Source organism: Hemitrygon akajei, chromosome 23, assembly GCF_048418815.1.
Source record: "Hemitrygon akajei chromosome 23, sHemAka1.3, whole genome shotgun sequence".
Lineage (NCBI taxonomy): Eukaryota > Metazoa > Chordata > Chondrichthyes > Myliobatiformes > Dasyatidae > Hemitrygon > Hemitrygon akajei.
The window spans coordinates 26,148,577-26,292,755 of record NC_133146.1 but is presented as its reverse complement, the minus strand read 5'-3'; the positions used below and the strand labels follow the sequence as shown (position 1 = coordinate 26,292,755).

Genomic DNA, 144,179 nt, shown 5'->3' with positions numbered 1-144,179 from the left:
ATGCTGCCTGGCCTGCTGAGTTCCTCCAGCATTTTATGTGTGTTGCTTTGGATTTACAGCATCTGCAAATTTCCTTTTGTTTGCATGCATAGTATTAGTTTGTTTGCTCCCATGGCACTGCTGTGTCAAGTACTATTTTTGATATTTTGTGCAGTGAATCAAATCGGCTGAAGACAATTTTCTGTGTTGGTGGGATCTCAGGGGAAAGATCAGCCACTCAACACTTCAAGATGAACATGGCTGTGAATGAATCCAGTTACTGTTCTCATGCTGGACCCCAACAGTGCAGTGGATGACGAGGTTCATGTGGAATAAAACTAGATTTACGGTGCAAAGAAGGAAATTTCATCCATCACGAATGTGCTGTCTCTCTACTATAGCAGCTCATCGACATTATCTCTGTATCTTTGCAACTTTTTCTTCACCATATATTTATCCATTCCATCCTGAAGGCCAAAATAGAGCCAGCCTCCACAATGTCAGCTGGTAGAACTTAGCAAATTCCAGCTACATTGTCATAACAAAGGGCTTTTCCTCTCGTCATTATTCTCTTTTATTTTATTCCTGTACTTCCTTCCCACTGCTGTCTGTAAGGAGTTTGTACGTTCTCCCTGTGACCACATGGGTTACTCCAGGTTCTCTGGTTTCCTCCCACAAAAAGATGTGCAGGTTAGTAGGTTAATTGGTGACATGAGCGTCTTGGGATGGCATAGGCTCCTTGGATCAGAAGGGGCTTGTTACCATACTGTATCTCTGAATAAGCTGAAACAAAATTAAAAAGGGACCAGGTTTGGAGGGCACGTTGTTGGGATGAGGGTAAAGTCGGGCTGCTCAGCGCAAAGCCCACATAATCACAAGGAGAATGTGCAAGCCCCACACACAGAGCTTTCAAGGTCAGATTTAAACTAGGGTCCATGAAGTTGTGAGGTAGCAACACTAACTACTGTGCTAATGTCACACTCTCATTTGGAGGAGGGATATATTGGGCTATAAAGCAGAAGTTTGTACTAGTGTATACTTCCGCTTCAGCTAATGATATACGAGGGGTGATTGATAAGTTTGTGGCCTAAGGTAGAAGGAGATCTTGTTACATGCACGTGCAGTTCAACTCTTTGAGTGAAAATGCAGAAAATTTGAAGTTAATAACGCATCTCCTTCTACCTTAGGCCACAAACTTATCAATCACCCCTCGTATAGTGCTTCAGAAATGCTCAGTTTTGAGCTCCTAGATCTGTTATGAGTCTATCAGGTTTCATAGTTCCAAATTCAAAGTAAATTTATTATCAAAGTACCTACACACCACCATATATACAACTTCTCAGTTCACTTTCTTGGAGGCATTCATTATAGAACAAAGAAATAAAATGCAGTCAATGAAAAACTACACAGCATGTATGACAAACAACCAATATGCAAAAAAAGAACTGTGCAAATAATAAATAAACAAACTAACATACAAATAAATAAATAATACAGAGAACATCAGTTGTAGGGTCCTTGAAAGTAAGTCTGTAGGTGGTAGAATCACTTCAGTGTTGAGGTGAGTGAAGTTATCCACACTGGTTCAGGAGCCTGATGGTTGAAGGGTAGTGACCGTTCCTGACCCTGGTGGTGTGGGACCTCCTGTACTCCTTCCTACTGGCAGCAGCAAGAAGAGAGCATGGCCTAGTTGGTGGAGGTCCCCAATGACAGCTGCTGCTTTCTTGTGACAGCACTGAAAAAAAAAGCAGCATCCGTATTGAAGAATTTAGCACGATGATAGACCTGCCTTGAGGAACTGAGGCTGGCCTTGTAAATGGTTAAAAAAAAAACGAAGGCTAATATTGCACAGAGTAAACATGTTCCCAAACAGCTGGAGCAGCGTGCACTACATCAGAATGGTTTGCGTGCCTTGGTTAGAGTCACTCACAACCAAGAGGAGAGGCACCAAGCAGGGCTAGTTGCTGCCAGACAATGAAGAAAAGCCAAACAGTGGCTCCATGACTAGATCCAAGGCAGCTCCCATGTCCTTATTGTGGACGTCCATGTCACTCACAACATGGTCTCAACAGGCAACTTCAAATGCACAGCAGAAGAACTGTACAAATCCACCTTTCTTTGTCAGATCTGACGAACAACCAATCAGTCAATGGCATACACTGCAGCCCTGGGCCCAGCATGTTGCACTTACGAAGAAGGCATGCCAGCGTCTATTTTTCCTAAGGAGTCACCAAAGACTCTAGCAGATTTCTACCGTGGAGAGCATTCTAACTAGTTTCCTCACTCTCTGGTTTGTAGGGGCCATTGCACAGGGTCATAAAAAGCTCCAGAGTGTCATAAACTCAGCCAGCTCCATCATGGGCACTAGCCTCCTCCCACTGAGGACATCTTCAAAAGGCGATGCCTCAAAAAGGCAGCATCCACCGTTAAAGACCCCCATCACCCAGGACATGCCCTCTTCTCATTACTACCATCAGAGAGAAGGTACAGGAGCCTGAAGACACATACTCACCACTTTAGAAACAGCTTCTTTCCCTCCGCCATCAGATTTATGAAGAGACAATGAAAACTACCTCACTTTTTTTTTGCGCTCACTTTGCGCTGCTTAGTTAACACTGTTACGAATGTGCCACAGCTCTGAGGGGCTGAAGGGTGCAGGGTAGCCCCCTCCTTTGTGAGAATCGCAAGATCACTATTAAGTCAGTTCAGGGGACACAGGAAATGAGAGAAAGACATGCAGAATCCACAAAAGGGTGGAATGTGTCCTGGCTTCCGAAAGGCGGACCCATTGATACCGGCTATTGTCTCTTGGAGACGGACTTGTGTATTGCATCCTGCACGATGCATCAGAACCCCCCCAGGCAATGAACCGAGGGGGGAGGTTGGTGGAAGGATTGCATCATCCCAACCTGATTGACATCTGCGACCCTGTGAGTCAGGATAAAAAGAGGGTCTGGGGGAACAGCCCCTCAGATGCACCAGAAGAAACGCTAGCGATCCCGTAATAGCGAAAGCCGGTGGAAGGCCACGTGCGTCCGCTTCCATTTGCCCCGGAATCGGTGACCTTTGCCACGGAAAAACGGATTTTAGCTAACAACGGGGAACTCAACTTCCCAACGACTCTCGAAGGATTGACATCATAAAAGGAATCGGCAAGTTTTTCTCTAAATCTCTCTCTCCCCAACAGCTGCAGCCTGTATGAACTGAACGAACTATATATTTCCATCGGACAATTCATTATCCCCTAGACAACGATACAGCTTATTTCTTATTGATTATTATTATACCCGCACCTTTAGATTTAGTATTGACGACGTATAGTATCTGTATATTTGCATTGATATTATTTTTGTGTCTTTTTACAGATAAATACTGTTTAAAAATAGTATCATCAGACTTCAACGGACCTCTCTATCTTTGCTGGTAAGTGACCCAGTTACAGGGTACGTAACAACTTGGGGTTCTCGTCTCGGGATTTGACACCAAATTGGGAGGCCAGTGAATCGGGCTTGTAAGTCCAAACTTGGATCCAGTTACGCAGGTAGCCAGACGGGAAACCAGCAAAGATGGACGTGGGTGAATTTATAGAAAACCCGACTCTGGAGGCGCTAGAGGCGGCCACCAAATCAGACTTGATAAATTTAGCGAAGGGGTTAAACCTCCCAGAGGTGAGGTTGTCAATGAAAAAGCTGGAGGTGCGAAGGGCATTAACTCAGTATTATATTGGGAAGAATGTGTTTGCAGCTGAGGTATTGGAAAATATCCCTGAAAAGGTACCAGCTAGTGGGACGGCTCAGTTAGAGTTGGAGAAATTAAGGTTGGAACATGCAATTAAATTAAAGCAGCTGGAAGCAGCTGAGAAGGAGAAAGAAAGGGCCGAGAGAGAAAGGGAGCATGCGCTCCAGCTAAAGGAGTTAGAGGTGAAACGGGAGCAGGGAAAGAGCTGAGAAAGAGAAGGAAAGGGCCGAGAAGGAGAGGGAGGCAGAGAAACAGAGGAAACATGATTGGAGATGGAGAAGTTAAGGCAAGAGCAACGAGTTCAGGGGTCAGACCGAGAGGAGCGGTTTAATGTTAGTCGGGAGTTGAGGTTAGTACCTCAGTTCGAGGAGACGGATGTTGATAGTTATTTCTTGCTTTTTGAAAAGGTGGCAGTGAATCAGAAGTGGCCCAGAGATCAGGGGGTGGCGTTGTTACAAAGTGTGTTAAAAGGGAAGGCACAGCGGGCATATACGGTGTTGTCCATGGAGGAGGAAGAGGAGGAGAGTTATGACAAAGTAAAGGCGGCCATTCTCCAGAGTTATGAGCTAGTACCTGAAGCGTATAGACAAAAGTTCAGAAATTTAAAGAAAGGGTGGAATCAGACGTATACCGAGTTTGCCTATGAGAAGGGTGTGCTCTTGGACCGTTGGTGCACCACAGAAATAGTGGACGAGGATTATTGGCATCTCAGGGAGTTAATTCTGATTGAGGAATTTAAAGGTTGTGTTTCGGAGGATATCCGGATGTATTTGAATGAGAAGCCGAATAAGTCCATCTCCGAATTTGCTAGGTTCGCAGATGAATATGCCCTAACCCACAAGACAAAGTTTTCCTCGAATAAAAGTTCCCAGAGAGACCGTGGGAACGGTAGAGAAAGCCCGCCGGCTGAGGCAGAGGTCCCGCCGGGAGCTAGTGGTAAGATTGAGGGGGAAAGGCAAGACGGCCAGAGATTTCCGGGCTTGGCCTGTTTTAATTGTGGAAAGGGGGGACATATTGCATCTAGGTGCTTTGCTCCGAAGAAAGAGACAGGAAAAGGGAAACCAGCAATCCCTATTGGATGTGCCGTGGTAATCAGTAAATCGACAAGAGAGCCCCAGGTAGACAGAGTACGAGAAGGGTCTGAGACTTGTATGTCAAACGGAACCGTGTCTGTGAGGGAGGGAGGCACCCCAGTTCCAGTACGGATCTGGAGAGACACGGGGGCTGAACTATCATTGATCAGCAGTAAGGTACTAGATTTTGGTCGCAAGACGGGAATGGTAGCTGTGAAAGGAATAGGCAAAGGGACGGAAATGGTGCCCTTGCATAGGGTCATTATGAATTGTGAGCTAGTCTCTGGACCAGTCGAAATGGGGGTGCAATCAGAATTCCCGAGAACTGATGCGGACGTCCTTCTGGGTAACGATTTAGCCAGTGGTAAGGTTTGGTCAGCAATGACGCTGACGAGCCGGCCGGTGAGCGTTGCAGCCCCGCCCCTAGCGTCCAAGATCTATCCCGCATGCGCGGTCACTCGCAGCCTGTCGAGAAAGGCAGCTGAGAATGAGAGCACTTTAAATCTGGCCAGTGTCGATTTGGCCGAGACGTTTTTACCGACCCTGTACCATGAGGGTTTAGAGGGTGGTAAAACGAAGAGTAGTAAAGTGAAAGAGAGTAAGGGAGAGGAGGTAGATCTTCCCTTAGTGAGGAGAAAAGTTCTAGAGGCAGGAGATAAAGATGAGAAACAGATAGAGCTGTTAAAAGGTCCAGAGTTGGACATGGATGATCTGTCGGGTTTGGCAGAACTGTTTGAAGAAGTTGAAAATTCTAAAGGTGTTCCCGATAATGAAATGAGGGCAGTCCTAGATGAAAAGGGTGCCCTTACCTTGAAGAAGTGTGCTGGCTTGGCAGATGAGGTTGTTTCAGCCCGTGGGGTTGAGTTTACTCCAGAAGGGAGTTGCCCAGAGAGTAGCTGGGAGAATCAGGGGAATTTAGAGTTTGGACCGGGTACGGGTATTGAAAACCTGGAAGAGGCAAATGTCCCGTTGGAGTGTGTCCAAGATGTGGATGCACGTGGTTCTGAACCTAGTAATGAAGCTCAGAAAAAGTCTGAGGTATTTGATTCAGTTGACAAGGAAGGCAGTCCTTGTGGGTCAGATAGACTTGGTTCAGCAAAGAAAGGGTTAACCTTGGTAATAGTGGGAAGTGAGAGTTCTCAGGTGTTTGTGCTCAAAGGTGTGTTAAAAGTTAATGCGGAGATCAAAAGTGGGGAGATGAATATTATCATTGAAGGAAACGGGAAATATGTAGTTCCCAAATCGAATGAAGAAAATTTAAAACCTGCGGATCACTTACAGGTTGAGTTGGAAGATGACGGGGCCCCCCATGCTATTGTTATTCCAGAGTGTGGTGTGAAAAGGCAGAATTTGAAATGCTGCTTGAACAAAGAGTTCGAATTGAAAACTAATAGCCTGAAGGATCCTGAAGAGAAAGCTAGCAACTTGCGTAAAATTAAAGAATTGGGTGGAAATTCAGAAGATGGTCTAAGTTTGGGACACAGTGTTGATAAAATAACTCCTATGAAAGAAGCGGGCAAAAGCCTATTTCGCCAGGGTACCCAAACTCCCCATGTGGGAACTAGGCCCCATATGGAGCCAGTGATCATTAATGGAGAACGTGTGGAGCAGGTTAAGACCTACAAGTATCTGGGAGTACAGTTAGACGAGAAGCTTGACTGGACTGCCAACACAGATGCCTTGTGCAGGAAGGCACAGAGTCGAATGTACTTCCTAAGAAGGTTGGCGTCATTCAATGTCTGTAGTGAGATGCTGAAGATGTTCTATAGGTCAGTTGTGGAGAGCGCCCTCTTCTTTGTGGTGGCGTGTTGGGGAGGAAGCATTAAGAAGAGGGACGCCTCACGTCTTAATAAGCTGGTAAGGAAGGCGGGCTCTGTCGTGGGCAAAGTACTGGAGAGTTTAACATCGGTAGCTGAACGAAGGGCGCTGAGTAGGCTACGGTCAATTGTGGATAACTCTGAACATCCTCTACATAGCACCATCCAGAGACAGAGAAGCAGTTTCAGTGACAGGTTACTATCGATGCAATGCTCCTCAGACAGGATGAAGAGGTCAATACTCCCCAATGCCATTAGGCTTTACAATTCTACCTCCAGGACTTAAGAACTTTTTAAAAGCTATTAATGCTTTTTGAGACGGTGATTTAGATGCATATCATATTTTTTTTACTGAGTTAAGTATTGTATGTAATTAGTTTTGCTACAGCAAGTGTATGGGACATTGGAAAAAAAGTTGAATTTCCCCATGGGGATGAATAAAGTATCTATCTATCTATCTATCTATCTATCTAACCGGAAAAGAGACGAGGGTTAATGGGGACGCCATTTTTAAATAGCAGAAACTGGTTTTAAGGGATTTCGACAAAGCCTGTGAATAATAAAAGACAACCCCCATGGAAGCCTGCCTATTCAGTTTGAAAGCAACATAACTATTGGTATTTGCATGAACTTTTGTAGTATACACGTAAGCTTAAGATCACAACTCTTTAGTTTTGTTTGCTGAAGAAAAAAAATAGGTGGTTACTAAATTGGAGTCTGATGCTACAAGACTTTAGTAGGGTACAAGATGTTAAGATATTAAAGGAAGTGACAATTGTAATCGGTAACCATCTAGATGCTGAATTGAATGTATAACTATATTACTCTGTAGTGAAAAGGAAAAGCTTTTGTATTGTGTTAGATTCTCAAATCCTGTAAGACTCTGTACTGCTTCTTTGAAGAAAGGGGGTGTTACGAATGTGCCACAGCTCTGAGGGGCTGAAGGGTGCAGGGTAGCCCCCTCCTTTGTGAGAATCGCAAGATCACTATTAAGTCAGTTCAGGGGACACAGGAAATGAGAGAAAGACATGCAGAATCCACAAAAGGGTGGAATGTGTCCTGGCTTCCGAAAGGCGGACCCATTGATACCGGCTATTGTCTCTTGGAGACGGACTTGTGTATTGCATCCTGCACGATGCATCAGAACTCCCCCAGGCAATGAACCGAGGGGGAAGGTTGGTGGAAGGATTGCATCATCCCAACCTGATTGACATCTGCGACCCTGTGAGTCAGGATAAAAAGAGGGTCTGGGGGAACAGCCCCTCAGACGCACCAGAAGAAACGCTAGCGATCCCGTAATAGCGAAAGCCGGTGGAAGGCCACGTGCGTCCGTTTCCATTTGCCCCGGAATCGGTGACCTTTGCCACGGAAAAACGGTTTTTAGCTAACAACGGGGAACTCAACTTCCCAACGACTCTCGAAGGATTGACATCATAAAAGGAATCGGCAAGTTTTTCTCTAAATCTCTCTCTCCCCAATGGCTGCAGCCTGTATGAACTGAACGAACTTTATATTTCCATCGGACAATTCATTATCCCCTAGACAACGATACAGCTTATTTCTTATTGATTATTATTATACCCGCACCTTTAGATTTAGTATTGACGACGTATAGTATCTGTATATTTGCACTGATATTATTTTTGTGTCTTTTTACTAATAAATACTGTTTAAAAATAGTACCATCAGACTTTAACGGACCTCTCTATCTTTGCTGGTAAGTGACCCAGTTACGGGGTACGTAACAACACGTGCTTATTGTAATCCATTGTATACTTTATGTATTGGACTGAAGAGCAACAGATATCACGACATACGCCAGTGATGATAAATCTGATTCGGAAAGGTGGCCTCAGTGTGTCCTGAAGGCTCTTCCTCCACATAGATTGTGCACTCCTCCCAATGCTGTCACAAGAGGGTGCCTCTGCCACTGACAGAATGGTGAGGACGTTGCCATGGAGGTTCGTCTCTTTTGTTGGCTTGACGGACCCTATCTGACAGAAGTGGTCTTTAGACCTGAGTGCATGGTGGTGCGACCAAGCCCTGATTTGTAACTGACACTGAAGCCCCAACCTAAGAGTAGATTCCGTGCCCTTGCTACATCAGTGCCTCTACCGTATTCAACTTGAACTGAGAGAGGTCATGAGGGGTTAATCAGATGAGATGTCATGAGACCTTATTGGGTCTGTATTTTATGTTGAGAAGTCCCAGAGGCAGACTCTCCCACTGAGATACTGAAAGAGGTGTCCAGTATGATGTTTACAAGGTATGTGAGTGTTGCTTTCTGAATTTAGACACCAGTTTCCAGATACCTGGGCATGTGAATGACTTTGTCATGTGAAGAAAGATCTAGTGCTTTCCTGGCGTATGTGATAAATAAAATCTTCTCGGGCTTCTAGCCGGGAGCAGGTATCGATTACAAGTGACGCTCCTACAGAATGGCTACGAGCTGAAGGGAATCAATCGGGCTCTTAAAAGAGCTGACAGAAAAACCAGGAAGCCTAACAACAAGGAGGAACCTGCCACTACCACCTGTCTTCCCTATATTTCCACGGTTTCTAGAAGGATCACCAGGATCCTGAAGAAATACCAGATTAATGCCATCCACAGACCAATAAGGAAGCTCAAGTCACAGTTTATGTGGGTCAAAGATGACCTGGGAATTGGGTTGGCTGGCATTTACAAGATTCCCTGTGAATGTGGAGAAGAGTATACTGGAAACCTGCATCAAGGAACATGGGAAATATATAAATATCTGTTTGGGTTATCCAGAGAGATCGGTGGTAGCAGAACACGGCATTCTCAATAGCCATAGGATTGACTTCAACGGCACAAAACTATTGTGCCACGCCAATGGCTTTCGGGACTGTCTGGTGAAGGAAGCCATTGAAATAAAACTAGAGGAAAAGAATTTTAACAAGGATGAAGGTCTGGCTCTGAGTAAGAACTGGAATTCGATTGTAAACAAGGTGGGAGAGTGGAAACTGATTGGATGAGGACTAACCGATCAGGAGGGATGAACCACAGGCCAGACTGGAGATGCCCAGGCATTATACCTGAGAAGATGGCAGAGTTTGTCATCGAAACACTGGTTATAATCAGTATCTGTACCCGCTTGGAAGCCCAAGAAGAGTTTATTTGACTTTTTGACATGTCCGAGATCAGTGCCTAGATCACGCCGGGTGATCTGCTAAGTTTCATTCTTTATCAGCTTCATAAATAGAATGTGGAACATAAAACACTACAGGACAGTACAACATCTTCGGCCTGTGATATTCTGCTGACCTTACAACCGACGTAAGATCAATCTAACCCTTCCCTCCTACATAGTCCTTCATTTGAACCCCTCCAATCAAATCTGGATGAGTTTCGAAGCATTACCAGGTCAACCACATCTACCAGTTACATGTAAACCAGGGCAAAGGAGCAATTTTCTTCTTCTGGTGGATATGAGCCAGTGAATCTTCTTTAACTAAAACGGCAGTGAGCCAGCTGGATTTTCACAACCATCCACTCATTATTGCTGAGACTTTAAAAAGTGCGCAGTAAAACTGAGTTTACTTTCCACGGCTGTCAAGGTAGATTTGAACCTCTATATTGCTAGTTTGTGCATTTCACCATGCATACAGCTCCAAAACTTTAAGAAGCTTGACACCTTGGCTTTTCCAACAGTGCCATCGAATTCACTACCTCCCTTATCGAGAAGGACATGCAGGACCCCAGGCACGGTTTAGTAGCACGAAGAAATGTACTCCAGCACCTTCAGGCCACCCCAATATATTACTGCCAGTCAGCAGGAAACCTAATGAACGACTGATGTGAAAATTGTTGAAATATTTCAGCAATTCCAACTAATAGTAAGAACAATTGAAAACACTATTGCAATTTTAGAGGGTAATGTCAACGTAACAGATGGTGAGCTTCGAGGCCATCAAGTGATTCTTTTCAGTTACCTTTGATTTGTATATGCTGACAGTATAAGTGGCTTTTCTGATGAAGTGGACTATTTAACTGGCGCCAGCTGATTTATTGACATTTTTAAGAATTGCTAGAAAGCTGTAAGCTAAGAGCATTCTGGCACTGACTTTGTGTGGTACGTGGCAGCGATTAGGGATGCCAGCTTTGCAGGATTGGCCCTGCAGTCTCCAGGAATGAAAGATCGATCTCCTGTCAGAAGGAAGAATCATAGTAAAAATAGCTTTATATCCCCCATTTTCAATGAGCACTTCTGTTGTATAGCTCTAAACGTATTGGAGATGAGAAAATGTGCTGTTGGATGCAAGAGTTTTTGGGATGGTGACTCTGGGAATATGTCCAGGCAGAACTCTAGGAATATATCCTGCTCCAGTCAAGGTGCACGATGGAATACTTGCCCCATAACATTCAGCCAAGGGTAATTCAGGAATGAGAAAAACAAAACACTGGCATTCCCTGTTACATAAGAATCTCCAGAGCATTAAAAAATTGTTCATCTATTGAGTCATAGACTGTGGTTGAAGTTAATAAATTGTGTCATCCTTTTTATAAAGATTTCTGGTTAAAGCAATGTAAACATATGTTAACAGAAAGTCGCAGGAAGTCAAGGTCAGTGAAGTACTGATCTAGGCAAGTTGTTCTCTATCCTGGGATCGCACAATTGTAGAACTTACTCTTACAATATTCACGTTTGTCAGGATGTGCAAATTTTTAACATTTTGCATTCCTGGCACACAACCAACAACTGTAAAGGAAGGAAATACATGTGCAAAGAATTTTGAAAACTTCCTACAAAACAAAACAATGTTGTTTCAATTAATGAACTTCACTGGCTTACATCCAACACAAAATAAGACAATATCTGAACATAGACTGAAGGGTGAGTTGAAGAGGAAGAAAGCAGTTCTCAGCCCTTGGAGACTAACAACCCTAGCAATAATGGCAACTCATCCGAAGTCTGAATGAGTTATGATCTCAGTTCAGTCCAGGCCCAGTTACTATTGGTTTTTCAACTCTACAGCACACAGTAAAAGCCAACAGGAAGGTTGAAAATATAATAATAAATATAATAATGCCAAACATAGTTTATCAAAATCTTGCCTTAAAATACAACCTCATAAATGAAATCACACCTTATTATAAATACAAGGCTGATCCAATTTTAGAGTCAGAGTACCATAAATGATATGATGACAAATCAGTTATTTTAACATCTTTGACACCCTTAAAGGTCCTTTAACATCTGCCGGACGATGCTGAGGATGTTCTACGAGTCTGTGGTGGCCAGTGCTATCATGTTTGCTGTTGTGTGCTGGGGCAGCAGGCTGAGGGTAGCAGACAGCAACAGAATCAACAAACTCATTCGTAAGGCCAGTGATGCTGTGGGGGTGGAACTGGACTCTCTGACGGTGGTGTCTGAAAAGAGGATGCTGTCCAAGATACATGCCATCTTGGACAATGTCGCCCATCCACTCCATAACGTACTAGTTAGGCACAGGAGTACATTCAGCCAGAGACTCATTCCACCGAGATGCAACACTGAGCATCATAGGAAGTCATTCCTGCCTGTGGCCATCAAACTTTACAACTCCTCCCTCGGAGTGTCAGACACCCTGAGCCAATAGGTTGGTCCTGGACTTATTTCCACTAGGCATAATTAACTTATTATTATTAATTATTTATGGTTTTATATTGTTGTATTTCTACACTATTCTTGGTTGGTGCGACTGTAACGAAACCCAATTTTCCTCGGGATCAATAAAGTATGTCTGTCTGTCTGTCTGTTATTACAGTTGGACAATCCAGAATAACTGTCTGGATATAATAATACAGGATAAGCAAGCAAGAAATACTTATTTAATAGATACAGCCATTCCAAACACACATAACATACTGAAAACAATAAGTGAAAGCACCAGAATTATGCTGAATTAAAAGAGGAAATTGAACAGGGTATACATTGTCCCAATAGTAACATCTACAACTGGTATCATTCCAAAGACACCACACAATAGAATTAAACAATTAGGGTTACACAGTAATATTTATATAAATCTTCAGAAAACCACAATATAAAACACCACTAGAACAGTTCGAAAGTTCCTAGCAATTGAGAAACGAGTGTGCCTGGCTATGCCTGTACCCCCGGCTTTATCAGTCTGAGTTGAGAGAAAGATAAAATATAATAACAATGACAACTTATTCATACAATACTTTTTATTCAGATGGGCTGTTGAAAGTGCTTTATGATGGGATAAAGCAGGAGCATGAAAATAACATAAATAAAAATAAACATGAAAATAAAAGACGAAAAGATGTTAGTGAAAAGCAAGGTGAAATATATAGGTTCTGAGCTGGCACTTAAAAGGTCAAATGAGCCTGCACCCCTTGTATTTTTAGGTATAGAATTCCACAGTTTAGGAGCATAGCTCAAAAAAAAAGCTGACATGCCAATTAGCTTTCAATTGTTTAAATTTAAGAGACTGGTAAAAGAAGACCAGAGAGCTGAAGCAGGATTTTACAATGAAAATGATTCGGCTCTGTACTCTGGTCCCTGACCATTAAAAGCTTCCAAATGTATGTTGAAACAAATGTATTCCAAACAGTGAGCTTTTTGGGTAGTAAATCAGTCACTTTTCCTTTTGGACTTCTCCCTTTCCCCAAATAACTTAACCCAAAATGACATTTGCCCACAAGGATACATTGCTAACTCAGAATCAAAATCAGACTTATGTCATGAAATCTGTTGTTTTGTGGCACCAGTACAGTACAATACATTACAATACATACACTAAACCATACACTACATAGAGCAATAAAAGAGTTCATAAGTTCATTGTCTATTCAGAAACCTGATCATGGAGGGAAAGCAGCTGATTCTAAAATGTTGAGTGTGCGTCTTTAGGCTCCTGTACCTCCTTCCTGATGGTAGTAATGAGAAGGAGGCATGTCCTGGGTGGTGGGGGTCCCTAATGATGGATGCCTTCTTTGTGAGTCATCACCTTTTGAAGAGGCCCTCGATGCTGGGGAGGCCAGTGCCTGTGACAAACCCTCTGCAGCTTTTTCCAGTCCCGTGCAGTGGCCCCTCTATACCAGGCAGTGTTGCAACCAGTTAGAATGCTCTCCATGCTGCCCCTGTAGAAATGTGCTAGAGCCTTTGGAGAACTGAACTGAATATGCCTGGACCCTTCCAATGACTTTGTGGTTTGGTGTTTTATATTCTCTGTCTCTCACTCATTTTTTTTTACCATTTGCACGATTTGTTCTTTTTTGCGTGTTGGGGATTTGATAGTTTCTTTGAACGGGTTCTGTGGTTTTCTTTGTTTCGTGGCTACCTGGGAGATGACAGATCTCAGGGTTGTATACTGCATACATACTTTGATAATAAATGTACTTTGAATCTTTGACATATCAAATCTCTTCAAACTCCTAATGAAATGCAGCCACTGGCATGCCTTTTTCATAGCTACATCAATATGTTTGGTCCAGCACTCCAGACATATAACTTTCCTTTCAAAACATGAGCCTTAGGTCCTACCCTACCAGGTCCAGGAGTAACCATTATCCTTCAACCATCAGGCTACTGAACCAGCATGGATATCTTCACTCACCTCAACACTAAGCTGATTCAACAATCTTCGTACTCACTTTCAAGGACTCTACAACACATGTTCTCAGCATTATTTATTTACTTGTGTACGTATTTATTATCATTTGATCTTTTCTGTACTTGCACAGTTGGTTTTCTTTTGTCCGTTGCTGCTCTGTCAGGCCCTGTGTGCCATTTTTCATGGATTCTCTTGCATTTCTTGGCTCTACTGTGAATGCCCGCAAGAAAATTAATCTCAGGGTAGTATATGGTGACATACAGTATATATAGATTTACTTTGAACTACTTTGAACAACCTTCAACTGTGAAGACAGTAAAATCATTTGTCTTCCTACAGCTGCAGTAAACTCATTGCCTCATGTCCGAGTGTGGTTTCATTGGCACTGACCCGCAAGCAAATTTTCCTATTAATTTGCCTTTATGCATGTGTTATGTCTATGTAAAATGCACTTGATACATAAAAACCACTTAATAGGATCAGTTGCTAAATGGCCTCTGCAAAAGAACCACAGTCAAATGCGCGCCTAACGATACCGGTTTTGGTATAACATTATACTTCACAACGCAGGAATAAATTTAATAGGATTTTTCTGGAGCTTGATTGCCATTGGTCGTTCACTTTGCAATACTGCCCCATGTAGCTGTGTGACTCCAAATACTCTCGCACTGCTGTGACTGGGACCACCTGACTTATAAAACCTGCACCTGATAACTAATGAGAAGTCTACTGACATTTCAAAACTTGGAAACTCTTTACAATAGGCACCTGTGATACTATTGCGAACTTTACTGAAGTCTTGAAATTGGGCCACAGACATTGGTGGGACTAAGTCAAGATTTAAGGCACTGAACAAGGAGACATGGATGAGTGCAGTACTGAGAATGAAGCCCATTTTGGTAATTCACAGCCAACTGCCTCTATCAGATTTATCTATGTACACATATCGTTCCATGGGTAAGCATCTCTTCCAAATATTCTCTCAGATCCAGATTCAGATTTAGATTTATTTAACACATGTACGTCAAAATTCAGTATACAGTGAAATGCATTGTTGGTGTTAACACCCAACACAACCTGGGGATGTGTTTTGGGCAGCCTGCAACTGCCAGTGCCAACATAACATGCGACTGCCAGTGCCAACATAGCATGCGACTGCCAGTGCCAACATAGCATGCAACTGCCAGTGCCAACATAACATGCTCCCAAAGCTCTCTACAGGAATATAGCATTAATAAGCTCTTGTCTGGAGATGCAGGAACTGAAATTGCTTTCATATTAATATTAATGTGTAAGCTATTAACAGTCCTGGTGGAAGTTTCACTGTTTATATGAGACAGAGGTCTAGAGTTAGTGGCAGTATATAAACCAGCGCATACCCTGGAAGTTTAGTTAACTCTCTGCATCATATTGCAATGGAAGACAATAAAAGATCACCCTACTGCACCTCCTCCACTGGTCCATTAAATAGGCCACAGAGATACTTCGATAGCATTGTCGTAGTCTTGCTTCTTAACATGACAAAAGGAAACGCTTTTGCACACGAATTTCAATAAATTGTGATCTCTGTCTCGCACAAGCAGTTTCTGTGTTTTCCACTTGTATAATCCATGAAGTCATTGCCACTGAGTGCATAACTTCTTCATCTCCCGTGAGATTTTAAACAAACAAAAGCATCTGGTTCAGCACAAGAAATGAAATGGAATTCAAAAAGGGGCTCTAATTAAGAGCACTTTTCTTTTGGCCTTTGTAAGGTTCATAAGAATATTGAGCACACTATCGATGCCTGGAAAATGAGTCAGATTCAGATTAATTTATTTATCACATGTGCATCAGCACATACAGCAAAATGCATTGTTTGTGTTAACAACCAACACAACAAAAGGATGTGCTGAGGGCAGCCCACAAGTGCCACCACTCATTCCAACAACAGCATAGCATACCCACAGTGTTGAGAAGAACAACACAAGAAACAACAATAACACAACAACAGGAACAAAACAAGCCCTTTTCCTCCCACCCACCCACTCACTCACATACACAGACAGGCCTCCAACCCAAGGTGGGCTGCCTCCAGCAGATTCACATGCTTGCAAACCGGGCCTCCTACATCCCCAGTGGATTTACAGACTCACAGACATTGTTGGGGCCTCTAACTAACGGACACATCAACTTACAGCTTAGAAGATTGTGCTTTGGCTTCTGAACTTGCTGACTTAGGTCTTATAGACTTCGAGGCTTCAACCTGTGGTATCAACCCCAGGCCACAAACTCCAGATTTGTACAGACCTCCTAACTGTGGATTTGCCTACCTGTGGTGACTTGGTGACTTTGGATGTCACTTGCCCTCGTCCACGGGGCCCATCAACCTTAGTCATCAACCATGGGGATTGTTGGTCTTCATCAACAGCACTTGCCATCCCAACATCCATCCGTGGGGACTGCTGGCTTTTGACCAAGGAATGTTCCAATCTGAACTCCTGCCTGACCTTTAACTCTCTCTTTTCCCTTTCCCAAAACCTAGCTCCCCACACTGTCCCCAAAATCATCCCTAAGAACAATGAAGATCAGGATAAGGGTACAGTAATCCTGTGGTTTGTTTCATGAACAGATGTCCATATCATGTACAGTAAGACAGACTGGATAGATTGCCATGGCTAATGGATATGGTGGAATTAGCCACGTAATAATTGATATAATGTGCTAACAGAAGCACAGCTGCAAGATAAATGTTAGGGATCTCAAGGACTCAAAAAAGAGAGCTCAGACAGTGACTCTCAGTCAACCTATCAACTCCCAGTTACAGGAGCCAGAGAGTATCCACAGCATATGGCAGGGTTCTCATCCTTTTTTATGCCATGGAATCTTACCAGTAACCAAGGGGTCCATGGACCCCAGGTGGGAACCCCTGGCTTATGGACGGCCCCAAGGCCTTTTATTAAAATCGTTGGCTGCAGACTACCTTCACTGCAGGACTTATATGTGTCCAGGACAAAGAAGTGGGCAGAAAAATCATTGTGGACATTACCCATCCTACAAATTGTCTTTTCCAAAAGCTCCTAAAACTGCCTTTTCTAAAATCTCCCATCTAGAAAGTGTTACAGGGCTTAATACCATCTTAAAAGTTTCCTCATGCAGGAAGTTAATCTGATCAACCATTCTAGACAGCCTCCCCCACCCCCTCTATCTATTACTCCCTCACTACACTGCACTACAAGCACTTTAAACCACTTCTGTATAATGCTGTTTATATTGCAAATGCATACTGATATTTATATATTTAAGTACATTTTATTCTATATCTGCACGTTAAACTTAAACTTTATTTTTATATAATTATTTATTCTTTTTAATTGTTGAATACTTTTGTACCTTCACTGCAGGTCTTGTATGTGTCCAGGACAAAGAAATGGGCAGAAAAATCATTGTGGATATTACCCATCCTACAAATTGTCTTTTCCAAAAGCTCCTAAAACTGCCTTTTCTAAAATCTCCCATCTAGAAAGTGTTACAGGGCTTAATACCATCTTAAAAGTTTCCTCACGCAGGAAGTTAATCTGATCAACCATTCTAGTCAGCCTCCCCCACCCCCTCTATCTATTACTCCCTCACTACACTGCACTACAAGCACTTTAAACCACTTCTGTATAATGATGTTTATATTGTAAGTGCATACTGATATTTATATATTTAAGTACATTTATTCTATATCTGCACTTTAAACTTTAACTTTATTTTTATATAATTATTTATTCTTTTTAATTGTCGAATACTTTTGTTCTTTGTTGCATGTTGCAGACTAACAAACACGCTACAGCAAATTCATAGTAAGTGAAAATATATATATAATGAATAAAGTGGATTCTTGATCCTTCTAATAATGACAGCTGCCAAGAATAAACAGGACCTGCTTGATGGAAATGACAAGGAATTTGAGGAGCAAATTGACTGTAAATGTAGAATATTCCAGGATGGAAAGCTCCCTCTTTATTTGGAAAGAGAATGATCCCCACAGCTGTCCGAAGACAAAAATCCAGCAGAAACCCAGAGAATGGATGAGAGTGTGCAGAAGGCTGGGTAACCTGCTGACGTCCGGGACAATGAACGCTCCACCCTTCCATGAGCCTAGAATGTTGGTCAAGAGCAGAGAGGCAGCCAACACTGAGTGCATGGAGCACTTTAAAGACCACTTCAGCTGTAAATCTTTCTTTGAAGTGAGTCCTCTGGATTCCATCCCACAACAGTCTTTATGCCCACCTCTGATTGACAAGAAGTCCACGAGAACATACTCAACAAAAGAACCAATGGCATCCCTATTGAAAACTTAAAAGATGATTACGAAGAGAATCAAAAATCAGTCAAAAATCCACAAGCTCAATGTGCACACCTAGGACCAGATCACCTCAGACATGATGAGATCATGGCCATCTTCAAGAAAGGAGATATGCTCAGCTGTGATTGGCTTACTGTCCTCCACAGGAAAATAAATCACCAGGGTCCACCTCAACTGCCTACTCCCAGTAACTGAACAGCTGCTCCCCAGATCCAGTTGTGTCCACCTAGTGGTAGAGTGGACCTGTTCTTCACTACACACTGGCCTCAGCTAGTACACGGGGCCTTCTTCAACCTCAAAAATGTCAACTGGGAGTGACTTGGGTGACAAAACAACCAGTCACCAGTCCTGCCTCTTCTTGACCCCATCTGTGAGTCTATGGTTCTCACCTCAGAACCCACAAAACTAGAGGGAAAGAGAGCTGTCTTCAATCCTGAGGGACTGCTGAAGAAAAAGGGGTCAATGAATGAATCCTAATGCCAAGACCAAGATGATTTGCTACTGTTTCCTGTTATGGTACCTGGTGAAAAGAATACTGATCTACAAAACACATGTTCAATGGGATCTGCTTCTTTGCAAAACTAAATCCTTTTCATAATGGAAACCTGTGGACGTTTCTCCTGGTGTTCATTGAGTCACCAGCACTTAATGCTTTTCAATTAATTCCAAGTGATCTCTTCCTTGCTGAGCATATATTGTCTTGTTCAATCTCCAGGCTCCGGAGTGACAAAGGAACATTTAGTGAAACTCTGGTTTATGACCCAATGAGAATATGAGCCAACAAAGTACAGAGACTACGGCAAATGTATAGCAACTTTCAACATTGTGATGTTATTAAGAAAATGCTGAGAATTCTGTGGTAACTCTTCAGTAGGCCCCTGCTAGGGGGTGAGGGTATCCATTATATAGCACAGGAGCAAAGTTTGGACAAAGACTTCTGGGAAAAATAAGCAGCAACAATATTAGGAAGAGGAAGATGAGGTAAATAGGTTAGAAAAGGAAGGAAAGTTTTTGGCAGTGGTGCAGTTGCAATCAAATTGGCGGAAGAGGCCCTCACACAGGTCTGGGATCGAGAGATTTTAAAAAGGAGCTTTTGCAGGATTTCACCTTTTATCGGTGGTGTAATCACAGCCAAATCAATGGAGGAGGCCTCACGCAGGTCCTGGAGCAAGTGATTTTAAAAAGGAGCTTCTGCGGGATTTTGGCTTTCTCCGGCAGCGGGGTCACAATTCATTAGCAAGGGCAAAGAAAATTAGGCAGGGTCAAGTGAAGGGCCAAAGTGTGAGTGGTTCAGGGTTAGAGTGGAGAAGCTTTAGCTCATTGGGTTTTGGCAAGAACAGGCTTGGGCAAGATAAGTATCTGGTGAGTCCCATCTTCTGGTGAGTTCATTCTTCATTCCTCATCTGTTAGTGCATAGTTAGAGCAGTGGGAATGGCCCAAGGAGCTGTGTTGTGCTTTTTGCATGAAATGTGGGGATTCTGGGAGACATTCAGCTTCCTGGGTAACCAGATCTGCATCAGCTGTGTTGGGCTGCAGCTGCTCAGAGAACGTTAGGAACTGAAGCTGCAGCTTGATGACCTTCGGCTCGTATGGGAACTGAGGGGGTGACAGGAGGCAGGTAAATAGGTGACTGTCAGGAGATGGAAGGGGAGTAGGCAGCCAGTGCAGAGTATGCCTGTGGCTGTTCCCCTCAATAATAAGTATACCGCTTTGGATACTGTGGGTGGGATGGGGGGAGCTGACATGGCCTGTTTTTTGGCACTGTGGCTCAGAAGGGAAGGCCAGAGAAGAGGAGAGCATAGTGATAGGGGATTCCATAGTTAGAGAATTAGAAATTAGATTCTGTTGACACGATAGAGACACCTGGATGGTATGTTGCCTCCCAGGTGCCAGGGTCAGGGACATCTTGATTGGGTCCATGACATTTTTAAGGGGAAGGGTGAGAAGCTGGAAGCCCTGGCACCAATGACATAGGTAGGAAAAGCGAGGAGATCCTGAGGAGAGAACTTAGGGAATTAGGTAAAAAGCTGAAAAGCAGGGATTCCAGGGTAGCAATCTTGGGATTGCAGCCTGTGCCATGCGCCAATGAGGTAAAAAAAATAGAATAATTTGCTGGGTGAATGTGTGGCTTAGAACCTAGTGCAGGGGGCAGGGTTTCAGATTCCTGAATCACTTGGGTCTCTTCTGGGGAAGGTATGACCTGTACAAAAGGGGAACTAATTTTGTTGCAGGCAGGTTTGCTAGAGCTGTTGGGGAAGTTTCAAGCTAATTTGGCAGTGGGTTGGGAACTGTAGTGATTGGGCTGAGGATAGAGCTCTTGGTTTACAAGTAGAGGCAGTCTACAGTGAGACTGTCAGGAAGGCAGGCAGATGATAGGGCAAGATTGCATTCAGTGGGATGAGATGCAGTGTAAAAGGGGACAAAAGTGAAAAAGGTGAAAGAGTACTGAAGGTTTTATATTTGCATACATGCAATATATGAAATAAGGTAGATGGCCTTGTAGCACAGTTAGAGATTAACCGATATAATGTTGTGGGAGTCAGTGATCAAAAAAATGATAGAATTCACCTTGCAATTTGAGAGGGAGAAGCTAAAGTCAAATATATCAGTATTACAGTGGAGTAAAGGGAATTACAGAGGCATGAGAGAGGAGCTGACCAAAGTTGATTGGAAGGGGACACTGGAAGGAATGATGACAGAGTAGCAACGGCTGGAGATTCTGGGAGAAATTTTGAAGGTGCAGGATAGATACATCCCAAAGAAGAAGAAATACTCTAAAGGCAGGATAACCCGACTGTGGCTGACATGGGAAATCCATGAGATTACTAGACAGGTATATGGAGGAATTTAAGGTGGGGGGGTTATTTGGGAGGCAGGGTTTGAGGGTCGGCACAACATTGTGGGCCGAAGGGCCTGTAATGTGCTGTACTATTCTATGTTCTATGTTCTATGTTCTAAGCCAGTATAAAAGTATAAAATTAGTGGGAATTTATAGGGTTGGGAAACCTTTAAAAGCCAACAGAAGGCAACTGAAAAAACCAATCCGGTGGGGGGGGGGGGGGAGGTGAAATAAGATGGTAAGCTTGCCAATAATATCAAAGGGGATACCAAACGTTTTTTTCAGATATATAAAGGGAGGTGAGTAGATATTATACCACTGGAAAATTTTGCTGGAGAGGTAGTAATGGGGGACAAGCAAAGAGCGGGAGAACTAAATTAGTATTTTGCATCAGGCTGCACTGTGAAAGCCACTTGCAGTATGCTGGACATTTCAGAATGTCAGGGGCCAGAAGTGAGTGCAGTTGTTATTACTAGGGAGAAGGTGCTTGGGAAACTGAAGTTCTGACAATGGAAAAGTCAACTGGGCCAGATGGACTACGCCCCTGGATTCTGAACGGTAGCTGAAGAAACTGTGAAGAACAAGTAACGACCTTTCAAGAGTCAATAGATTCTTGAGTGGTTCCAGAGGACTGAAAAATTGCAAATGTCACTCCACTCTTCAAGAAGGGAGGCAGGCAGAAGAAAGGAAATTATAGACCAGCTAGCCTGACCTCAGTGGTTGGGAAGATGTTGGAGTCGATTGTTAAGAATATGGTTTTGGGGTACTTAGAGGCACTTGATAAAATAGACCAAAGTCAGCATGGTTCCTGAAAGGAAAAATCCTGCCTGACAAATCAGCTGGAATTCTTTGAGGAAGCAACCAGCAGGATAGACAAAGGAGAACTAGTGGATGTTGTGCACTTGGAATTTCAGAAGGCCTTTGACAAGATCCTGCACATGAGGCTGCTCAGCAAGAGCCCATCATGATGTAGGAAAGATCCTAGCATGGATAGAGTATTGGCTGATTGGCAAGAGACAAAGATTGGGATTAAAGGGAGACCTTTCTGATTGGCTGCCGGTGAATAGTGGTGTTCCACAGGAGTCGGTGTTGGGACCGCTTATTTTAACGTTGTATGTCAATGATTTGCATGACAGAATTGATGGATTTGTGGCCTAGTTTGCAGATGGTAGAAATATAGGTGGAGGGGCAGGTAGTGTTGAGGAAGCAGAGAGGCTGCAGAAGAACTTAGATTAGGAGAACGGGTAAAGAAGAGGCAGATGGAATACAGTGTCGGGAAGTGTATGGTCATGCACTTTCATAGAAGGAATAAAAACACAGGCTATTTTCTAAATGGAGAGAAAATGTATAACTACAAAGGGACTTGTGAGTCAAAGTGCAGGATTCCCTAAGGGTTCATTTGCAGCTTGAATTGCTGGTGAGGAAGGCAAATGTAATGCTAGCATTTATTTCGAGAGGACTAGAATATAAAAGCAAAAATGTAATGCTGAGACTTTATAAAGCACTGGTGAGGCCTTGGAAAACTGTGAGCAGTTTTGGGCCCCTATTTATTAAAGGATATGCTGACATTTGTGACAGTTTCAGAATGATTTTGGGAATAAAAGGCTTATCGTGTGAGGTGCAATTGAAGGCTCTAGACCTTTACTTGCAGGAATTTAGAAGAATGAGGTGGGATCCCTTTGAAACATGTTGAATGTTCAAAGGCCTAGATGGACTGGATGTGGAGAGGATGTTTCCTGTGATGTGGGAGTCCAGAACCAGAGGGCACAGCCTCAGAAGAGAGGGACTTCCATTTAGCATGGAGGTAAGGAGGAATTTCTTTAGCCAGAGGGCGATGAATCTGTGCAATTCATTGCCACAGGCAACTGTTGAAGCTAGGTCAATTGCTCCTCACATGATAAGCCTTTTATTCCCAAAATCATTAAGTGTACTCAAGGCAGAGATTGATAGATTCTTGATTAGTCAGGCCATGAGAGGTTATGGGGAGAAGGCAAGAGAATGGAGTTGAGAGGGATATAGATCAGCCTGATGAAATGGCGGAGCAGGCTTGATGGGCTGAATGGCCTAATTCTTCTCCTGTGCCTTATGGTCTAAAGGATGCAGAAAGTATTGAAGGAGAACTCACCTTGCTGCATGAGATGCAGTGTTTTATTCAGCTACAACAATTGGCATCGAGACGGAAACCTCTCTATGCTCCACCTTCCACAACAGTTTCTAATCTATTGACAAATACCTGTACAACCCCATTGCTCATGGTCTAAGGTCCCAGATGATGTAGCTATGAACCCTGATGCACCCAGCATGACATCCAGAGAGGCTGCAATGAATCTGGGCAGCCTTCCAGCATACACTCTAATTCCCTTGTTTTACTTACTTATCTGGAATTTCAGTGCAGAAAAGGCCCTTCTGGCTCAATGAGCCACACTGCCCAGCAACCCACCTATTTCAGACAGGCCTAATCACAGGATGATTTACAGTAACAAGTTAATCTTTGGTCTGTGGGAGAGAACCAGAACACCCAGAGGAAACCCATGTAGTTCATGGGGAGAACAAACTCCTTACAGACAGTGCCAGAACTGAACTCTGAACTCCGGAACACTACGATCTGGAATAGTGTTATGCCAACCACTACGCTACCTCCTCTTGTTGACTACTGATTACAGAAATTCTATGCTCTCAAGCTACCTTTAAATACTTGTTCTTAAATTGGTATGTACACTCAGTTGTCACTTTATATTAGGCACATCTATGCACCTGCTCGTTAATGTAAATAGCTAATCAGCCAATCATGTGGCAGCAGTTCAGTGCATAAAAGCATGCAACCACAGTCAAGAGGTTCGGTTGTTGTTCAGGCCGAACATCAGAATGAGGTAGAAATGTGAGCTAGGTAACTGACCGTGGAATGATTGTTGGTGCCAGACGGGGTGGTTTGAGTATCTCAGAACTACTGATCTCCTGGGATTTTCACACACTATGGTATCTAGAGTTTATAGAGAATGGTGCAAACAGGAAGATCATCTAGTGAATGGTAGTTCTTTGGGCAAAAATGCCTTGTTAATGAGGGAGGTCAGAGGAGAATGACCAGACTGATTCAAGCTGACAGAATAGCAACGGTAACTTCAATAACCACACATTACAACAGTGTTGTGCAGAAGAGCATCTCTGAATGCACAACATGTTGAACCTTGAAGAAGATGGGCTACAGCAGCGGTAAACTACAAACATACACTCAAACATACCTCCTCTACCTAATAAACTGTCCACTGAGTGTACAGGTTGTCACTGTTCCTTCTCTCTCTTTGGTTGAGAAACTTGGAACAATTATGTTCAGAATATGGCTGAACCACATTTTCTTCATTGAACACACTGATAGATAAAACGATGTCTAGCAATCTACAAAATCCCTTGTTCCTAGGATATTGCAAATTGAAAATTAAATTTAAGAGCCCTTCACAAATCAATGTTTTCATTTGATGCCTCTGTTTATATTTATATTGGAGAACTTATACTGTCTTTACATCCTCCCACCTGTGATGGCAGCATACCACATGTCTTCCAATTCTTCGCATTGTTATACAAAGAAAATTATATTCTGGCTAGCTTTACTATCATCAGCTTCATTGTTCCACTACAAACACATAGTAAACATATTATACAAAGATAAAGGAGAATATATGTCTTTAAAAAGGGGATTAAACTATATCTGAGCACTTGGTATAATCATCTCTGACCATTTAACTCATATATAATGACTGCACTCATCGGCCTCCAATGGCCAGTCCCATCTTGGGTGTATTCCTTTATTATCTCTGAGTTCTTCCAGTCTTACAACTGCTCAAGAAATACTCATTCATCTCATTCTGACAACCTTGTTTTGCCAATAATGAATATTGTGGCCTTTAAAGACTGGAATTTCCTATTACGGTTTGCACCCAACTATGCCAGCCTCCAGAGTGTAGACACCCTGGATCTCTGGAGTATGGATACAATGAAGAGGGTGTTCCATCATCCCACCACAGCTAACTGATCCTTGGTCTGATGAAAGTGCATCGAGGTAGTTGCTCAGCCGTCGACAATGTAATTGAGTTTCGGATGTTGGCCAAGGAGTGTGGCTGGAATGGGAAGGCCTTGGCCATGCTGTGCCAGCATGGACTCCAAAGGGAATTAAAGGATGCTTTGGGAGAGCCAGTAGGGTACTGATTGATCAGTCCATCCGCCTCAATAATCGCCCGACAGAGTGAAAGTGGGACTATCTCAAGAGGTTGAAGAAGGCTAGACCAAGTCCAGCCTCAGTGCATCATAGTTCCACTTCCCAACCTCAGACAGTGACCCACCCGTCTCCTGCACAAGGCCCTGTCGATCCGATGCAAATCAGCTGCACAAAGCTCTTCAGCGATGAGAGGTGTTGATGTCGGAGTTGAGGTTGCTGCTGCTGCTGTGGGGAAACAGCTTACCTGTGGGCCAAACATCTGAAGTGGACACTGCTAAGACCATCCAGCGTCAGGAGGACTGTGCCGGTTGCAGTCATTGCTCGCAGCCCTACAGATTCTGGAGTTTTGCTGAGGATGGAGATCTTCTGGGGAAGGAACCAGTGAAAGGTAAATGCTTTTATGAACTCTGGGGCAGCTGGTAATCTCCTAGACCTGGGGACAGCCCAGGGTCAAAGAATCAAAACCTGGATGACTTGTCAGTTAGACAAACCTGAAAAAGATGAGCAGCTTACCACAATTTTTGCCCCAAATTAAGGTGATAACACCCGTTCATTGGGGAATCAACACGCTTGAACGAAAGGCCCAGGCGCAAGGGGAGATTCCAAGAATGATCCTCTGGGTCATCTGTTCTGTCAGGTCTAAGGTTCTTTAACAGGGACACATATCTAGAGTGACTGCTCACCTGAGGATTGCCAGAACCCTCGAGTTTGTTAAGAGGATATACTGGTGGCCTGGAATGACAGAGAAGTCCAACAATATGTGCAAGGGTGTGAGATGTGTGCTCAGAAAAAGGAGCCCCACATCCAACTTCAGGGGCTCCTTCACCCTCTACCTGTTCCAGACAAACCATGGGCACACATCTCCATGAACTTTGTCACGGGTCTTCCACTTTCCAACAGAAAGACATAAGAACATAAGAAATAGGAGCAGGAGTAGGCCATCCAGCCCATTAAGCCTTCCTCGCCATTTGATAAGATCATCGCTAATCTGTCTGTAAACTCAGCTCCATCTACCTGCCTTTTCCCCATAACCCTTAATTCCCTTACTATGGAAAAACCTATCCAACTGTTTCTTAAATATATTTAGTGAAGAAGCCCCAAAAGCTTCCCTGGGCAGAGAATTCCACAGATTCATCACTCTCTGGGAAAAACAGTTTCTCCTCATCTCTGTCCTAAATCTTCTCCCCTGAATCTTGAGGCAATATCCCCTAGTTCTCGTCTCACCTACCAATGGAAACAACTTTCCTACTTCTATCTTATCTATCCCTTTCAAAATTTTGTGTATTTCTATAAGATCCCATTTCATTCTTCTGAACTCCAGAGAGTATAGTCCCAGGCAACTCAATCTCTCCTCATAGGTTAACCCCTTCATCTCTGGAATCAACCCGGTGAACCTCCTCTGCACTGCCTCCAAAGCCAGTATATCCTTCCTCAAGTATGGAGGCCAGAACTGCACACAGTACTCCAGGTGCGGCCTCACCAGTAACCTGTTTAGTCACAGCATGACCTCTCTGCTCTTGAATTCAATCCTTCTAGCAATGAAGGCCAACATTCTGTTTGCCTTCTAAATAACCTGTTGTATCTGCATACTAACTTTTTACAATTCATGCACAAGCACTCCCAAGTCCCTCTGCACAACAGCATGCTGCAATTTTTCACCATTTAAATAATAATCTGCACTTCTATTATTCCTTCCAAAGTGGATGATCTCACATTTACTAACTTTGTATACCATCTGCCAGACCTTGGCCCACTCACTTAACCTATCTATATCCCTCTGCAGACTCTCCACATCCTCTGTACAATTTGCTTTTCCACTCAGTTTAGTGTCATCAGCAAATTTTGCTACTCTACACTCAGTCCCCTCTTCTAAATCATCAATGTAAATGGTAAACAGCTGCGGGCCCAGCACTGACCCCTGCGGCACCCCACTCACCACTGACTGCCAACTGGAGAAACACCCATTTATACCAACTCTCTGCCTTCTATCGGTTAACCAATCCTCTATCCATGCCAATACACTTCCTGTGACTCCATGCATCCTTATCTTATTTATAAGTCTCTTGTGCGGCACCTTATCAAACGCCTTCTGGAAATCCAAGTGTATGACATCCTTTCTATCCACTACCCTCATTATGTCCTCAAAGAACTCCAGTAAGTTTGTCAAACAGGACATGCACTTTCTGAATCCAAGCTGCATCTGTCTAATGGAACCACTCCTTTCTAAATGTTTCGCTATTTCTTCCTTAATGACAGCTTCAAGCAGATGTTAAGCTAATTGGCCTATAGTTGCCTGTCTTTTGCCTACATCCTTTTTTAAAAAGCAGCGTGACATTTGCTGTCTTCCAATCTGCTGCCCAGATTCTAGAGAGTTTTGATAAATGATTACCAACTCGTCTACTATAACCTCCGCCAATTCCCTCAGCACCCTGTGATGCATTGCATCAGGACCAGGGGGCTTATCTACCTTCAGGCCCTCTAGTCTACTCATTACTATCTCTTTAGTGACAGTGATTTTATCGAGGTCCTCACCTCTCATTTCGTCCATAATATCCTTCTTTGGCATATTAGACATGCCCTCCACGGTGAAGACCGACACAAAATAGTCGTTCAATGCCTCAGCCATTTCTTTATCACCCAAGATCAATTTCCCCTTATTGTCTTCCAAGGGACCTACATTGACTTTAGCCACCCTCTTCCGCTTTATTTATTTATAAAAACTTTTGCTGTCTGTTTTTATATTTTATGCTAATTTACTTTCATACTCTATCTTCCCTTTCCTCATTTCTTGTTTAGTTTTTCTCTGTTGCCTTTTAAAGTTTTCCCAATCCTCCAGTCTCACACTATTCTTTGTGACTTTGTACACATGAGCTTTTAATTTGATACTATATTTTATTTCCTTAGTTATCCAAGGCTGGCTCTCCCCACACTTACTGTCCTTACTTTTGACTGGAATATACTTTTGTTGAGCACTGTGAAAAATCTCTTTGTAAGTATTCCACTGTTCCTCAACTGTCCTACCAAATAGCCTGTGCTCCCAATCCACATTAGCCAACTCCTCCCTCATCCCATTGTAGTCTCTCTTGTTCAAGCATAACACACTAGCTTTAGATCTAACTATTTCATCCACCATCTGAATGTGAAATTCAATCATACTATGATCACTCTTTCCAAGAGGATCCCTGACTACAAGATTGTTAATCTTACCCATCTCATTGCACAGGACTAGATCTAAGATAGTATTTTCCCTTGTAGGTTCACTAACATGCTGCTCAAGAAAGCCATCACGATGCATCCTATGAAATCCTCCTCGAGACTTCCTTGACCAACCTGATTCACCCAATCTATGTGGAAGTTAAAATCCCCCATGACAACTGCTGTTCTGTTCTTACAGGCCTCAGTTATTTCTTGGTTAATCACCTCTGCCCTGCAATATTTTTATTAGGTGGCCTATAGACACCACCCACCAGTGTTTTTTTCCCTTTACTACCCAGATGACTCAATATTCTGCTCCGAAGATCTTATATCCTCTCTCACAATCGCCTGATCTCATCCCTAATCAAGAGCGCCACCCCGCCTCCTGTGCCTTCCTGCCTATCTTTCCGTATTACCTGATACCCTTGGATATTTAATTCCCAGTTATCTCCACCTTGCAACCAGGTTTCTGTAATGGCCACTAAATTATAAGCCTTGGTACTGAGCTGTGCCACAAGTTCACTAACCTTGTTTCTAATACTACGGGCATTTAGATAAAGTGCCCTTATATTCATTGTCCTTTTAGAATCTAGTGACCTGTGTGATTTTTGCTTTTTACTTTTATGCTCTTCCTTTTTTCCTTCACTAACTCTAGCTTTGAACACTTCACTCTTTTTTTTCTGTGTGGGTTCCCATCCCCCTGCCATGTTAGTTTAAAGCCTCCCCAACAGCACTAGCAAACAATCTCCCTCGGACATTGTTAGACCGTCATCGTGGTGATTATGGACTGCTTCTCAAAAACGTGCATTTTCATAGCAGCAGGCAGACTACCGTCAGTGGCAATTGCCCTTCATCAGGCCTTCAGGGTCCATGGATTTCAGCTCTACACTGCGTCTGGTCCTGGTTCACAGCTCACTTTGTGTTTTTGGAAAGCGTTTTGTATGCTGATCGGGGCTACAGTGAGCCTTTCCTCTGGGTTTCAGCTGCAGTCCAATGATCAGACGCAGCAGGTGAACCAGGATATGGAGCAAACCTTGAGATGCCAGGCTTCAGAAAGACCAGATGAGTGGTGTGATCAGTTGATGTGGGCAGATGTTGCCCACAGCGCACTATAGACTTCTGCACAGGTGATGTCCCTATTTGAATGCCAATTTGGATATTCTCCACCATATTCTTTTCTGAGCAGGAGCCGTGATTGGGGTTCCTGCTGCTGAAGATCTTGTCAGGTGCTACAAGGAGAAATAGATTAGGGCAAGGGAGATTTTGTTGGCCTTTACATGTAAGGCTGAACTGAGGCCAACCATAAGAGAAGACAGGGACCAGCTTTGCCGCCTAGGTACAAAGCCTGGTTGTCTACTCAAGATTTGCCTTTCCAGATGCACTCAAGGAAACTGGTGCCCAAGTTCATGGCTTTTCAAGGTCCTTAAGAAAGTGAATCTGGTAGCTTATACTTTGTAAACTCTCCAGGACCCTTAAGATTAATCCCACCTTCCATGTATCCAAGTTGAATTCTGGTCCTTTAGTCCCATCACCATCTGCCCTGCCACCACCAGATTCATTGATGGGGAACAGGTCTTCACCATAACAAAAGATCTGAATCCATGAATGGTTCAGGGTGTTTGGCAGTTCCTCGTTGACTAGGTAGGGTTTGGACCCGAGGAACGGTGCTGAGTTCCAGAGAGGGACATCCTGGACCCGGCATTGATTCATGATTACTGACAACATAACCCCAAGCAGCCAGTGCGTCAGGGGTTGGCCAGAGGGAACGCACCCGATCATACCAGCCTCTGGGTTTAGATGCTCTGATTATCTTGTGTATGGATAGCTGGTGCAGTTCTTTAAAGATCCTGGCATGCTTTGCTAATTGGTGGACAAGTTTTGGCACCAAGATTTGGATATTTAAAGAGCACCTGAACTTGTCTCAGTCTCAAAATCGTGTCCCGATTCTACTCCAGATACTCCAGTGCTTATCACCCTCACCTAAGCCTCTCATCACATTTCCTTTCTTAATCTCTTCACCTTTCTCTTGTTCTTTACGTGGATCCCTAAAGCATACCTCTTTAATTCCGGTCACTGGACTCCTTAGAAAAGTATAGCACAGGAACTGGCCCTTTGGCCTGCGGCCTAGTCACAGTGGAACCCAAGCATCCTAACTTGCTGGATGAGCCTGTTAAGAGGGACCTCATTGAATAATATGGATTGGTGTGAAATTTGGTAAAATAGTGAACCCAAGAAACATTATGAGATAGTTTATTACTGGTTAAATAAAGGTGTTGTTTAAATATTGATATACGTCTAGTTATTAAATATGTTTTGCAAGGGTGTTATTAAAGGCATTATATACAGTGCTGTGCAAATGTCTTAGGCATATGCTGTATATATAACCTGGGTGTCTCAAACCTTTGCATAATACTGTAATAATTTTATGTTATACACTGTATCACAGCCACAAAAGAAAGCAAGTTTCATGATATATGTGAGTGATGGTAAACCTAATTCTGTAATGGACTGAGAATGGGACGGGGGTAGGGAAAGGGGAACCATGGTTGGGAAAGAGAGGAAGGGAAGAGGGGAAGGAGTGGGAAGCACCAGAGAGACATTCTGTAATGATCAATAAACCAACTGTTCAGAATCAAATGATCTTGCCTGGTGTCTCAGGGCTGGGTGCGCCTGTAGCCATGCCACCTGAGCCACACCCCTCCCGCAGCACTCCACCCTCATCACTTCCAACACCCTTTGCTCCCACCAGATTCACAAACTCACTTTCCACTCCATGTTGACAAACACAGTACTGTGCACCCTAAAACTAGGCTGGTTTCTATATAACTGCCATCTCTTGAGTCTATCAAATGGAGAAGATGAATGGGCAAATGTCTGTGCTGAAGATGGGCCCAGACCACTCTACTTTCCACTTGAATATCAGAAAGTATGACAGGGTTTTGGTATCAGTCTTAGTTCACGTTGAGAATCTGCTAGAAATGGAGACAGGGCTTAAAGTGTGGTTGGTTTTGCTCCAGCAGCCTGACATCATCGGTGTGCAGCTGCACAAACTGTGTGCAGTTCCAACCCAACTTCCTGTACAGTACATCAGTTCTTAAAGCCATAACACCACAGATAATGTTGCATGTTACAGATAATTACCATTTTATGGAAAAGTAGGCTTCTTTATTACTCAGTTATGAATCTTTTTTTCCCCCCAGGGCAGCTTAGACTTACATTTTCCTATTTGCACCCATTAAGCTTCTGCTCAATCTTGAAGACCCTTACACTGCTGTCTAAACACAACCAATGCGACGTTGGTTCTTTCTGGCCACTGAAAGGAGGAGTCAGGGCTGGGGCAGAGGATATTGGATGTTTGTACACCTGGCCTGGGAGCAAGGTTGGATCGCTCTGGGCGCTGAGGCGATTTGAAGAGCTTGAGAGCGGCTTTGGGCTAGGTGGCAAAATCTGGGCCCGGAGCAAGTTGTTGGGTGGCGTGGTCTAGGCCTCGAGCCCTTTGCCATAGCCGGATCTTAGTGCGAGGTACAATCCAGTGCTCAGATAATTTAAACACCAGCCCAGATCGGAGGCAAGAGCCGATTTTGCATGCTCTCCACAATGTTCACTCCTCTCTCCAGGGAGCCGGAACCTTTTGCCGTTCAATTGTTTGGTCAATTTAAGTGCCTGCTCAAATAGATTGAAAAGACTGGGTGTCAAGATCTGAGGTGAGAGCTGATTCCACTCGCTCTCCATGATGGTCATGGCGCTGAGGCTATGAAATCTGCCCTGACTGCTGTGCTCCATGCTCGATAATATGATGAACTGATGAGTGAGGCTTTGGGCCTACTCTAGGCTGCTCCGGGATTCAGATCTGAGTTTGGTTCGCATTGTTGTCATTCACTTCAATTGTTTGCATGTTTTGTGTTTTTTCTCTTCCTGTTGCGCACCAGGTGTTGATCTTTTACTTTATTTTTGTCTTTAATTGCATTCTTTCGGATTTCTTGCTTTGTGGCTACCTGTAAGCAAACAAATCTCAAGGTTGTATAATTTTATAAATTGTTCGATAATAAATGTACTATGAATCATGAATCTTTGAACATTGAACTGCAACTGACATCTACTCTTCCTTGCTACTCAACTTTAGTTAAATAATCCCATCATTTTTGCTTTTTGCTCCAAAATGAATGAACTCCCACTTGGTATGGTGGTTGTCCATCGTGTCCGAGGATGACAGGGAACTTGTGTGGGAGAGCCGTTGCACTGGAACTCGGGAAGCCCAGGTCCAGTGATACGAACAAGGTCACAAATTGGGGTCTTCGTTGCTATGGTGGATGCCTTATTATGCTCTTTGCTCTCCACAGAGCGTTGCAGTACTGCCTTCCTGGCCGTTGGATCTCACTGTAGATCTCATCCACCCAGTCCGCCAGAGCTCGTGCTAGGACAGGCATGCCCCTATCTCACCGGGGTATGAGGCCGCCGGCTACACTGTCCTGGTTTAGTCCGCTCGTCGAAGCAGTGTACCGCATGCAAACCGTTGCTTGGAGCCACAGATGAGAGCTGAGTGTCTGGTGGGGCCTAAAGGTGAGCGAGCTGCCCCAGAACGGTCAGAACAAGCCCCTTCGTGCCTCTCTGGGCCCCCCAATCACTCACACTTAATGGTGTGGAAATCTATCTGTCAATGTTTCCCCCCACTCACTTCATCACCGTTGCCGCCTGCAACTCTTATGCTGTTGCCCATGGTGCTTACTCTACCAGCTTTCTATTTGTTTATGGCAAATGTGAACATGTTGTTCTCCGCAGTTTTTTCAAAAGATAAGCACATTGCAAAATTGAGGCCCGAACACAGATTGCATCTGTCACCGTTCGTCACTTCCTACCACAATATTCTCAAAGTGCCTTCCTTGCCATGACCTCAAGACCTTAATGTGGCAGAAAGGGTTCATTCAGCATGCCATATCAGTGGTGTTTTTATTTTATTCCATTGTGGGGATGTGAGCATTTCTGTAAAGGCCTGCTGTTATTGCCTATCTCTGATTGCCCTCGAGAGCAACGAGCCCTTAATGAAGCTTTCCCCACATTAGTTTTAAGGAGTTCCAGATTTACTCGACCTGCTGTGGAAATTTCATGCATGTGAACAGACTAGGGCTGGACATCCTGCAGCACGTGATTGACCTCCAACTGTCTAAAGCGTCTCAAGCTGCACTGAAGGAATTGGAATCAAGATCCAAATCAGAATCTTGCGGAAGCTGCAAACACGGGAAAATCTGCAGATGCTGGAGATCCAAAGCAGTACGCAAAATGCTGGGGGACCTGATGAAGGGTCTCTGATGCACCATCAATAACTCTCGGAGACGTGAGGCGAGATATAGGCTTTTATTGGCTTGAAGAAAGAACAAGCAGCAATTGACCACCACACTACATCCTGGAGACTGAGACTGGGGCTGTGTCTCCAATCGCCTTTATACCGGGTCTGTGGGAGGAGCCACAGGAGCAGTCAGCGGGACGGGGAGGGGGGGGAGCGTGTCCAGACAGGTATATGTAGTTCACCACAGTCTCGGCCTGAAACGACAACCGTCCGCTCTTTGCCATCAATGCTGCCTGGCCTGCGGAGTTCCTCCAGCAGTTTGTGTGTGTCGTCTTGTGGAGGCTGGAGGGGTACCTGCAGGGAATAATGCTTCTGTGCACTCACAGCCCTCCAGAGGCCACGGGCTTGGAGGAGCTGTCAGAGCGACTTAGAAGAACAACTGCAGTGCGCTTCTCCCCAAAACCTTTGACCCCATTACTAATCAAGAACTCCCAACCTCCGTTTTAATTATACCCAATCACTAGGCCTCCACAGATGCCTGTGGCAATGAATTCTACAGATTCACCACCCTGGGGCTAAAGACATTCCTCCTTATTTCTGCTCTGAAGGGATGTCCTGGTTTTCTGAGGCTGTGCGCCACTATTGGAAATGATCTCCTCGCACCGTGAACACAGAAGACTTAGAAGATACAAAGTGAAGACACTTTGGGTGTTCGCAAAGCAGAACATCCAGCCTCTGAGATGTTCATGTTGTCGTGGTATTTGGCCAAGTTAAACTCCTGGTTAATGGTGACTCCCAGGATAATGATAGTGGGGAACTGTCTGCTGATCAGCATACATAGGTGGTTACCTTCCATCCAGTTGCAGACGGAGGAAAGAGAGCCTTCCAGCAATCAACGTCTGACTTGCTCATGCAGGTGTACTGGAAGTTGCCATGACACATTTCTTTTCAATAGACAGTAGCCCCACTATCATTTGAAATCCGTTCCCGTCCAAGTGGATAAACCATGGGTGACTCTGTCTGGAGCCCCAGCTGATGAAACCAGTTTGGAATGCAATGGCTAAACCAGAAAGAACACATATTGAGGCACGTGGCTCCACAGAGTACAAACACAGCAGTCAACTTGACACAGGGACTTTACTATCTGCGTAAGTGACAGCACAGGAAGGGACACTGATGTGCAGCTACAGTGGGACGTGGCAGTTGAGACTAACAGATGTTGGCCTGGACAAACATATATCTATGGGAAATGTCAGTTACTGAGATTTCTTTGAGCTCAGAGTCTGAGAGCATCAAGAAGTCAGATAGATTCCTGATGCAAGAACTCCAGAGTACAGACACTCTGCTGGGAGAGGGGGGACAACCATAGCAGAAGGGGGGAATGAGTCTGCAAGTCTCAGAGAAAGAGCGGAAGCACTAGACAAATTAAACTTTCCTTCAAGTTTGAAGTACTGAAATTCTGAATAGGACATTTAAAAGAAGTTTGGTTAAATACACGGGTGGGAGGAATATGGAGGTCTATAGTCCAGGTGCAGGTTGATAGGACGAAGGAGAGTAATAGTTTGCCACAGGCTCGATGGGCCAAAGAACCTGTTTATGTGCTGTGGTGCTCTATGACTCTATGACTCCAGGACTATTCAAACCAACCACAATGGGATCAAAATTCAGGAAAAGAGATGGCGAGATCATTTAGAATTCAGCGCTATTGAATTTAATAAGTGGACATAATTTACCTTTGTGTGTAGATTCAGACATGGAGCTGCCTCCCAGGTGCAGGGATAGGAGACAATTACAGAAAATAGGAATACAGAGGGAAAATAAACCAGTCCTGATTGAATGGCAGAACGTACTCAATGGACCAAATGGTCTAGCAGTGCTCCTATGACTTATAGGATAAAGGAGAGGTAGGGAGAGGGTGCCCAATCATTGTAGAAACCAGCAAAATAGGATCAGAAAGACCTGAAATCCTACAAACAATGTCAGGAGGTCAGAAAGCGAGTTTAAGATAGGATTGAAATGTGACAATGTCTAAATCACTCCCACAGGTGATTTATTTAATGTTATTAATGGTAGTGTGGTGGATTAAGGCTCCACAGTGTAAGTGATTGGAAGACTGGGCTTCTATTTTAATCACAGTCCATAAGGAGTTTGTACGTTCTCCCCATGACCGTGTGTGTGGATTTGTTCTGGGTGCTCCGGTTTCCTCTCACGGTCCAAAAGGGATGTACGGGTTTGGGTCAGTAAGCTGTGGGCATGCCACGCTGGCACCAGAAACTTGGCCTCAGCACGTTTTCAGACTGTGTAGGTTGTTGACAGAAATGACACATATCACTGTATGTCTTGACGTTTCAATGTACAAATGACAAATAAAGCTAATCACTATCTTTATCTCTAATCTGCCCACCTCAACCTCTATTTCTGGAAACTCATGACCAATACGCACCTTCCTTTTCATGAAGGAGCTGCCCCTTTAAAATCTTTCACCTCTGATCTTCAACCTGTGCTCTAGATCCTTTTATAAATGCCCTCTTATTTACAGCACTCCCTCCCTGTGAAAAAGATGAAGTGATTTCACTCTCTTGATGCCCCTCATGACCTAACACATTTCTATCAGGTCACCCCAAAATCTTCTGCATTTCAAGAAAGTAAAATCATTGTCAATGCAGTCTCTCATTGTAACTTCGGCCCCAAGATAGGCAATATCCTAGGAACTTTTTCTGTACTCTTTCTAGTTTAATTACATCTTTCCTGTTACAGGGAGGCCAAAACTACACACAATATTCCACATACAACCTCTCCATCATTTTATATGATTGCAAACTATCCACCTAATGCCCTGACTGATGAAGGTCAGCATGCTAAATACCTTCTTCGCCATCCTGTCAGGCTGTGATGTCACCCACAGCAAACCATACACTTACACTCTGGGTCCCTCTGTTCCCCAGGGCTATATCACTCACCGTACATCCTGGCCTGGCTTGATCTCCCAAAATCCATTGCCCACATTTATCTGAATTGAGAACCACCTGTCAGTCCTCAGCCCATACACCTTGCTGATCAATATCCCCCTGTAAAATTCCACCACCTTCTGCACTGTCTACAATGCCAGCTACTTTTGTGTCACCCACAAACTTGCTAACCACACCTTCTGTATTCACATCCAAATCGTTCGCACAATTTGCAAACAGCAAAGGTCCCAGCACCAACCCCTGGAGCACAAGCTCCCTGTCAGAGAAACAACCCTTGATCATCGCCCTGTGCTCCCCAGCACTGAGCCAATTGTAAACCCTGTCCACTCTCTGGCCCTGGATCCCATGCAGCCTCAACTTCCAGACTAGCCTACCGTGAGGGACTTTGTCGAAGGCTATTTAAACAGCGTCTTCTACTCTACCACCATCTACCGTCTTTCTTACCCCCTTGGAGAACTTCAAGAGGTTTGTCAGACACAACTTCCCACATGCAAAGCCGAATCAGGTCCTGCCTCCTCATATGGGTTGGTAGATGCTATCCCTCAGAATCTCCTCCAGCAACTTGCCCAGTATTGAATTCAGACTCACCAGCCTGTAGTTTCCTAGCTTGTTTTTGTTATTCTTTTGAAACAACACTGGAAACCCTCCATTCCTCTGGAACCTTGATACGTGTGAGAAATCCATCGACGGACTTCAGCGATGCTTTCTCCCGCCACTTTGGAACATGAAGGAGACAGGACATCTGCACCGACCAGACGACCCACGAGGATCTGGAGAGTCACGTATCTAGCCACAAAGGCGGCTACTCAGGGAAAGTGGAAATAAAGTAGAAACAGATGGGAAAAGCAGCACAAGAATTGAGCTAATGAAAGCATGTAGATGGAATAGAGAGAATGGAGAAGCAGTATCACATGCCATGATATTAAATGAACCACACTACCTCAGTACTTTCTTTTGCTTTCTTTTTGCACTAATTTAATTTAATTTTTAATAGATTTCTTATTGTAATTTATAAAATTCATTGTAATGTACTGCTGCTGCAAAACATAGGCCGGTGATGTTAGATCTGATTCTGAAGGAGAGAGTCAGACTCAGGTTCATTTGTTTATCACCTGTACGTAGAAGCCTACAGTGAGATGTGCCGCGTGCATTAGCAACCCACACAATCTAACGACGAGACGGGAGGAACGCACACATTCCGCCTCCAGTACAGCATACCCACCATGCTCGGCAAAACAACACACAGCACAGCTAGCAAGGAGACAACATAAGCAAAACCGGCCTCAGTTCCTCCCTCCCACCCACACGCACACACAGCTCTTCAACCCCAGGGCAGGCTGTTTTCGGCCTCCAGTGGATGCATGGATTCGCACTCATTGGGTTTCATTCCCCCGGTGGTCTCACAGAGACCAGTTTTCTACAGACTTTGGATTAACCTCAGTCTTCAGTATCGGCCCCAGGACTAGCCAATGGCGACAAATGAGGACCCTGAACACTAGGCCTCAAAATCTGGACTTGTAAGCATCACTGGCCTTCGTGGCTCCTGCCCATAAGGAACTCCAATCCCAGAACCCAGAGATTTGAGTTTAGCCCACATTAGAGGAGAGGTTTGGAAACTGAGGCAGTGGTCTGCTCCACCAGCAGGATGTGCAAGATCAGCGACACCTCCAGTGCCCCAGGTGACTATACCGTGACAAAGTGTGTCCATCTGAAGGATTTATAGCAGTCAGAGCTGTGGACAGCCTCACTAAGGAGCATCAGGGATGTGAAAAATGTTCCGGTCTGTACGTTGAGCAGGTCAGTCACACCACAGGCACAGAAGGAGATGAAATGTGTGACAACCAGGAGGGGGCAGTGAGTGCAAGCAAAGTGATCCCATGCGGTCCTTCCCTTCTCAACTAGCTAAAGTATTTTGGATGTAGATGGGGAAGGGGAGTGGTGACATCTCCGAGTGATGTCGCTGTTTTGGGTCTTGGCCTGAAACCTTGACTGTTTGTTGTTGTCCATAGACACCGCCTGACCTGCTGAGTTTCTCCAGCACTTTGTGAGTGTTACTCTAGATTTCCAGCATCTGCAGAATCTCTTGTGTTCAGGAGCAGCAGCTAAGTCTGTGACACAAATATGGCAGGGGAGGGACAAATCTCGGGGGACTGCCATGCTGGGGGATGGGAACAGACGGGTGACTCTACGGCACAGAACGAGATTCCAGATTGGTCTGTTGCCTCCTTGGTGGTGGGGTCAGGGCCGTCTCAGACTGGGTGGGGGGGGCTAAGAAAAATCTGGACAATAAATTAGGCAAATCCAGTTGGCAGAGCAGACAGATGCAGGTTAGTCAGGTGAGGAGAATGAGCTTTAAAAAGAATTTGAGAGGAAAGTACTCTATATGTTTGTGTGTAGCTATATTTAACTAATATCTGTGCTTGCTATCTTATATGAGCCTTGAGCTGTGTGTGACTGTTGGTACTCTGTTTTGCACCTTGGCTCTGCTGGAATGCTGTTTTGTGTGTGACAATTAGACTTGAACTTGAACGACACAAAGAGTGATTGATTTCTGGCCATTAGAGGTGGTGGAATCAGTCACAGTTGCTCTACTTAACTGCTATTTAGACAGGCAAGATATAGAAGAATACTGCTGTAATGTGGCCAAAAGGGATTAGTGTAGATGGGTGAGATTGTCAACATGGCCCAAAGGACCAGTCTCACTGCTGTACAACTCCCTGACTCCGATTCTAATGCAACCTCCATGCAGACACCCTAACGATAAGAGGGAAATTAGTGGACAGATCACGAGCATATGGATGATCGAAAAATGGAGGGCGATGTAGGAAGGAAGGGTTAGATTAGTCGCAGAGTAGATTAAAAGATCAGCACAACATCAAGGGCCAAAGGGTCTATTCTGCCATGTGGTGTTCCATGTAATCAGAAGAGTGAATAGGAATATATTGAAAATATTAATTACGCCGTTATGGGTTGGATCAATAAAAGGGCAAAATGGGGATGCCAAGCCCTATTCCTGAAAGCTTGTTGGATTCATTCTTCGATGGGTCAGCCGCCAGTGGTGGAATCAGTCACATTTACTGTGCTTAAGGAACATTTTGACAGACTCTTGAATAAGCTGATACAGTCCTGATGTGGCCAAAAAGGGATTCGTGTAGATGGGTGAGATGGTCAACATGAGCACGATCCATCAACATGAGCAATGCCAGGTCTAATTGTGAGAAACATAACTATCAGATGGACAAGTTCAATGTCGACACATACCATGAGGCCATATTACAGAAATATTTCATCTCCAAGAGAAAAAAAAGAGAAATACAGTGGCTTCTGGTTAATTGGGGCACATTGAGACCTGTACACTTTGTCCCAATAAGCGGCTGCCCCAGTTAGCCGAAGTTTCATGAGAGTACTTAAAAGTGCATAAAAAAGACAAACTACTGTTTAATTGAGTAACAACTTATGTGTTTAAATGAAATACAGAACAAATTAGAATACTACTATTAAGTTTTGTAACGCCAAAATATAAAATTAGCTGGAAGGAAATCAAGGGAATCCAGAATATGAGTCTAACTTTATTTTTACTTTAAGGGAGGTGTGGATATATGATGTAAAGGTGTAATGATGTATGCCATTCACCTGTTTTACATATAACCCATTATGAATTATTTAAATTAAGCAAAGAATGCTTAATCAAACAATGTATTTACAAAATTACTCAAATATTACTGAAATATAAAATACAGAATAGCTATAAATACTAATGCAGTAGTATAAAACTGAGGATTAGTTCCTAATATTTTTCAACGGAGGAATTCATCAAGTGTATGCTGCTGTTTACCTTCGATTGACTGTAAATGAGCAAAATCAGCGCAGACAACGGACTGCCCTCATACAATGCTGTTGCATCCTTCAAATCCTCATTTTCCATTGCAACATTCAATATAACTGTCAATACCTTCAAATTCTTCTTAGTTTCTAATTTGTTGAAATAGTGAAATAGTTTAATTTTCACCCCTAGTCACTTCTGGCATCTCTAAACCTGAATGCTTAAAACAGCAGCGAGCAAAACAGTTCTGAATTACCTTACTGCTTATTTCTTGCCAGCTATTAGTGACAAAAATCACAGCTTTTGAATAAAAACACATGCAAGTGATGCTATTTAAAAACTGATCACTCTAAACATGGAATAGTGTCTAAAAGCCACACAGGGGCACACGACCGATGTCAATTAAAACTGCTTGGCAGCAGTCTCCTGTCCCAATTAAGTGACATATTGTCCCAAATAAACAAAAGGAATCTCAATTAGTTTTTGTTCTTTAAGAATCATCCCAAATAAGTGTCTGCCCTGATTAACTGATGGCCCAATTATCAGTACTCCAATGATCTGAATTTTGCAAAAAGCAAGAAGGGTGAATAGTCCATTCGTACTTGTGTGACGTTACTGGTCAGTGAATCCCAACCTCTGTCTGGTTCCATTCCGACTTCTACAGTTCCCCAATCCCAACCATCACCCTTTCCTGAATGCAATCTCTACCTTCTCTGATCCCGGCCTTGATCCTCCCTTATTTTATTTTTCCACTGATCCTTCAAAATTTTCCTGATCTCAGTCTTTTCCTGGTCTCTAAAACTCTTCTGATCCCTTTTTTTAGCATCTCCTAACATATTCCTTAACACTGTCTGTTTCCACTCTACATTTATTGCATTCCCTATTTTTCCCAATCCCATAAATGATACTTTTTCATCCCAGCCTCACAAATCTTACCCTTTATGTTCCCTGGTCCTAATCTGTTGTTGTTCAGTCATTAAGTTGAGTCCAACTCTTCGTGACTTCATGGACCGTAGGGTTTTCATGGAAAGATACGGAAGTAGGTTGCTAGGCCTTTCTTCTGCACAGATACTGCTGCTGCCCAGGTTGGGACCTAGCTGGGTTTGAACTCAGGACCATCTGCCTTGAAGTCACTGCTGATGCCACTACACCACCAGCTGGTCTCCAAATCTCTTTTACTCCCCCACCCCCGGCCCCAAAGCCCTCTGTGATTTCAGACTCCATTCTCACCTGACCCCAGGATTCTATGGATTCTGTTTTCCAATCTGCCTACCCAGCCGATAAAATGTAAGTTCTAGCTATCACAAAATGAGGTGATATAGAGGCCTGGTATAAATTCAGAGGATTATTAATCTGATATCTAATTATAAACCTATGTTTAGCATAATACTCTTAGAAAGCTGGATTCTTAAGAGACTTAATTCATGGATTATAAAAAAAATTGAAGGGCTTTAGAAAGTAACGTGTACAAAATTATGAGTGATATAGACAGGGTAAATGCAAGCACTGAGGTTTTTTCCACTGAAGTTGGTTGAGACTAGCACTGGAGGTCAGAGGTTGGTGAAAGGTGAAATATTTAAGGGGAACATGAGGGGGAATCGTCACGCAGAGTGTGGAATGAGCTGCCTGTGCAAGTAGTGGATGTGGATTTTGATCATTTAAAAGAAGTTCGTATAGGTACATGGATGGGAGGGGTATGGAAGTCTATGGTCTGGGTGTAGGCAGATGATACTAGGCAGAATAACAGTTTGGCACAGACTAAATGGATCAAAGGGCCAGTTTCTGTACTGTCTGCTCTTTGATTCTATGAAAGACTTTTTGAATTTGATAGCTCAGGAGGGCTGGGAATGACGTATATTAGTAACATACCAATTAAATTATGTCAGGTATCAGGTTAATTTGCTTTTTCAGCTTCATTTTCATCAATCTCCTTTATTTACATGCTTGCTCTGATGAATATGGCCTTGCAGAAATCTTTTGGAGAAGGTTAAAGTAAATGGAATGTGGATAAGAAAAGCAAATAGATTGCACTTGATTAAAGCAGAAAGAAGCTAGTAAAGGTTAAGAGGGATTACTCATTATGTATCTCAATGATTTAGATTTAGAACAAGAGGAAATGATCTCAGATCTCAAAGTTCAAAGTAAATTTATTATCAAAGTACATATATGTCACCGTATACCAGCAATTTGCCAACAACAACAAAATAAGGACATGGAAAATAATTCTACTTATCAAAGGAAATGACCAAAGGAAAAAGATGAGAAACAGACAACAGATTATGGTGTTAAATTTTGCATTAAAAGTAATCATCAATATTGAAAGATATAGATGAGGAGAGCATGTTTCCTACATTGGGGGAGTCTAGGATCAGAGGGGAGGGCACAGCCTCATAATACAAGGACATCCCTTTAGAACAGAGATGAGGAGGAATCTCTTTATCCAGAGAGTGGCGAATCTGTGGAATTCATTGCCACAGGTGGCTGTTGAGGCCAAGTTATTGGGTATATTTAAAGTAGAGGCTGTTAAGCTCTTAGGTAAGAGTGTCAAAGGTTATGGGGAAAAGGCAGGAGAATGGGGCTGAGGGGATAATTAGTCAGCCATGATGGAATGGCGGAGAAGACTTGACAAGCCAAATGGCCTAATTCTACTCCTATGTCTTATGGTCTCATGTTTGGAACTGGGAGAAGGTAGACGATGTGAATGTCAAGACTTGGGAATTTCAGATTCAGCATACTAAAGGTAACATGTCAGATGGGTAATGGCACTATTAAAGATAGCAGAAAACATGATTCAAAATTCAATTTTATTTATCACGTGGATATCAAAACATACAGTGAAGTGCATCGTTTATGTTAACAACCAACCCACCCGAGGGTGCCCTGGCGAAGGTCTGCATGTGTTGCCACACGTTCCAGTGCCAAAATGGCATGCTCACAATGCTCGGCAGAACAACACAGAACACAGCAAGCGACAATACAACAGCAGCACACACTCCCCCCCACACACTCATACACAGTCCTCTAACCCCAGGAAAGGCTGTCTTCTTTGACTTGCAGACTAATACTCAGCCTCAGCCTCACAGACTTGGGCTTCAATTTCCCTCACATACTCACAGAGAATTACAGGCTCAGTTACAGCCAGTAGGCCTCAACTTCCATACTTCCAATTCTACCTCTGGGCCTCAATTCTCAGCTTTGGCCCCACAACTTGCTGATCACCGAAAACTAGGCCTCAAACTCCGGAGTCAGGATTGACAAGGACCCCGAACACTGGGCCTCGACCTCTAGTCTCACTGAGGTCAGCAGGCACAAACCTTGCCACATCTCTTCAAAAATACTGAAAATATCAAGGCTGCTAATCTTCTGTGGACTAATCTTGCTTTGATTGGCTGCACTCTCTCAGGTCAAGAAATCCAGACAACTGCCTGCTGAGGAGGATGTCCTTCCAAGCCAAAATCAAAAATGTTTCCTGGGGATCACTTACACGCATAAGGGTTCAGTCACAATACACGCTCAATCCTTTCTCCTTGGATTATCGCCAAATGCTTTGACATCCTGAATGATTCAAGTGCTTCCTTGTTTGTCCATACTAGGAAGCGACAGCAAATTATTAGCCACGTCTGGCAATCTCTTGCCTGACCTCTAGTACCTCATGCAGGGTCAAGTTAGTGTGGGGTGAACTTCACAATTCTTTAAAGTAGAGAACCACAGAAAATGTCTGTGTGAATCTTGCTCTGAAGCTGATGAACAAGGACAGACTGGGAACAAAGGAATCCAGGAGAAGGAATCCAAGCCTGTTCCAGCATTTAATTACATCAAACTGATCTCCTCCTCAGTTGTCTGTTAGCCTTCACTCCTTGATCTAATAAAATTTCTTCACCCTTCGTGAAACATTCCAATATCTCACAGCAAATAAAAGATTTCTCTGCAAATTCAGATTTAATTGACAGAAGCAAAATACTCAGCAGAATACATCTGGTGGAACTATTTTTGGAAATAACTTTCAGGGTGTAATAATTACCTAAACAACCAAGTAGGAATAAGCAAGACTGTGCAGAAAGCATGTTTTAACTCAATAGTATGTCAGGGCAGGATAAAATCCAATCGGTGTGAACAGGCAGCCAACAAGCATTTACATCATTGCTACGAGATAGGTTTAATTTAACATAGAACACTATTGCACAGCACCGACCATTCAGCCCATAATGTTGTGCCAACCTTTTAACTTACACTAAGATCAGTCTAACCCTTTCCTCCTACATAGCTCTCCATTTTTTCTGACATCCATATGCCTTTCTAAGAATTTTTTAAATGGCCCTAATATATTTGCCAATACCACCATCCCTGGCAGAGTATTCAACACACCTACTGCTCTCTGTGCAAAATATTTACCTCTAACATCCCCTCTATACTTTCTCCAATCACCTTAAAGTTATGCCCCCCTCATATTAATTATTGCCAGGTGGGGAAAATGTCTCTGACTATCCACTCTATCTGTGCCTCTTATCATTGCGTACACCTCTACAAGTCACCTCTCCTCCTTCACTCCAAAGAAAAAAACCTTAGCTCACTCAATCTATCCTCATAAGACATGTTCTCTATTGCAGGCAGCACCCTGGTAAATCTCCTCTCTAAAGCTACTACATGCTTCCTATAATGATACGACCACAACTGAACATAATATCCCAAGTGTGGTCTAACCAGAGTTTTATAGAGCTGCAACATTACCTCAATTCCCCAACTCATGAAGGTCAACACACTGTATGGTTTCTTGACAACCCTGTCAACTTGCATGGCAACTCTGAGAGATCAATGGGCATGGACCCCAAAATCCATCTGCTACTTTTAATGTAAAGTCATTGCTTAAGAAGTTTTATTTTTAGTTTATTCATCCTTAGAATACAGAGACATAATGTGAACACATAATTTCCTGCCCATTCTTGGTTATATGATGGACTTTATGGATCCTGCAAACAACTTGAAACATCTACCTTGGGTTGCAATTGGAAGGAATTAAGACCCAGGTAGGCCACACCAAGTCTGAATGGCACGCTTTACTCCCAAAAGGATGTCAGTGAACCCAGATAAACTTTTACATGATTTGATAGCATTGTGGTTATTTTTACATAAGACTTTAATCGTACCCAAGACAAAATGCAAAGATTTTAAATAGAATTACACAAACATCCACCCCACTATCTAGGCCATGCCCTCTTCTCGCTGCTACCATTGGGAAGGAGGTACAAGAGCCTTCCACACACCAGGTTCAGAATCAGTTATTACCCTTCAGAACTCAGCCTCCTGAACTATCATGGATAATTTCACTCACCTCACACCTCAACTCTGATCTAATTCCACAACCTATGGACTCACTTTCAAGGACGCTATAGCTCCTGTTTTCAGTATTATTTATTTGCTATTATTTTTATTATTATTATTATTCATTTTTTCATATTTCTGCATGTTAGCTTTTTTGTCAGTTTGTTTGTGTGTAGCTTTTCAGTGACTCTATTGTATTTTTTTGTTCTACTATTAATGCCCACAAGACAACGAAGACTGAATATTGTGACATAAATGTACTTTGATAATAAATTTACTTTGAACAGTTGGATTTGAATGTGCAATCTCTGGATCATTAGTTCAGTAAAGGTGTGTATGGGGTATCTGGGAGGGGTAGCACCTCTGGTGGGGGAAACATGTTGCGTCCTTTTCAGGCGGTTTGTCCACCTTCGGTCCCCACCTGGCACTCAGCCCTCACCTGTGGCTCCCCGTAGCTGTTTGCATGTGACAGCGGCCACACCCCGGGCAACGGCTAAACCAGGTGAGGGTGGCCAATGGGTCTCAAACCCTCGGTGAGATAGGGAGTTGTCTATCCTAGCATGTGAAGACAGACTCCAGTAGACTGAGCGGAGGAGACCAATGGAAGGTCAAGAAGGCGGTCTCTGCAAGCGTTGTGGAACGTGTAGAGCAGGACAAGACACAGAAGATGTCCTGGTCATCCACCGCGCCTGGTCCCCCACCGTGCCTAGTCCCCCACCGCGCCTAGTCCCATCTCCAGCTGTCTCGACTCTAATCTTGCCACTGGATCCAGATGGGAATTGGGAAGAGAGAGTGAGGCTGATGCTGCGCAACTCTCCCTCGCTTAAATCCAAATCCAGCGCTAGTCTCGACACCATCACTAGCTGGCTGATGACGTAGTGGCATCAGCGCTGGACGTCAGGGCCAGAGGTCCTGAGTTCAAATCCGGCCGACTCCATTGCGCACTCTCCAACTGTGCTGGGTGAGAGTTAGTTCAAACCCAGCCGGCTCCCTTACACGTTCTCCATCCGTGCTGGGTTGAGCATCGAGTTAGCAACTCAACCTCGTAAAAAGTACTAATGGTGTCGAGGTCTTCATCGATGACGATGGACGAACCTTACAGTTCAGTAAAAATCCACCACAGGTTTGCTGAATTTACAGTTACTCTCAAAGTCATTAAATGCCATTGGTTCAATATGTGATTGAGTAATCACAAAAGTGACCATGGGGGGGCACTTTATCCTCAAATTGGAGTTGAATGTCACAAGTCTACTGGACCTGTGTGAGGCTGCATTGTCCTCAGATAGAGTGGGTGCAGCAATGTGATCACTAACTATGAATAAAACTGGATTTTGCCTGACAAAGCATCGATTCATTTAGATTCTGAATGTTTTCATTGGATAATTGAATGCAATGGCAGACATAAAAATTATTTGTTAAACTGTGTTGAATCAGAAATAGGAGCTTTCTCACCTCTGAGGCAAGTGGTTGGAGAGATCCAAACTCCAATCTACTGGATAAGTTCTAGGCCGATTCTCTAGATTAGAACTGAGGGAGCATTGCATTGCTTGAGTTGATAACTTTCAGAAGAAATACTTCAGAAAACCTCTGGTATTCTCTTTTGAAAGATGTTAAAAGTAAATCCCACAACCATAATACAAGAAAGAGAAAGAGAATTCTTTCTCATGTCCTAACCAATTTCTATTCTTTTATGCCTAGCATGTAAAACAAATAATGTGGTCTTTCATTCCTTGGGTGTCGTGGAATCTTGCTGTTATTAAAATCTGCATTTCTGCTTTTCCTCGTGATATCAGATATCAAAAGTAATTAACTAACGTGCAGTGAACTGCGAGAAGGTGGCAGAAGTAGATACAATTTAGAATGTTTGGAAGTTCAGTTGAAAAGAAACAATCAAATGACAAGACACATGGTTATAGAATAAACTGAAAGACTATCCTTTGCATGTAAGGAATTAACACAAAGGAGTAACGAGGTTTTCATTGTTTTCCAACAGCCCACCATTTTCATGTGAGATGTCTCACTGAAGGTGATATGCCTTCCTGCAGTCTCACTATCTTCACCACCTGTCCTTTTTTCAATCCAGAGTATTGTGCCATTAGATCACCTGCTTGTACTCTTGGCAACCTTTACCTTATATCATGCCAACAACTCTGTAACATCCTCTTTAGTCATCACAATGTGCTCTGGGACCAGCTCATGTTCTGTAATGTTAATCAGAAGTCCTCGTTACACAAATTGCTCAAGATGCCATGTCAACCTGAGACTGTTTTGCTGATGACATCATCCTATAAGTCCATAAGACATAGGTGCAGAATGAGGCCATCTGGTCCATCAAGTCTGCTCTGCCATTCAATCATGGCTGATCCTTTTTCCCTCCTCCTCAACCCCATTTCTCGGCCTTCTCCCCATAACCTTTGATGCACGTTGTGATGACTAAAGAGGACGTTACAGAGTTGTTGGCATGATATAAGGTAAAGGTTGCCAAGAGTACAGGAAGGTGATCCAAGAATCTATCAATCTCTGCCATAAATACATCCAACGACCTGGTCTGCACAGCTGCATGTGGCAACAAATTCCACAAATTCACCACCCTTTGGCTAAAGAAATTTCTCTGCATCTCTGTTTTGAAAGGGCGCCCCTCTATTCTGTGGCTGTGCCCTCTTGTCCTAGACTCTCCCACCATGGGAAACATCCTTTCCACATCTACTCTGTCTAGGCCTTTCAACATTCAAAAGGTTTCCATGAGATCCCCCCTCATCCTTCCGAATTCCAGCGAGTACAGACCCAGATCCATCAAATAGTCCTCGAATGATAACCCTTTAATTCCTGGAATCATCCTTGTGAACCTCCTCTGGGCCCTCTCTAATACCAGCACACCTTTTCTAAGATGAGGGGCCCAAAACTGTTCACAATACTCAAGGTGAGGACTCACCAGTGCCTTATAAAGCTTCAGCATCACATCCTTGCTCTTGACTTGCAGCACACTGAAAAGCTTGAGCATGTAAAAAGATGTGCTAGAGCTTTTGGAAAGCATCAAGTTGGATAAGTCACCGGGACCAGACGGGATATACCCCAGGCTACTGTGGGAAGCAAGGGAGGAGATTGCTGAGCTTCTGGCGATGATCTTTGCATCATCAATAAGGACAGGAGAGGTTCCGGAAGATTGGAGGGTTGTGAATGTTGTTCCCTTATTCAAGAAAGGGAGTAGGGATAGCTCAGGAAATTATAGACCAGTGAGTCTTACTTCAGTGGTTGGTAAGTTGATGGAGAAGATCCTTGGAGGCAGGGTTTATGAACATTTGGAGAGGCATAATATGACTAGGAATAGTCAGCATGGCTTTGTCAAAGGCAAGTCATGCCTTATGAGCCTGATTGAATTTTTTGAGGATGTGACTCAACACGTTGATGAAGGAAGAGCAGTAGATGTGGTGTATATGGATTTTAGCAAGGCATTTGATAAAGTACTCCATGAAAGGCTTATTGAGAAAGTAAGTAAGGGGACATTGCTTTGTGGATCCAGAAATGGCTTGCCCACAGAAGGCAAAGAGTGGTTGTAGATGGGTCATCTTCTGCATGGAGGTTGGTCACCAGTGGGGTACCTCAGGGATCTGTTCTGGGACCCCTACTCTTCATGATTTTTATAAATGACCTGGATGAGGAAGTGGAGGGATGGGTTAGTAAGTTTGCTGATGACACAAAGGTTGGGGGTGTTGTGGATACTGTGGAGGGCTGTCAGAGGTTACAACAGGACATTGATAGGATGCAAAACTGGGCTGAGAAGTGGCAGATGGAGTTCAACCCAGATAAGTGTGAGCTGGTTCATTTTAGTAGGTCAAATACGATGGAAGAATATAGCATTAATGGCAAGACTCTTGGCAGTGTGGAGGAAGAGCGAGATCTTGGGACACTCAAAGCTGCTGCACAGGTTGACTGTGTGGTTAAGAAGGCATATGGAGCATTGGCCTTCATCAATCGTGGGACTGAGTTTAAGAGCCGAGAAGTAATGTTGCAGCTATATAGGGCCCTGGTCAGACCCCACTTGGAGTACAGTGCTCCATTCTGGTCGCCTCACTACAGGAAGGACGTGGAAACCATTGAAAGGGTGCAGAGGAGATTTACAAGGATGTTGCCTGGATTGGGGAGCCTGCCTTATGAGAATAGGTTGAGTGAACTCGGCCTTTTCTCCTTGGGGTGACGGAGGATGAGAGGTGACCTGATAGAGGTGTATAAGATAAGGAGAGGTATTCATTGTGAGCATAGTCAGAGGCTTTTTCCCTGGGCTGAAATGGCTAGCACGAGAGGGCACAGTTTTAAGGTGCTTGAAGGTAGGTACAGAGGAGATGTTGGGGGCAAGTTTTTAACGCAGAAAGTGGTGAATGCGTGGAATGGGCTGTCAGCAACGGTGGTGGAGCGAGAGGGTCTTTTAAGAGACTCCTGAATGGATACGTGGAGCTTAGAAAAATAGAGGGCAATGGGAAAGCCTAGGTAATTTCTAAGGTAAGGACATGTTCGGCACAGCTTTGTGGGCTGAAGGGCCTGTATTGTGCTGTAGGTTTTCTATGTTTCTATGTTCTATGTTTGTATCTAGACCTCTTGAAATGAATTCTAACATGGCATTTGCCTTGCTCACCACCACCTTCCTCATCCCTTGCTGTACCACAGTGATGGCTCTAGTAATATTTCCTTCCGGCGTGTGCTGACAGTACATCTTAGTAGATTTAATCCCAACTTTGGCTCCTCCAGGAAAAGAACGAACATCTGATCATCATGAGCAGCAAGCACAGTCAAGTCTGATTGTCGCAGCATTCCTTCACTTGGCTTATCTCCACATTGATCTCTAAATTCATCCAATATCTCTCACTGTGTCGCTAAATATCTATAATCATGGTATAATTGCATGATGGTACAGCATGTCTCCTATTCATTCTCCATGCTCTTCGAAAGGCACTCAGACTGGTATTTCAATGGGAAAGGAGTAGAGGGATATGGCCCAAATGCAGTCTAACAGGATTGGAGTAGGCAGACATCATGGTGGGCGCGGTTGAACGGGGAACATGCTTTGTGATGGTTGGATAGTGAGAGCCACTTTACAAATGCAAGTCGTTCTTTTCAAAAAAATCAAGGTTCAAGATTCAAGCTTATTTATCACGTGTTCATTAAAATGTACAGTGTCACATGTTAGAAACCAGCACACCCGAAGGTGTACTGGGGGCATCCTGCAACTGTCACCACACCTTCTGGCACCAACATGACATGCGGACAATGCCTGGCAGAGCGGCACAGAATACAGCAAGCAACAAGGCAGGAACAGCACCACAAGCCCCGTTCTTCCTTTCCACGCACGCACACACACACACAGTCTTTTAACCCCAGGACAGGCCTCCCGTGGACTCGGACTTGCAGACATCGGGCTTTGACTTCCCCAGCTTAGAGGGCATGATCAAAAGGACATGAGCCATTCAAAACTGCCAACGGTGACATCAGCAAAATCTCCCAGTATGCTGTTCAATGGTGGGTTTTGAAGAACACTTACCTTACTTTGCCCATGGACGGAGCAAAGCAAAGGGATGGGTGTTTGGCTCGTTGTTGGGACCAGCTTTCACTTGAATTGTTTTACCTGCTCCCCATCTACAAACTAGCATTTTTATCAATATAAAGTTATTATTTCTTCAGTCTGAAACCCGAGTACATCCGCAGAACAACACATTTCACAACGTACACCAGCAATACTAAGCCTAATTTGGTTTCAGAACTTCAGAACTGTTGAGAAGTATCACTGAACAGTTGGAACCAATCGGGAGGTCAACAAATTAGCCCTCAGCACATATTAAATTTGTTGCTCTGTCTCCTGCATGGTTCACAACTTTGCTCGAACTATGGTCCAGCCCCTTTAACAAACAGTTTTTGCCTCAAAGGATAGCTGAAATCATAAACTTTCCCCCACCAAATGCTGAAGTGCTGATTCAATTGGAACTTTTCAGGTCAGGATTGACAGATTTCTGATGACTAAGGGATGTTGATCAGATAAAAGTTAACGGAGTTGAGCTACAGATCAGGTAGAATCTAACAGAATGCCCAGAAACCGATGTCCTAGAATGGAAAAGTCTACAGAAAATCGTGGATACAGCCCAGTCCATCACAGGCAAAGGCCTCCCCACCACTGAGCACGGCCACAGGAAAGCAGCATCCATCAAGAACCCCCACCATCCAGGCCGTGCTCTCTTCACGCTGTTGCATTGAGCAGGAGGTACAGGAGCCTCAGGACCCATATCACCAGGTTCAGGAACAGTTATTACCCTTCAACCATCAAGCTCCTGAATCAGAGTGGATAACTCACTCATGTCAACTCTGAAACAATTTCATAACCTAGACCCACTTTCAAGTTCTCTACAACTCATGTTCTCAGTTTTTTTTTGCTCTATTTGTCTTCTATTGCACATTGGTTGTTTGTCGGTCTTTATTTATGTATAGTTTTTTTCACAAATTCTATTGCATTTCTTTATTTCTCAGTAAATGCTTGCAAGGAAATGAATCTCAGGGTAATATATGGTGCAACATACATGCTTTGATAATAAATTTAATTTTGGCTTTGTCTTTGAATGCTGGAACAGGGTTGAATGTCCTCTGCTGGTTCCAATGTTCATGTAGCATCATTAACTATGAGGGATATGAGAAAGCCATCATCATGCATACTCAGCATCTGGCAATGGGCTGGCAGATCTATAGGAGAATCTATTGGTCTTCCACCTCTGCCATCAAGGCTCCAGCTCAAGAGAAAATCAGACCTTGATGACAAGTCCACATTTAAAGAGAACCCCTGAAAGGTGCCCTTGCCAAACTTTTAGAATTCAGGGAAGAACCATATGGGTAAAACCCCATTCTAATTTCCGCCTTTCATGCTTTTTCCTGCTCTGATCAAATATCATCGTTCTGAAACATGCATTCTGCTTCCAGCTTCACGGATGCTGCTAACCTGGTGAACATTTCCAGTGCATTCTGTTTTAGTTCTCAATCCATTTTACCTACTTTTAACTGAGTTAGGTACTTAGATACCCTCCACATGGCTACCAGGGTGTGCCCAGCATGTAGAGGAGAAATGGTAGGAGAGATATCAGCCATTTGTGTGGCAAGTTAGAGTGTTCCCAGTAACTACATTCCCATCCCCAATACCAAATCTCCAAAAATCTCTTCATAACTAATATGATTGCCATCCCTCAGTCAAGCCTTGTAAATGCTGGCCGCACTTCTCTAAAAAGAAAAATCCTGACAATCTCAGAACAAAAAAGGCTTTTATCAGGAGACACAATTCCACCTTTATATAATATCTAACAACAATTAACATTCACCCTTGTGCCAGACTTCAGTGCCCGTGTTCTCTCTGCACATTTCCCAATGACCACGGCTTTGGGAGTGTGAGGCTATTGTGCTAAAGCTGATGACGTACCTGTCAGCATTGCTACGTGATCTTGAGTAGCTCTGTGTGACCCGGACTGCCTCACCTTGGACTAAGTATCTCTGACCTGAAACGTGAATTCTGTTTCTCATTCCAAAGTACAGCTGAGTGCTTTTGGCACTTTATTGTTTTTTTTTTCCATTTCCTCCACCTGTAGCTTTGAGGTTTTCTTACATCATCTCGATGTAGGCTGTGGCAGTCAGATCAAGCTGGCAGTCTGATCGATGGAGAAACATGCATGATATCATTCTAGCTGAGAAACTAAGGGTGCCTTTTCCATGGGAGCAAGGAGTCTCTCTTATGGGACTGTGCCTCTGCACACAAAGATGGGTACTAAAATGACAGAGTGGCACAAATGCTTGGCAGTACCAATGCTCCATAGAGACTGTCCTCACATCAGCCACTACTGTCTGTTTTGATGAAACGTCCTCTCACAATGTACAAAAACTACAGCGAACTGACAGGTCATTTGCTGTAGTCTACCATCACTGCAGGATTTGTATGCGTCCAGGACAAACTAGCGGGCAGAAAATTCATTACTACCCACCCTGCAAACTGCCTTTTCTAAATTTCCCTTCTGGAATGCTCTTTAAAGCTAATAAAACAAGAATCGCACCATCTTAAAAGTCTTCTCCCAGGCAGTTAGTCTGATTAAATATTCCAGTTAGCCCCTTCCAACCCAGAGCCCATCTATTACCCCGTCACTACTCCACACAGTAAACACATTAAACCACTTTTTAATGCTGTTTACATTGTAAATACATGCTAGTGTTTATGTATTTATTCACAACTTGTTCCATTTATGTATTTTAACCTCTAACTTTATAAATTTGATCCTTGATCCTTAATCCTGGAATATGGTGGGCAGATGTCCTTCCAAAGAAACAGTGACAACTGCCATCATTATAATGCTCTTGGTCATCTTGATGGAGCTGACCAACCATTTTCAGTTGACAGTGAAATCACGCTCTGATCAAAGTGCGTCTACATACTGAGGCCGGATTCTTCTATGCACTGAGTTACTGTATTTTATTCATGTTTCCGGATCTGAACATTGCTAGCCAGGACAGCAATTGCTGCTCATTTCTACTCACTCCTGAAAAACTGGGGGTGTGCCCCCTTCCCGATTCGCTGCTGCCCTTCCAGTGAAGGAACACCCACAACAATGTTGCCTTGGGTATTCCGAGATTATATAACCATATAACAATTACAGCATGGAAACAGGCCATCTCGGCCCTTCTAGTCCGTGCCGAACGCTTACTCTCACCTAGTCCTACCGACTTGCACTCAGCCCATAAACCTCCATTCCTTTCCTGTCCATATACCTATCCAATTTTTTTTTTTAATGACAAAATCGAACCTGCCTCTACCACTTCTACTGGAAGCTCGTTCCACACAGCTACCACTCTCTGAGTAAAGAAGTTCCTCCTCGTGTTACCCCTAAACTTTTGCCCCCTAATTCTCAACTCATGTCCTCTTGTTTGAATCTCCTCTACTCTCAATGGAAAAAGCCTATCCACATCAACTCTATCTATCCCCCTCATAATTTTAAATACCTCTATCAAGTCCCCCCTCAACCTTCTATGCTCCAAAGAATAAAGACCTAACTTGTTCAACCTTTCTCTGTAACTTAGGTGCTGAAACCCAGGTAACATTCCAAACATTTTGATCCAGCAACTCTGAAAATACAACTGTAAACTGTAGATCATGATGTATAACTGGGATTGTGGTTTTCCCACGTATTTTGTTCTTTGTCCATTTTCTTGCAGGCATTTATTGTATATATCCCTGTGAAGACCCATAACTCTTTCCTGAGCATCAGCTTCTGCAACAGAGCTAACAAATGACCCTAGTCCATAACACCCAACCAGGCCAGTCCCCATCTTCCCCTTCTTATATGCTTGTGGCCAGTGGTTGACCAGGCCTTCAGCCTGCCTCTGCAGTGTCACTTTGAGCTGTTGCTTAGTTGACGGGACTCAGAAAGGCCACTCCATTATTTCTAAAGATCACCGACCTGAACTAGAGGAACAGCAGGTTAGCTTGTGCAGCCAAGGAGGAAAGAGAAAGATGAGACTTCTAACAGCAGCTCCAACCTGTCCTGCACACAGTCAGTGAAGACGTGAGGCCTATGTTTCTAATCAACAAATCAGCTGCAGGAAGATGGCTCTTTGCTTCTTTTTACCTGTTGAGAACTGCTAGGGGCAGAAAATGAAGATGAGCTTTCAATCACCACAATGGCCTGAGGAACCAATAGCAAAGGCTTGTGTTTGTATGACATTGTTCATGGCTTTGGATGCCCCAGAATGCTTCGGTGTCAAAGAAGTGCGTTTGACGTGTAATTACCGTTGTGAAATAGAGAGGAAGATCCCATGACAGTAACAAGTTACATAATCAATTGCTTTAGCTATTCGTTAATTTGGTGCTGTTCAGGACATGAGAGAACTTTACTTCTCCTAAGAAATCTAAGGATATCTATATACAACCTCTTACGTGGGCAAACTGAGACAGAGCTGAACTCTCTCAAGTACTAAGCTAAACTGCCAGCCAGTTTTAGGTGTCCAGGGACAAACCTGGGGTACGAATCTATTTTTTTTTGTTTGTTTTGAAATCTAATAAACCCCAGGTGACAGATTAGAGAGATCTAGATAAATAAGACTGAAGACTTCATTCTCTTTTACACATACAACATCCAGGGCTATTCTTTCTAGTTCCAATCCATTTCTTAAATAGATCTCAAACTTACTATTAGGGTGTTAATCCACACACGCTGTTGTTTATTATTAACAAGGATAATAGATGACTTTGATTTCTCTTCGAGATTCGGTTTAAATTGCACTCTCGCTGTTTCTCCGCTGTGCTCCTAGCTTCTAAAGATCTGTTTCAACTTAGAACCAGCAAGTGACACTGATAGCAATTACTTGCATTTCAGTCCTTAAAGGGAGCAAGCTTGATAGATATCTTTTTCTGTAACTTAAATGGAGTCCAGTCTGCATCAAATCACTTGACAGCCAAGCCAAAGATGGAAAGCAGCCACTGAGGGAAGTTCACCTCCCCATATGGAATCTGCCACTAAATGAAGTTCTTCAGGAATAAAAAATCTCCTTTCAACCATTATAAATAACAATAACAGGCAGTCAGGGAGAATCCATCAGTCTCAGTTTTGAAGGCAATGTTTTCTCCTATATTATCCTCTCTGTCATGTACTCCTCAGCTTTTAAAAGAGCCCCTGTCTCATACATCATTTTTATTACAAAGGTTGAAAGACCCTGAGGGGGTTCCATTCCACACTGTCCCACCCTTGAAGTCTAACTACCCCCAAGAACCTTTAGCTCAAAAGACAGCAACAATTCCAGACTACAAGGAACAAATTACCATCCCAATTAAATGTTCTTTAACATTAAAAAAGGCCTCAGCTGCTCCTATACCGCGTCACCAAAGTGGCAGACAGTCACTTTCTAGTAAGATCAGCATAAATCTGGTCAAGCCCGGAACTTGGAATCTGTTCATACCCTTAAGGTGCTGCTGATTGGAATCAGTTTGTTGTCGCAGTACGGTCTCAAAGAGTTAAAAAATAACAGCCGAAGCGACATGGTATAAATTTAATAAATTGATCCCTTTGTGACATGAGTGATGAGTGAGTGATGAAATGGTGCTCCACTCTACGGGTCAAGTGTGAAAGATGTTCAAGTGTAAAAATAAATGCATTTTTATTGATTAGCTGTTAGGCGCTATCTTTGTGAAAAATTTTGTTTCTTATTTCACAATATTATAATGCGTTGCAGTTAATAGCTTTGACAGGGACTGCTCGTCAGCCAGGACAGGGATCGAGTGGAGAGCGGGGGTCACCTGTCAGCAGCAGCTCAGATCCCTAATGTACAGTGTGGCCTGGGTTTCATCCAAAGGACGCCAGGTCACTGGTGTGACATGGAGAGGCAAAGGAAGGCCCTCACTCTAAGACTGTGGTAACAGAGTGAGGGATTACAATTAAGGAAATAATCTTGCTGTTAAGGTTAAGAGCATCGCTCCTTGTTCTCATGAGCTACTCTCTCCTTGCATGTCTCCTGCACGTTTCTTTCTCACTCCCTCCTTCCTCTCTTCCCATTTCTGTCACGACATGCACTGGATCGCGTCAGCCTCCAGGGTATAGGCGCACTAACTCTCCGGAATATGGAGGCCTTGAAAGATTCGGGCCTGCCCCACTAATTGGCTGCCATGTTTTGGCTTCAGGATTTTAATATTTGAAGAGCACTTGAACTGAGGTTTGGTGCTCAGTCCGTCAGCTCTGCTTCGGATTCCTGTCTAGCGTCTTGTTTAGCACTCCGTTCTCATTTCAGTCTCGTATTGTGTCTCGATTCTGGCCTCGGGTACTCCAGCACTTGGGTCCCCAACCATCCTCGACTCGGTCTCTCATCAGGATCTATTTACCTTCCACTTTCTCCTTCGTCTCCTCCCGTGGGAATTGACTCACCCGCACTCTCTCCCTCCCACCTGCTTCCTGACTTCCCGTTATTCTGTCCTCCCAGCTGTGTATTCATTCCCTGCACTCTTTGCAATGATCTTTGCCTTCTTCTTTTATGCACACTCTGAAGGCCCATTGTCAAGGCACTACTTCTGCTATGTTAGGAACATAGTGGAATGCCTCAGCAATCAAAAAAAAGTCTTCAGCCACCATTGGTACAACAAAGAGACAAGAATAGAAATAAATACAGTGATCCTGCACGAAGTCGGGAGGGCTAAACTTGAAATGCTAATTCTCTGACTCATGCTCTCTTTGAATGCCTCCAAACTGGGTGTATAGGAGCATTGAATTTACACACAGTGAACGATTTAATCACCCTCGCTAATGGAGATTAATTCAGTACAAAAAGTCCAAAAAAAGCAACCGTGCATTATTTGAAACAAAAATAACTAGAAAATCTCGCAGCTCAGTCAGCAAGTGCGGTAAAGATTAAAAAAAGCTAAACTTTCTGGTTTAGCTGGGACCCTTCTTCAAAACTCTCGACTACTTTGAAAACTTTGTGTTTTGCTTCAGCTCATATGGATGAAAAGAGAGGATCCGTTGCCCCAATTCATAGGGCAATCAGCAGTCTTTCTACATCCCCCCCACAATGGAAATACAAGTAAGGTATTTATTAACAGAACCTTTATGTGTACTGAATAGCTAAAACAGTAATCAATTTGTTGGTGCAGCTTTGAATTTTAAACCTCACAATTTATTATATAAATTATAGTAATTTGTATGTAACTGCCATATCCTGCTGCTTAGTGGTTTCAATAATTAGAAAGTGGCATGAACTCAGGCTACACATCAAACAGCTTGTACTTTAGCCACTCTAAATGGGAGACGATCCTTCTTCCTTGCAAAGAAAACCCCACAAAGAATATTTGTCTTTATGGCACTCGGCAAAATACTCAAAAAGGATGAACAATTTTTGAATGTTAATTGAGTTCTTGAGAGTGTAATTTTGTTAATAGAAACATCACAAAGATTAGACTGCCCTTGCGATCATAATTCTTTAACACTTTCCAAGTAACTCTTAACCACACAGACAATTAACAAAATCTATTCTTTTTTAACTTGGAACTGAGAGGATATAAAATCTGGAAGCTATAAACTGTTCAGCATTGAAAGTGATCATGAAGCTCTTGGCTTGACATAACAGGTTCATGAATGCACTTTCGAAAGTAGAAAATATTCCAGCCTACAATCACAAATCAAGACCCATACCTTTTGAATAGAGAGCCAGAGACTTTTTCCCAGGGTGGAAATGGCTAATACAAGGGGGCATAATTTACACAGAGAGTGGTGGGTGTCTGGTTCACCCCACTAGTGGTGGTAGTAGAGGCAGATACATGAGCGAAAGGATTCCCAACCCGGGGTTCATGAACTGCCTGCTTAATGGTATTGGTCCATGGCTTAAAATAGGTTGGGAACCCCTGCATTAGGGGCATTTAAAATACTCTTAGGCATATGGATGATGATAAAATGGAGGGCTACATAGGAGGAAAGGGTTGGATTGATCTTAAAAAGTTAAAAGGTCGGCACATCATCATGGGCCAAATGGCCTGTACAGTACCGAAATGCTCTATGCGTGGTCATTCAGATATCAAGCCGTTTCAACCAGGTTCTGCACTAATATAATGGGGATGCCTTAATCTTTTCAGCAAAGCTCACTTTCTGACAGTGAACTATGAACAACAAAATATTCTATAATGCTTTTTGGAAAGTTCAAGAAGTTAGGAAATTTCTAAGTTTAATGAGAGTCACTAAGAGGGAGTTAAGTGGACAGAACAGAGTTAAAGGGTACAAAATTGAGGGATAAGTGGAAGTGATGATTCAGTCAACATTGGGAGTATGGGGCAAAGAAACAAACTGATGGCTTAGTTTAGTTCCACAAGCAGCACTTATGGAAACAGCGATGTTTTGGTTCAAGACTCTTTCTCATACTGGAATAGGGAGCTGGGGGTTTTCGCCTTGGATCAATGCGGATCTCTCAAATTGTGCACCAAACTAAATGAAATCTTCAACGACAGGTACAAAACCAATGAGTGGAGTAAGGTAGATTTCCTCATCAGAATGTTGAAAGGTAGGGAATGGGATGTTGAAACAGAAGAGAAAGGAGAATTTAAGTAATATAAACAAAAGTAAACTATAAAATAAAGGTAATTAATTAGATCTGCTGAAAAATAAAGCAAACCTGAATTGTACATGTCACCCTGAAGACTTGAAGAGGAGAACGGGAGAGCAAAACTAGAACATGAGCTATCCCTGGAGAATCTTAAAGGTTTGTATAGGTATATTAAGAGCCAAAGGATACCTAGGTAGAGAGTAGTTCCATTAAAGATCAATATGGTCATTTATAGATGGAGGTAGCTGAGGACTTAAATGAATACCTCTCATCTGTATCTACTGTAGAGAAGAACACTGAAGTTGGTGAGTTCAGGGAAGAGGAAAGTGATGTCCTGAATCATATCAACAATATAAAAGTGGGGGTGTTAGCTGTCTTTACATGCTTAAAGATGGATAAGTCCCCAACCAAGTGTATTCTAGGACATTGTGGGAAAATTGTTGAGGCCCTGATAAGTGGTGTGCAATAAAAACCCCATGTTAAGTGCCAAATTTAATTAATAATTTGGATAGGAACATGGATGGCTAAATTGGTGGCATTTTGCAGATGACATCAAAATGTCTGGTATGCTTGACAGCAAGGAATGTTATCTTAGGTTACAGAAAAGGCAAATGTAACTTATCTCAGATAAGTGCAAAGTGATGTACTTTGGTAAATTAAACCAGGAAAGGGCATGCACAATGAACAGCAAGGGTTTGGGAGGCATTCAACAGAGACACCTAGGGTACAAGTACATAGCTCCTTCAAAGTGGTGGAGGAGATAGAAAGGGTGGTGAAGAAATTATATGCCATGCTCACCTCCATCAGTTGAGGTGTTGGATACAAGAGTTGGGGCATCATGGTATAATTGTACAGAACTTTGGTTAGACCAGGTTTGGAGTACTGCATAGAATTTTGATTGCTACACTTTAGGAAGCATGTGATTAAACCAGAGAGATTGCAGTAAAGATTTATAACAATGTGTCTGCATTGGACAGCTTGTGTTATACCAAAGTTATATAGAGTTAGGACTGCTTTTGCTGGCGTGAAAGAGATTGAAGGGTAGATAGTCACAGTCTTTTTTCCCCAAGAAGAGGTGAACTTAAAACTTGAGGTTTAAAGTGAGAAGAGAAAAATTAAAAGGGGATCTGTGAGGCAAGCTTTTCAGATAGACGGAGCTGGGTATCTGGAACAAGCTACCAGAGAAGAAGGTAGAAGAAGCAGGTACAATTACAACATTTAAAATGTATATGGGTAGAAAAGGTTTAGAGCAGTTTGTCCCAACCTGGAGTCCATGGATGCCTCAGTTAATGGTAGGGGTACATGCCATAAAAATGGTTGGGAAACCCTGGTTTAGAGAGATATGGGCCAAATACAGGGATATAGGATTAAATAGGCATCTTGGACAGCTTGGGCATGTTCTTCTGTAGGAATAGCTTCTGTAACTAGAAGGTTTTCAGAGGAGATTGGATGGAAGGGGTGGAGGTATTGGCTGGACATATTCTCATGGCAACCAAGCCAAGTGTATGCAAAACCAGAGTTCTCAAGATTGACGTAACATGTCAGAGGAAAAAGTGAAAACATACACTGAAATTACACTGCAAAAGTAAGTTACTACAGTTTGCCTGACTTGCTGAGTTCCTCCAGCATTTTGTGTGTGCTGGGTCTAGATTTCCAGCATCTGCAGAATCTTGGGTTAATAAATTTTTCAAGTCAGGGGGATGCTTGCAAGGGCCAAGTTTACAGTGCCCTTGCTGTGATTGTCTTTCCAGCGGCAGGAATCGTGGATTTGAGAAACCAGCACACATTACAGAGGAGGTGATCAGAAAATCTGGCAGACGCTCAGACACGCAGAGCTGGGAAGGTGCTGAGTCAATTGTGGGGAGGATCCCAAGAGAAGATTGTTAGTGACCTAGAAGAAAACAACAATAGACTTATTCCTGGAGCAGTCTGCAATTATCCCTTGAAGGCCCATGAGTTGGGTCACAGTAACTAGAATGAGCAGGCTGAGCATTTACACTGACCGTCTCCTGATCAGTTCCTAATCATGGCTTGAAAATAATGGCCCAATACACTTAATTACTGGAAGTGCACATGCAAGTCCATTAGATTCAAAGTCCATTTATTAACAAAAAATGTGTAAGTTATACAGTCTTGAGATTTGTTTGCTTACAGGCAGTCGCAAAGCAAGGAACCCAAAAGAACCCAATGAAAAAAAATAAGACCAGACCCCAGTGCCCACAGAGAAAAGAGACACAAAACAAATAGAAGTGAGCGACAGCAACATTAAACAAGTACCATCAAATGAAGAAGCAGTGGAAATGAACGGTAAATTCAATTTTGAGATTTTTGAGGTACTCATCCAATTCCTATCCAAACTGCAAATGAAAGTTACTTTATTTACTAGATGCAACAAATGCGGCAACGTTCATAAAGTCTTCATGAAGGGTCTTGGCCCAAAACAATGACTGTTTATTTCTGTCCATAGATATTGTCTGACCTGAGTTTCACCGGCACTTTGTGAGTGTTGCTCTGGATTTCCAGCATCTGCAGAATCTCCTGTGTTCACAAAGAGGAACTTTGAATTGCTAAGGATGTGTCTGGTCATGCTGCCACAGAAAGTTTATTCATTTAGACCATGTAGAAAATTTACAGAAGAACATCATTGACCATAAATCAATCAGGAACCTGCATAGATTGTGCCAAACACCAATGAGAGAAGTAGATGGTAGATTCTATTGAATGGTTTTGAGCAGACTGTCAATTATTCAGCAGAATGCATCATAGCTATAATTTTCAAATAAGCACCAGCTTCTGTTTGGCTAGTGGTGAGAAGGGCCCTCCCTGACCGTTCTGTCACAAGCGTCTCAGCACCGCTGCACGTTGTGGCTCAGACAGGGATGTCATCAGGTTTCCTCAGGAATGCCTGTTTCCCAAGGTCTGCAGGCGGTGCAATCTTCGTCTTTATCTCAAGTGGCTGTGTAAAACAGGTCCATACATCCGCAGCTTGTTCCTAGGAATGCAATCAGACCACCATCATCTGCTGCTGAAAGATGATGAACTTGGTGAAGCATGGTTTTGGTATGTTGCAATATTGGTTCTTCAGTTCAAGAAGCTGGTTATACTGAAGGCTGGTATATATGTATTTATGCATATTTTATTCTATAGCCATACAGCAACTAACTTTATTTTTTATATCATTCTTTGTCATTGCTGAATGTTACTTTTCATTGCATACTGCTTCGTTATACACCAGAAGAAATGCTTTGGGGAAGGGTTTTATTTACAACCCTCACAATACCACGCTGGAAATGGACAGAAACTCATGTCAAAACCATTTAGACCATTCAAGTAAAAGAAACTTGATAACATACAAATATGAGTCTTGTAGGTAAGTGGAATGACGTGCCATTTCCTTTCAACGGCATTTTATGAATCTACCATATGAGATGCCACTGACCTGGAACATTGCTTGACATGCTGAATATCTCCAGCATTTTCTGTTTCCTGTTCCTCCTAGTGTGTTTATATGTTGGTGCAGATGACTGTTGATGGAGAATATCTGATAGGAGAATTTTAGAATGCAAATGTTGGAGAAAGCAAATGTCTGACAGCTTAGGTGTCTGCTAGTATTTGTCCGGGTTGTTTATTGGAGCAACTCTTTTATTGCTGTTGCAGATATTTGGCACTGTGGATAGCTAATAGGGAAAATGTTTCATCGTATGGCTGTTTGTCAACACAAGTGTTTGAAGTCACAAAGGAGGAAGTGGCACAACTGATTTCCAATTGTCGTGCTTAGCTTGATCTTTATCCACATGGTGGCACAGTGCCCAGCTACCCAATCCTCACCTCTGTCTGTTGATGTTTGCACCTTCTCCCTGTGACTGAGTGGATTTCCTCGGGGGGGTCCTCTGTTTTCCTTCCCACATCTCAAAGGCGTGCCTCACACACAAAATGCTGGAGGAACTCAGCAGATCAGGCAGCATCTATGGAAATGAATAAATACTTGAGGTTTCGGCCCAAAATGTCAACTGTTTATTCATTTCCATAGATGCTGCCTGTGCTACCGAGTTCCGCCAGCATTTTGTGTGTGTTGCTCTGGATTTCCAGCATCTGAAGAATCTCCTGTGTTTATCAAGGAATCAAAGTGCACTTATTATCAAAGTATGTATGCAGTATACAACCCTGAGATTCGCCTGCCCCATAGACAACCACGAAACACTGAAAAACCACGGAACCCGATCAAAGAAAACATCAAAGACTCCATGCGCAAGAAAAGAACAAATCGTGCAAATGGCAAAAAGACTAGCGAAAAACACAGAACTTAAAATCTCAGCCACAGAGTCATTGAAACAACCTAGGAATGTTCAATTTAGTGCTGTTTTGTTTATTGACTGTAGGCCACAGACCAGTCTGTCCCGACCATATCGTACAAAATAGTAATAATAAGCAGAGTCACCAGAAACTAGAAACACATTATAAAAGGAAATACAGAGTCCAATTCACAAACTGCGTTGATTAAATCTTGCCCATGACCCAAGGCCCCGGCACTACCCTCCAGCAGTACTGAGCGAGATGGGGAGAGTGCAGAACACCCGTTCATCTTCTGCTCTCGTCCTTGCTGACTTCAATCTTGCTCAATGCTCTAATCAGCAAGATCGGCAAGAAACGGAGTCGATCATGGGCTTGGATCTCGTCTGCAGGCCCAGGCCACACACTCCGCTCGAAACCTGACCGAACTCTCTTGGAGACATCATGGCACCAGATCAGTCAATCGGCTCGAAGACACACCTTCAAAATGTAAATCACAGGTTCCAATAGTAGCAGAATCATAGAAGAAGAAGTAAAAGACATATTTTTGTGAACTGTCTATCAGACGTCGCCTTTGTTTACGTTGCTTGCTGGTGCTATCGTCTTGAAACTGAAAATGAAGGTTCGTCGGTTAGTTATCTTCTGTAAATTGCTCCTAATGTAACCAACAGAGGTATATCAGGGCATTTGTTGGTGGGCATGTCAGAGAAATCAAACTATTGGGAAATGAGTCAAAGAATAGGATGACCAACCATTCTAGTTAGCCCCCCCCCACACACCTTCTGTTACCTCAGTCACTACACTGCACTGTAAACCACTTTAAAGCACTTTTTATAATACTGCTTACATTGTAAATCCATGTTGACATTGATATATTTATGCACATTTTATTCCATTTCTGTACTTTAACTTTAGTTTTAAATAATTCTTTATTCTTTATAATTGTTGAATGTTGTTTTTTGTTGCATGTTGCATCCTGACCAACACACCACCGCAAATTCCTAATACAGTGGATTCTGGTTAATTGGGCCATTGGTTAATTGGGGAAGCTGCTTGTTTGGGACAACTATTTAAGGAGGAAAGCTAAATGAGTAACTGGCCAGGATTCCCTATGTTTAATTGGTACTGGAGATTGTTGCTGAACAGTTTCTAACTAGGGTTTGTTGTGTGCATTTGCGTAGCTGTTAGACACTACACCACGCTTCGAGCAAACAGTTTTTAAATGGTGTCAGTTGCGTTAGTTCAAAAAGCAATGATTTTTGTCACTGTGAGAAATAAGCAGAAAGACAATTCAAACCTGTTTTGCTCATTGTGATTTCAAGCATCCATGCTTGGAGATGCCAGAAATGGCCGGGAGTGAAAATGAAACAATTTCACTATGTCAACAAGCAAGGAAGACCCCAGAGAATACGTATATGACGCTGGAAGAACTCAGCAGGTCAGGCAGCATCCGTGCGAAAAGAGTAGCCAACGTTTCGGGCCGAGACCCTTCATCAGGAATGAATCAGAAATTAGAAAGACCCCAGTAGTGGTGACTACTCGTACCACTGGACCCGGACTTCTGAGGTGAAGAGCCCCAGTGCAGTGGCTTTTCCACTTTAAAAAACTCTCGCACTGGTTTCCTGTCATCGTCGTAAACTACTGATTCAACCACTTGTAGTATAGTTCTGTGTTAAAAACATAATTTGTTACTCAGTTAATGGGAGTTGATGTTTTTTTATACTTTTTAAACTATTTCCATAAACTTCGGCTAATTGGGGCAGCCACTTAATTGAGCCAAAGTGTACTGGTCCCGAGATGTCTCAATCAAACAGAACACACTGTACACGTAAATGGATATGGTGAATAATATTGGTCCTAGACTAATAGGATTGACTTGAGAACCGGCTTCATTCCAGTGGTCTGAATAGCTTCCTTTTACTGTATGTGGCAGGCAAATATGGAATCCTGTATCATTTCAGAATCTACAACCCCTCATACTTGCCCAATATCCACTCCGAGCTCAACTCCCCTAGAAACCGCAGCCTGTTGCTACGAGCTGTGCTATCTACAGAACTTACTGGTGGATTAAAATCGGACAATGACCACCAGTGATATATGAAAATATTGGAATCAATACTCAGGAAGTGGTAGCAAAGCACTTAGAAAATAGTAATTGGATTAGCTGGACACCACATAGATTAATGAAAGGAAAATCAGGTTTAACTGAAGCAATAGAGTTTTTTTAAAGGTATATCAAGTACAATGTGCAAGAGGGAAATGGCATACAATAAACTGAGATTATTAAACATAATTGGAGCCTATGACATAAAAGGTCAAACATTGGCACGGCAAAGTTCAAAGTAAATTTATTATCAAAGTACGCATATGTCACCATATACTACCCTGAGATTTATTTTCTTGCAGGCATTCACAGTAGAACAGAGAAACACAATAGAATCAACGAAAAACAACACACAAAACAAAGACTGACAAGCTACCAATGTGGAATGCTAATGGATAGATAGCAGTGACTGGGAAGAAATGGGATATGTTGGGTTTTGGAGGCTGTAGCTGTTGGCGTGCCACAAGAATCAGCGATGGGACCTGAACTATTCACTATCTGAGTCAGTCAACTGGATACCTGGTATATGTATCCAAGTTTGCAAATGATACCAGGCTGTGTATTGTCAAGGGGATATAGACAGGCTAAGTGAATGGTAGATAGGATACGATATGAAAACATGTGAAGTTTTCTATCTTGGTAGAAAAGGATTTTTTTTAAAGGTGAGAGGTGGAAAAAGGCCTGGATGTCCTTGTAAACAAATCATTGAAAGTTAACCTATAGATAAAGCAAGTAATTAGAAAGGCAAAGCTATGTCCCTATATTCCGTAAGAGGATTTGACTACAAGGGTAAAGACTTACATTTGCCTGGGTTCCTTCTCTATGAAAGGATATACTTGTGATAGAGAGAGTGCAACAAACATCCAAAACTTGGAAGACATTGCACTGAATAGACGCACATGAGGGAAATCTGTTCAAGAGGGAGCTGTGCTCTATGAGAACAGCCTCCGCTGTGCCGCAGAGAACAACCGGCAGCTCTGAAAGGACAGACTGAACAACTGAAAGACCCAGCCACTGACCACAGTCACCACTTACTCTTGCCCACACGGCACCAAAGTGTGTGGATTCTGGATCAGCCCCTACAGCCACCTGAGGACCCATCAATAGAAAACCCCATAAGAGAACATCTTACCTAACTTGAAAAGACATATTCTGGATTGATTCTTGGGATGAAGAGATTATCCTACAAGGAAAAATTCAGTGGCCTCATTCCATATTCTGTAGAGTTAAAAAAAATGAGAGATTATTTCATTGAAGTGAACAAGGAATTTATAAGACTTGAGAGGGAAGCACAGTAGTGCAGGAGTTAGCACTGGTGCTCACAGCTCCAGTGATGCTTTTTTGATCTTGGTTTCAGGTGATCTCAGAATGGAATTTGCACATTCTCCATGAAGACCAGAACACCATAAGACCTGACAGCAGAGTTAGGCCATTTGGCCCATCAAGTCTGCTCCGTCATTCTATCATGGCGGATTTATTTTCCCTCTCGACCCCATTTTTCTACCTTCTTCTCATAACCTTTGACACTCTGACTAATCAAGAACCTATCAGCCTCCACGTTAAATACACCCGATGACTTGCATAGAATTCCACAAATTCACCATCCTCTGGCAAAAGAAAATTTTCCTCATCTCTATTCTAAATGGACATCTCTCAATTCTGAGGCTGTGCCCTCTGGTCCTAGACTCCCCCACTATAGGAAACATCCTTTCCACATCCACACTATCCAGACCTTTCAATATTCGATAGGTTTCAATGAGATCCTCCACTCATTCTTCTAAACTCCAGCGAGTATAGGCCCAGATCCAGCAAATCCTCCTGATATGTTAAACTTTTCATTCCCAGGATAATTCTCATGAACTTCCTCTGGATTCTGTCCAATGCCAGCTCATCCTTTCATAGATAACAGTCCCAAAACTACACACAACACTCCAAGTGAGGCTTTCTTTACCACCGATTCAACCTGCAAGTTAATTCTCAAGTCTCTCTGCACCTCTGATTTTTGAGTTTCCTCCCCACTTACAAAATAGTCTATGCCTTTATTCCCTCTTCCAAAGTGCATGACCATGCATTTCCATACATTATATTCCATCTGCCTCTTCTTTTCCCATTCCCACAGTCTGTCTGAGTGTTTCTGCAGACTCCCTGCTTCCTCAGCACCACCTGCTCCTCCACCATCCACAAACCTGGCCACAAAGCCATCAATTCTGTCATCTGAATCACGAACGTACAACGTGAAAGGAAGCAGTCCCAACACCAACCCCTGCGGCACACCACTAGTCACCGACAACTGACCAGAAAAGGCCCCATTTATTCCCATTCTATGCCCCCTGCCAGTCTTCTATCCTTTTTACTTCCTTTCCTGTAAGACTCTCCTTTGTCTATCCTGCCTGTAATTTTATCAAAGAATTTCAACAGATTTGTCAGGTAATATCCCCCTTAGAAAACCTTGCTGACTTTGGCCTATTTTATCCTGTTACTCCAAAATCTCATCCATAATAATAGATCCTAACATCTTTCCAACTACTGAAGTCAGGCTAACTGGCCCATAATTTCCATCCTTCCTCTTCCCTCCCTTCTTAAAGAGAGGAGTGACATTTACAAATTTCCAGTCCTTGGAGAAATCATTCCAGAATCTAGTGATTCTTGAAAGATCATTACTAATGCCTCCATAATCTATTCAGCTACCTCTTTCAGAACCCTGGCATGTAGTCCATCTGGTCCAAGTGACATCTACTTTCAGTCTTTTCAGCTTCCTATGCACCTTCTCTTTAGCAGCAACAGACACTTTTGCATTTCTGGCATCCTGCTAGTGCCTTCCGCAGTGAAGACTGGCACAAAATACTTATTAAGTTCATCCGCCATTTCTTTGTTCTGCATTACTACTCTTTCTTTTTCTCCTTATGTATCAGAAAAAAAACTTTTCAATCTATAATCACGCAAGTTTCCACTGGGTGCTCTGTCTTCCTCTCCTAACCCTAACCCTAACTCTAATGCTGGTAGGTGGGCTGGCTACTGTAAATCTTACCTCTTAATATTGGTTTATGGCAAAAAGAATCAAAGGAGAAAGAAATGTCATGTGCAACAGGATAAGTTACAGGTTTCCAGGAAAATAAGAGGGGGATAGGTCTGTTGGGATGTGTCATGGACCCAATGGGCTGAGTGGCCATCTCCTGAGTTGGGACATGACTAAATAGGTCATGAAGATGCAGGAATGATGTGTGTCAGAGATACCTCGAACCTGAGGTGGCCATTCAATACAGAGAGAGCAGAAAGTTCTTTGTACTGGGAGCAGTAAGTCCTTAGATTTCTCTGCTGAAGCAAAGTTTAGATGCTGAGAATATCCTTTGATCTGTATCTTGGATATAAACCATACCAAAGGATACAGGATTACTATACGAAAGTTGACTGAAGTACAATAAATGATTAACTCAGGAGGCATAATTTTGCTAAGTAGCCTACTCCTGCCTCCATTTTATATGCTCATGTTAAATATCTGGGATTAATAATCAAAGAAGTCCATTGTCAGTTTCTATGCTTCATGGTTATTTGACTGATATATAAATGCTTGAATTTCTATTTCCTCTGTAACACAGAGATTAAAATGAGGCATTTGAATTGATGACAGGATTTGATAGAGTAATTACAGGGAAATTATTTTCCTTTCTGATGGAATTAAGAGCAAGGGGACATTAAAATTAGTGTGTTCATTTAAGTGTGGGTTCTGGAAGCAATTCCACTCAGAAGAGTCGTAGAAGTCTCTCCTAACACCTGTCATAGGAAAATGTTAGAAGCTATTATTAAAGACATCATAGCCGGGCACTTACAAAAAAAGGGAAAGAGAAATCATGTATGACCAATTTATTAACTTCAAGTAGTGCCATGGATAACAGAGAAACTGGGGGCTGTCCTGTACTTAAATCTCCATAAGGAATTCGATCAGGTGCTGCAAACGTTATTGTGGAAAATAAAAGCGCACTGTAGGAGGTGATGTATCAGCACGAACAAGATTAAATTGCCAACAAGAAATGGGTAGCAGGCAGTGGCATGCTGCAAGGAATGGCGCTTCAGCCATTGCCTTTTGCAACTTAGCCAAATGACTTGGATAAAGACACTGGAGTTATGGATGCTACATCTGCTGAAGACGAAAAAGATCAGCAGAAATGAAACATGCTGGAGGAATTCAGCAGGCCAGGGTCTCGGCCCAAAACCTCGACTGCTTCCTCTTTTCCATAGAGTCTGCCTGGCCTGCTGAGTTTCTCCGGCATTTTGTGTGTGTGTGTGTTGCTTTGGATTCCCAGCATCTGCAGATTTCCTCGTGTCTGGCAGAAAAGCAAGTTGTGACGAGGAAATTACAAAGGGTTTAACTGAATGGGCCAAGATCTGGCAAATGGTGTATATTGTGGGGAAATATGAAATTGTTTAATTTGGTAAAAACATTGAAAAAGCATGTTATGTAAAAGGTGAGAGCTTTTTCAAGATGCATATGGATGCATTAGTGCAGGGACAGCAAAGCTACGACACACACACTCTAAACGGCACACAAAATAACTTTGCTGGCACGTGGCATACAATTTTGTTCCTTGATTCCTTAAACCCCATCCATAATAAAAAGATACATAATGATTATCTTTACTGCCAAATAAATCAGTGAATTAAATTTTACAACCTGAGAGCAGGGAGATGTTTTCACAGGAAAAGTTGCACGCCAGCTTGGGGCCAGCTCTAGGAAGACAGACGCTTGCTGTGATCTTCGCTGATATGGTTTGAAATCCTGGTGTTCACATCAGTATTTGGATAGTAAATGGTTGGGCCGGTTGGCATTAGCTTCGCTCTGTTTATATGTTCCATTCGGTCATTTGTGAGTGAACACTGGATATTCAGTGATAACAACAGTAAATACTGTATGCAGTTTAGCACCTCCATGAATATTGACTTTCGTTCTTTTAAACGATTAATACTTTTTGAACAGGTTTTCTAAAATGCTTCCTATATTGAATCTCCATATTCAATCTGACTCTGTTATGCCTTTATTAATAATAAAACTATGAATACACACGAATAAGCAACAGGAGTCATCTTTTTTCCTTATGGAGATTTGTGGCAAATATGACTATATGATATATATGAATAGTATCTGAAATACGTCTTATGGAAATGTTTGTTTGATGATGAACTTCAATAAAAAATAAATTACATATAAAAATCCATAATTATTGTTACTAATCAATTGATAAATGATAATTTTTGAAATTTTATTTAGAGATCGAGGAAGCTAACAGGGCCTTCTGGCCCTACAAGCCTACACCTCCCAATTACACCCCTGTGACTAATCATGGAGTGTGGGAGGAAGACAGAGCACACAGAGGAAGCACAGGTAGTCACAGGGAGAACGTACAAACTCCTTACCGACAGCGATGGAATTGAACCTGGCTCTGTAATCTCCACTCAAAATAACCATGCATGAGATAACTTTTTAGAAGATTATCACCAATTTGGACGCATGCTCTCAAAAAAAGTTCACCACCCCTGCATGGTTTACAAAAGGCTAGAACATCGAGGCAGCAAATCGTCGTCGTGGCTATCCCTCGGGGTCAAGGATGATGGTCTTTGTTCCGTTGATCTATCACAGAGCGAAGACGCCTGTGCGTGTATTTGTTTAACGTGTACTTGATGTTGCACTCCAAGAAGCACACGATACTTCACAAATCAACCAACTGATTCCAGTGGCATGGAAACCACGACGATTGGAGCTGATGGATTTGTTGCAGCCTTCATCTCCCTTCACAGCCGTTGAGTTCGAAGTAACTTCGTCTGCCTGTTCCACCGTTGAGGTCTTGGTTGGATTGTCCTTTGTCACCCTCCACCTTACCACCATGGGTGACCCTACCAGGACCATAGCTCCAGACGGCATCACTCTCGGGATCTCAGGACCACACAAGCTTCTCCACCACGACAAGGTGACAATCCACGGAGAAGGGTCAGCAAGTATTTAGGAGGGGTAAGAGAATTTTATTGTAAGAGCCACGAGGGACTGCATTTGTGAGTATCCGGAGCTACATACAAAAGGCTGGCGGAACTCAGCAGGTCAAGCAGCACTTTGGATGGCCGGACAGTCACTTGGACTGCAAAATGGAGAGGAGACAGCTGGTATGAAAAGGTGGAGGGAAGATCTGGCAGGTGATAGGTGGATCAAACTGAGGGAGGGAAAGATGCGAATGGTCTTACTCTCAGGCCTGCACAGGCAGGTGCTTCCCAGTCTATACCCAGCTAAGAGGAGCCACCTGCCACTCGTTCCCAAATCATCGCCTGCAGCCTGTTTAAACCCAGATCGCAGCCACAATCCTTGCTCAGTCATATGAAATAGCCAACCTCCGCCAGTTGCTCCCAGCCTTCAGTTACCTTGTTGTGTTACGTATCCGTTCTCACTTGTTTCGTGGCCCCTCATGGCTTGTTATCGTTCAGATTAATTGTAAAATATCTCTTAATGCTAATTTGTCTCTGCTGCTCCGGCCTCCTCTACGTTTCCTGGCAGAATGAGTGAACCAATGATTGACCCAGCAGGGTATGCTCACCGAAAGGAAGTGGCCCATCAACAGTGGCACACAATCCCGAAGCAGCAGGAAACCGTTAACCGTCTGCTCGTCACACTCATCTGAGTCACAGTCTTGATACAGCAACCCCGCACCAGTCGCCCTCCTCCCTCCGAGTTCTGAATCGCCAACTCAATGCCACTGTCCCAGTGCATCTTACACTTTGAGCTCCGGCCACCTCTGTATCTCATGGACAACGACAAGATTTCATCGTGCTCTGGTCTGGGCCATTACTAACTGGGATGATAAAACCACCATTTGTAATAAATATGAATGTTTCACCACGGAGATGTGCCAGGTTTTCGGCCATCCAGGCAGTGGATTGGATTCTTTGCCTGCGATGAGGCTATGGTCGCTGCAGGATAATGCTGTGGAATTCAGGACACTCGCAGAGCAGTGCAGCTGGAATGGGCAAACACTTTTGCCCCAGTACCATCACAGCCTCTTGGAGAGCTTGTACTGTCTGGCTGGGAAATGCCCCTGACCTTGGAAAGCCTCAACACTCTGCCTCTTTGAATCGACAAGTGTCTTGTGGAGATTCCCCTCAAGATCACCAGCCAGAACCCCAGTTGCATTCCCGGAACCAGCTCAGGCTGCAAGACCCACGTCATCAGTGCTTCCGGATCCCACACGAGCATCAGGGAGCACTGCGAGCCCATCCAATTCCTCCTCATAGACTCACCCCACACTCCTCTCATCTTCGATTACCCTCGGTTCCCCACTCCTGATTCTCACTTTCCCTGGATATCTGGTTCACTGCTGAGTTCGGACCCACTTTCTGGACTACTTGTCTCAAAACCCAGCTGTCTTCACCCCATGAGCTTGAGGAGATAGAGGAAACATTCCAGCTCACCAAACTCTTGCACGACTTAGCCTTCCTCAGTAAAAAGGAGGCCAGCACCATGCCATCTCACAGACCACGTGACTGCGTGATCAACCTCCTCCCTGGCACCCCCCAAGGCTGTCTCTTTCCCTCTCCCCTTCTGAGACTCGAACCATGAGTAACTCCATCACCCAAGTGCTACAGCATGACTTCATTTGACTGTCCCGGGACTCCTCTTCATCAGAAAGAAAGGTGGGGTCTTTGTCTGTGCATCAACTACTGCGTAACAACAACCATCACCAATTCCCCTTGATGGATAACGCATTCAAAGCACTCCGTGGGGCTCAGATCTTCATCAGACTGGATCTATGGAGTGCGTACAAGCTTAACCACATTCACCGGGGGGGGGGAGGGGGGAATGAGAGGAAGTCTGTGTTCATAACACCCGTTGGCCACTACAGATACCTAGTGATGCATTTTGGACTTTCCAACAGTCCAGCCATTGTCTAAGCCTTCAACAATGGGATACATAGAAACAGAAAACCTACAACACAATACAGGCCTTTCGGCCCACAATGCTGTGCCAAGCGTACTTACTTAGAAATTACTTAAGGTTACCCACAACCCTCTATATTTTTCTAAGCTTCGTGTACCTATCCAGGAGTCCCTCTAAAGACCCTATCGCATCCACCCCCACCACCATCACTGGCAGCCCATTCCACACACTCACCACTCTCTGTGTAAAAAACTTAGCCCCAACATCTTTTCTGTACCTACTTCCAAGCACCTTAAAGCTGTGCCCTCTCGTGTTAGTCATTTCAGCCCTGTGAAAAAGCCTCTGACTATCCACACAATCAATGCCTCTCATCATCTTGTACACCTCTATCAGGTCACCTCTCATCCTCCGTTGCTCCAAGGAGAAAAGGCCAAGTTCACTTAAGCTATTCTCATGAGGCATGCTTCCCAATCCAAGCAACATCCTTGTAAATCTCCTCTGCAAATTTTCTATAGTTTCCACATCCTTCCTGTAGTGAGGTGACCAGAACTGAGTACAGTACTCCAAGCGGGGTCTGACCAGGGTCCTATATAGCTGTAACATTACCTCTCGGCTCTTAAACTCAATCCCATGGTTGATGAAGGCCAATATACCTAACCACAGAGTCAACCTCAGCAACAGCTTTGAGTGTCCTATGGACTTGGACCCCAAGATTTCTTGTCAGATGTGTCCACCCCTACCACAAAAGATTCAAAGGGGTTCGGATGCAGAAAATGCCACACAGATATGTACTGGTCTACTTCAAATTCATCCACATCTTCTCCAAAGATCTCCAAGACCACATCCGTCAGGACCGTCCAGTTCTTCAATGCCTCTTTGAAAACCAACTCTTTTCAAAGTTAGAGAAATGCCAGTTCCAACACCACAGTCGTTTCCTTCCTGGGATATATCCTTCCACCCCAAGGCATAACCATGGACACAGAGAAAGTGCATGCTGATGTTGAATGGCCCCAGCTGTGCTCCCACAACCACCTGTAGTGCTGCTAGGGCTTCTCCAACTTCTGTCACCGTTTCCTCAGAAACTATAGCCAATCTGCTGCTCTTCTCACCCACCTTATGGTTAACCTGGTCTGCTGCCACAGAGCGTTTCAAGGAGCTGAAAAGACCCTTCTCTACCATTTCCAATTTTGCCATCCAAACCCCTTTGGATCTTTTGTGGTAGAGGTGGGCACATCTGACGTGGGTGTGCAGTGAGCACCGATAGGGGAACCCACACAACGGTGCCTTCTTCTCACGCAAGTTAATTTCTATATAGTGCAATTATGGAGCAGAAGACAGGGAGCTACTTCCCATTAAATAGGTCTTGGAGGAATGGAGACATTGGCTGTTGGAAAACACCAAGCCATTCCTGACCTGGACCAACCACCAGGACCTCATATCCACCCAACCCAATTCAGGCTCTCTGGACCATCTTCTTCGAGCAATACAACTTCATCTCCTACTGATCCAGCTCCAAGAACACTAAGATGAACGCCCTGTCATGACAGTTCAAACCAGCTGAAACAGGGATTGACCCTCAGCCCAAGTTCTATCTTCCCTGATCCTCACCCCGATCATCTGGGACCGTGAAAACCAGATCCACGAGGCCCTACAGCATGAGCCTGCTCTGGCCGATGCACTGGATATCCACTGGAGGACTCAGTAGGCCCACTCCTCACCCCTCTCCAGTCATCCAGGTGTATGGCAGACCCTGGATTTTCTCCCATGCTGGTTCTGGTAGCCCACCTTGATCACAGTTGTACATCACTTCATCACTGCCTGCCTTCAATGTGTCGGTCCGATCCCTCAAACCAGTGGCCCTCTGAGCTCCTGGGGCTCCTGCCAGTCCCTTGACGACCATAGTCCCACACTGCCATGGGTTTCATCACAGGTTTGCCACCTTCTGGTGGAGACGTGATCATGGCAGTTGTAGGCTGGTTCTCCAAGGTAGCCCACTTCGATGCTCTCCCCAAGCTACTGTCAGTCACTGAGACAGTTCTCCAACGTGTAGTTCGCCTCCACAACTTCCCCTAGGACATTGTGTCAGACCGGGGAAATTTGTCTCCCACTTCTGGTGAGCCTTCTGCTCCCTCCTCTGCACCTCAGTGAGTTTGTCATCTGCAGACCAACTGTCATCTGCAGATCAACTGACAGTCAGAAAGAGCTAACCAGCAAGCGGAGCTGTTTCTGCAATGCTTTGCCACCTCTAACCCTTACACATAGAAGATTTACTATACCTGCTCTGGACTGAGCTGACCCACAATCTACACACCTCCTCAGCCACAGGTATTTCATCCTTTGAAGTGCTTCATGGCCACTAGCCCCCCTCCCCACTGTAGTTTCCTGCGGAGGTGCCAACAGTGGAAGACTCCAGGATGGTATGTTGCCTTCCTGGTGCAAGGGTCAAGGATGTCTCTGAGTGGCTGCAGGACATTCTGGAATGGGAGGGTGAACAGCCAGTGGTCATGGTGCACATAGGTACCAATGATATAGGTAAAAAACAGGATGAGGTCCTACAAGGTGAATTTAGGGAGTTAGGAGATAAACTAAAAAGTAGGACCACAAAGGTAATAATCTCTGGATTACTACCAGTGCCATGTGCTAGTCAGAGTAGAAATAGGAGGATATTTCAGATGAATTCGTGGCTTGAAAAATGGTGCAAGGGGGAGGGATTCAAATTTCTGGGGCATTGGAACCAGTTCTGGGGGAGGTGGGACCGGTATAAACAGGACAGTCTGCACCTGGGCTGGACTGGAACCAATGTCCTAGGGGGAGTGTTTGCTACTGCTGTTCAGGAGGCTTTAAACTAATGTGGCAGGGGAATGGGAACAAGTGCAGAGAGACAGAGGGGTGTAAAATGAGGGTAGAAGCAAAAAGTAGTAAGGTGAAAAGTAAAAGTGGCAGGCAGGCAAATCCAGGGCAAAAAGCAAAAAGAGCCACTTTTCAACATAATTGTATAAGGGCTAAGAGTGTTGTAAAAACAAGCCTGAAGGCTTTGTGTGTCAATGCGAGGAGCATTCGTAACAAGGTGGATGAATTGAATGTGCAGATAGTTATTAATGAATATGATATAGTTGGGATCACAGAGACATGGCTCCAGGGTGACCAAGGATGGGAGCTCAACATCCAGGGATATTCAATATTCAGGAGGGATAGACAAGAAAGAAAAGGAGGTGGAGTAGCATTGCTGGTTAGAGAGGAGATTAATGCAATAGAAAGGAAGGACATTAGCCTGGAGGATGTGGAATTGATATGGGTAGAGCTGCATAACACTAAGGGGCAGAAAACGCTGGTGGGAGTTGTGTTCAGGCCACCTAACAGTAGTAGTGAGGTTGGGGATGGCATTAAACAGGAAATTAGAAATGCGTGCAATAAAGGAACAGTAGTTATAATGGGTGACTTCAATCTACATATAGACTGGGTGAACCAAATTGGTAAGGGTGCTGAGGAAGAGGATTTCTTGGAATGTATGCGGGATGGTTTTCTGAACCAACATGTCGAGGAACCAACTAGAGAGCAGGCCATTCTAGATTGGGTATTGAGCAATGAGGAAGGGTTAGTTAGCAATCTTGTCATGCTAGGCCCCTTGGGTAAGAGTGACCATAATATGGTGGAATTCTTCATTAAGATGGAGAGTGACATAGTTAATTCAGAAACAAAGGTTCTGAACTTAAAGAAGGGTAACTTTGAAGGTATTAGATGTGAATTAGCTAAGATAGACTGGCAAATGATACTTAAAGGGTTGACGGTGGATATGCAATGGCAAGCATTTAAAGATCGCATGGATGAACTGCAACAATTGTTCATCCCAGTTTGGCAAAAGAATAAACCAGAGAAGGTAGTGCACCCGTGGCTGACAAGGGAAATTAGGGATAGTATCAAGTCCAAAGAAGAAACATATAAATTAGCAAAAAAAAGTGGCACACCTGAGGACTGGGAGAAATTCAGAGACCAGCAGAGGAGGACAAAGGGCTTAATTAGGAAAGGGAAAAAAGATTATGAGAGAAAGCTGGCAGGGAACATAAAAACTGACTGTAAAAGCTTTTATAGATACGTGAAAAGAAAAAGATTGGTCAAGACAAATGTAGGTCCTTTACAGTCAGAAACAGCTGAATTGATCATAGGGAACAAAGACATGGCAGACCAATTGAATAACTACTTTGGTTCTGTCTTCACTAAGGAGGACATAAATAATCTTCCGGAAATAGTAAGGGACCGAGGGTCTAGTGAGATGGAGGAACTGAGGGAAATACATGTTAGTAGGGAAGTGGTGTTAGGTAAATTGAAGGGATTAAAGGCAGATAAATCCCCAGGGCCAGGTGGTCTGCATCTCAGAGTGCTTAAGGAAGTAGCCCAAGAAATAGTGGATGCATTAGTGATAATTTTTCAAAACTCCTTAGATTCTGGATTAGTTCCTGAGGATTAGAGGGTGGCTAATGTAACCCCACTTTTTAAAAAAAGAGGGAGAGAGAAACCGGGGAATTATAGACCGGTTAGTCTGACATCGGTGGTGGGGAAAATGCTAGAGTCGGTTATCAAAGATGTGATAACAGCACATTTGGAAAGAGGTGAAATCGTCGGACAAAGTCAGCATGGATTTGTGAAAGGAAAATCATGTCTGACGAATCTTATAGAATTTTTTGAAGATGTAACTAGTAGAGTGGATAGGGGAGAGCCAGTGGATGTGGTATATTTAGATTTTCAAAAGGCTTTTGACAAGGTCCCACACAGGAGATTAGTGTGCAAACTTAAAGCACACGGTATTGGGGGTATGGTATTGATGTGAATAGAGAATTGGTTGGCAGACAGGAAGCAAAGAGTGGGAATAAACGGGACCTTTTCAGAATGGCAGGCAGTGACTAGTGGGGTACCGCAAGGCTCAGTGCTGGGACCCCAGTTGTTTACAGTATATATTAATGATTTAAAAGAGGGAATTAAATGCAGCATCTCCAAGTTTGTGGATGACATGAAGCTGGGCGGCAGTGTTAGCTGTGAGGAGGATGCTAAGAGGATGCAGGGTGACTTGGATAGGTTAGGTGAGTGGGCAAATTCATGGCAGATGCAATTTAATGTGGATAAATGTGAGGTTATCCACTTTGGTTGTAAGAACAGGAAAACAGATTGTTATCTGAACAGTGGCCAATTAGGAAAAGGGAAGATGCAACGAGACCTGGGTGTCATTGTACACCAGTCATTGAAGGTGGGCCTGCAGGTACAGCAGGCGGTGAAAAAGGCAAATGGTATGTTGGCATTCATAGCAAAAGGATTTGAGTACAGGAGCAGTTGTACAAGGCCTTGGTGAGACCGCACCTAGAATACTGTGTGCAGTTTTGGTCCCCTAATCTGAGGAAAGACATTCTTGCCATAGAGGGAGTACAGAGAAGGTTCACCAGATTGATTCCTGGGATGGCAGGACTTTCATATGAAGAAAGACTGGATTGACTAGGCTTATACTCACTGGAATTTAGAAGATTGAGGGGGGATCTTATTGAAACGTATAAAATTCTAAAGGGATTGGACAGGCTAGATGCAGGAAGATTGTTTCCGATGTTGGGGAAGTCCAGAACGAGGGGTCACAGTTTAAGGATAAAGGGGAAGCCTTTTAGGACCGAGATGAGGAAAAACTTCTTCACACAGAGAGTGGTGAATCTGTGGAATTCTCTGCCACAGGAAACAGTTGAGGCCGGTTCATTGGCTATACTTAAGAGGAAGTTAGATATGGCCCTTGTGGCTAAAGGGATGAGGGGGTATGGAGAGAAAGCAGGTACAGGGTTCTGAGTTGGATGATCAGCCATGATCATACTGAATGGCGGTGCAGGCTCGAAGGGCCGAATGGCCTACTCCTGCACCTATTTTCTATGTTTCTATGTTTACTTGTCTACCAGGGCTTTGGTTCGCTGATGTCAGGACGCTTGGAACAGAGCGCGGAGTGCCATCCAAGCTGCCCACCACACACGAACTGCCACAGGCTAACCATCGTTGGTGCTCAGCCAGACTGCTCCGGCCTGGGGACAGTGTCTGGATGCCCACCCAAGATCTGCCCCTGCCCTCTTGCAAGCCATTGCCCCAGTTCATTGACCCCTTTAAGGTTACCCATCACATCAACCCAGTCACTTGCAACCCATTCTCCAGGTACCACTGTCCCTCAGGACCATACCTACCTCACACATATCCTGCTTCGAGCCCATTGTTCATGGACCACGCAACCCACTTGAGCCTGGACCTCTGGAACCAAGGATGGTGGAAGGTAGGTCAGTATACATAGTTCACTGGTTGAGAGATTCACATTGATGTGGACAGGTTGTGCAGTAACTGGTTGACTGGGGCGGACACAACCTGGAGGAGAGGTTTTGTGTGCTATCCATTTTGATTAAGGAGTTCCTCCAGACCCATCTGGATTGCCCTCTGTTGTCAGGTGCCAGGTGAAGTTAGGGGGAGGGGGTGCCTTGGCCTGTCAGGTCTGCAGAGGCAGCCATCCAACTCCATCCAGCTAACAGGAGTCACCTGCCGCTGATTTTCAAATCATCACCTGCAGCCTATTTAAACCCAGCTCACTCCCACAATCCTTGTTCACTCATATGGGCCAGCCAGCCTCAACCAGTTGCTCCTAGCCATCAGTTACCTTGTTGCCTTGTCGTGTTAAGTATCTGTTCTCACTCGTTTTGTGGTCCCTCGTCGCTTGTTATTTTGCAACTTATTAGTAAAATACCATTTACTGCTAAATCGCCTCTGCTGCTTTGCTTTCAAGTCAAGCCTCCTCTACATTACCTGATAGTTACAGGCTAAAAAGTGATTGGTGGAAGTGACAAAGGGATGAAGATGATGGAATGTGATATGAGAGGAACGTGGATGATGGAATTAAGGGAGAGGTTTGGGGAGGAATACCAGATGGAGAAGGTGGTCATGGGGAGAGAGAAGGATAATGGGGGCAGGAGTGAGTATGAGATGAACTGGGTTGATCATAAGAGATAAAAAAGCAGTGGAGAGGGAGGAGCTGCCTCCAGAAGATAGTTTATAGACTACCCTGACCGAATATGACGCGCTGTTCTTCTAAATGTGTGTTTAGCCTCACCTTCAGCTGAGGAGGACAAAAACAGACACGTTGGTGTAGAAATGAAGAGTATTAAAACGTTGGCATGGGGGACAGAAAGTAATGATGTCACCCAATCTGCATGCAGCCTACTGGTGTGGAGGAGAACACGATGGCATCACTGGATGCAATAGATAAGGCCAGAGGATATGAATGGCTGCCTCAATGGGAAAGGGTTTTTGGGTCCATGGATGGTGGTGATGGAGGCAGCATATGAGCACAGTTAAAAGGGGAAGTGCATGGGGAATGATGAGCAGACTAGGGAGTCGCAGAGAGAGTCATTCTTACAGAATATAGAATAGGGAGGGAAGGGGAAGATGGGGAGATGATGGTGTAGCTGGCAAAAGTTGTGAAGAATGATATACTGGATGCATAAGATGTTGGAGTGATAGGTGATAACCAGGGGAACTCTATCCCTGTTCTGTCTGAGGAGGGGTGGGGAAAGTGTGGGAAATGGAAGGGGTGTGTGTGAGTGCTCTATCAAAGAGCGGGGGAAGGATAGGGAGTCCTGTTTTCCAGAAAAAGAGGACACGTCAGTTGTCCTGAAGTGGTAGGCCTGAAAACAGGTCCAGTAGAGATGGAGTAACTGAGAAAGGAATTACATCCTTGGAAGTGACAGGGTGAGAGGTGGTGTCATCAAGGTAACAGTGGGCATCAGTGGGTTTGTAGTAGACGTTGTTGGATAATCTTTGTCCTGAGAAACAGGAGAGAGGTGTTGGAGATGGACCATGTGATTACGCAGCACGGTAGCATAGTGGTTAGTCCAACGCTCTACAGTACCAGCAGTACGAGTTCAATTTCTGCTGCTGTAAGGAGTTTGTACTTTCTCTCCGTGACCGCGTAGGTTTCCTCCCACAAGTCCAAAGATGTATCATTTGGTAGGTTAACTCTTCATTGTAAATTGTCCTGTGATGAGGCTAGAATTAAATCAGTGGGTCGCTGGGCAGCGCAGCTTGAAGAGCCTATTCCGTGCTGTACCTCAATAAATAAATAAACAAATTTGCAGGTGGGTTGGAAATTGGAAGTGAAATTAATGAAAATGATAAGTTCTGTACAGGTGAAGGAAGTAGGTAGACCAATGTAGTCGTCAATGTAGCTGGGGATGAGCTGGGGAGTAATGTCCGGGTAGGTTAGGAGCATGGGCTGCCCCATACAGTCAGTGAAAAGGCAGGTGTAGATGGGGAATGTTTTGATTTGGAGAAAGTGGGAGCAGTGAAAAGAGAAATTGTTATAATTAAACATGTTCTACCAGGTAGAGGAGGGTGTCAGTAGAAGGGAATTGATTAGGTCTGTGTTCCAGAGAGAAACAGAGAGCCTTAAGTCTTTTTTCATCAGGGGTGTGTGTATGGGGACTCAACTGCTGGACTTGCATAAAAAACCCTTGCCCAGGCTTGCTGCCTGGAAACTTTCCAAGGTACAAATCCATGGTCTATGGAGACTTACGGAGGCCTACGTACATGGGGACTGGATGTCCATGGTGAAAATCAGGCAGTGGGGGCCAGAGAATTGAAAGTTGTTGGAATGGTGGAGAGCATTTTACTATTATTGCTTGTAGAAATGAGTACAAAAAATATGACACTGTTGCATTGGCCTCCATTATATTGACCACTGATGAGACCACATTCGGAGACTGCGTACAGTGTTGGTTTCCTCATTTACAGAAAGATATTAATGTGTTGAAAGAAATTCAGAGGAGGTTTACCAAGAGTAAAAATTGGAATGGGCTGGGTAAACACAGTTTGTTATCTTTGAAATTTGGAAAGTGAGAGGAGGCTTGATTTGAAACACTCAAGATCTTTAGAGGACTTGACAAGGTTCTTGGTGCGAGGACTTTCCTCTTGTGGGAGAATCTAGAATTAGAACTCACTATTTCAAAAAATGAGAGGTTGTTCATTTAAGAAAGTAAAATTGTTTTTTTTTGTCTCTGAGTCTTTGGAAACACAAGTATAGTGGGAAAAGTGTCTTTGAATAAATGGCTTACTCCTATTCCTAATTTATATATATATATACTTATATGTTCCCTAGAAAGGCGGTGAACACTTAATAAATTAAACTTTTCAAGATTGATATTTGATGTAGCTGAACACAGCAACTCCCTGAAGACTGATGATACTTTGATGGATTGTAATAAGGCAACATCATACACAAAATAAAAATAAAACACATAACAGATTTGTACCAGGTAACCGGCAGGCCTACACCAATTATAACAATAGTAAACATGGTTAAAAAGAAACAACTGGCTGTTAAACATTTGGGACAACTTTTAATTGTGAAAAGCACTTTATAAATGTAGGTTCGCCTAGCTTTCCATCGTCAGCTGTAAGGCACAGTGCTCCAGGTGTAATAAGTAACAGTAGGTCACTCAATAACATCATGCGTTGCTAACACTGAAACTTACGGCCCATTTCAAGAGCTGCGTTGTTACTTTCCATGCATATGCAAGTGTGCTTCAGGGTTAATGAAAAGGAAATGGTTTCATTTTAGTTTAAAACCTTGCTGTGGTTTGTCTTTAAAGTCTACATATATATTTCACAGCAGGCACTTGGCTTCATCAGAGCAGTGGAACACAGAGGAAATTCTTGTTCTATAGATGTGGTTTGACTCTAGCTTCCAAGTTATTGTAAATACGGAACCAAAACAAGGTCCTGCATGTGTCTGGCCAGGAAATACTTGATGACGGTGTATTGCACCCTGTCGGTCTGTTCCAATTACTGTGATATTCATTGTGGAGGAAGACTATTTTGGTAGCAAACCCGGACATCCGAAAAAATGTGGTGATAATATAACCCTTTAGGAGCTGTCCTGGTATTAAAGGGCTACTCACCACATAAAAGCACTGGGAGAGATTCCTGCCATTTTGCCTCTTCAATTATTGCTGGTAGAAAACCAGCTAGAGGCTAATTGATTTACAGGAAGATATTAATGCATTTAACCTTTTACCTAAGATAGTACTCCAGCTGGTCTTTGGTATCTTTGTTTTTTGTGCCAAGATTAAAGATTATGGCCCAGATGTTCCTATTCTATTTTTAGATACACTAAAGCACCTTTGCACTTGTCAATTGGAATCCTTATTAGTGCTGCTATGTTTCCAGAACCCATCCCTTAAAAACACAAGATCCCTGCTGCTATTTGCAGAGATGGCATTATGTGAGGAATGTTGCAGTGATGATTGGGGGGGGGCGGGGGGTGGTAAAGAAACATACTCCAGGATCACCTTAAAGAGAGTAGAGAAACTGAAAGAAATTGCCCCCAAATAATGGCCAAGAAGTTGCTCTACATTCTTTCATTTGACATTAAAATAACATTTGTGGAAGTAATAAAAGCTTGGAGAACTTTCATTGTGTGGGTCACTGCACAATGCTGCCTGGCTTCCTCATGACTGATGCACATTGAATGATACCTCTATTCATAATGCCCACTTCCACCCTAACCAACGAAAATTGAAACTGAATGGATACAACCTGTGAAACTTCGGAAATACTCCAAGTGCAACTAGGTGTACGTCATGGTACTATGCTTCCCCCCCCCCCCCCCCACCACCCCCGTATTTAAAGCGACAGGATGATTCAGGTTCAGATTGAGATTTACTTATCACATGTGCGTCGAAACATGGAATGAAATACATTGTTTACATTAATGACCAACCCAGCTAAGGATACGCTGGGGCCAGTCTGAAAGTGTCACCACACATTCCAGTGCCAACGTAGCATGCCCATAATGTTCACAGAACAACAGCAAGCCAAGCCCTGCTCTTTCCTCCCTCCCAGCCACGCACTCATACAAACAGTCCTCCAACCCCATAACAGGCCATCTTCGGCCTCCAGCCTCCAACCTCCAATGCACTCAGACTGACAGACAATGGGCCTTCGACTCGCAAATCTAGAGCTCCAGCCAATGGATCTCATCTTCCAGACTTCTGATCAACCTTCGGGAATTGATCTCTAGTGTCGATCCAGCACTCACCGATGACTACGAATGAGGATGCTGGATAAGGACCCCCAAACTCCAGGCTTTGAATTCTGGAGTCTCCGATAATCAGGACCCCAAACATGAGGCCTAGAATGCTAGACTTTCTGATGACTGGGACCCCAAACACTGGGCCTTGAACTCTAGTCTCGTGAACTTGTGTACATACAGGGTCACCATAAAAGCATAAGGCATCACTTGTACCTCTTGCCCACACAGAACTCCAATCCCAGAACCCGGTGACAACTCACTGACCTATGAGGGCAACCATCCCTTGTCCTTGTTGGTCTGCCAGCCCGACATCTGACCACTGATGTCCTTCATCCCATGTACATGTTGCTGGCCTTTGAACACAGAGCAGAAGCCTAGACTCCAGCCTGACTCTAACCCCTATATCCTTATCCCTAAACCCTAACCTGACCCATAAAATCTTCTCTATGAACCTAAAAAAGAAAACTAAGTTTGACCCACAACCTTAACAGAAACCTCAGATCACTCTTGGCCAAAATATGATACCAGGAGACTTGACTTCACAGCTTCACATCCTCTACAAGAAGCAGGGGAATTACACAGAATGTGCTAAACTTAATAACCTAACTAAACTTAATAAAGAGAGTTTCTTCAGCACTTCCTAAATTTCCTAAATTTCAATGAGCAGTTAATGGATGACATCAAGCATACTATTAGAAAACTTCCAAGATGCACAGCAATGCTAGAAGCTGCTAAGTTACATGAGTGTAACTTATCACTGTAGAATGAAGGATGGGGTTTCCCTTAAATAAGAATAGATTTCAATTGTGTTATATGTTGACTATACATAAATGTATCAGCAATATAAAGTGAAATATTATAAAAATTCATGGGGACTTGCAAATAGGAGCCACTTGAAAACTGCAAGTTTTGTCGCCAAAAAAGGTGTGAATGGCGTAGCCATTGTTGGAGTGGGGTCGGGTTAGAGTGGTCTGACTTCGGTTCAACAGGCTTGGCCAAGCACAGACGCAGGCTGGTTTTTATTTTTGTATTAGTACATAGCCAGTGCACTGAGAAAGGGTGCAGAGCTTGTGGTACGTTCCTTGTGGGAGATGTGGCTCCCTAATAACTACATCTGCATGAAATGCAGAGAGCTGCAGATCCTTAGAGACCGTGTTAAGGAAGTGGAGGCTGCAGCTCAATGGCTTTCAGCTTATGAGGGACAATGGGGAGCTGATAGTTAAGGAGCTACTGGGAGGTTGTAACCACCAAGTTGCAGGAGGCAGGTATCTGGGTGACTGTTAGAAGAGGGAAAGGAAATGGGCAGCCAGTGCTGAGAACCCCTGTGGGCCTTCCCCTCAATAATAAGTATACCACTTTGGGTGCTGTTGGGGGGAACAACCTACCAGGGAGGAGCCAAGCAAGCAGGTCTCTGGCACTGAGTCAGGCTCAGTGGCTCAGAAGGGAAGTGGAGAGAAGAAGCGAGCTGTGGTGAAAGGGAATAGATTAGTTAGGGGAACAGAAGGGAGTTTCTGTGGATCCTCTTATGGTTTGCCACCTGGGTCTCAGATCATTCTTAAGTGGGATTGTTAGCAGCCAGAGGTTGTGGTCCACGCCAGTACCAATGACATGGGAGTTAGGTGCTAAGTTAAAGGAGAGGACCTCCAGGGATATGATCACAGGATTGTTACCCGTACCATGTGCTAGTGAGACCAGAAATAGGAAGATCACACAGTTTATCATATGGCTAAGGAGATGGTGCAGGAGAGAGGGCTTCAGATTTTTGGATCGTTGGGCTCCCTTCCAGGGAAGGGAAAGTTTTCACCTGAACTGGAGGAGGACTAATATCCTAGTGGGAAGGTTTGTTAGTGCTGTATGGGTGGGGGGGGGGTGGGTGGTGAGGGGAGTTAAAATGTCGGAGCAGACTCCATGGGCCAAATAGTTAATTCTGCTCCTATATCTTATGGTCTTATGGAAACTAGAGAACCCAGGGAGAGTCCAGGAGGTCATGGGGGCGGCACAGTACTGGAGTGGTTAGCACAACAATTTACAGTACGGCCAACCCGGGTTCAATTCCTGTCACTGCCCTTAAGGAGTTCGTACATTCTCCCTGTGACCGTGTGGGTTTCCTCTGGGTGCACTGGTATCCTCCCACAGTACAAAGACATATAGTTGGTAGGTTGATTGATCATTGTACATTGTCCTGTGATTAGGCTAGCATTAAATTGGGGGATTGCTGGGTGGCATGGCTCGAAGGACAAGAAGGGCCTACTCTGAACTGTATCTGAATTTTTAAAAAAACCTACAAATGGCACCCCACACAAAATGCTGGAGGAACTCAGCAGGCTAGGCAGCGTCAATGGAAAAGGGTAATTTTGGGGCTGAGACCCTTCAGCTGGACTGGAGTAACAAGATGAGGAGTCAGAGCTGGAAGGCGGTGGGGGGAATTGGCACTGACAGCTCCCTAGGTTAGGGGTCAGCAGCTGCTCTGGCACCGTGGCATGCTTACACCTTGAGTCTCGATAACTCTCAAGTATCACTTGCCCAGAATGGGCCAGGCTCATATACAGGTCACAGCAAACTGAGGGCATAGTGTGGGAAGGTTTAACGTGGGGCACAGGCTCCTTCCCAAAAGGTCTCACTGGGAGACGAATTGATATCCTTGTGAGGTAAGATATCAATTTCCTCAGCTTGCGCATTAAGCAATCTCTCAAGGGCCGGGCGGACACAATGATCTGCTGGCAGCTTTTTCAAACCCCGAGCTGAGCTGGCTGAAATATAAATGCTCCCATAATGCAGAGATGAGATCCTTAGCTGAATCGGCATGACAGGAAGATAAAATGAGTCCTCAGTGCCTCCACAGCTGCTGTCACTTGAACCAGAAGATGTTACGTGTCGGAACAGCCCCTCATCTCCAGAAAAGAAAAAGTGCGCACGACTTAACAGACCGGAGGAAGCAGTCTCACGGCTCGTCCTCCATGGGACCAGTCTGGCGCTGTGGGTGGCAGACAACAAGGTTATCATCTTCAATATTCTTCCCTTCCTCCCCAGTCTCCCCTCCTGCTCCTCGACTCAAGCCTGCTCTGTGCTCTGTACGCAAAGGGGAAACAGGTTGTCTATCCTGATACCTGCTGAGACAGGACTGAAATAATAGTACTTTAAAATGGGGCCGCTACACCCCTGAGACAGGATAGGTAAGTTGACACCTACTGCTGATCAAATCAAAGTTAGCATAGGGGACAGTGGGATGTGTGGGCAGATGCATGCTTGTGCCAGTGTCAGCGTGAACAAGCAGTGTTTATACGCTCAGCGGCCACTTTATTAGACACCTGTTCATTAATGCAAATTTTGAATCAGCCAATCATGTTGCAGCAACTCAATGCATAAAATCAGGCTGATATGTAGAGGAGGTTCAGTTGTTGCTCAGACCAAGCATCAGAATGGGGAAGGAATGTGATCTAAGTGACTTTGACCGTGGCATGCTTGTCAAACCCAGGCTTTGATTATCTCAGAAATTGCTGATCTCCTGGGATTTTTGTGCACAATAATCTCTAAAGTTTACAGAGAATGGTCAAAAAAAATCCAGTGAGTGACAGTACCTTGTTAATGAAGGAGGTCAGAGGAGAATGGCCAGACTGATTCAGGCTGACAGGAAGGTGACAGCAACTCAAATTATCATGTGCTACAACAGTTAGTGTCTTTTTGTTGTCCCCCTCCATGCCATGTGGCACATTGGCTGGCAACCTTGCTGTTTCCTTATAACTTGTCTGCTTTTTATAATGAGTTGCTATCTTGACACTCAACTCAGCACAGATAGAAAGCATGTAAGGAGTCAGCTGGATTCGAACCCAGGACCACTTGCTTCAAAGTCTGGGGCAGATGCCACTACACCACCAACCGGCCATACAGTTAGTGTGCAGAGGAGCATCTCTGAATGCACAACATGTCAAATCTTGGATGGGCTACAGCAGCAGAAGACAATACTGGGTTCAACTCCTGTACCTAATAAATTGGTCACTGAATGTATATTGGTGAAGAACCCACTTGGCATATCCAGTCAGGTTATCAAATTTCTTGCAGCGCTGCACTACAATCGGATAATGTTTACTCCTTAAGGAGATAACTCAAGCTTTCTCCATGTGGGGCAAGTGGACAAGACATCTCTATTGGCACAATTCTCCATATTAAGAACGCCAATTATCCTTCCTGAAAATTATTGTTCTTTCTCTTCTCTTCGACACCCAGAATTACTGCTGCTGCTGTCTGGCTGCCTTCTGCAATGTAGGCTGAGGCTGTTTTGTAATTGATAGGCAATGGAGAGTCAGCAGCTGCGTTCAGCTGAGACGTGTCCTGTCGGGAACACTGCAGGTTCAACTTTAGGGCATGTTTCCTGGTGGAATGATGTCAGTGTCATCTTGAGTAACTTTGTTGTCGATCAGTTTCACGATCTTTTTGTTGGCGGCCCTTATTGGGCATTAACCCAAAATGCAATGATTGTTAAGGGCACCAAAAAGAATGAAATCCAACTTCTAAACATAACTTTAACATTAACTAAAACATTACTGTCAGAAAGTACTGAAATACACAGAACTGCATGAGTAGTATCTGATATGAGTGTAGAAATGTCTCAGTATTGGTTTTGTTTGCTTCTCTGATACTCGCCTGCTGCTGGGTTATCACAGTATTATCTGGTATTAATCTAACACTGTGTTTCAATGTTATTTAGCACAAATCTGGCAGTATCTCAGTATTATCCAATATTCCTAAGGACTGTATGTGTCAGTGTTCTATGAAACCTATCTGACCTTACAGATATTATGCAGTTACTTTGTGTGTCAGTATTACCTGGTGCTAGAAATCTGAAATAAAAAACAAAACCACCACTAATCAATCTAACAAACATTTTAGAAGAAATTTCTTTACTTACTGATAAAATCTGGAAATGCTGGAAGTAGCAGGTTTGGCCCAAACTATGGTGGAAGCAGAATAGAGTTGATATAGTAAAAAGATGTAATTTGTTTGTTTAATGATACTTCTGGGGCATGCTTTGGGTCGTTTTATCCCTAAAGGTGCTATATAAATGCAAACTCCAGTTGCTATAGTCATTGTTCCTTTTGTTCCTTCCATGTTACTCTCCTATACCTATCTGCTGCCCAAGTAACATTAAGTCTGAACTATGACCGAATAGGTGAGGGTTGAGATGTTATATATATGAGGGGTAATTGATAATTTCATGGCCTAAGGTAGAAGGAATCAATTTTATAAAACCTGGCACATTTATTTTTCAATATAGTCCCCTCCTACATTTACACACTTAGTCCAGTGGTCATGAGTTATACAGCTCTCGTAGAGGGAGAGGGAGATGAGTTATACAGCTCTCGTTATATGCACGTGCAGTTTAACTCTTTGAGTGATTATGCAGGAAGTTTGAAGTTAATATCTTTTGTGGTATTTCTGTTTCAGATAATTGAAAATTGCAAGTAAGCACCGTCTGAGAAAATGGACAACATCGGCCTTCGTGCACTAGGGGAGGGTGAAAAATAAATGTGCTAGGTTTTCTAAAATTGACTCCTTCCACCTTAGGCCATGAACTTATCAATCACCCCTTGTATATATCTGCATTGGCCTTTCCTATATAAATGTCTCTGAGCAATGTACAGGTTCTTGGTGTGCAACATGCCGTTGGCTGCACATATTTTAACTTGTGTTCTCCACAGCATCACCCTGACATTTTACCAGCTTGAAAACATTTCACTTCCCCCGTGTCTGGATTGCTTTTGACCCTACACAGCCTATCACACAGATCTTTGACTACTTCCCAGTAGCAGCCTCTACCCTTCATCACCCTCTACTATTTTCATTTCAACAAGGCCAGAAGGCCCTAGGCTACACAGAGTGGTAAGGTTGCTCCCTCCCTTCGAGCACGGTTCACAACTGTACATTGAATAGTTGCAAGACGATGGCTCGCACCATCAGGGCTTTGGTTGACAGACCATTCAGTCTTTTACACCAAAGCTTAGACAGCTTTAGAGATGCAAAAAAACTGATCTAATATTTTATAAATTCTATGGTATACTGAAAAGAGTACACCCTAGAAATATTAATAATTTCTTAAGACATACATGGAGACAATTTTGACTCATCCAGTCCATGCTGACTGAGCAAGCAACTCAATTTCCCTTCTAACTTTCACTTTAAGTTTTGCTCACTAATTTTTGGTCGACTCCTTCCAGATTTTACCAGACACCTCTGAGCTAGGGACAATTTTGGGTGGCCTGTTAACCTAATAAGATGTACATTTTGACATGCGGGAGGAAAGGCGCAGACACGGGGAAGAGATGCAAACTCACCAGAGAGAGCGATGAATTTAGGACTGAGTGCAGATTGCTGGTACTCCAAGGCAGCAGTTCCACTAGCTGCACCGGTGGGCAGCCCTCAGGTCCAAGCAGCAGAGCAAGTGGATATGATCAGACTGTGGAGCCCACCCTTGCCCCAAAGAGGATTTGCCACACTTCATTTTTATTCCACATGTACATAATGAGGCATACAGTGCCAGGTCTAAATCAAATAAAAGCAAGTTGACTGAAATGAATTTTACCAGACTGTACTAAAACACACATTACCAAAAAGTAGCAGATCATTTTGAGGCGCATAATTACAGACTATACCAGATGACACAGAAATACATACCATATGTACTGAGAGACATTGTCATGTACTTGTGTTAGACATAGGGTGCCAAACTAGTTCCAAATTGTATGGGGAGACTCAGTAGCAAATTAAAACCAAATAATATTGAAACCCATTGTACCAGTTAATATTAGGTCACACTGAGAGGCAGAACAAGCATTGTACACAGTAACAGATGACTACCAAATAATACTGAACTACACAGGACCAGATCAGGTACTGTTCATTTTGGTATTATTTGGTATAAACCTGAGAACATATCAGACCCTGAACAAATATTACAGAGAGACCAAAAAAATTACAAAAGGCCCGCTATCACAAGTGCCTCTGCAGATGCAGGAAATCCGGAGCAACACACAAAAAGCTGGAGACACTCTGCCTGAACTGCTGAGTTCCTCCAGCACTTTGTGTGTTGCTCAGAACTGTTAATACTCCAGTGGCTAGACTGGTACGTGGTAAAACTGTGACACAGAGTACCAGATAACATTGAGGCACAAAGGGCCACTCCAGTACCAGATATCACTGATATACACTAGAAAATGATCATCAGAAAATGCTGTGGTACACAGAACCCAGACCAGTACCAGGTAAATAAAACTGATAAAATGACACTGTGCTTCTCCCTCTCCCTCCTGCCTAACTGTTGAGTTTCTTCAAATTTGCTGACTTGATTTATAAATAGATATATTTAGAGTCATACAGCAGAGAAACAGACCATTTGGCCCAAATGGTCCATACTGACTGTGCACCCATCTGCCTGCGTTTGTCCTTCAGCCCTCTAAACTACTCCTATTGCCGTACTTATCTTGGTGACTTTTAAATGTTGCCAATGTGATCTCCTCAACCACCATTTCTGGTGGTTCATTCCAAATATCCTTTGTGTGAAGGAACTCTCTTGATGTCTCTCACCTCTGATTTTAAATCTATATCGAGAAATCCTGATAGAGATATATAAGATCATAAGTGGCACAGCCTTTTTCCCAGAGAGGGGGTGCTGTACCCTCTTGTTTAAAGCACCCCTCGCTGGGAAAAAGACTGTGCCCCTTATGATCTTACCTATCTCTATCAGGTCACCCCTCACTCATCTACTGTGTATTCTAGAGAATAAAATCCTGGTTTATGCAATCTCTCCTTGTAACTCAGTGGTACCCCCCCCACCCCCCACCCCAGGCAACATCCTGACAAATTTCATCTGCCCTCTTTCTAGTTTAATAATGGCTTTCCTATAACGGGATGATCAGAATTCCACACAATACTCTAAGTCTGGCCTACTCAGACTGCAACATAGCTTCCCAACTCCTGTACTCTGTTGGCGCGTGGCCAAGTGATTAAGGTGTTGGTCTAGTTATCTGAAGGTTGCTAGTTCGAGCCTTGGCTGAGGCTGCGTGTGTGTCCTTGAGCAAGGCACTTAACCACACATTGCTCTGCGACAACACCGGTGCCAAACTGTATGGGTCCTCATGCCCTTCCCTTGGACAACATCGGTGGTATGGAGAGGGGAGACTTGCAGCTTGGGCAACTGCCGGTCTTCCATAAAAAAAACCTTACCCAGGCTTGTGCCCTGGAAACTTTCCAAGGTGCAAATCCATGGTCTATCGAGACTAACGGAGGCCTACTACTACCTACTCTGTACCCTGACTGATGAAGCCAAGTGTGGCAAATGCTTTCTTTACCATCCTAGCTCCATGTGATGCCATTTTCAGCAAACCATGTGCTCGTCCTCCTAGGTCCCTGTGTTGTGTCCCGCTATTCACTCTTTAAGTACTACCCTGTTTTGATCTCTTAAAATGTAATACCTTACACTAATCTGGACTGAAACGCATTTGCCTTTTCTCAGTCCGTAGCTACACTTCTCGCTCCCTCAGTAAGGCAGCCGGAGTAATCGAAGGTCTCACCCACCCCGGACAGTCTCTCTTTTCCCTCCTCCCATCAGCCTGAAAGCATGTACCACCAGGTTTGAGGACAGCTTCTTTGCTGCTGTTATAAGACTATTAAATGTTTCCCAAGTAGGATGAGATAGTGACCTCACAATCAAATTCATTGTAATCTTGCACCTTACTGTTTACTGTACTGTACTGTAATATTTAATTCTGCACTCTGTTGTAGTTTTACCTTGCACTGTTGTAATGAATTAATCTGTATGACTGTATGCAGACAGGTTTCTCTCGTACCTCAGCACATCTGACAATAATAACCCAATTTACAATTTAGTTGATCGAAATCCCTTATAATTTTTTTCATAACCTCCTACACTATCTACAACATGCACAACACGCTGGAGGAATTCAGCAGGTCAGGCAGCATCCATGGAAACGAACAGTCAATGTTTTGGGCCGAGACCCTTCGTCAGGACTGCAGGGGCCCTAGAAAGAAGGTGGGGGGAGGGTGGGAAGGAAAAGGTTGGTAGGTGTCAGGTGAAAAATCAGTAAGGGGAAAGATCAAGGGGTGGGGGAGGGAAAACAGGGAGGGGATAGACAGGAAAGGTGAAGAAGGAATGTAAGGGGAAAGCACTATGGGTAGTAGAAGGAGGCGGAACCATGAGAGAGGTGATAGGCAGCTGGAAGAGGAGGCAGAGTGAAACTGGGATGGGGGAAGGGAGGGGGATGGAATTACTGGAAGTTGGAGAATTCAATGTTCATGCCAAGGGGCTGGAGACTACCCAGACGGTAGATGAGGTGTTGCTCCTCCGACCTGAGTTTAGCCTCATCATGGCAGTAGAGGAGGCCATGTATGGGCCTACCAGCCTTCACCTTGCCACCATTCCCCCACCTTCTTTATAGGGCCCCTGCCCTCTCCCTCTTCAGTCCTGATGAAGGGTCTTGGCCTGAAACGTTGACTGCTCGTTTCCACGGATGCTGCCTGACCTGCTGAGTTCCTCCAGCGTGTTGTGCATGTTGCTTTGACCCCAGCATCTGCAGTGTATTTTGTGTTTACTATCTACACCACCACCGCCTATATCAGTATCATCACCAAACTTCCCAGTCATGCCTTGTACATTCACATCCAAATTGTTTATATGAATTACAAACATTATTAAAACATCTATTGCAGAGTGTTTACCTGGAAATGTTTTTGAAGCAGTTCTATGATAGTCCTTACAACTGTTAACCATTCATAGGATCACTGTGACGTATATTGGAACCATTCACAAACTGAAGCTATTTGAGAGCCCAAGCATCATCCTTGCAAATCTTCCTTGCACATTCTTCAATACTCACGTTTCATATTTTTTTTTTTGATATTTTAATGATAGTTTTTGATGTAAACTTTTATCTACGCTTTTGGTAGCAGGAAGATTAGAAGTGCACACAGTTTTCTAAGTGTGGCCTACAGATATGTTATAAAATTTGCTAGAAACAGAGAATTATAGATGGGAACTTAAGGCTAGAAACAGTACAGAAATACTGTAGCAAAAGGCAGTGAATCGATACGAAGCAGAGGCAGGGATAAGGATTCCTATCAATTGGTAGACTATTACAAAAGAGATTGGCAAGATTACAGATAGTTGGTGAGTGGGCTAATACAGAACTAGATATGGGAAGCAGTGATTTAAGATTATGAAAGGTAACCATTAGAAATTTGTCAAACATGGATGGATTGTACTAAGGCTACAGATAATTAAGACCTGAATGATAGCCCTCCCAATATTGCACCACCACTTCAGTGCTACAATGAGCCATCACCCTATATTATGCATTTGGACTTCAAGAATGGACCTCAATCAACCAGCCTTCTAATTCAGAAGAGCTCTTAGCCAAGGGATGATGGATTAAATAGCTTTGTTCCATGGTGTATGTTCTTATAGTTGATAATGAAAGACAGTTTTGTCTGTCTGTGGTACCTGCCAGCTCTAGTACTTTTGTAGAACTTTGTACTCACTCAGTTGTCTTATTGTCCCAATGTACTTTTCAACATTTCTTACATATTTCAACTCATAAGAAATTGTCTCAACATTGTACATACTCAGCAGGTTGCTGCCTTTCAATCTAATGAAAGGCAGGGACATTTTTGCAAGAATCTAGAATGTACATAGCTCTACTTACATCTGCACAAAGAAAACTTTCATAAAGAACTATAAGTAATTACAGTAACACAATGTATCGCATGCTAATTTTTGCCAATGAAAGGAAATTAGTTCGCAGTTTATTGAAGATCTCATTGGAAATGTTTCAGGAAAATCCTGACATTCTCTAAACCTGACTTCTCTGAAATGTAAGTCATGCACATTTGAATTGCGATGAATAATGTTACTATTATCCTATGAACTGTTAACAGCTGTAAGGACTATTATAGAGCTGCTTCTAAAAACATCTCCAGTCAACACTCTGCAAACACACTCTGTAGTGACCAGGGTTCTGAAATCCCGCCAAATTCCAAACCAAATAGAATGTTTGAGATTTTTGTTTATTCTGTAACAAAATAGTCTTTCACAATATTATATTAGTCATTCAGGCTTCTGGAATAGCAACTTCTGCTGAAGTAAACTTGTCAGCTAAATTACACTTAGGACAATGGTCCAGCAGTAAACCCCTCGAGCCCCCGATAACCTGTACAATAAGAACAAAAGAACACAGAAGTAAGCGTGGGCTACATGCACGTGCCCCATCAACCTCCGTCAGCGTCCAATATGATAACAGCTGGCCCTGTACCTCATCTCTACTGTGTCAACTGATCCCCGTATCTTTTGATTCCTTGGCATCCCAAAATCCGTCAGCTCTGGCTTTGGACCTGTTCAATAAGTGTACTCAGAGACACCTGGGTAGTGAATTGCAGTTTTGTAACTTCTAAGTAAAATATCTCGGGCGTATAGGCAGTGGTCCTAGGCTTTGTCCGTTTTTCTCATCGATACAGAAGAGAGAGCAAGCCATTACTCATATCCCTCACTGACTCTCTTTTACAGCTTCTCTTCCACACTGCTGTTTCTTCACTGTCCTCTCACTCACTCGTTTACTGTTTTTGTAGACTCTGACAGAATGCAGTTCAGTTAATAACCTAGAATTTTAACAAAAGCAGAAACTCATTCGTAGTGATGACTAGAAAGCTACCAGATTATTATAAAAATTCACTAATGTCATTCAGGGAACAAAATTTGCCTTTCTTACCAAGATGTGATTTCAGACTCAACAATATGACTGATTCTTAAGTGCTCTCTGAAGCAGCGTGTAAGAGGGGCACACTAATAGAGAAAGAAGTGTCTCGCCACTAACTTCTCAGGGACAGTTTGAAATGGGACAACAAATGCTGCCCAAGTCTGTGCATAAACATTTAGTCAACTAAAATTCAAGCATTAAAATCCGCATTGATGGTGATACCGCAATGAAAATTTCCTGGATAGCAAAACTTGTCTACTACTTCAGTTCAAGGTTAGCGTTCTGGAGGGTAGGCAGGACATGGGCAGTGATGGGTGTGCTTCAGTCTTATGTTCTACAGTATCCAAGGAGGCTATTTGATCCCTCACACCTACACTCAGTGGCCACTTTATTAGGTGCTTCCTGTACCTAATAAAGTGGCACTAAGTGTGTGGTCTTCTGCTGTCGTAGCCCATCTACTTCAAGGTTCAAACGGTTGTGCATTCAGTGATGCTCTTTTGCACACTGTCGTAACATATGGTTATTTGAGTTACTGTCACTTTCCCATTAGCTTGAACTACTCTGGCCTCTCTCGTTAGCAAGATATTCTCCTCTGACCTCTCTCATTAACAAGACATTTTCGCCGACAAAACTGCTGCTCACAGGATGTCTTTTTTTGGGGGGTTTTTGCGCGATTCTCTCTCAACTCGAAAGACTGTCGTGCGTGAAAATCCCAGGAAATCAGTAGTTTCTGAGATGCTCCTACACCTCGTCTGGCACCTGCAAACATTCCATAGTCCGAGTTATTTGGATTACATTTTTCCCCATTCTGATGTTTGGTCTGAACAGCCACTAAACCTCTTGACCATGCCTGCATTGACTTGCAGCCATACGATTGGCATTAACAAGCCCGTGCACCTAATAAAGTAGCCACTGAGAGTATAATGCCTCTTTGAAAATACTTATCACTTCCTTTGGCCTGCTCTTTCTTCCTAGTCCTGCAAATATTCCCTTTCAATTTCCTTTTGAATGTTACAAAATCAGATGAAAATAAAATTATACAAGGTGTTACAGGCAGGAATTCAGCTTAGTTTAATGTTTGCAATGTCTTCAAGTATATTAAATAGATGAAATACTGTAAGTAGGCAATACTGTACAATATAATAAAGAGAGACAAAGTCGTGTTATGGTTGAGTCAGATAAGAGGAGGTGTTTGAAGAAAATCTGCTTCCACCATCCGTTCAAGCAATGCATTCCAGATCATATCAACCCGCTGTTAAAAAACTTGATTCTTCTCCCACCAGTTCTTCTCCCAGTTATTTAAAACCAGTTTCTTCTTTCTCCTTTCTGCCATTCCCGTCCTTCTCGGAGTTTTGTTTTTCTGATTGTGCCTTCACTATTCACAGCTGGACCCGTCCTCGTTGTTACTCTTTGTTCAATCTACTGCTCATAGCTGCCTCTTTCACGTTGCTCTTTACTGCCAATTATTTCCTTCTCTGATTATTCGTTCTCATATTTATGTTAAATTTACAGAAGCAAGCCCAAAACTGTAGCTAACAGTAGAAAGACAGAATAATTAGCGCTCAAATGATAGGAAGTAGAATTGGATAGAAAAATGGTTGGCTATGTAGGAGGATAGAGTTAGATTGATCTGAGAGTAGATTAACAGTCTGGTACAATGTCGTGGGCTGGAAGGCCAGTACTGGGCTGTAGTGTTCTATGTTTTCTCCATAGCTGCTGGCAGAAGGAGAAAAAAGTTGCTTATACCTAAAGACAGGTTGCATTGGACAACACTTCTGTATAACTAGGGGGTCTTGCAAGCAAGAACGCTGCCTGCAATCCGATGTTAGCATCTTTTTAAATTATACTAAAATAGACAGCATACTACAAGTAGGCATCATAAATAAAGAACCAAACGAGACACTATTGTGTTACGGATAAATTGTACGAGAGGTGATGTTTGGAGACAAATTACCCAAAAAGGTTTCAGTGCATGCACATTGACACCTAGAGAATAGCAAATTTGTTATGTTAATATCATTTACACTACACCATGAAGCAGGTATGATGGTGATGACATGAAATTTACTGTCACTGATTTAAATGCAGGTTTGCAGTTGCGGCATTTAATGGAATGAATATTTTGCCATAAAAAAAAGATTACTACAATGAGTGAAGCACTCAGACATTCCCTAAATCACATATCGTGGATATATTCTAAGGAAAGACCTTCAAGCTTTTTATAAATACAGGAATGTCAGACGTGACTGTCAGTGAAATAGGTGTTCCTGCACAGAGAGATTTTGTTCTATGACACAGGAAACGAAAAAGTAATCAACCTTCAATTGTAAATAAAAGTTTTATAATGTGATATAAGAATTGCATGTATATTAAAATAAATAACATCTGTTAAAATTATACTACTTAAAGGGGAAACATTCGCTGGAAGAGAAATGAAGGTATCTGTGGCTCAGTTGTAGCAATGTTGCCTGAATTATAAGGTTTATGCATTTGGTCTTAGTCAAATATATGAGTGATATGTAGGTTTAGTCTCCTTAACTAAGAAAGGATGTATTTGTCCGGGAGGGGAAGGAACAAAGATTCACTAGAATGGTTCGAGGGATGGCATGTTTACTGTTTGAGGAAGGATTGAGTGGACTGGGTTTGTATTCTCCGGAATTTAAAATACATACGAGGTGATCTTAACAAAAAATACAGAAATTCTTACAGTTCTTGGCAGGCTGGATGCAGGGAAGATGTCTCTTTTATCTGACGAGGCCAGGACTGGGAGGCTCAGTTCCAGAACGATGGCTGGACTGTTTAAGGCTCAGAGGATAAGATTTTTATTCCCCTGTACTTGGAAAGCAGTGAACCTTTGGAATTCTTCACCCTAGAGGGCTACAAGGTGTTCACGAAGAGACTAAGCATCAGAACAGGAGTGTTTTTTGTATTTCTGAGGGAGGGTCTTCCACTTTCAGATGAGACATTGAGTTGGAACACTACCTGCCCCCAAAGAAGGACATAAAAGATCCCATTACATGATTTATAGCAGCAGAGTATCCTGGTGATACTTACACTAATATTTAAAACTGATCATCTGATCCTTCACGACATTCTTCTTCGCTGGACTTCTTCAGCTTAGTTTTAAAAATTCTTTGATACGGTAGATAAAAGACAATACGCCTTTAAGTTACAAAATGTTTCAATATAAAGGTACTCATTTAAAGGCCAGGACTGCATATAAAGAAAATCTTGTTAGTGCCATTCTTCTGTTGTATTGAAATGTATTGCATTTTTATGCAATATCCATGCTCAGACTATTATTCATGAGCTCTTTTGAACAATAACAAATTGTACATCCAGCATTTAAATCTGCTGAACTTCTGTTTCTGTTCTACATACCAATAAAAAATGAACGTGAAGCTATTGCAAATTCAATTAGGCTGAGTTTAGGAAATAATGGGGTGAAGAAAACCTCCTAAAATATAATATATGCAGAAAATGTTCAGAAACATACTGTATTTTCAAAATCTGCATGAGAAATAATTCATCATAGCACACCAACTTTGCGAATTCCAGACGTGAATTGACTACATTTGATTGAAAAGCAGTATTTAACCAGATGTGGTGTCAAGGAATCCTAATATAACTGAAGTTGAGAGCACTAAGTGGAAAATATTCAATGGCTGGAGTCAACGGCTGTCTTATTTTCAGCATTGGCAAGATCAGGGAATTGATTATGGAGTCCTGGAGGAGAGTTCGGGCCAACATACAGCAGTCCTCATTTGAGGAGTCAGCGGTAGAAGGTGTGAGCAGCTTCACGATCCTGGGTGACAACAACTCAGAGGATTTATCCTGGGCCCAATACTTCAATGCACTCACAAAGAAGGCATACAGTTCATTAAAAGTTTGATGGAATTTGCTATGTCACTAAAGACTCCAGCAAATTTCTACAGGTGTACGTTGGATACATTCTGACTGGTTGCATTACCACTTGGTATGGAGGCTTTGAGGCACAAGATTGGAAGAGGCTGTAGACTGTTGTAGAATCAGGCAGCTCCATCATGAGCTTAACCCTCCCCAACATCAGGACATCTTCAAAAAGTGAGCCTTAAGATTTGCATGATTTATTTATTTATTTGTAACTTAAAGTGATTTCATGTCTTGCTAGAATCAAAACAACAAATTTCATGACATATGACAGTGATAATAAACACAATTCATCACTTGCACAAACAAAGTTTGTAGGAAATTAACCATTCCTACCTAGAACGTTGCTGCAGGAATTCCTTGTCCTAGGTCCAGTGATTTTCAACTGCTTCACCAGTGACTTTCTTTCCATCACCATAAGACCATAAGATCACTAGGCATAGGAGCAGAATTAGGCCATCTAGCCCATCGAGTCTGTTCCACCATTCAATCATGGCTGATTCTTTTTTTTCTCCTCCTCAACCCCAGTTCCTGGCCTTTTCCCCATAACCTTTGATGTCATGTCCAATCAAGAACCTATCAATCTCTGCTTTAAATACACTCTATGACTTGGCCTCCACAGCTTTACATGGCAACAAATTCCATAAATTCACCACCCTTGGCTAAAGAAATTTCTCCAGATCTCTCTTTTGATAGGGCACCCTTCTATTCTGAGGCTGTGCACTCTTATCCTAGACTCTCCCATCATGGGAAACACCCTGTTCATATCTACTCTGTCCAGGCCTTTCAACATTCGAAAGGCTTCAATGAGATCCCCCCTCATCCTTCTGAATTCCAGCGAGTACAGACCCAGAACCATCAAAACATTCCTCCTATGATAACACTTTCATTCCTGAAATCATCCTTATGAACCTCCCCTGGACCCTCTCCAATGCCAGCACATCTTTTCTAAGATGAGGGGACCAAAACTATTCACAATACTCAAGGTGAGGCCTCACCAGTGCCTTATAAAGCCTCAGCATCACATCCTTGTTCTTGTATCTTAGACCTCTTGAAATGAATGCTAACATTGCATTTGTCTTCCTCACCACTGACTCTACCTGCAAGTTAATCTTTAGGGTGTTCTGCACAAGGACTTACAAGTCCCTTTGCATCTCAGATTTTTGTATTTTCTCCCCATTTAGAAAATAGTCTGCTCATTTATTTCTTCCACCAAAGTGCATGACCATGCATTTTCCAACATTGTATTTCATTTGCCACTTTCTTGCCCACTCTCCTAATCTTTCTAAGTCCTTCTGCATCCTACCTGTTTCTTCAACACTATCTGCCCCTCCACCTATCTTCATATCATCTGCAAACTTGGCAACAAAGCCATCTATTCCATCATCTAAATCATTTATATACAGCATAAAAAGAAGTGGTCCCAACACTGACCCCTGTAGAACACCACTACTCACTGGCAGCCAACCAGAAAAGGATCCTTTTATTCCCACTCGCTGTCTACTACCAATCAGCCAATGCTCTAACCATGCCAGTAACTTTCCTGTAATACAATGGGCTCTTAATTTGGTAAGTAGCCTCATGTGTGGCACCTTGTCAAAAGCCTTTTGAAAGTCCAAATATACAACATCCACTGCATCCCCTTTATCTATCCTACTTGTAATCTCCTCAAAGAATTCCAACAGGTTCGTCAGGCAGGAATTTCCCTGACGGAAGTTCACGAATTCAGAAATTTTAATATTCACTAATGATGGCGCAATGTTCAGTCCCTCAGCAAATCAGACAGTCCATATTGGCATGCAGCGAGACTTTCAGGCATGGACTAGTAATTAGCATCTACGTTCATGCCACAAACGTGTTTGGTTCTGGTCAGCCCACTATAGAAAGGATGCAGAAGCCTTAGAGTGAGTGTGGAGGAGATTTATCAGGATGTTGCCTGGATTAGAGAGCATATGTTAAAAAGATAGGCTGAGCAAGCTAGGGCTTTTCTCGTTGGCGAGAAGGAGGATGAGAGGTGACTTGATAGAAGTGTACAAGATGATAAGAGGTACAGATTTTATGGATAGGCAGAAACCTCATATAAATGCTTTGGATGTGAATGCCAAAGCTTGATCAGTATTTTGCAGATGACACAAAATTAGGATGCATTGTCAATAGTAAAAAGGGTTATCATAGATTGCCTGATCAGTTAGGAAAATGGGCTGACTTATTCTTTGAAGGATAGGGCATTAGGTAGCGTAATGTAACAGAGAGACCCAGCAGTACAAGGGCATAGTTCATTAAAGCATTGTCACAGGGTGGAGGAAAAGGTGTTTAGCGTACTGGCCTTCATCAGTCAGGGCACTGAGTAAAGGATGAATAAGTCATTGGTAAGGCCACTCTCAGGGTAGTGTACAGTTTTAGTCACCCTGTTATGTGAAAGCCATGGTTAAAGTAGAAAGAATGTGAGAAGTTTTATGAGGATGCTGCCAGTACTAGAAGGTCTGCGTTATAGGGAGAGGTTGGCCAGACTAAGTCTTTATTTCTTGGAACGCAGGAAAATGAAAGGTAACCTTATAAAAGCGCTTACAATTATTAGATGCTGACATAAGGTGGAAGGTAACTGTCATTTTCTCAGGGTAGGGAAATCCAAAACTCTGTGTTTAATCAGTTTAGGGTGAGAAGGGAAAGTTGTAAGTTGGATCTGAAGGGCAACTTTTTCATGCAGAGCACGGTGAGTATATGGATCAAGCTACCAGAGAAAGAGTATGTACAAACGTATCATTTAAGAAGCACATCGAGAGACAGAACAAGTAAAGATATAGGCAAAATGCAGGGAATTGGAACTAGCTGGAGGGACAATGTGATTGGCATGGACTGTTTGGGCCTAAGGGATTGCATCCATGCTGTATTGCTCTATGAGTCTACCATTAAATTTGTGAGAAGTTGCTGGGTTTATACTACGAGTACAAACTAAACTTGCAGTAGAAAGATACAACTACTATTTTATAAACATGGACCCTGCTAACGGGGTGATAGAGGGTACTGACATGAAAGACCACCTTGAAAATTCTTCAATGAAGTTGTGACAGAGATAGCTACTTTTGTATTGAATCTCATCTGAATTTACAGGGTCTTACAATTGGCAACACAAAGTCTGACATTGGACACTCAGGCATTTGCTGTTCAGTAATACAGGTTAAATCCCTGGAACTCCATTCACGATGGTAGAGGGAGAGTATTTTAAAAATATGCAGTTTAAGATGATGTTAGCCATAAAGAACTACAGTCTACAAATCAGTGAACTTGAATGAATCAAGGACAGTGGAAGCAGATGGACCAATTGCCTTTGTCCTTGCCATGAAGGAGAAGATGGAGGCTGCCATTTTATGAAGAAGACTGGGTTCTGCATTTGTGAGTCAGTTGCATGGCTTGATCAGCATTTGCTAAACTAGGGATAATGTCCAAATAAGAAGTTATTTATGAGGTGTTCTTTGATTGGATATAACGTTGGTCTGTGTCTGGTCTGTGTGATTCAAGCAGATTGAGGACAAAGAGCCATATATTACTGATTGTCATTTGTTCAGAAGAGGGTAATAAATAGATACTAGCCTGTAGCAGAGCCAATAAAAAGTAGTTAAAGGTCATACATATGACACTGACACTGACACTGGTATTCAATATTTGAATTGGCCAGGAATGAATATAGAAGCTGATGCTTCAAGTGTGCTGGCAGCCATAACTCTATGAGAACTATTGCAGATGTGAGGTGCCCCACAGACACATGGAGATTCAAAACGGGATGACGAGGAACATGTTTCCAGCAGAAAAAGCTCCTTTTTAACCGGTAATATCTTTTCTGTTCTTTGACTGTTCATGGAAAGTCGGGAAAACTTAGCTGGTATTTAGTGTATGAATTCACATACTGGTTAGTTGAGACAATAAAGGTACTTATCAGCAAATACAGATTCTCTCTACCTCACTAATCATTATTGCAAGGAGTGATTCTTCTGATAATGAATACCTACCACCACCTTCTCTAGAGCATTTAAAGTCAGGATCAGTGATAAGGACATGTGTGAGATTTTATATTACTGATTTATACTCAAGTCCCAAACACAAGACAGATCAGGTTCCTCAGATTCTAAGTGTATTTTGCACAAAGGAGTTAATTTTCTGCATCTACTCTGGTTCTCATGTCATGTTCCATTTCACCCCGGTTTAGCACTCTATGTTTCCTCTTCAGAGTCCTTGTCCTTCTACTAACAATTGCATTGCAGCAATATTTTGTCTTATTTTTCCTCAATGTTTCTGTGCTCTGTCTTCCTTCCGCTTGTTCACAAGGTACTTATTGTATGCATCTACAAAGCAGGTTGGGTTTGAATGCAAACTCTTTATTGTTTCAAAGAACATAATTTTTGCAACAGTTAAAGGCAGTTTGCTTGATTTATTTATTTCTGATACAGTGCGGTACAGTCTCTTCCGGCCCAACAAGTCTGCAGTGCCCAGCAACCCACCTATGTAACCCTAGCCCAATTACAAGACAACTTACGAGGGGTGATTGATAAGTTTGTGGCCTAAGGTAGAAGGAGTCAGTTTTAGAAAACATTTATTTTTCCTACATCTACACACTTAGTCCAGTGGTCATGGAGCATACTTTGTAGAAGTTGGCGTCTTGGACCTCCAGAAATGGTCCACAGCATGGGGTGATTGATAAGTTAGTAGCCAAAGGTAGAAGGAGATGAGTTATTAACTTCAAACTTTCTGCATTTTCACTCAAAGATTTGAACTGCACGTGCATGTAATGAGAGCTGTATAACTCATCTCCTTCCACCTTAGGCCACAAACTTATCATTCACCCCTGCTGTGGATCACCTAGAGGTCCAAGACACTCTCATTACATGCACACGCAGTTCAACTCTTTAAGTGATGATATAGAAAGTTTGAAGTTAATAACTCATCTCCTTCTACCTTAGGCTACAAACTTATCAATCACCCCTGCTGTGGACCACTTCTACAAAGAAGGGATCCGTATGCTCCACAACTGCTGGACTAAGTGTGTAAATGTAGGAGGGGACTATGTTGAAAAATAAATTTGCTAGGTTTTCTAAAATTGACTCCTTCTACTTTAGGCCACAATCTTATCAATCACCCCTCGTATAATGACTAACTAACCTAGTAATCAATATTTCGTTGGACTGTGGGTGAAAACTGGAGCACCCAGAGGAAACCCACACTCTCACAGGGAGAAGGTACAAGCTTCTTACAGGAGACACTGAATTGAGCTCTGAACTCTAACGCCCTGAGCTGCAATAGTGTTGCATTATGATTGATTATCATCCTAAGTATTCATCACCAGCTGTGTTTTTAATATCTACATTAATATATTAGTAGGGTGTCATGGTAGCATTGCGGTTAGCATGACGCTGGGGTGGTCCAGAGTTCAGAGTTCAATTCCAATGCATTCTGTAAGGGGTCTCTGAATGTCCTAAATAAATAAATAATAACAAACATTAGTATTGTGCATTATAGCAATTAAATCTTCTTTGACAAATTCCTCAACCCTTTCACTTCTGCTATCAGGAAGAATAGTAGAGATTAACATGAATACTACACTCTGCAAGATCTGCTCCAAGTCACACAGAGAGAAAATGAAATTAACATTTCAGGTTGATGGCAAGTCAGTGATCTATCACAGTGACTCTTTTTCTCCACAGATGCTAACCTATCAAGTATAATGTTTGTTTTTATTTCAGATTTTTGGGTGTTTTGCTTTGATAGTATCTTCTGTGTGTCCTTGATTTCAATCCTACAGCATAAAATAACATTGAGTTAATTTTCTAGTAACTTAATCTTCAATCCAAATGTTACATCAACTCTTCACCATTTGCTTTTCAAGATGAAAGCCTAATTCATTCCTGGCTTCACTTCCAATTCAGATCTCCAGTGCTACAACAAATGCTTGTGAACCTTCTCTGCACTTTGAATGGCTCTCTCATTTCCAGGCAACTAAAGCTATATTCACAATTCAAGCTAGTCAGATTATAGAACTGTGAAGTTCAATCAACATTTCCTCTGACTCATCAAGTGGTACTCCAGCGACACAGTTCAACATCTTATTTACTCTGTTCATTTCTCCTGTGTATTGATTTGTTAGAGGGTTTGGTGTAAAAGCCATGAAGTACAGTACAACAGCACCAGATACATGTTATCTAGCAATTTATTTACCACTTGTACCTTTGGTTGATGAAAGTTGTTAGCAAAATTTACTGAAAGACTATTCCACAACTCTCCCTCTAAGCCTGAGTGCGTGGTTGCACCTCCCTCCTATTTAAGGCAACCATCTTTTCAAACTTATAAAGTGGTAAATGCTATGTTTTATAACTCCAGAAATTAATTTTTAAAAAAACACAGGACAGCCGGAGATAACTCATGTCTGGTTTCGCTTTTACTTTTAGCAAGGTGTGCACATATGACATGATGCCATAATGACATATGCTATTCATGTATTTTTACATATAACCCGGAATGAATTATTTAAACAAAGAATGCTTAATCTAATGATATATTTACAATGTTACTCAAATATTACTGAAATATTAAATACACAACACTCCTCCCTACTTAGGTATAAATTCCAACTCAAAGTAGAATGCATCTCAATAATAAGATATAACAGTATACTACATATTACTACGATATGGACATCCATAGTATAGTAAATTTTAAATTGTCCAATTCAGGCCTAAAGAATTAATCACTCTGGAGAATTTCTTACTCTTGTAGGATAATGTCTTGCCTGACAAGGGGGATCACACTGCTTGGCAAGTGAGATCTGGCTGTGAAACAATTTCAGGTTCAGAAGCCTCCTCCATGGTGGTTGCAGAAGTTGATTTTTGGGCTGCAAGAAGTGGTTCTGACAACTCTGGGCACTTTTTTTCTCTAACAATTGACCCTGCTCTCCTCAACTGATCGATGTGTTGTCTCCATATGATATCAGACACAGTCCACCATATAGGAGAGTTGTCCAGTTCTTTCCTTAATCTTTCCACATACCCACTTTTCATCACCTGTGTAGTCCCTCACCAGGACTGCTTGTCCAGCAGTGAAACCTCACATTGTCTTAGTTGTTTGTCCTGCATACTCCTTCTGAGATTGAGTTTGAGGAGATACCAGCATGAATGCAAGGGACGACTTAGGAACAGCATAGCCGATGAGTTGTTGGTTGTAGAGTGTGCTGCGCTGCGATATGCAAGGAGAAGATTGGCAAGCTTCTGATTCAGTGTTGGTGTAATATGTTCTGCTGTCATTCCTCTCAGTGCATTCTTTAGACTCTGGACAAACCTTTCTGCTAAGCGATTTGTAGCTGCACGGTACGGTGCAGATGTAATATGTCCATTAATTTCAGGAATGACTGAAGCTATTCCACAACAAACTGTGGTCCATTGTCACGAACGATGTGTTATGGAATACCAGTCCTTAAGAAGAGGCTTCTCAACACATATCGGTACGTGGAGGCTTTTGGAAACACTTCTGGCTGCTTTGCACCTGCATCCACTGCTACCAAGAAGCTTGTGAACATGAATGGCTCTGCAAAATCCACATAAATCCTTTCCAGGCTAATGCAAGCGTTGTCAGGGATGAAGAGGAGCTGCTCTTGGCATCTTCTGATGTGTTAGCATCCCGAACAGTGCGTGGAGAGCTGCTCTATCCACTGATCTATTCCAAGCCACCAAAGCTTCAAGCCAACACTTTCATTTTGACCATGCCTAGGTGACCAGCGTGTAGCTCCTCCAACACCTTAGATCTCAGTTTGGATGGTACAACAACTCTCCATCGCCACATTAGGCAATTTCCGTCAGGGGCAAGTTCATCCTGGCTCTGGTGAAAATCGGGTAACTTGAATTTCTGCTGCACATTCCAGCAATTTTGAGTGTCTATGTTGACCAGAGAAAGCAAGGGTTTTTTTCTAGTTTCCCCTTGGATCATCTCTGCTGTAATAGGGAGACTTTTGATTTGCATTTGGGAGAATTTGTCAAGAGGAGAGTCCTCTTTCGAAAATTTTTGAGGATGAAATTTTCCAAGGGTAAATGGGACAGTCCATGATTAGTTGTCCTCTTGAATTCGATCTTTTAATTGTGTCCTCCAAGAAACAGAACCGCCTCTGCATTTATGCTGCTGCTGTTAGTAGAACAGCCTTCCGGGAATTGAACTGGATACATGTGGTTGATGATCAGTAATGAAGGTAAACTCTCTCCCATACAAGTACAGGTTGAAATGTTTTAGACCCTAAACAGAGTCAAGGGTTCCCTGTCAATATGTGTGTAGTTTTTCTCTACAGCATGGGGCATTCACTTCCGTCAGTCATAACATGCGACATGACTGCACCTACACCATAAGGCGGGGTGTCACAGGCAAGCTTCACTGAATGATGTGAATCACAATGTTTGAGTAAAGTGTTTGCGTTCATCATTTACTTTACCTTTTGGAAAGCCACCTCACACTGCTTTGTCCATTGACATTTCTTCCCAATCTGTAGTATTGAGTTTAAGGAAGCGCAGTGGTCAGGTTTGACCATAAGACCCTAAGATATAGGAGCAGAATTAGGCCATTCATTGCTTCATATCTGCTCTGCCATTTGATCATGGATAATCCATTTACCTCTCTACCCCAATCTCCTGCCCTTTCACTCCCTGACCTATGAAGAGCCTGTTTAAGACAGAGATTAGTAGATTCCAGCAAGTACAGACCCAGAGCCAACAAACGTTCCACATAAAATAAGCCTTTCATTCGCAGAATTATTTTTGTGAACCTCCTTTGAACACTCTCCAATGTTAGCACATGCTTTCTTAGATAATGGGGCCAAAACTGCTGACAACGTTCCAAATCAGTCCTCACCAGTGCCTTATAAAGCCTCAGCATTACATCCTTGTTTTTATATTCTAGTCCTCTCGAAATGAATGCTAACACCGCATTGGCCTTCCTCACCACTGATTCAACCTGCAAGGTAACCTTTAGGGAATCCTGCATGAGAACTCCCAAGTCCCTTTGCACCTCAGATTTTTGTATTTTGTACCTACTTAGAAAATAGTCTACACTTCTGTTCTTTCGCACAAAATGCATGACCATACACTTCCCGACTCTGTTTTCGATCTGCCATTTTTTTGCCCATTCTCCCAATCTAGGTCCTTCTGCAACCTCCCTTCTTCCTCAACACTACCTGCCCCTCCATCTATCTTTGTATCATCCGCAGACTTAGCCACAAAGCCGTCAATTCTGTCATCCAAATCATTGACATAAAATGTAAAAAGAAGCAGTCCTGACACAGATCCTTGCAGAAAACCAATAGCCACCAGCACTCAATCAGAAAAGGCTTCCTTTATTCCCACTCTTTGCATCCTGCCAATTTGCCAATGCTCTATCCACACTAGTGTTTTTCTTGTAATACCATGGGCTCTTATCTTCTAAGCAGCCTCATTGTGGCACCATGTCGAAAGCCTCCTGAAAATCCGAGTACACAACATCCACCGATTCTCCTTTGTTTATTCTGCTTGTTATTTCATCAAAGAATTCCAATAGATTTGATAGGCAAGATTGTCCCTTAAGGAAACAATGCTGACCTGGCCTATTTTACTATGTGTTCCAAATACCCTGAGACCCCATCCTTAACAATCGACTCCATCATCTTCCCTACCACTGAGGTCAGGTTAATTGGCCTATAATTTCCTTTATTCTGCCCCCTCTCTTCTTGAAGAGTGGAGTGACATTTGCAATTTTCCAGTCCTCCTGAAACATGCCAGAATCTAGTGATTCTTTAAAGATCATTACTAATGCCTCCAAAATCTCTTCAGCTATCTCTGGTCCAACTAGCTTCAACATTACAGTTTCCAAGCACTTTCTCCCTAGTAATTGCAACTGCACTCACTTCTGCCCCATGAATCTTCCACAGAGAAGACTGATGCAACATACTTACCAGCTCATCCACCATTTCCTTTTCCCCCATCACTATCTCTCCAGCATCATTTTCTAGTGGTCTGATATCTACTCTCACCCCTCTTTTACTCTTTATATATCTGAAAAAAAAACTTTTGGTATCCTTTTTGATATTATTAGCTAACTTACCTTCATATTTCATCTTTACCCTCCTTATGGCTATTTTTGTTGCCTTTTGTTGGTTTTTAAAAGCTTCTTAATCCTCTAACTTCCCACTAATTTTTGCTCTATTGTATGCACTCTCTTTGGCTTTTACGTTGGCTTTGACTTCCCTTGTCAGCTATGGTTGTGTCATCCTACCTCATTGTGCCTTTAGAATAATAATAATAATAATAATAATAATAATAATAATAATAATAACAGAGTTGTCATGATGGGAGATTTTAATTTCCCAAATATCGATTGGCATCTCCCTAGAGCAAGGGGTTTAGGTGGGGTGGAGTTTGTTAGGTGTGCTCAGAAAGGCTTCTTGACACAATATGTAGATAAGCCTACAAGAGGAGAGACTTTACTTGATTTGGTATTGGGAAATGAACCTGGTCAGGTGTCAGATCTCTTAGTGGGAGAGTATTTTGGAGTTAGAGATCATAATTCTGTCTCCTTTACAATAGCATTGGAGAGAGATAAGAACAGACAAGTTAGAAAAGTGTTTAATTGGAGTAAGGGGAATTATGATGCTATCAGGCAGGAAATTGGAGGCTTAAGTTGGAAACAGATGTTCTCAGAGAAAAGTACGGAAGAAATGTGGCAAATATTCAGGGGATATTCATGTGGCGTTCTGTATAGGTATGTTCCAATGAGACAGGGTAGTTATGGTAGGGTTACAGGAACTATGGTGTACAGAGGCTGTAATAAATCAAGTCAAGAAGAAAAGAAAAGCTAACAAAAGGTTCAGAGATCTAGGTAATGTTAGAGATCTACAAGATTATAAGGCTAATAGGAAGGAGCTTAAGAAGGAAATTAGGAGAGCCAGAAGGGGACATGAGAAGGCCTTGGCGGGCAGGATTAAGGAAAACCCCAAGGCATTCTACAAGTTTGTGAAGAGCAAGAGGATAAGACGTGAAAGAATAGGACCTATCAAGTGTGACAGTGGGAAAGTGTGTATGGAACCGGAGGAAATAGCAGAGGTATTTAATGAATACTTTACTTCAGTATTCACTATGGAAAAGGATCTTGGTGATTGTAGTGAGGACTTTCAGCAGACTGAAAAGCTTGAGCATGCAGATATTAAGAAAGAGGATGTGTTGGAGCTTTTGGAAAGCATCAAGTTGGATAAGTCGCCAGGACCGGATGAGATGTAACCCAGGCTACTGTGGGAAGCGAGGTAGGAGATTGCTGAGCCTCTGGCGAAGATCTTTGCATCATCAATGGGGATGGGAGAGGTCCCAGAAGATTGGAGGGCTGCGGATGTTGTTCCTTTATTCAAGAAAGGGAGTAGAGATTGCCAAGGAAATTATAGACCAGTGAGTCTTACCTCAGTGGTTGGTAAGTTGATGGAGAAGATCCCGAGAGGCAGGATTTATGAAAATTTGGAGAGGTATAATATGATTAGGAGTAGTCAGCATGGCTTTGTCAAGGGCAAGTTGTGCCTTATGAGCCTGATTGAATTTTTTGAGGATGTGACTAAACACATTGATGAAGGAAGAGCAGTAGATATAGTGTATATGGATTTCAGCAAGGCACTTGATAAGGTACTCCATGCAAGGCTTATTGAGAAAGTAAGGAGACATGGGATCCAAGGGGACATAGCTTTGTGGATCCAGAACTGGCTTGCCCACAGAAGGCAAACAGTAGTTGTAGATGGGTTACATTCTGCATGGAGGTTGGTCACCAGTGGAGTGCCTCAAGGATCTGTTCTGGGACCCTTACTCCTCGTGATTTTTATAAATGACCTGGATGAGGAAGAGGAGGGATGGGTTAATAAGTTTGCTGACGACACAAAGGTTGGAGGTGTTCTGGATAGTGTGGAGGGCTGTCAGAGGTTACAACAGGACATTGATAATATGCAAATCTGGGCTGAGAAGTGGCAGATGGAGTTCAACCCAGATAAGTGTGAGGTGGTTCATTTTGGTAGGTCAAATATGATGGCAGAATATAGTATTAATGATAAAACTTTTGGCAGTGTGGAGAATCAGAGGGATCGTGGGGTCCGAGTCCATAGGACGCTCAAATCAGCTGTGCAAATTGACTCTTTGATTAAGAAGGTGTACGGTGTATTGGCCTTCATCAATCGTGGAATTGAATTTAGGAGCCGAGAGGTAATGTTGCAGCTATATAGGACCCGGGTCAGACCCCACTTGGAGTACTGTGCTCAGTTCTGGTCACCTCACTACAGGAAGGATGTGGAAGCCATAGAAAGGGTGCAGAGGAGATTTACGAGGATGTTGCCTGGATTGGGGAGCATGCCTTATGAGAATAGGTTGAGTGAACTCGGCCTTTTCTCCTTGGAGCGACGGAGGATGAGAGGTGACCTGATAGAGATGTATAAGATGATGAGAGGCATTGATTGTGTGGATAGTCAGAGGCTTTTTCCCCAGGGCTGAAATGGTTGCCATAAGAGGACGCAGGTTTAAGGTGCTGGGGAGTAGGTACAGAGGAGATGTCAGAGGTAAGTTTTTTAGTCAGAGAGTGGTGAGTGCGTGGAATGGGCTGCTGGCAGATATGATAGGGTCTTTTTAAATAGGTACATGGAGCTTTGTAAAATAAAGGGCTATAGGTAAACCTAGTAATTTCTAAGGTAGGGGCATATGCAGCACAACTTTGTGGGCTGAAGGGCCTGTAATGTGCTGGAGGTTTTCTATGTTTCTATGTTTCTTTGGGATGTATTTATCCTGAGCGTTCTGAATTGCTCCCAGAATCTCCAGCCATTACTGCTCTGCTGCCATCCTTACTAGAGTCTCCTTCCAATCAACTTTAGCTTGTCTCTCTCATCCCTTTCCTCCTCTGTAATACTGATACATCTGACTTCAGCTTCTCCCTCTCAAATTGAAGGGTCAATTCTATCATATTATGACCACCACCTCTTAGGGTTCCTTTATCTTAAGCTCTCTAATCAAATTTGGTTTATTATATAACATCCAATTCAGAACTATTGATCCATTGGTGGGGTCAACCACAAACTGCTTTAGGAAATTGTAGGCATTCTACAAAAGAGATTCCAATGATCCAGAAATCTGAAACCCTGCCCAATGCATCATTTCCTTATTCACACATTCATCTGCCAAATCATCTTATTCTCAGTCTCACTGGCACATGGCACAGGCAGCAATCCAGAGATTACTACCCTGGCAGTTCTACTCTTCAGCTTTCCATCTAGCTCCCTAAATTCTCTCTTCAGGAACTCATCCTTTTCCTACCTATGTCATTGATGCCAATATGTACCAAGACTTCTGGCTACTCACCCTCCTCCTTTAAAATGCTGTGGGTTCAATCCAAGATATCCCTAACCCTGGCATCGGGGAGGCAATATACCATCTGGGTGACTGCTTTGTCCACAGAATCTCATGTCTACTCTTCTAATTATGGAATCCCTATACTACTGCAGTCCTCTTCTTCCCTCCTTCCATTCTGAGCCACAGCGCAAGACTGTGCCAGAGACCAGCTTCCCTCTGGAGGTCACTCCCTCCCAACAGTGTCCAAAACAGTACACTTAGTAATGAGGGGACCGGCTACAAGGGTTCTCTGCACCAGCTGCCCATTTCCTTTCCCTCTCCTGACAGTCACCCAGGTACCTGCCTCCTGCAACTTAGGGGTAACTACTATCTAGCACCAGCTTCGTTTCCCGTATGAGCTGACTGTTATTGAGCTGCAGCTCGACGCATTCTCTGAGGAGCTGCAGCTCTATGTGCCCGATGCAGATGTGGTTATCCAGGAGACTGGAGGTCTCTTAGACTTCCCACATCTCACACAAAGAACACCACACAGATCCTGGAGCCATCCTCGCTGCTCTATGTACTAATAGATGAAGAATGAAGAAAAAACTTACCAGATATGTACCTCACCCAAGCCTGTTCTTGCCAAAGCCTGATGAGCCAAAGTCTCCCCACTCTAACACTGGTCCACTCACACAATGGCTGATCCGCTTGTCCCTGCCTTATTTTTATTTACCTTTGCTGATGTATTGCTATCTGATTGGGCTGCTGGAAAAATAGCCCAATAGGATCAGGAGTGAGAGAGGAAACAACCTGAGAGTTTGGCAGGAATCTGTTATAGTAATTGACAAATCCTAAAAAAAAGACCACAAATGTGACATGTCCTTTGGCCTTGAGGCATCCACCCCTGCTTGAATTTCCTCAGCACACTTGAATAGTTCTTGTGCATCAATGGTGTGAGTACAGGATGTGATACTTGGTTTAAAGAATTCACACATGTTGCATCGCACTCTGAGACCAGAATCTTCTAATCCTTTTAACTATGTCATGAGATTCTGGAGATGTTCCTTGTCATTCTTAACAGTAACAATGATATTATCCAGGTAAAACTGAGTACCTGGGTGGTCCCTAGCTTTCTGACAGAATGCAGATGCAGATGCTACTGCAGAAATAAACCTATTATAGTGATAAATCTCTTTGTGAGTGTTTATGGTGAGAAACACTTTGGACTCTTCTTCCATCTCCATTGGTAGGTAGGCTTCAGCTGAGTCAACTTTGCTGAATTATTTACCTCCAGAAAGGTTTGCAAAGATATTCTCTGTCCGGGGCAGAGGGTACTGATGTACTTTCAGTATTGGATTGATGGTAACATTAAAATCACCACAGATCTTAACAGACCTTTACAGGAAGGATATTAATAAGGTTAAAAGAGTGTAGAGAAGGTTTACAAGGATGTTGTCTGGACTTGAGAAACTGAGTTACAGAGAAAGGTTGAATAGGTTAGGACTTTATTCCCTGGAGCATAGAAGAATGAGGGGAGATTTGATAGAGGTATATAAAATTAAAATAGGTATAGATAGAGTGAATGCAAGCAGGCTTTTTCCCCTGAGGCTAGGGGAGAAAAAACCAGAGGACATGGGTTAAAGGTGAAGGGGGAAAAGTTTAAAGGGAACATTGGGGGGGACTTCTTCACGCAGGTACATGGATGAGAGGGGTATGGAGGGATGTGCAGGTCAGTGGGACTAGAGAGAAAAATGGTTCAGCACAGCCAAGAAGGGCCAAAAGGCCTGTTTCTGTGCTGTAATGTTCTATGGTTCTACATATACTTCTTGGCTACTGGGACCACTGGTGTTGCCCTTAGGTTCCACTCAACCTTGGAAAGAATTCCTCCAACCTCCAGGCAATCTAGCTCACTGGCCATTTTATCACAGATGGTATAGGAACCAGATGGGCTTTGTAAAACTTGAGTGTGGCATTTTCATTTGACACTCTCTTACTCTTGATATGTTTGAGTTTTCCAGTGTCATCATCAAACACTGCTGGGGCATCATCCAGTACCTTTCTTAATTCACTTTCAGTTGACTCTATTGCAGGGGAGGTGGCATTGAAATAGTGGATAGATCGCCAATCAAGTTGTAGTTGTCTCAGCCAATCACGTTCCCACAATGCTAGCTCCCTTTTTTTAATCACATACAAGCCCAATGTGGCTTGTTGGTTGTTGTGTTTCACTGTTATAAATGTCATTCCCACAAGAGTAATCTTTTCTACAGTATGTCCTTAGTTTTATATCTGCAGGTTTCAGTCTAGTATCTTTAAAATGCTGTTCAAACTCATTATGAGGCATGACTGAAACAGCTGAGCTGGGTTCCAATTCCATGCTAATTAATTTGCCGTTCACTTCTGGTGTAAGTCATATTACTTTTCGCCTGCTAGTTTTCACATTGTAAATCTCAAGGCTACTCAGTCCTGTGTCACTCTCATCATTATAAGATTTTTCATCAACAGCATGTAGATTAGTGTTCTTTTTTAAACTGCAATTTGTCTTTTTGTCTTTTTTCTCATCCCTGTGCAGTCTATTTATTTTTGTCTACCTGACATGCTCTTTGTATGTGTCCTACTTTGTTGCGTTTTCTGCAAGATTCACCTTTGAAGCAGTATTGGTCTGAGGTACGTGAGCCCCTGTCACAAAGGTAATACAATTTGTTCAGGCTGGTTTCTGTTTAGATGTTGCTATTTTGCTCTCGCTCACTTTAATTCCTGACTACAACTCATTTGCATCTCTGTCTGCAGTATCCAATGATACAGGGAATTCAATTGCTCAGTTAGGAGCCATTTTTTAATGCTTTCCTGCAAGATTCCACAAACTAAACAACCTCTCAGTACATCATTAAGCTCATCACTGAACTGAGAATGCTCAGATAATCTCTTCAACTCAGCCACGTACACTGAAATGGACTGCTCTTCCTTTTGATTCTGTGTTTTGCAAACATCAATGGTTTCTAAATGTCCCTGCATTACTTTCGCGATATCTGCAAAGCTCATTTAAACTGGTTGGTTGGAGTAGTCAAACCTATAAGCAAACGGTATGCTTTTCTACACAATACACGTAACAAAACTGTCATTCGTGTTTCATTGGCTATTTCACTTGCTTCAAGATACTACTTCGTTCACTCAGTATACATCAACTAATTATCTCTTGTGCAATTTAATGTGTCAATCTTTCCGTTGTAGCCAGCCATTTCTGCTTTTTTTTTAAAAAAGTATTATTATTAGCAGCACCCAGTAGTCACTGTTTATGAACCTGTGAATTTTGTCCATTTATGCCTTTTATTTAACTCAGCTGTCTTCTCCTCTTGCGAAGAAAGCACACTGCACTTTTTTTTAAAACTCGAATGTTTCACTTTGCTTCAACAGATAGGTTGTCATCTCAGATTCATTTAGAATATCCTCATCACTACTGTTACATTCTGTAACTCCATAAATTAATTGAAAGATAAGCAAAGGAGAGCCGGGGATAACTTGAGACCAGTTTCTTTTTTACATTCAGCAAGGCACGTAGATATAACATGGTGGTGGTGGAATTAGAAATGCCATACACGTACTTTTACATATAACCCGTAATGGATTATTGAAACAAAGAATGCTTAGTCAAACAATATGTCTACAATATTACTCAAATATTACTGATATATTAAATACACAATAGAAAATATGCCATTTTTTTAAAAAATGGGTTGCATGACAAAGTTTGTAGGTGGGCCTTGTTAAGGCGCTACCCACTATAGTTTTATGCCTCAGAGATATGAGACTATAAAGCCAGACTCTACTGCTAAGGTTCTTTAAAACTAACAGTAAAGGAGGAACAAGTAACCATGTTGGACAGCTAGTGTGAACAAATCCCAGTGATTTTCTACCTGCTGAATATTGTGTCACTGCCTCTATTGTGTTCAGTTTTGGTCTCCAAATTTGAGGAAGGACATTCTTACTATTGTGGGAGTGCAGCGTAGATCCACGAGGTTAATTCCCGGGATGGCAGGACTGTCATATGTTGAAAGATTGGAGCGACTGGGCTTGTATACACTGGAATTTAGAAGGATGAGAGGGGATCTGATTGAAACATATAAAATTATTAAGGGATTGGACACGCTAGAGGCAGGAAACATGTTCCCAATGTTGGGGGAGTCCAGAACCAGAGGCCACAGTTTAAGAATAAGAGTTAGGCCATTTAGAACAGAGTTGAGGAAAAACTTTTTCACCCAGAGAGTGGTGGATATGTGGAATGCTCTGCCTCAGAAGGCAGTAGAGGCCAATTCTCTGGATGCTTTCAAGAAAAAGTTAGATAGGGCTCTTAAAGATAGCGGGGTCAAGGGATATGGGGAGAAGGCGGGAACGGGGTACTGACTGTGGATGATCAGCCATGATCATATTGAATGGTGGTGCTGGCTTGAAGGGCCGAAAGGTCTACTCCTGCACCTATTGTCTATTGCCTTGGTGAATTAAAATATCCCTCTGTCTCTTTAGATTTTGCCTGACCCACAGAATTCCTCAAGCAGTTTTTTTTAAACTTTTCTGATCTCATTGAACATAAAGATCCTAAGGGGTCATGTCAGAGTATATGCTGAGAGGTTACTACTAGTGGTAGAGTCTTGAATAAGAGAACTTCATTACAAGATAAGGGAGTGATCATTCAAAACTGGGGTGGATGGAATACTCTACCCTGAAGAGTTGTGGAGGCTAGATTACTGGAAATATTTAAAGAGGTAGTTAAATTTTGATATACAAGGAATTTGGCACAAAAAAGGAATTGAGACTTGGAGCAAATTGGTCACGATTGTATTTAATATGGAGCAGGATTGTGCGATCAGCTGGCTAATTACTGCTGTTTTCTATCGTGTCTTGTGTGCCCTTATGTTGTGGATGTCACAGTAGCGTAGTGGTTAGCACAATCACCTTACGGTACCAATCAGTGATCAGGGTTTGATTCCTGCCACTGTTTTTTTCTTTTTCCCCCTCTTTTTCAGGGGAGAGCGCGAACGCAGTCCCCCACTACCACAAATTTTGCAGTCGAGTATCCCGCATTTGGGGACATCGCAGGCGTCAGCACACCCGAAGTGCAATGGGATAGCCTCGTCCTGGGAGAACCGCCTTCATGATCACGGTCTCTCCCCTGCCAGGTAAGTATTCCTGCCACTGTTTGTATGGCGTGTATACATTCTCCCCATGACCGTGTGGGTTTTCTCCGATGCTTCGGTTTCCGCTCACAATCTAAAGACAGGTAATTAGGGTTAGTAAGTAGTGGACATATTATATCAGTGCCAGAAGCGTGGCAACACTTGTGGGCTGCCCCCAGCTGATACTCACTGATTTGATTTGACGCAAACAATGCATTTCCCTGTATGTTGCAATGAACGCGTAACAAAAAAAAAATCTGAAACTTTAATCTGAGCTGTGCCTGGATTAAAAGTCTTTGACACAAACATTGTACCACTGGTGATCACTTTCTCTTCGCATTAGTTTGGCTGTAGTCCTTGTACAGCAGCAGCAGCAATAGTAGTGACTTATTGTCATTTACCTTTTTGAACACCGTAACCATTTCAAGTGCTATGTGGAGCTATATCACAAAAAATACTAGGAAAGCACATTGGACCACTTAGGACAGTTTTCCAAAGGATCAAAGGAAAAGTAGCTTTTAAGCATTTTAAGGTATTGCAAATAGTGAGGTGAACAAATTTAAGAAAGGAATTTCATTGCGTAGGTCCTACAAAACTGAAGACCAACCCCCTGGTATTCTTAAAAAACTTCCACTTCAAGCTGAGCTGTTCAATGCCAGGAAAATATACTGCCACCTTGTTAATAACAAAGCTTATGTTTCACAAGTGAATCTGGAAACATGTTGCACTCTCTGTCCAGATACATCAGCAACAAAACCCACAACTGTGGTGCACCTGATTAAAGGTCTTGCACTTATAAAATGGAGTTTACAAGCAGATGTCAGAGTGACAATCCAAAGGATGCATGAAATGACAGCCAGTCAAGTTCCCTTATGTTAGATGCAGGATTTAATGATATGTGGTTTCATGCATTTGATTGGAAGCATTCATTCATCCAAATTTTTAACAGCAGTTTGTGTCCAAATCAAAACTACATCCCATTATTTATTTCAATACATCCACTAACATAAACTTAAATTATTAAAATAATATAAATGTTTGTACCCTCTAGCCACCTTTAATTTGTTTTCTTTTATATAATTGGCATTTGACTTCCTTACCACAAAAAACACACATACCATCATTTATCCCATTCCTGAGGATGCCTGAGTCGTTGCTTGTTTATTTCCATCCAATATATGCAGCCTGCCCTGCTGAGTTCCTCCAGCGTTTTATGTGTGTTTCCCATCATTTACATATCAAGCTATCAAAATTTGGACAATTTCACATCACCTCTTCGCAATCCAACTTTCACTCTGCTATAGTCTCATTACTTCAATTTACAGGTTATGAAATCTGAACATAATCGATCTCATTAACAAATGGGATACCAATAGATTTATGCATGGGTGCTTAAATGTTAATAAATGAGGCACCTAATTGAAAACACAAAATGCTGGAAACACTCAGATGTGGGAAGAGGAGCAGAGATAATAGGATTAAGGAAAAGTGTAAAAATAATAGGGTTGTTGTCACATGAGATTTCCACTTCCATAATACAAAACGGGACCTTCTTAGTGTAAGGAGTTTAGATGGGGCAGAATATGTGGTTAAGAAGGCTTATGGAATGCTTGTTTTTATTAGTTAAAGCATTGAGTTCAAAAGTCAAGAAGTTACGTTGCAACTTTATAAAACTCTGGTTAGAGCACATCTGGAGTATTGTGTACAGTTTTGATCACCCCACTATAGGAAGGATGTTAAGGCTTTGGAGAGGGTGCAGAAGAGGCTTACTAGGATGCCGCCTGGTTTCAGGGACATGCGCTATCATGAGAGGCTGGCTAAATTTGGTTTATTTTCTCTGGAGCACCAGAGGCTGAGAGAAGATCTGATAGCGATTTACAAGATTATGAGAGGCATAGATAGAGTGGACAGAGAGTATCTGTTTCCCAGGGTTGAAATGTCTAATACCAGAGAGCATGCATGGAAGTTGAGAGGGGTTATGTTCCAGGGGGATGTGAGGGGCTTTTTTTACTCAAGTTGTGGATGCCTGGTGTGGTGGTAGAGGCAAATACTTTAGAGAGTTTTAGAGACATTTGCATAGGCACATGGATGTAAGGAAGATGGAAGGATATGGACATGGTTTAGGTAGGAGAGATTAGTGTTTGTGCGTTTTGATATGCTTCTTAGCTGGCTCGGCATAACATTGTCAGTTGAATGGCCTGTTCCTGTGCTGTATTGTTCTATGTTCTATAAATAGTCAATTACATTTGGGATAGTTAACCTAAAATGGTAAGAATTTGGTTCCTGAATTGACTCAAGTTATCATGTCAAGGGCTCCGGTGCAGGCCTCTTAAAGGAGAAATCAGAACATGTACCAGTCCTCACTGAGGAGTCAGCAGTGGAAAGAGCAACCGACATTAAGATCCTGGGTTTCAACAATTCTGAGGATCTGTCCTGGGCCCACGCATTGATGCAATCATGAAGAAGGCACAGCAGTGACTCTACTTTGACTCTAGTTTGAGGACATTTGGTATGTAACCAAAGACTCTTGCATATTTCTGTAGATATATAGTGGAGACCATTCTGAGTGGTTGCGTCACAATTCAGCATGAAGATTCCAATGCATAGGACTGCAAGAGGCTGCCGAGTGTTGTAGACACAGCCAACTCCATCACACACATCACCCTCAGCATCATCGAGGACATCTTCAAAAATTGGTGTGTCAGGAAGACGGCACCCATCATTAAGGACTCCAAAACACCTGGGCCATTGCCTCTTCTCCTTATTGTTGGAGGGAGGAGGTTCAGGAGCCTGAAAACCCACATTCAATATTCAAGAACAACGTTTTCACTTCTGCCATCAGATTTCTGAATGGTCCATGAACCTATAAACATTATCTCATTATTCCTTTTTTTTTTGCACTATTAAATTATTTTACACCTTATAGAAATTTTATGTCTTGTACTGCACCATAGAGCAAAGCAACAATTTTCACAGTCCTGCAGAAGGGTTTCGGCCCAAAATGTCAACTGTACTTTTTCCATAGGTGCTGCCTAGCCTGCTGAATTCCTCCAGCATTTTGCGTGTGTTGTTTGAATTTCCAACATCTGTAGATTTTCTCTTGTTAGTGAATCTTCACATCATATTTGACAATGATTCTGATTCCGATTCTGTCAAGGATTTTTTTTGAAAGACAGACAGACATACTTTATTGATCCCGAGGGAAATTGGGATTTCTAGATGAAACATTTGAAGGCTCTGGGCCTCATCTCACTGGGGTATAGAAGAATAAGGAAGGGGGAAAATCTCAATGAAATCTATCGAATACTGGCCTAGATAGAATGGACATGGAGAGGATGTTTCCTGTAGGGGGGAGTCTAGGACCAGAGGGCACAGCCTCAGAATACAAGAATATCCTTTTAGTAAAGAAATGAGGAGGAACTTCTTTAGCCAGAGGGTGGTGAATCTGTGGAATTCATTGGCACATCTAGCTATGGAGGTCAAGTCATTGGGTATATTTAAAGCAGTGGCTGATAGGATCTTGATTAGTAAGGGTGAAAAGATTACAGGGAGAAGGCAGATGAATGGGGTTGAGAGGGATAAAAAATCTGCTATGAGCAGACTCATTTGGCCAAATGGCCTAAATCTGCTCTTATGTCTTATTCTATGTGATATTATTTCAGAGATTAATGTTAACTAGAACATTCCAGAGAACTCAAACAGGCAGCTTGCAGACTCTATAATGTTATTATACAGCTGAATTACATCTTAATCTTGATTATTTAGGCCGTGATTTTTTCAGCTGCTCTTCACTGAACTGTTCCTTCTAGTTAAAAACATACTTGGAATCTAGAAATCCTTAAATGTATAAATTTTAGAGCTCACAGTGATTATATAGAAAACAAATTATTTTTCATTAATGGAAACAACAGACTGAACAAATAAGAGGATAAATGGTTTTATTTTTTACTACGAAAAAAAGCAAAAAACTTCAATATCCCCATGTTTATATCAAACAAAAATTTTCTTAAAAGTTTGGACATTGGCATTGAAGCCTGAAATAGAACATATGAAAAAAATAAAAGCCACTTAGCCACTTAAGATATAGTCTAGTCTTAACTGAGATGATGACTGAATCGGGAGCTACTTGTGTCTTTGTCATGCAGGAAGTCCTATTTGCCTACACTGCCTACATAGAGCATTAATAACCAAAGATTAATTTCTCTTCAGATCTTAAAATCAGAGTTAAGTCACTCAATACTGAAACCAAGAAGCACATTTCGACATCATACGTAGAAATGTGGGGACTCAATATATCCCTTTGCAACTGGATCCTTCACTTCCTGACCAACAGACTACAATCAATAAGGATAGGCAGCAACACCTCCACCATTATTCTCAACACTAGAGCCCCACAAGGCTGTGTCATTTTCTGTTCTATTCCCTGTACACACGTGACTGCATGGCCAGGTTCTGCTCTATCTCCAGTAAGAAGCTTGCAGATAACACCACCACAGAGGGCCAAATCTCAAATAACGATGAGTCAGTGTACAGAGAAAGAAAGACAGAATCTAGTGACATGGTGTCATGGTGCCTTTCTTACATATTAGCAAAAGAAAAAAGCTGGTCATGGAAGGGGGACAGTGCACACACTCCTATTTGCATCGACAGTGCCAATGTTTAGAGGGTTGAAATCTTTAAGTTTCTAGAAGTGAACATCACCAATAGCCTGTCCTGTCCAACCACATAGACAACATGGCCAAGAACGTTGTAGGTGCAGCTCAGATTTCACAGAAACCAGCCTCTCCTGCATGGACTCTTGTCTATATTCTTCGCTGTCTCAGTAAAGCAGCCAAGACAACCAAAGATCTTACCCAGCCTGGACATCTTCTTTTCACCCTTACAGAATCAGACAGAAGATATAAAAGCCTGAAGGCATGTATTAGACTCAAGAACAGCTTCTATCCTGTTTTATAACAGTACTGAATTGCCCCCTAGTCTGATGAGAAGGACTCTTAATCACACAATTGTCCTCATTATGATCTTGCAATTTATTGTTTGCCTGCACTGCACTTTGTCTGTAGCTGTAACATGTTGTTCTACTTTCTGTTACTGTTTTCCCTTGAACTACCTCAGTACACTGATGTGATCAAATGATCTGTATAGATGACATGCAAAACAAAAATGTTCATTGTAGCTCATTACATATGACAAAAATACACCAATTTACCAATTTAAAACTCAAGGTATGGAAATTTTGACTTGCCAATCCCAAGATTGAAATTAATAGTTTTTTTTAAATGTAAGGATGTCCAGCCATATTGACATGGACACAAAATTGGTGAATGGAGTCAAAGTGAAAGCTCGATTTAATAAGAATATAAGAAACAGCTGGATAAATGGATCAATCTATCCCTTGAGTCTCCTTCATCTTTTAATAAGGCCGTGTCTTATTAAATTTTGACATCATTTCAGCTTTCCTGCATCTGCTCATGTCCCTTGATTTTCTGTTAAATCCTTTCATTAATATATTCAATGACTCCTTCTTCAAAAATCCTCCGAAAGTAAAGAATTCCTCAACTCAGGCTTAAGTATGCAATCCTGTGTTCTGAAATGATGTCCGTTGTGTTTACATATCATCTTCTCTTCATATCTCAACCCCTTTATGCTTGGACATGAAAGTCAGCAGCAAGCCCAATATTTATTGCCCATCATTAATTGATCTTGAACTGAACAACTATCTGGCCCATTTTAGAAGGCAGTTAAGAGTTAATTATATTGTTGTGAGACCAGAATCAATCAAGTTAGGCCAAGAAAGCAGATTTTCTTGCCTTAAGGCTGTAAGTGAATCATTCCAGTTTTTACAATAATCTCATTGTGTTATTATCACACTACTGATACTAAAAGTCCAGGGTTGATTTAATTAACCAAATTTAAGTTTCCCTGTTTCTGTGTTGGGATTTACATTCATGTCTCAATATCATTAGTCCAGGTCTTTGGACTGCTAGTCTAATCACATAATCACTTTGCTACTATACACCTGCTTTTTATGTATTTAGCAAATCAAAAGAATAATTATGGTGAGTCACAGCTGCTGGGGAAAATAAATGGAGAAATTGAGCCAAACTGATTGATCCTTGAGTGCCACAAATTTAATTATCATCTGCATTTCTCTGAACGAAATGTGTGGCAGTAAAATTTAAAAAAACGTTTCCATGGAATTCATGTATTCATTCATGGAGTAGTTCTTATGGTGCCGTAAATCCATTGGCAAGTATTTATTTGGATAGGTTTATTCCTGTTTGCAAAGCTGAAGCCTAATTTACACATCTGTCTTGAGCTTTGACATCTGGTGGGGTCAAGTTCTGTCAACTCTTTTGTAAAGTCACTAGCATGAAAAGGAAGTGAAATAAGTGTTCTGTTCCCATACTGCTACTGCTTCTCTTGCAACTTAGGAGTGCTAAAATGATCCATAAATGACCTACATCTTAGTTTAAAGAAGAGACACAGTTACATATCCTCTGCTAGCTTTAACAATTCCCAATCAGATTTTCAGGAGCTTGAACAATATTTCTATTAAAAAAGCCCAAGGCCATTTAAAAATAATTGGAACTATTTCACAAATCAGATTTGCCTTTTACCATCCTGACACTTACGGATGAGTTATTGGATCAGAATAATCAAAAATTCTACAACAGATTCAGAAAATGCTAATGATGAGATGTGAGCTCTGGGAACCATTGACACATATGTTCTTCTAATCATATCTCATATTTCAAAAATTCAAAGGCGATATTAAAGTACCCATTCCACATACATACATATATACATACAGAGTAGGAGGTGGACTAAGCCACTCAGAGTTTTAGGCTCCTCTTCCATTCAATAACATTATGGCAGATTCGATTTTTACCACAATTCCATATTCCCACCTATCCTCAGTAACTTTTCATCACCTTTCCTTAAATATATCCAAACATGCTACATTCACCATCTTTGAAAGGGAACTTCAAAGTCCAAGGCAGAGAAAATGCTTCACCTCTATTTATACTGCATTTTTCCACTGGAGGCTGGAGACCCAGAGACCGTCTGTCCTGGGGATAATGGAGGGGGGGGGAGGGAGGGAGGGAGGGACAGGGAGAAAGAGAGGGGGGGGGGGGAGAGAGAGAGAGAGAGAGAGAGAGAGGTGTAGAGGACTTGTTTTGCTGTTCTTGTTCTCTTGTTGCTTGTGTGAAGTGTGAACATGGTGAGCATACTATGACGGTGCTGGAATGTGTGGTGACAATTACACATCCTTAAGTGTGTTGGTTATTAATGCAATTAGTGAATTTCACTATATGCTTCAATGTACATGTGATAAATAAATGATTCTGAACATGAAGGAAGCATTCTTATATAATGCTGCATCTTTATAATTATAAAGGACAAACCTTATATTGAAATAATAATTAAATTAAAATTTTTAAATGTTTTACAGATGACTACAACATGCAGATTTATTTGAAGTCTTGCTTATGAGAGGGATAAATCCCCATTAACTACACTAAATCCCCACTAAAGTGGCATTTTATTATTTACCACTAATTATACCTTAAACCTACCATTAATTTTTAAAAAGCATGAGGCAGAAAATAAAAATGAAAATTTGAAATCTGATTTTGTAACTAGTTTAACCTGAAAAGTAATGGCACCCAGGGTAAAAACAAAAGAGGTACCCAGTTTTATCATTTAGATGCATGAAACCTTCCCCCCGCCCCCCCCCCCCCGTTTCATCAAATGGGTTATTTACCTTCTGATATGGAATTCAAGTAGAATAAACTAGAAAATAATGATGATGAAACTGCATGTTTCTAAGACTTTACTGTTTTAAAAATATCTATAAGGTTCACAAAGGAAAAGAAATGATCCTTTTCCAGACAAAATGCTGGAGGAACTCGGCAGGTCAGGTAGTATCAATGGAAAGAGGGTACTGTATATGTACCTATGGATAGATCACCATAGATGCTGCCTAACCTGCTGAGTTCCTCACGCATTTTGTATGGATTGCTCTGGATTTCCAGCATCTGCAGAATCTCTTGTGCCAGCCTATCATTCTGATCCAATCTGATTTACATGCGACTCCAAAGACCCAACAATGTTCAGGCAATGGAAGTAAAGGCATGATATTGGTTTTGTTTATTGTGCCATGTAAGTTATGTATAATTAATGTTAATTTAGGTTAATATAGTTTATTTTGTCGTGGTTGTAATGTACTGAGCTGCTGCTGTACAAACTTAATTTTAATAGTATTTGTACCCTTTGTACGTACACCCATGAAAATAACTTGAATTTGAACTCTGTGGTTAATTATTAACAAGCAAGCTATTCAATTGTATCAAAATGGTTACATTAAAGTTCAATAAAATGGAATAGACCATGTGGCAGCATCCTGGGTGATGAATTCAGATGTAGCCAAGTTTTACTCTCAGGACATAATAATGCACCATTTCTCATCGAGTCATCACTCCTTCACACTATTCTTCATTATTAGCAATGGGAGGTGGCTTCAACAGTGCTATAACATGGCATTTACAATGACTTGCTTACTGATTCTCAGTTTCGGTTTCATCTGGATATCTTGGCTTCAGACTTTCCTACTGCCTTGGCTGAACATGTGGAGGCAGGAACTATAGTACTCCAGACATCAGATAAGACTAACAGCCGTAAATCTATGCTGAATTCAATCAACAAAGGTGTCTAGGAGCCCTGGTAAAAGTGATGCCAGTAAGAATCAAAGGGGGGGAGGGGGGTTTCTGTTTACTGGACATCTAGGGTGATGGTTGTGCTTGTTGGAGGTCAATGATCTCAGCCCTGAATAAGTTCTGCAGGACAATGTCCCCTTCAGCTGCTTTATCAATAACCAACTTACTACAGCACACTACTAGATCATTCTTACATTCAGCTATACCCGTAGGCTTGCAGGGTATGAGCTATGAAGAAAGATTGAAAGAATTAAATCTTTTTAGCCCAAGTAGACATAGAATGAGAGGAGATGTGATAGAAGTGTTCAAAATCATTAAGGACATAAGTAAGGTGGATGCCAGTTGCTGCTTCAAAATTAATCCATCAGCCAGGAGGCGGGGTCATAGGTGAACACTGGTTAAAGGTAGATTTCAGACTAATTTCAGGAAGCATTTCTTTACACAGTGAGTTAAGGACACATGGAACAAACTACCTAGTTGTGTAGTTGAGAGTAGTATCCTAGAGATTTTCAAATCTAAACTTGGTAGTTATTTCAACACACAGTGTGAATAGGAATTTGGCCAGCTTTTTTGGGCCAAATAGCCTGTTCTTGTCAAAAACTTTCTACTGTTCTAAACTGCAATTAGGCATGCATGAAAAGGTAGTCAGCAACCATCGTATCATTTAAGTATCTAAATAATTGTTGTGTTCAAGAAAGTCAAGCCATTTTCCCAGCTTAAAACTGTTTATCTTTACCAAATCTCTAAAGACATTCCAGTATCTAGTGATATCTTCAAATAATCTGAAATTTCCATTGAATCACTGAAGTCATTAACCAATTTATTATGGAAATTGATTAAAGTTTAGACCTTACATTTATCATATGATTGTCCTCTACAAACCTTCCCCACTACACAACATTGTTCACTCAAAAGTAAAGCATGACAACGAAGCCCTGAAAAACACTGATTACACTGGACAACAAATTTTTTCAGAAGTGTTGCTTCCTCAGAATTTTTTTTTGTTTATGATAGACTGCTTGAAGATGAACACAAATATAATTTCAGACTACTTGTATCACGTAGGAATTTAGAGAAACAACAAATTAACTTTTATTGAATATAATGTGCTTAATTGCATAATGGTGCTGATGCTTTGCAATAGTTCAACTAAGTTAAAAATATTTTGTTAATGATTTTCATTTGTAATCAGTGTCTGAGGCTTCTCGCTTAAGTTCACCAGCATTGACGGATTCCAGTTGCCCTGGTATCTTTTCTCCATGACCGCAATGTCCTGGTGAAACCTTCCACCATACTCGTCACTAACAGCACCAAGATTTGCAGGGAAGAAGTCTAAATGATAATGCGGAAAATGAATCTTTAGTGATATGTTGCATTTCATGGTTTTATATGCTTGAAGTATGCTTTCAGCCAGCTGCATGTAGTTTGGTGCTCTGTAGATGCCGAGAAAAATTTCAACAACTTCCTTGAATGCCTTCCATGTGATTCTCTGGTCCCACTAGAAATTCTTCAGATTGCCTGTTGTTGATGACCTGTTTGATTTGTGGACCAACAAAAATGCTTTCCTTAATCTTGGCATCAGTTATTCTGGGAAGCATCTGTCTCAAATATCAAAATTCTTCATAGAAATTTTTGTGCCTGGTGATAGCAAATTCCACCCTTACAGTCCTGATCCCAATAATTATTATTAAAACCTGTCCTGCCATGCAGCAGCCGCGCTGCCGAAGCATGCCCAAGCATTTCTGGACAAGATAGGAAACTTTCCAGCTTACATTGTAGGCAACATTTTAATTGACTTGAAATATGATTTGAAATAATAAACATAAGTGATTTCAAAAATGGTGCGTGATAAGGAAATTTCATGGTGATTTTCATGATCAGTAGCCCAAAATTCATAAGATACACCTAAAGGTATTCAGGAAGCAAAATCTTTGTTGCCCAGTGTTATTTCCCACAAAACTCACCACCAACCCTAGTGCCCCAACAGAAGTTTTGACTGGCTGAGGAGAACGCTTTTTAGATTAAGACCACAAACCAGACATCAAGCATGTGCTCTGCCTAACAGGAAAGAAATGTGTTTTCCTGGAAGCTTTTTTTTTTGACAGGGTCTACCAACTGGAGAGAGACCACCATTATTCTCTCTCTAAGTACCTGCATGGTGTCCATTGGGAGAACAAACGATTCAACATCAGCTTCCTCTTCCAAGGTGAAGTGCCCAGCATCGACATTCCTTGCCAGGACTATTTGGCCATATCATGTTCACGCCAGACTTCCAACATAAATACAGTACGCTAGGTTCTATCACGGTAAGAGAATTCCAGAAAAAAGGAATTGAACGACCTTCTCAAAGCAACTTTTTTTTAAAAAAAGACAATATTTTGATTCTCGCGATCTAGCTTCACATGCGCCGTCATATTTCGAAACAGTCCATGAACACTACCCAGCTATATCTGCGCCCCTTTTGCACTACTTGTTTAATTTATATATTATTCTTATTTTATACATTGCACTGCAGCGTTGCTTTAAAACAACAGATTTCAGGGCGGATGTCAGTGATGATAAATCTGATTCTGATATGAAAGACAGGGCACTTCGAGCCTCTCTGAGGGAAACGCTTTTTCGAAAGCCAAGCAGAAAGGACAAAAAGCACAGTCGACTTTTCGGGCCGAGACCCTTCGTCAGTCCTGACTGTGCTTCTCCCCAGCATTTTGTGTGTGTGGTTTGAATTTCCAGCATCTGCAGATTTCCTCGTGTTTGCAGAAATGACAGTACCCCACCCCCATGATAACAGCCGCCTGCCCCTCAGGTTCGTCCTGCTCTACCTGTGACAGGAGCGTGCAAAGAACTACTGAAAGCCCGCACATAGTCGAAGTGTAAGCCTGCCCAAGACACTCCCAATAATAATAACGCCAGGTGAATACTCGAGATAAATGCAACTTCCTTAAGGCACTAAAATTACGGATGCAGGCGGCACCTGTAACCTTCAGTCAATAAACAAGCCCTGCGGCGGGGTAATAACGGTATTCAAAGGCTTGATTCAGCGCAACTGTCGACGTGACCGAGGGACGTGCCTGCGCGGGGGGTGACGGGAGTTGTAGTTCCGAAGTGAACGGCTCCCCCCAGGAGCTGTTCCCGACCGGTTGCGTCGATGAATCAACCGAGCTGACGATTCCGGCCCCGCGCGTCCCCGGCCAATAGCAGGGACGAGCTGGGGCAGGGCGGGCGCGCGAGTGCCTGTGACGCAGGAGGGGGCGGATCCGCCTACGTGCGTTCGTGCATCGAGGGGGCACGCGGCGGCCATCGGCGGGGCGAGTGCGGCGTTCGGACGTGCGGTGGCCGCGGAAAGGACCCCGGTCGCGGTGGGGGTGGGCGGCAGCAGCCCCGGTTCGGTCCTTCGGGAGGAGAAGGGGCCGCGAGGGGTCCGGGCGATGCCGCGGGCCGACATGGCCTCTTTGATCCAGAAGATCGCCCGTCAAGCCCGCTCCACCTTCAAGGTGCTGCCGTCGGGCGACGGCGCCACTTTCCAGGACAACCTCGCCAAGCTGCGCATGCTGCTGGAGAAGATCCGGGCAGAGGACCTGAACCTGGGCGCTCGGAGGAACGGCGGGCCGCCGCACCAGGGACCTCCCGTCAGCTACATGCACATCTGTGAGACCGACTGCTTCTCCATGGGGGTGTTCCTGCTGCAGAGCGGCGCCTGCATCCCGTTGCATGACCACCCGGGCATGCACGGCTTGCTCAAGGTGCTGTTCGGCCAGGTGACCGTCAAGTGCTTCGACAAGGAGGAGGAGGAGAGGGAGGCGGCGGGCGCGGACAGCGTGCAGTTCAACCCGCCGCTGTTGCAGTGCCAGCGGGCGGCGCTACGGAGGTCGCTGCGGAGGTCGAGCACCGTGCTGAGCGAGGAGAGCGACCCGTGCCTGCTCACCCCGCTGCAGGGCAACATGCACCAGATCGAGGCGACGGACGGGCCCGCCGCTTTCCTGGACATTCTGGCGCCTCCGTACGACCCGGACGAGGGAAGGGACTGTCACTACTACAAGGTGCTGCAGGTGTCGGAGAACGCGGGTAACTCTAGCCCCCCGTCGTCCCAACAGCCACAGACACCGCCGCCGCAATCGGTGTGGCTCTTGGAGGTGCCGCAGCCTGCCGACTTCTGGTGCGGTGGGGAGCTTTACCCTGGTCCCAAGGTCTCTCCGTAATGGAACAATTGACAGGGAGAGAATATTAACGTACTTTCACGGTGTCTCCATCTCCTTTCCCTCCTTTGTACAGCGATGAATTCTTAATGTGCTTTTCGTAGGTTATTTTAGCATCTTTAAACAAATTATTAGACATCCCAAGCTTCCAATGAAGACTAAAGAAACTTTAAAAGCCGGGGGTTTCTTGGTAAAGCAGGCGTACGTGTAATACTTTACACACGTTATATTGGTTTAGATCTATTTCGGCTCGGTTTTGAGTCTATTCTAGCACTTCGTGGTATATATCCCATTGCATGTATTTACTGGAATTTCGTCGCTAAGAATTCACTTATCAAATGTTAGTTAACTGAAATACTAGCTCCATTAAACTCCCATTTCCTTTCCTCTGTTCATTGTTAATTTATTCAGATGTGAGTTTTTTGTTTATTTTTGCCCTAAGTATATAGTTTGAGAACAAACATTCTTTTCCCAGTAAGAACAAAAACACTACTGGTAGCATTTACTAATAACAGTGGGGTATTTTTCTATACATCTGACCAAATTATATTTTCCCATACAGAATCATTTAGATGTCTTTTCAAGTAGTCAGCAATCTGAACATTTGACAGCCATCAGAAGATAAGTTTGAAGGTTTTTGTCATTGTTGGTTAAAGGAGTTGCATCCAAACACTCCAAGCAGAAACACACTATTTTCATTTAATGGAGCTGAATCCTAATATGTCAGTTTCCTTTTAAGGAAGAGGGCTTACTGATAGTTTAATGGCCTAGTGGTTGTCAGCATGAGTCCCTGTGTTTATATTAAAGGTTACTTATTGTATTTAATGCTACCCAAATTACACTAACAGAGTGTTTACACACACTTGTAAAACACTGACTTCAGCAAAGTGACAACTGATCAATTTTAAACTTCAAAGTACTTGGGCATAATCTGGGCTTCTAAACCAGTAGGGTTGTTGTAATCCTATATGTTCAGTAAACAACTTATCTTTCAAATCATATGGTAAGGAACTGCTTCCATTTAATGTATAACATTTATTGGTTAGTATTATTACCGGTAAATTGTCCATTAATCAGAAGCTTAAAAACAGATTTGTTATGGAGTCTTGAAATTGAGCCTGTAAAATCCTGTATTATAAGTAATCATAAGACACAATCTTGTAAACTGGTGCTGTAGTTTGTTGTAGGCCACATTCATTTTGCAGTGCCTGGCCCTAATATGCATATTAAAAGCTAACAATAGCTTTATGAGGAGAATATATGGCTGAAGATGCTGTAAGTAACAGTTGACAGCATTTGGTTCAGAAGGGCCATAATTCCCAAAGTTTCAAAAATAGTAACTAATCAAGTAATATTTCCATGCCAAAATCCCTACCTGTTCTTTGTGCATGAAATATCAAATTTCCTCATCTTGGGAAGTGCTCTGGTCAAGTGTGTCTTTAACATTTTATGACTTTTCCAGGAAAAAAGTATTTTTAATATATTGTATTAGGATTTTTTTTAAATCATAGTACCCTTTCAGGAAGGGTAGGGACATTTTTATTGCAGACTTGAAGCTGTAGAATCTGTTGACATTCAATTCATGAAATTCCTGTTTTAAAAAAGAAAAATCAGAATATTGTGCACTAGATTGCCATGTTGGTTTGCATGTGATGGTATTGTAACTCTTAAGCCAATCTTGGCAGGACTGCAGCAATCTTTTTTTGTTTCATCTGAAAATGAATGTGGAAAAATGATTTGCTGTTAATTTCATTCAGGTGTTGCATAAATGTGTGAAATTTAATTTCTGATCCATTTGGAAGACTGATTGGATTGGCCAGTGGTAAGAGTAAAAATTACTTAATACCATGTGGACTTCCCTGTGGTTCTACCATTTCAAAAGCAAATGAGAGATTATATAGCATATTGGAAAATATTAAAAGCAATAAAACATACCAAGTATGATTTTACTGATGCTGTATTCCTTGGTGTAAATTCTTGAACTTTTAGCATGCAAAGCAGTGTCATCAAAATATAATAATACTTGTAAGTTCTGAAATAATATATCTCATTGAGCAAAACTGTGTATTGCGGAATGGTAGTCTGAGTTTTGGTGCACACGGACTGGAGACTTGGACCAAAACCACTTGTGGGAACTGCAGCTTGTATCCTCAGTATTACTTAAATTTACTTTTTTAAAAATTATTTGTATGATTTGCTCTCTTTTGCACATTGCTTTGTTTTCCTGTGGCTGCCTGCAAGAAAATAAATCTCAAGGTTGTATATTGTACACATACTTGGATAAAAATTTACTTTGAACTTTGAGCTGTGGTCATAAACCTGAAGCAGAGCTGGGTAAATGAATAGTAAAATGCATGCAAGTGCTTGCAGGAACCCATCCAATTTCACAAAAGAAAGCATAGATGTACATTATTGGTTGGTCTGCTGCCTCATTAAAGTGCTGATGATCAAGTTCAAGCTTTGGAGTATAGTTCACTTGAGTAGAAATATCTAAATTACCAGTAAGTGATTAGACCTTGCCATCGATTTTTTTTTTATTGTGCAGTCATTGTTTCTGCAATATTGAAAGTTCTGAAGAAGGGACTCAGTCCAAAAAGTCAATTATCTATTAATTTCCATAGATGCTGCCTGACCTGCTGAGATCCTCCAGCATTTTCAGTATTTATAGACTTTTTCGTATTATGCTTTGTATTTTATTCCTTGTTTTTCATTAAGGAGTTCCTGGATAACGTAAAGGTTTTTCTGAGCACTGTCCATAAGCCGATTTTCTTTTTTTTCTCACTAATTCAAAAGCATCCATTTTCTATAGCAATCTATTATCATATAGTTTTACGTACACTTGAAATGTTTTCATTTTTAGCAGACTTCACCCTAGCACCACCTAGTATTAAACCTATGTAATATATACCATATTCAGTTATGATTACCGGACAATACTGTCATTATTTTAGTACTACCTTGAAAGATACTTTAACATTTATGGGAGAATTTGTGTAAACTCAGGATTTCTGTAATTCGGTAATCTTTAAACCAGGGAGCCCCTGCATTCCATGTTGGGAGTGCCATGAAGCCTGAATTTGTGAGTTCTCTGCAGTTGTATTTTCCGACAGCATATTTTTATATCTACTCTGTTTACAATCGTCATGAAGAAACTAGCTGGCAATGAACAGTGACAAAATGATTTTGCAAGTATATAGTCTACTGATAGCTTCAACAAGTGAAAGTATACTGTGTATGGTGTAAACTGGTAGTGATCATTGCTCTCTTATGTAAGGATAGACTTTGAAAAAGCATTATGCTATTGGGAAATGTTATGTGAAATTTATTGGCAGCTAAGGGATTGAAGAGGTACTTTGGTCATAAATACTGGCTTAAAATAAATACACAAGATACTTGAAGTGCTCAGCACATCAGACTACATCTGCATAAGAAACAGAACTAAATTTTCAAGTCAGCTTTTGCATTTCTCTGTTTTCTGATTATAGAGGTATTTTAGATTTCCGACATCTGCAATTGTTTTGACCATGACTTAATTTGGTTTCATTAGGCCATGTCATAAACTAGAATCAAACAAAATGAGATAATTTTAAGAAACAACCATCAGCCATTACTATAGGCTTTTTAGACTTTTTCAGTGACTCTGGCAAATATAATTTTACTGCATCCTAGTAGGATGAGGAAACAGGATCTCTTGTACTGGAAAGTATGTTTGGATTTGCACTGGATGCTTCTGTTATTTAATAAATGGCAATGCAAATTAATGCAATTTTAATGTTTTCTGCCATGCTGTTTTCAAGATGGTCATATTAAAGTAACCAGCATTCTCCCTCCAGCATTGCTGTTTATTTACATGTGCCTAATATAGCCACCTATTTATATATAATGACCTTCTCCTGAGCATTACTAATTGAGCTAATCAAACCAATGATGTACATCAGCATAAAGCCAAAATTGGAAAAAGTGCAAATGTTTCTGCTAAATAAAGAATTTCCTTGATGGCAAAAGGCTTTTATAGTGGAGGGTGGAAAGAAGAGAAGTTAGAGTTCTGCTAATAAAGGTCCTGGGGACTCACTAAACATTTATATTTTTAAAAAATGCAGATTTAAATTGTGTTGATTTGAATTGTCTTTTTTGAAAAAAATCTTGATTTATGGGTAAAGCTTAATTAGTAAGGGATTCAGCGACTGCCTCAACAAACAGATCACTCAAATTTCTCAAAACAACATTGAACTGTAATAACTTGATAACTAGTTCACATGGATCTGATGAAAAGTAGCATACTTGTTGAGAATTTTCTCTTGGAAAGGATTTCAATGTTAGGGAATTAAATTTTAGAGCCACATCAAATTATTTCCCACATCAGGAGACTCAGGTTTATTATCACTGACATATGTTTTAAAATTTGTTTAATGACAACAGTATGAAGCAAGATATAAAAATTACCATAATTTACAAAAAAGTAAATAATGCAAAAGAATAACATAGAGTTAATGGATTTTAAAAGTAAGCTTAACATGTGAATTCATTTAGATTTATTGAGAGCCAGCTGTTGCACATTTATTTCAAAGTTGTCTTAAAATTCTAAGTTTTACATTGATTTTCACACCTACAGTATGAAAAAAGTAAAAATAAATCTTGAAAATACTTTTCACAACAGATCAGCTTTAGAAATATATGTATGAAATTAATAAATTTACCTAGGATATATTCTTGTTTATGGAGTAACTTTGAATGGAGAAAAACACAAACATGCTAGACAAAAATATATAATGTTTACAGACGGTCTCCAGGTTATTGAAGAATTCCCAAGAACTGTCCATAAGCCAGTCTTTTCATTAATTCAAATGGTTATTTCAATTAAATTTGACTTGCGTTTATTTATTGACTGCTCCCGTGTAGTTACAATATTATAAAATCAGAATGTTCCACACTCTATGGCTGATTTTGATGGCCTTAGTGTTACATTTTACAAGTGTGATAGCAGGGGTTTGCCTTGTTAGTTTCCAAAGCAAGTATTTTAATTGGCCTCCTGCTGTGAACCAGCAGTGGGAATGGTAAGGACAATGTATTTGATTACTGCAAGGTTGTTACATGTAAACAGTTTATTTTTGAACTAACTGATATTGCTATTCCATACCTCCCTGAAAATTTTTGCATATTTGTAACTAACTCTGTCTTGAAAAAATGCATTAGAAGTGTATGGGAGAATTGCATGAAGTTTTTTTATAAGTCAGGTCTTCTGTTCTTTGGGGGGGGGGGGGGCTGCATGGCAGTTTTCATGACTTCAGGAACATGTCCTGAATGTATGGATCTATTTTAACCAAAATACTTTTTGATGAATGACTTCAGATTTAATATATTGATTGACAAATATTGAGATAGTGCTGATAATTTATACTGGCAATGTTCTTTCAGGAGAAAAGGTCTCTCCTGATTTATGTAATTCCTGGGTGTCTATGAACTTCTGAATGTTGGTGTCAAAGTCACATTCAAATTGTAACTCCTGTAATACCATGCTAAAGTATCAAACTGATTTAATGTGTTTACAACAAATCTCTAAAAGGGACTAGATTCTGCAGCCCTCTGACTCGGAGTGACATTGTTCAATAAATGTACAAATAATTTAGTAATAAATGAAGATCTGTGTCTCAGTTTGCTTGTCAAAAAATATTTGCAGAAGAAATTAACCTTTCATGTGCTTCCTTAGTGAAAGAATTGGAGAAGCCAGATCAGATCTTCAGTGAACTTTTCCAAATTTTTGTGTAGACAAGGATGTAGACTGGTGCTTGTGAGTACACTGATTTACTATCAGAAAACCTTAAATGTGGCAAAAATTTTCATTTTATTTGAAATAACATCCTAAAAATAAGTTTGAACCACATGAGATGCAGTTTGGCTTCCTCTTTACTGAATGATTTAATTGGTTGTCCAAAATATCCAACTATGTCATTTTGCAAACTGCAGAAAAGTTTTTAAAACTGGGAAAAGGTGTTGCTCTGGGACAGTTCCACTCTCTCAACCTCAAGTCTGGGTTCACTGGTCTGAGTAGTTATCACAACTGGGATCTTCTTTAGCTGCAGTGGATGACCATGACTACTTCTGTGTCTTGTCATGCCCTTTACTATCCACAAAGTATTGCAGAACTCCAGTCCTGGCTATTGGGTCTCACTGTTGCGCAGATGAGATCAGTCCACTGGAGCAGATTTTTCATGCTCTTTAATAGTATTGGAAAAAGCAACAGGAGCTCAAAGCAGGTTTTCATGCTACAGCTTCTGCCTGATCTCTGCTATAAAATCAATGGGAAGATAGAATGATTTTGATAATCCAATGATTTTTGGAATTGAAAAACACAATCTTTGAAATGAGATGTGACATTGGGAATATCAAAAAAGGCTGAATCAACTCTTTACACACACAAGCTCTGGAATGTGAATTCTGTCATAAAGCACTTTGGAAGGAGACTTATTTTTAAAAAACTATTTGAAGAAAAAGAATATTTAAAGTTAGGGGGGATGAAGAGGCTGAGATGAATCTAGACTAAGTAGCCTTCTGAAATAAAAGATAGATTCTGTCAATGCTAGGAATCTGAAATAAAAACAGAAAATGGTATTTTATTTGGTATTGTTCTGATACCTTTATTTTTTCTCCTCAAAAATATTACTCATCATAGAATCAACACACAGCATGGACCTTCCTGTAGGAACTTTCAATTTCATTGGATACTCCATTAGCATCTTTCATCCCCTTTGTCATGTAATATCTCTACCAGCCCCAACTACCTCCATATTATATATATATATATATCCTGAATAAAAGAAATCTTAATTTGGTTTTGTTAATTTTTTATTCCATTACTGAAGTAAGGTTATTGACCTAAAAGCTAGTTTCTCTCCAGTATATCCCTGACCTCCTGAAATTAAAGACAGGAGCAATTGAAGCAGGAGTAGGTCATGTGATAACTTGTACCTTCAGAAGCTCATGACTAATCACCATGTTCCTGGATTAGCTCTACATCTCATGATTTCCCTAAAGCACAAAAATCTATCACTCACTACCTTGCATATACTCAGTGACTACTGTCTTCAGTGGAGAATATCAAAGCTTCACCATCCTCTAGATGATAAAATTCTTTCTCACCTTGATCCAAGCTAGCTAACTCCCTTATTTTGCAGATGTTGCCCTTCGTTTGGGACACCTAAGCCATGGCTTGCGAACCCTTGAAGCCCCATAAAAAGTTAGTATATTTCACTGAGCTCAAGTTTTAAGCATTTCTAAACTTCCAATGTTTGATTTCTGTCCAGTCAGTTTTGTTGACTCCACTTCAAAATGCACGTGTGTGTTGGCCTACTAACGAGTTAATCTGCCCATTTAAGCACGGCTATACCTGCTGAATGCCTATTTTACTAAGCACTAAATAGGAAAAGCATTACCAATTTAGTGTTAAATAGTTCATTCTCAGTGTTCCCTAGTAAGCATGAAGGAACAGGAATTTATGCAAGCCATGGTTGGGTATTAGTAATGTAAGCATAACCACGGTGGTGACTCTTGTTGAGGATTGGTTTAAACAGATTGTAAAACATATGGCAATGAGCAAACTCTTCAAAGAATTTTACCATTCAATTGAAAAAGTACAACCATTTGCTCTGAAAATGATAGTTATGATAATTAAGAACTTCTATTAATTATAATCTGGGATATAAAAAATGCCAGGAAAAAGAAATGTAATGGAAAAACGTTACTGGGAAATAATATAGGAACTAAGAATACAGAGGGCACGGATTGTAAAACACTTGTATTTGGGATAACTGGATTTGCTTCCAATGACCACTACTAAGAAGGGAAAGGATTCAAAATGGAGCAACTAGAACAAACAGGTATTGGAAGGAATAGAAGATGGCACTGAAAGCTGGGCATGTTGCCAATGGAAAAGTTAACATTAGGAGGTGATAGACCTGCTGGTTCTGGGATTTCAAATAGATTAGTTTATCCTATTTATGACAAGCTATTGCAAAACAACCAGTACAGTAGAACCAAAGGACACAGCCTCCACTAGAAATGTGTGGATTACATTACAAACTATGGAAACATTGCCTTTTGTTTTTTTTTAAAGTTGTGCCATAGAAATGCAGCATACAGCTTGTAGGAAATTAAAGTAATAAGTGACTTATTGTTACTATGCACTCTATAATTTCCATGGATTTGTGGCACCCTGCCTTTTCTAGGACAGAAGTAATATTTACATTAGCACCCCATTAAATTTGATGGTGATTGCATAAGCATTCCAGTGTTCATACTGCTGCCATTAAGTTTGAAGAAAGGGGGCACAAAAGGTGTTGTTCTGGGACCCCTGCTCTTTGCAATATTTTAATAGATAAATGAATAAATAATATATTAATATAGATGCCATGAAACTTGTTAACTTTGCAGCAGCAGTACAATACAATACATGATAAATAGAGAAAAAATACTTTAAGTATATATGTATATTAAATAGTCAAAATAAGTAGCACAAAAACAGATTTTAAAAGAAGTAGTGAAGCCATGTCCATGGGTTCAATGGCCATTTAGGAATCAGATGGCAGAGGGGAAGGAGCTGTTCCTGAATTGCTGAGTGTGTGCCTTCAGGCTTCTATACCTCCTTCCTGAGAAGAGGTCATGTGCTGGGGGTGGGGGGGAGGCGAGTTGAGGAAGTAGAAAGGTAGGTTTGCAGATAACATAAGGTTGATTGAGTTGTGGATACTGTAGCAGGTTGTCAGAGGTTACAACAGTACATTGGCGGGATGCAGAGCTAGGCTGAGAAGTAGCAGAAAAAGTTCAATCTGGTAAAGTGTGATGTGATCACTTTGTAAGATTGATTTTGAAGGGAGAATACAAGATTATTGGTTGAATGCTGAGCAGTGTGGAGAAGCGGAGGGATCTTGGGGTCCACATCTAGAGATCCCTTGAACTTCCTTATCAAGTTGATAGAGATGCTGAGTGCATATGACATTAATTAGTTTGGGGATTGAATTCAAGATGCATGAGGTAATGTTGCAGCCCTAAGACCTGGTTAGACCACACTTGGAATATTGTGTTCAGTACTGGTTGCCTCATTAAAGGAAGGATGCAGATGCTTTAGAGAGGGTGCCGAGGAGATTTACCAGGACGTTGCCTAGATTAGAGAGCATGCCTTATGAGGATAGGGTGAGTAAGCTAGGACTTTTCTCTTTGTTGTGAAGGCAGGTGAGAGGCGAGTTGATAGAGGTGTATGATATAAGAAGCTTGGGTTAAGTGGACTACCAGGAACCTTTTCCCATGGTATAAATGGCTAATACAAGGGGACAAAATTTTAAGATGATTTGGAGAAAGGTGTAGTGGAGCTGTCAGAGATATTTTTTACACAGTGATGAGTGGATGGAATACCCTGCCAGAGGGGATGATAGAGGCAGATACATTAGGGGCACTTAAGGAACTCTTAGATAGCCACCTATATAATAGAGAGATGGAAGGGGATATGTAGGAAGGATGGGTTAGATTGATTTTAGGGTAGTTTAAAAGCTCATCACAACATCATGAACTGAAGGACCTGTAATATGCTGTTCTATATTCTAATGTGATAGCTGTTTATTCAAGATGGTAGTTCCACATGCCTTATTAATGGATATTGTTACATAAGAAATTTAGACCAAATACTATCCTTAGACACCTTGTCAAAAATGAATCAAAATGATTTTAGAGGATCAAAGAGTTCAAGTTTAGTATTCCTGGAAATTGGAGGGGAGCAGATATAATTGTACTATTTATAAAGGATGAGGAGAAGGAAACATGGAATGTCAATAATATGCAAAATGCTAGTGTCTACACTCAATGGCCACTTTATTAGGTACACCTCATTAATAGAAATATCTAATCAGACAATCATGTGGAGGCAATTCAATGCATAGAAGCATTGAGAGAGATGCTTTAAGAGATAAACTTGTTATTCGGACCAAACATCAGAATGGGAAAGAACTGTGATCTGAGTGACTTTGATCATGGAGTACACACCAGTCTCCAGAATTTACAGAGAGTGGTGTGCAAGTCATTCAGTGAGTGGAGGTTCTGTGGCAGATATGCCTTGTAAATGAGAGAAATCAGCGGTGAATGCCCAAAATGGATCAGGCTGACAAGAAGGTGACAGTAACTCAAATAACCATGCATTACAACAGTGGTGTGTGGAAGAGAATCTCTGAATGTGCATCATGTCAAACCTTGAAGTGGATTGGCCGCAGCAGCAGAAGACCACACCAGGTTCCGTTGCTGTACCTAATGAAGCAGCCACTGAGTCTATAATAAAGGATGCGATAACAGGATTATTTAGAAATATCAACTGGATTGGACAATGGTAATGGACTTGAATTATTTATCAAAAATGAAACGCAAGACCATAAGACTTAGAAGCAGAGTGAGGTCATTTGGCCCATTGAGTCTGTTATGCCATTCCATCATAGCTGATTTATTCTGTTCAACCCTATTCTGCTGCCTTTTGCCCCATAACCTTATATGTTCTTATTAACCTATTAACCTCTGCTTTTAATATACCCAATGCCTTGGCCTCCAAGGCATTTCACAGATTCATTGTCCTCTTTGCCTAAAGAAGTTCTTCCTCATCTCTGTTCTAAATGGGTACCCCTCTACTTTGAGCCTGTGTCCTCTGGTCCAAGACTCCCACACTACTGGAAACATCTCTCCACATCCACACCTATCTAGCCCTTTCACTATTCGATAGGTTTCAAAGGGATTCCCCCTCCTGAACTCCAGTGAGTACCCATCAAATGCTCCACATACATCAAACCTTCCGTTCCTGGAATCATTCTCGTGAACCTCCTCCAGACCCTCTCCAATGCCAGCACTACTTCTCTTAGTTAAGTGGTGGCATGGTAGCGTAGTGGTTAGCACAACACTTGACAGTGCAGGCAACCCAGGTTCAATTCCCGCTGCTGCCTGTAAAGAGTTTGTGTCTTCTTGCGACTGTGTGGGTTTCCTCCAGGTCTCCTGTTATTGGGAGATAGGTTAATTGGTCACTGTAACTTTTCCCACGATCAGGCGCCGTGTCTTAATAAATAAATAAATGCTCACAATACTCCAAGTGTGATCTGACCAATGCCTTATTACATCCTTGCTTTTATATGCTAGTCCTCTCGAAATGAATGCTAACATTGTATTTGCCCTACTTACCACCGTTTCATCTTGACGGTTAACTTTTAGGGAATCCTGCACGAGGACTCCTAAATTCCTCTGCACCTGTGATTTTTGAATTTTCTCCCCATTTAGAAAATAGCCTATGCCTTTATTCCTTCTACCTAAGTGCATGACCATATACACTTCTCTACATATATATTCCATCTACCTTGTCTTTGCTTGTACTCCCAATCTAAGTACTACTGCATACTCCCTGCTTCCTTGACACTACTTGCCCCTCTA

At 42.3% G+C, this 144,179-nt stretch overlaps 1 protein-coding gene, 1 non-coding gene and 1 pseudogene across 2 annotated transcripts; 1 reads left to right on the top strand and 2 right to left on the bottom strand.

The window, feature by feature from the left end:
• Window positions 1-32,648: 32,648 nt before the first annotated feature.
• Window positions 32,649-76,450, bottom strand: LOC140715378 (DNA-directed RNA polymerases I, II, and III subunit RPABC1-like; annotated as a pseudogene).
• A 43,218-nt stretch (window positions 76,451-119,668) lies between these two features.
• Window positions 119,669-119,832, bottom strand: LOC140715530 (U1 spliceosomal RNA). The gene has a single exon (XR_012096156.1). It is a non-coding gene; the product is annotated as a U1 spliceosomal RNA (small nuclear RNA).
• Window positions 119,833-131,788: 11,956 nt separating this feature from the next.
• adoa (2-aminoethanethiol (cysteamine) dioxygenase a) lies at window positions 131,789-135,010 on the top strand. The gene has a single exon (XM_073027237.1). It carries the CDS (start codon window positions 131,970-131,972, stop codon window positions 132,738-132,740), a length of 771 nt encoding a protein of 256 aa, XP_072883338.1. The 5' UTR covers window positions 131,789-131,969; the 3' UTR covers window positions 132,741-135,010.
• Window positions 135,011-144,179: the final 9,169 nt, after the last annotated feature.

Bases quoted from the DNA above. Each gene is read 5' to 3' on its own strand.
- adoa (XM_073027237.1), top strand. From the start codon at position 131,970: ATGCCGCGGGCCGACATGGCCTCTTTGATCCAGAAGATCGCCCGTCAA.